This window comes from Cricetulus griseus, chromosome 3 (assembly GCF_003668045.3).
Source record: "Cricetulus griseus strain 17A/GY chromosome 3, alternate assembly CriGri-PICRH-1.0, whole genome shotgun sequence".
Lineage (NCBI taxonomy): Eukaryota > Metazoa > Chordata > Mammalia > Rodentia > Cricetidae > Cricetulus > Cricetulus griseus.
The window spans coordinates 62844005-62988183 of record NC_048596.1 but is presented as its reverse complement, the minus strand read 5'-3'; positions in this window follow the sequence as shown (position 1 = coordinate 62988183).

Genomic DNA, 144179 nt, shown 5'->3' with positions numbered 1-144179 from the left:
CGTGTGCAGAAGGGGTAGACACAGTAGGCATGATAAACAGAATGTTCTGTATGGCTCACACAATGCCTGAGGTTTCATTTTCCCAATTTATTCTAATTGTTTAAAGTCATTGAAACTACATCATAAACTAAGCAAGAAGTAGCCTGTAGCATCCATTCTTCTAGGAACCAATCCAAAGCCTGAATTTTATCATAGTCTGTGAGGTGAGCTTTGGAGAGGTCATGATGAAGTCATCTCAGTGCTACTGAACTGCCCAGGGCTTCTCAGAGGGAGATGGCTGTTTGCACCCAAACTTACATTTAGAAATCTCTGTAGGAAGTAATTCTGGGAGTTCCCCAGGAACAATTTCCCTGTCCCCAGTGAACACTGGTGTTCCTCTTGACTCACACTGGATGACTAGTTAGTGGGAAATGGCAGCCTTGTCAACCTGTCCTTTCAAGAGGGGTTTGTAAGCCTCATCTGGGACAAAATTAAGTCCTTACCAGTGAAAAACCTAAAACCCAGATGCCTTGGCATTTGGTACAAAGCAGAGGGCATTGCTGTTCAGCTACTCAACTTTATGATGGGATCAGTACCCATTTCTGCTCATACTTGGACAGAGGGTTCTGCTTCCCATGCACTCTTGAGCATGAAATTCTGTTCCCTGTTCACACCTTAGCATCAGGCCTGACCCCAGATCACCAGGGAGTGAGCTGTGGACCACTGTCACCCTTGTGCAGCAAGGCTAGATCCATCTCACCTCTGAGCAACATGCTTTTGCCCCATTCTCATCCCCAAACAAGAAAATAGTCTCAGCACACACTTCAGCAGATGTGTTTCTGTCCTGTTGTGGCTATCCAGCATGCCTCCTGCAGCATCAGCAACTCATCCTACCCCTGAGCATCCTACCCCATGGCCCTCTGTGGCATGCTGTCCTCCTGGCTGGGAGTGCCTGGTACTGACAAATTGTGTTCAGTCTTTGGCCATTCCTATGGTCCTCAGTGAACCTTTCCCCAAGAAGCAGTGAGGAGACATTCAGAGCATCTTTTTACTGCTGGTATTAAAGAGTGGGAGACCAGACCCCTTGACATGATTTGCACTTCCAAGGGAGACCATTACCATGGCCCAGCTCAGGCCATCCAATTCTTTTCCAATCTGGTTCAAACCAAGCAAGAAATCCCTCAGCTCCAGAAAACCCAGATTGTCTACAACAGTAAACGTGGAGTCCTGTTTTATGGCCAGAACATACTCAGATGAGGAGAGCCAACTCTGCCTCTGTGAGGATTTGTTTCCAGTGATGGGCATCTCACAGCACCGAATCCACAGAACAGGAACACTTTGCTTGTTTCTTTATACACCCTTGGATGCCTGCCTTCCGAGTGCACTTGGTTGCATATCATCTTAGCCTGTTGTTTACATAGTGACTACCTCTCATGACTCAGATCATGACTGTCCAGCATGGCACATTAAGATCAGAAAGTACTAGGTATGTGAAACTCAAATTTCTGAGTCCTCCATCTCATAGCATAGCCTTTCTAGTCCATGCAATGAGATTGGCCATATTATCTGCATGGTTCTGGGGAGGGGTGGATTTATAATCTCAGGCTCCTAGAGTTGTCTTGAGGTGACTGGATGGCCACTCTATGTGTTTAGATGGCAGCACTGCTCCCTCATGGGAAAGGAAGGGGGGCGGGTACTCATTGCTTGTTGCTATCCATTAAAACAGAGGGGAAAAATACTGGAGAACCCCATCCCATGTTTGTGACTCAGAAAGGGTTTTAGAAAGTGAAATGGTGTTTCAAATCATCAGCTTCACAGCTGGTTTTTATGAAGCAATTGGTAATTAAAATGCATACCTGTAATAGCCATGAGCAATGGAAATTTCAAGATAGTTATTAGAGGTGCCTCTTCCAAATTCATTTATTCAGGGGATTATATTCACAGGAATGCTTCTGAGAGAAATTTTAAGATCATTTTAGAGACATGAAGGAAGAATCCAGGAAAACAGGGTTGAGAGTTGGAGCTGTCACCTTTTGGAATTGGGACACAGTTAGTGATCATCTGACTGCCGAGCCCAGCTCTGTGGACCCCTGAAGTCCCTCAGAGATGCATCTGAGGCTACCATGGGAAGGATGGCTACCTGTCCCTTGCTGTCCTCACCCCTCACTGCCCTCATTCACACCAGCCCTACTTACAGGTGTCTGCTCTGTCTCCTGAGTTCCATGGAAGATTGTCATTTAGATGCTCCTCTATGCAGAATGCTTGCAAGCCATTGAGTATCATACCCATGTCTGTGGCTCAGCCTCATTTTATTTCAGACAGGAAAGGACTAATGGAAGCTTGATGACAGCATTACAGCAGATATCAGCTAGGAGCAGTATCACAGCCTGGCAGCTCAAGCCATGCTCTCGTATCTGTTTTTTACAAGGCACAATTCTCCTGTGACCCATGAGATGTCTGTGTATTCAAACATGCAAAGTTGAGCGGGTATGACCTCACCCCCACCTTTCCTCGTGTAGGATGGTAAACTTCCCTGCTCCAAAGACGTATGTGTGGGTTGTGCTGAGGAACTGCAGTGCTCTGAATGAGAAATCTAATGGCATCAGTGAACAGTGCTACAGACCCAGGCCTTTCGGCCTGATACTTGCCTTCTGCCTTGCAAAGACTGTCTTCAGGAGAAAGCAACCTCTCTCACCAGGAATGCCCTGTGTCCTACCCCTAGCAGCCAGTGCCCCTGAGCCTTCAAATTCTAAGCATCAGCCTCCATCTGCTTCTCTGTAAGCCTTACACTGCTGTGCTTTAGGCATGTAATACATCCTGCATGTTCTTTTCCCCCTTCTCTGTCTACTTTCAGTTTATTTCATAGACCAAAATTATTGAACCTTCAGAGGGAATAGTAAATTTAAAACCCCAAAAGAAGCATCCTAGATCATGGAAGGATCATTTCAACACAGTGGATAGCCTGGTGTCAGGATGGCTTTGATTCAATATCTGGGAATATCAGGGCAGAACTCATGAGCCCAGATGCTCTTTTCCTCCTGGTCCTGCTAGGGCTAAATGACTCCATTTCCCTTTACATAGACACCCCCTAACAACAGAGCTAAGCAGCCAGGAGATTGGGAGGCTGAGACTATAGGCAGGATGATTCTTTTATAAACCCTCTCTGCTCCAGGAATGCAGTTAACTGTATCACGAAGGGGAGTAATGAGATTCATTCGAGAAGCAAATGGACACACACACACACACACACACACACACACACACACACACACACACACACACACGACTTTCCAAACCCCTTGGCCATTCTTCCTTTGGGGACCTGAGAAAGTTCACAGCATGGCAACCCAGAGGTGCTACAAACCATCTCTGTGTCATGGTGCTGTCAGCCAAGATTTCCATAACAAGGAGACCATCTCCAAGCTCTGCTTGGACCTCAGTGGACTAACAGAAAACCCCTAAAGTGATAGAAGTGTTATCCAAGGGAAGAAAGTGAAACTTGAATGTTGAAGGGAAGAGTGTACAATGCCCAGTTGTTTCAGCCACTAGAGATTAGGTTTGGGTTAAACTGATCCATCCTATGTGAAAATGCAACACCAAACACCCTTGAGCTCATGAATGAACTCAACTACAGACCAGTATGGAATGGTGTTTGTCTCCCTTATTTCCTTGGACCACAAAGGCGCTGATTGACCCACAGAGCCTTGTCTGATGTTGCACTTTTGAGAGCCATCTTCTGAATCAAACTATTGATGTTGACCATGAAGCACTTTACCACCAATAAGATTTGCTTAAGTTATGAAATTTGTCCAAGTCCATAGGAAAGTAAATTGGGTAACATCCTACAAGTAAAAAATGATCAATAGTTAATTTCAGAGCCATATTTAATCAATTTCAACTGAGCCCTGATTAAATATGCAATACTATTCAATGTTACCCAACTTTTTGGTGAACTCAATTTATTTCCTATTTAAGTCTTTAGTGACCACATTTATTTTAATTATCTATGTGTATACATTAATTAATTATATTTTAATATTTATCCTTAATTTAAATTAAAATAAGGGAAGACTCATCCCATTGCTGTTTGAGGTAGCAAATGACTTCTACTTTTCTCTACAGCCTGTAGTTGCCAATGAACAGAATGAAATAACTTAAGTCATCAGTCTCAATTTATTCTTTATAAAAAACCCTTTAAATAGCAAGAAATGAAAAGTCATAGATACTGTTTCCCTGTTAATTTACATGTAAATGATGCTAACGGTTTATTGCTTATTGTTTAGGGAAAGAATGTCTCATAAAAAATCAAAGGAAGTTTAAATCACAGCCAGACAAAAGCTAATAATGATGCTTGAAAAAAAACTTTTATCATTTCTAGTAAAATCCTATTTACTCTTCGTAGAAGCATCATCCTAACCTTGGTCTTCACTGGGTGTCTGATGAAAGCCTTCCCTTTTGCCTCTGATTGGGTCTGGACAATGCTGTAGAAAGCAGGCCTGCGGGTCACTTGGCTGAGAGGGTACAGGCCAACTGCCTGGGCATGTTTCTTATGACTGCTGAGACCCTTTGCTCTCCAATGGCCACAAGATCCCTTGGCCATGAGTCTCATCTGGAGATACATAGTTAGTCACTCTTGCTGAAGAGTAATAGTAGGGGCCTCTACATACAGAAAACCATGGCACAGCCTGGTGTGAGCTGTGTTCTGCACCCTGGCTATTCCTGCCAGATGTGCAAGGCTTTACAGAGGCCACAATACAGACACAGCCTCAGTGCTTCTCCGTGGGAACAATAAAAAACAGAAGCATTTGTGCATGACAGAATAGTATTTGGCCTTAACAAAGGGAACTCCCTGCATGCAGCGGTATGACAGTTGGGTGACAATTTGTACTGCATTCTTTAAATCTGACAAGGCTTATCTTGAATGTTTTTACCACAAAAAAGGCACCTGTGAGGGGTATGTATATTAATGACTATGACTATGAGAGTTTAACAACATATGCACACTTTAAATTTATATGGGTTTTGTTGTTGCTGCTGTTGTTTTATTATTACTACCTCACTGGAGCACAAAAAAGAATAAAACATTCTCTAGCTTTATAGACATGCCATGAAATTGGTCCAACAAAGCTATGGATAGCTTTAGCTGAGCACATCCTCAGAATCTAGCTCTAAGTTGCTGGTTTATAACAGTCACCATAGGCAGCTCAGAGCAGCCCCTGGAAAGGCCATCATGGAAACTGAGTGGGTACTGGGGTTGGTCAGGCCTGCCTCTTTTGGGACAGTCTCTTATGGATTGAAGCCCTACTCTACAGGACAAATGCTCATCAGCAGATAGGCCATGGGATCCCTGGAAAGGGCTTGCAACTCCATATTTCCCTTGGCTAGAACTCACAGAAGCCAACTGAAAAGAAATCAGTCACCATTGTCCCTGGTGATTTTGTAGTGAAACTTTTAATCCTCATGGCTGACGTCTGTCATCTGCTCACACAGGTCCTAGCTAGGGTCAGGGGCTTTGGGCCATTCTGAAGACCCTATTCCCCACAGTCATAACTGAAGAGACCTATGTGACAGGTCTTTTTAGCCAGAATCATCTTCATAGCACCATTTCTTGGACTGTGTTCCCATTTCCTAGAGTTAGGAGCAAAGAGGTCGATGTATCTTCGGAGCTCCTAGATTCTAGGACCTAGAAACAGTACTGCCTCTCCATGCAGGATCAAACTTGAAATCCCCTGCACCTGCTATGATCCCAGCCCCTATTTCCCAGCATGGTGTTTTCCAATGCACTTCTCACAAGGTGTGTCACTCTGCAGACAATTTTCTTGTAGGCTAAACTTATGACAGGTGCATCATTCCTAATTGAGATAGTGTGGGTTTTTCTTTTTAATGAAACATTATGGCAGTAGCAACTAAGATTCACTTTGCCACTAGCCTGCACCAAGTCAGGCATCAACATTTCAGAGCGACTAATATGCAAGTCCCAATATGGGGACGAGGAAGAAGACAGATGGGCTTAATTTAGAGTGTGCTGGCAGCAAGCACATAAACATATAAACCAATGTCTATAGATCAGATGCGTCCCTCACACTGCAGTAGAGATATGGAGACATGCTATACAGCTCTTAGACCATTCTGTGCCTGTTGTTAGCTTCAGAAGGACCAGAGTCAAGGAGAAAACTGCAATGCTGACTTCTGTTTCAGCCAAATATAGTTGGATAGGGGTGTCAAAAAAATGTTCTGTAATATGCTGTGATTCCATTTGTGTTGGCTGTGCACAAGCCAGGCAGCCTGTGTTAGTGCAGAGAATGACCTGGCAGTGCAGGCCCTGCTTGGAACTGAGTAGGTCATGAGGGAAGATGGGAAGGACATCCTGAGGTTATGGGAGGTAGCCCTACTATATACAGATGGTAAATGGGCTGACTAAGAAATCAGAGAAACATCACCCTTTACAATAGCCACAAACAACATAAAATATCTTGGGGTAACACTAACCAAACAAGTGAAAGACCTGTATAGCAAGAACTTTGAGTCTTTAAGGAATGAAATTAAAGAAGACACCAGAAAATGGAAAGATCTCACATACTTTTGGATAGGAGGCTTCCACACTCTAGGGGGCCCCTGGTAGTGGATCAGTAGTTTTCCCTGGTGTAAGAAGGGACTTTGAGAGCCCATCCCACGTGAAGGGTTACACTCTCGGCCTGGACACATGGGGAAGGGACTATGACCGGCCCAGGATGATGTGGTGGACTTTGGGGAGCCCCAGTCGAGGGCCCTACCCTGCCTGGGGAGTGGAGGGTGGATGGGGTGGGGCAGGTGGGGGGTTGGGAGGAGAGTTGGGGAGAGAGGGTTTGGGGGAGGGGAGGGGAGGGAGAAGGAGAAGGGAAAAATGGCAATCTTGTCAAAAGCTATCTACAGTTTCAATGAAATCCACATCAAAATACCGGCACAATTCTTCACAAACCTCGGAAGAATAATACTCAACTTTACATGGAGAAACAAAAGACCCAGGATAGCCAAAACAACCCTGTAAAATAAAGGAACTTCCATAGGCATCACCATTCCTGACTTCAAGCTCTATTATAGAGCTATATTCCTGAAAACAGCTTGGTATTGGCACAAAAATAGACAGGTAGACGAATGGAATAGAATTGAAAACCCTGATATTATCCCACATACCTATGAACACCTGATTTTTGAAAAAGAAGCTAAAGCTATATAATGGAATAAAGAAAACATCTTCAACAAATGGTGCTGGCATAACTGGATGCTGGCATGTAGAAGACTGCAGATAGATCCATGTCTATTTATGCACAAAACTTAAGTCCAAATGGATCAAAAATCTCAACATAAATCCAGCCACATTGAAACTATTAGATGAGAAAGTGGGAAGTACCCTTGAACAAATTGGTACAGGAGACCACTTCCTGAACATGGAATCAGTAGCACAGACACTGAGATCTACAATTAATAAATGGGACCTTCTGAAACTGAGAAGCTCTGTAAGGCAAAGGACACAGTCAGCAAGACAAAATGGCAGCCCACAGAATGGGAAAAGATCTTCACCAACCCCACATCTGACAGAGGGCTGATCTCAAAAATTTACAAAGAACTCAAGAAGCTAGTTTCCAAAATATCAAATAATCCAATTAAAAAATGGGGTACAGAACTAAATAGAGAATTCTCAATAGAGGAATATAAAATGGCTGAAAGACACATAAGAAAGTGTTCAACATCCTTAGCCATCAGGGAAATGCAAATCAAAACAACTCTGAGATACCATCTTACTCCTGTCAGAATGACTAAAATAAAAAATAGCAATGACAATCTATGCTGGAGAGGATGTAAAGAAAAGGGAACACTCCTCCATTGCTGATGGGAGTGCAAACATGTAAGACCACTCTGGAAATCAGTATGGGGTTGCTCAGGAAAATAGGAATCAGTCTACCTCAAGATCCAGCAATTCCTCTCTTGGGCATATACCCAAATAATGCACATTCATACAACAAGGACATCTGTTCAACTATGTTCATAGCAGCATTATTTGTAATAGCCAGAACCTGGAAGCAACCTAGATGCCCCTCAACTGAAGAATGGATACAGAAAATGGTACATTTACACAATGGAGTACTACTCAGTGGGAAAAAAATGGAATCTTGAAATTCACAGGCAAATGGATGGAACTAGAAGAAACCATTCTAAGAGAGGTAACCCAATCACAAAAAGACAAACATGGAATGCACTCACTCAGATATGGATTTTAGACATAGAGCAAAGGATTACAAGCCTACAATCCACAATGCCAGAGAAGCTAGGTAACAAGGAGGACTCTAAGAGAGACATACATGGGCCCCCAGAGGAGGGGAAAGGGACAAGATCTCCCAAGCAAACTGGGAGCATGGGGGGATGGGAGAGGGAGCTAGGAGAATGAGAAGGGGAGAAGAGAAGGGATGAGGAGGACATGAGGGAGCAGGAAGACTGAGTCAGAGGAAGAACAGAGGAGAGCAAGATAAGAGATACCATAATAGAGGGAGCCATTATAGGTTTAAAGAGAAATCAGGCACCAAGGAAATGCCCAGAGATCTACAAGGATGACACCAACTAACAATCTAAGCAACAGAGGAGAGGCTACCTTAAATGCTGTTCCCTGATAATGAGATTCATGACTAACTTATATGTCATCCTAGAGCCTTCATCCAGCAGTTGATGGAAGCAGAAGTAGAAGCATACACCCACAGCTAAACACTGAACTGAACTGGAATCCAGTTGCAGAGAAGGAGGAGTGATGAGCAAAGGGGTCAAGACCAGGCTTGTGAAACCAACAGAAACAGCTGACCCGAACAAGGGGAAGCTCATGGTCCCCAGACTGATAGCTGGGAAACCAGCATGGGACTGATTTAGACCCCATGAATATTGGTGTCAGTGAGGAGGCCTCAGAAATCTATGGGGCCTCTTGTAGTAGATTAGTACTTATCCCTAGCATAGGAAAGGCCTTTTGGAACCCATTCCACATAGAGTGATACTCCCTCAGCCTAGATACATGGGAGTTAGCCTAGGCCCTATCCCAAAGGATATGACAGACTCTGAAGGGTCCCCCCCATGGAAGGTCTCATCCTCCCTGGGGAGCAGAAATGTTATGGGATAGGTAGGGTGTTAGTGGGGGGCAGGGGAGGAGGGGAGGAACAGGGAACTGGGATTGACATATAAAACAATCTTGTTTCTAACTTGAATTAAAAATGGGAAAAAAGAAGAAGTATTGCTGGGCAGAGAAATTTTCAAGAATGCCATTATATTCCCTTTTTGCACTCTGTTTAAGAATACCAGGTCATCATTTGTGAGGACATGCATTTGCAGCCTGGATTTAGCTTCAGAATCTGTCTACAGTTATCCCACAGATCAACATCTTCATTATGAAAATGAGAACATTGTCAGAACTCTGCCTGGCCATCTATTGAGACACATAATGGGACCCCTTATCTGCAGTAACTTTCAAGGTCAAGGCTCTTGTCAAAACCACAAGTAAAGGAAAGCTCAGGTGTGGCCAACTCAGCATTGACCTCAGCAAAGAGCCATGAAAGGTCATTGCCACTGTCAGCAGGCACCTGTAGGCTAGAAAATTCCCCACTCTGCCCCTTCTTCTTCATCTTGTTTCACTAGGAGAGAGAGGGAGGGAGGAAGGGAGGGAGGGAGGGAGGGAGAGAGAGAGAGAGATTGCACACAAATGTATAAATGTATATAATTGTCTTGGGAGTAATTATATCTCTCCATTTGTCAATTGTGTGTGAGATGAATATATGTGGGCTTGAGTGTGTGGAGTATATGAAGCATGGGCATGTGTGTGCCTGTTTATTTGCATGTAAGTTGCATGAATGTGTCTCCCACATCAAAAGAAAGCTATGGAGGTTAAATTGATAAGTTACTACCAGTCAGACTTCATATGGATTTACACATGGGTAACTGATGTAGGCATTCTTCTTTTAACATATCATTCCATCTATAAACACAGCTACTTGCTGGTCATCTTCATAATGCTTAGATTTTGGTTGGCATTTTGTTAAATAATTAAGCTTTTGACAATTATCAATAAGGGATAATGGTCAAAAAACGAATTTTTCATTTGGATGTAAAATTACCATACCCTAACTAGAGAAGAGATGCACAGGCAGGCCTCCAAACACAGATATGGTGGGGGGCATTCACAGACAACTACTCCCGTGGTCTCTTGCCTGACTGCTATGGGGAGCAGAAACCTTGATCTCTATTCATTATACTCACAAAAATAGTAATCGTTGACTAGATCAGAGATTTAAATGTGGAAGATGGGATGAATAAGCTATTAGATGATAACAGAAAAGGAACCTTCAAATCTTTGGTAAAAAAAAGACTTCTTTAGAAATGAAAGAAACAATAGACATTAAAGAATAGTTGAGAAATCACACTCTCCCAAAATAATTTCAATAAAAATTTCTCCTTCCTAAATACTATTTATGAAGAAGGTTGAAAATCAAGATAAAGTACTTCTGATGCATTCATAAAAATAGACTTGTCATTTGAATAAATAACCATTGCTGTCAATTGGAAAGCCTGCTGATTTAGAAAGATGCAAAAAACAAAACAAAGCCCCCCCCCCCCAAAACCTAGCTAGGTACTTCAAAAAAGCAATTACCCAAACTGACACTGGACTGTATTCAACTTCAGTAGTTGTTGGGAAATATAAATACAGACACTAGCACTGTAATAGTTATTTTCTTCATTGTGACAAAAATACCAGAAAAAAGCAACATAAACAAGGTTTTACTTTGGCTCCTACTTTGAGGATATGGCTCATCATGTTGGGGTAGGCATGACATCAAGAGCATGACATGAATAGTTGTACTATGTCTGCAATCAGGAAGCAAAGAAACAAAGACTGGTGCTCAGGTCTCTCTCTCTTCTTTATTCAGTCATGGCCCCCAGTCCAGGGATGGTGAAATCCACATTCAGGGTGGGTCTTCCCTTGTAATTCTTTCTGGAAATGTCTTCACAGACACACCCAGGGGTGTGCTTCTGGGTGATTCTAAATCTAACAAATTAAATGATTGGGACTACCAACTACCACACATGATACCAGAAAGCAGACATGGGAAGGGATATGGTGAGAAGTCAGATAGAGGCATCAGTGGAGATGTGGAGTAGCTATTGGGGTGAATTGGTACAGACACTCTGCATGATGAAGTAGTATTGTGATCTCTGTTCAAGTGCATTCCATGGTTCCTAGAGAGTCTCTTCCAAGATGGTTGAAACACACACCTGAAACACAACACACACACACACACACACACACACACACACACACACACACACGGGAAAATGTTGACCACGCCCTTTTCAGGGCTGGCACAGTTGACACTGTCCATGCCCACTTGAGGGCTGGGTGATGCTGACCACTCACATTTGGGTGTAGTCAGAGTGATATAGCTTTAAATATGAGGGACACAAGCATGCAGCTCTCTTTTCCCTGCCCTGCCTGGCTGTACAGGACTGGCTCTGTCTTGAGTACTTCCTAATAAACCATCTGTTTTTCAAACTAGTTCTGACTCCATTTCGATCAACTTTACACAGACACAGACACACACACACACACACACACACACACACACACACTTCAGAGACTGATCATGCCTGATCTGGAGACAACCCAAACTGGCCCAAACTGGCATTCATAACAGTATGCTTGAATGAACTATGCTTTGTTCAGGCCAAGGAAGATTGTACCACAAGGATGAGGCATCAGTGACAACTATCAATTGTTGGGAGGCCCTGCTGGTCAGAGATTGCAGTCTATCAGGGCTTGGCAACTCTCTCTGAGCTCGGCACAATACGGAGGACTTCATCTCCCCAGAGAGGGCTTCTTGCTCTCTACCTAACCTTATTTGGAGAATGACTCTAATTCCTGATACCTGACCTATTTCAAGGATGACCCTTGACATAGTTCTAAGCAAATACCCTACCCCTGATGCTCATATGGCAATTTAGTGAGAGGCTTTAGCTATTTTGATAGGGTCTGCTGCTATTGATCCAGCTATATGATAGAAAGGTGCCACTCAGTGAAAATTAGGTGATTCCCCAGCTACCATCCCCAATCCTATATATCCCCTATACGCTGGAATAAAGCTGAGCTGCCTCACTGAAGTTGTCTCCTGGAATGCTATTTCCAGTGTTCACAGGCAGTACAAAGCTCTCTGTTACTGCTTCTGCTCCTTTGTCCTCATGGACTGGTGACCAATAGACTGCAAGGAAAAAGGGGACCCCATACGGACCACCTCTTCGGAGAAAAGAGCTAAGTACAAAATCAAACATTATGTGTGGTTATTTTAATGTAGTATAGCCACACATTCTACCTTCACCCATTGGCCAGTAGAGATCTACACTCTCCTCTCATGTTTTTATGGACTTCTGACTATCTACAGAAAGTATAGAGAAAAATCAGTACTACAAAATCTGAGGCTACACAATGCCTGAGGAAACACACATATCCTACTTGGCTTAGACACCAATACCATTATCTATTGCTACAGAACAAACCACCTCAAATTTAACTACACAAAGCAACAGCCACTTTGTATGCAAGGCAGTAACTCAAGGCAGGACCCTAGAGGTAGGAACTGAGGCACAGACCATGGAGAAATGATGCTTACTGGCTTGCTTCCCATAGTATAATAGGCCCTCAGACCTTGGGAAAACAGACAGCATGTTATAGGCACCTTTCTGACCTTAAAATCCAGCATGCAGGCTCCAACACCTGCCAAAATGGGAACAAAGACCTAATCCATCAAAGATCTAGTCCATAGTTCTAAGAGAGTCTCTGAACAAACTAGACTTTCCTTTTTGGCTTTTGTAGTTCTGCTTCTTGCCAACTGCAGTGTGACAAGCAGGATGTGTATTTGTGCATAAAAGACAAAGAGCTGTAAGGTTTGGGGCTGCATGATTAGGGCAAGTTTTCATGCAGCTGCCAGCTAACAATAAAGACTTATTTTTCTGTTTAGAGAGTGTCCATGGTGTGGTCTTTGGTGGGATTACCCACATTTCTGGAAGTAACCTCTCACTTATGCTCCTGTAAGTAAGCACAATAAACTCATTTGTTCACCAGTATGGGCCTGTGGAAATGTTGCTTGGCTTGTCATTGGTGTCCTATCTAGGATGAGCAGATAATTTGTTCACATCTCCCTAGGAAAAGTCATAATGAATTTTACATCAAATGGTGAGCCCACAATCCTAAGGCACTTCTGTATAAATCCATTAACTCATGACATGAATCCTGTAAGGCAGAAACTATGACCACAGACTTGAAAGGGACTTGATCAGCCTTCCAGAGTCTTGGTAGAAACTGAGTCCTGGCAAACATTGGGTTGAGATCTCCTTATTTTGTTCGTGAGTCTTGATTTTCAACTCCATGTAATGGAGTTGCTGCCTGGAAACGTAAAGCTGCCCGGAGGTGTAGGAGAGTCTGAGTGTATCTTTGATACCATTTCCAGAGAGGATTAACTATGGAGTGGGAGGTGGGGAGACATACCCTGAGTGTGGGCAGTACCATCCCACCAGTGGGGTTGCCTGGGGATGGGGAATAAAGGTGAAAATGTAGAAAGCTAGTTAGGTTAAGAATTCTTTCTGATTTCTGTCTCTGTTATATTTCTTTGTTTTACCACACTTTTCATACCATGATTGACCTAAATCTCTGCACCCATGAACTATGATAAAATAAGTTATCCTGTCAGACATTTCCTCAAAGAGAGAAACAAAACAGTAACATCATAAGACAGAAAGTTAGTACCAGAAAGTAAGGTCATTGTGGTCATTGTTACGATTAGACCAGACCATGTGATGCCAGAGAAACTCAAGGATGTTACCAGCAGAGCTTAATGGGCAATCCTGGTGGACACAGAGACCGGAACACTGGTCGTAGTTCAGGCAGCAAGCACAATGCCTGTGAGGCTTTAGATGGAGCTGAGGACCCCAGTGGGGAATGGATTTAAGGCTCATTCCTGATACATTCATGAAAGAAAATTTTGACTACCTAATTACCTTTCTTTCTTTCTCCCTTCCTCTCTCTTTCTTTTTTCCTTCCTTCCTTTCTTCCTTCCTTCCTTCCTTCCTTCCTTCCTTCCTTCCTTCCTTTCTTTCTTTCTTTCTTTCTTTCTTTCTTTCTTCCTTTCTTTGTGTTCTTTTTGAGACAGGGTTTCTGGAGCCTGTCCTGCAACTCATTTTGTAGACCAGACTTGCCTTGAACTCACAGAGGTCCAACTGCCTCTGCCTCCTGAGTGCTAGGATTAAAAGTGTGTGCTACCATTGCCGGAGGCTACCTAATTTTCATTCCTGATGACTTTAAAAGAGGACAAGTGTGGTGATATCTTGTTTGTACGCTAACAAAACTTGCAAGAAGATCAGAGGGCGGAGCTAGCCACTAATTAACCATAGTGATCTGGAGATCTGTACAAACAGGCAGGAAGTGATACAGCTAGGGGGAGAGAGGAATATAAGGCAGAAGGGGAAAGAGCTCGCTCTCCTTTCAGTTGAGAAGTTGGCGAGGTGAGGTGTGGCTGTGGCTTGCTCCTTTGTCATTCTGATCTTTCAGCATTTACCCTTATATCTGACTCTGGTTTTTATTATTAAGACCAATGAGAACACCTGCTACAGTCAAGTTTAAAGGTGGCAGCTAATTTGGTAGAGAAAATTTCAAAGCAACCCAGAACTCAGGCTGTGGAGTGGTCAGTGATGGATGCTGTCAGCCAGGTTACAGGGATAACTGGAAGCAAAGAAACTGCACAAAGAATTGAAAAAAGAAAAGTTTGCCTCATTCTTAGAAAAGGCCTATGCAAAATTGAGGCTAAGGAAGGAACACTATCTGAATAAAATCAGTGCTATTTAAAAGAAGCCAAGGTGGCTCACACCTTTACTCCCAGCACTTGGGAGGCAGAGGCAGGCAGGTCCCTGTGAGTTCAAGGCCACCCTGCTCTACCAAGTGAGTTCCAGGGCAGCCAGAGAGGTTACACAGAGAAACCCTGTCTCAAAAAAAAAGAAAGGAAAGAAAGAAAGAAAGGAGAGAGAGAGAGAGAGAGAGAGAGAGAGAGAGAGAGAGAGAGGAGAAGAAAAGAAAAGAAAAGAAAAGAAAAGAAAAGAGAAAAGAAAAGAAAGTCAAGAAATTTGCAACAGGGCCACAAGAAAGATAACAATATATCCAATGAACTAGCCAAACCCCAATCCATTGCAGGCCCAGGGGTATGAAAGAAACTCATTTGAGAGATTTTCTCTTTTAAAGAGATTGGTGCTACTGGGATGCCCTGATCACACTTAAGGGCCACTTAAAGAACAGTGTTTCTCTGGGCTCAGCCTTCCAGACACTCACAGGCCATTGTAATTGTTGGCCAAAGAGGCCTAGGGCTGAACTGGTGGTAGACCTTGGCAGCATGCAGATGAAATTTTCACAGGCATGCAGAGGAAAAGAGTTACATGGTCATGGAGGCCCTCACCCAGATTTCAGAGAAAGGCCCAGGAGGCTAGGAAATGTAGGCAGTCCCTGTATTAGTAATGTGTGAAACAGCGATGGGTGGGAAAGTTTAAGTTGCAGAGAAGGCCCCATAATGTTAGAGATGTCAGGGACTGTTGTGTGAATGTTTGTTTGTGTTCTGACAAAATACACCTTGCTTGGAGGCAAAGGGCAGAGCTAGCCACCAGTTAACTGTAGAGATCTGGAGGGCTGTACAGAGAGACAGGAAATGGTAAGGCAGGGTGGAAATCGGATCTTGGCCCTTTTGGACAAAGGAACGAGACAGGAAGCAACTAGTGGCTGCCCTGGTTCTCTGATCTTCCAGGTTTTTACCCGGATATCTGACTCCTGATTTTTATTGATTTCGATTAATTAGATTAACACTTCAAGGGACATAGAACATCTGCTGAGAAAAACTACAGGCAGTTAGTGGAGTCAACCTAAGAAAGTCCATGTTGGTTGGAAATGAAAAGGCCCCAGTGGAGGGTTTTCTCAGACCCTTTGTTATTCTTTGTGCCTGAGATGCCTGAGGTGGAGTTGCAGGGGTTAGCGTTTCCCCTGCTTCATCTTGCTTTGGGTCAACGGTTGCTTTTTATCTCCCAGTCTTTTGAAATGAGAATGTTTATTCTGTGGCATTATATATTGGTAACATGTGACTTGCTTTCTGATTTTGATAAGACTTCACTTAGGAATTTGATCTGAGTTTTGTGGGAGATTTGAACTTGGATTTTGCAGTAATGGAAGGGCTAGGAAGACTATGGGATTGGTGGAGATGAACTGAATGCATTTGCATTATGAAATAAATGCAACCCTTTTTGTTTTGGTTTGTGTTAAAGTGACAAGGAGTGGACTTTTGGTGGATATATTGATTGTCAACTTGCTTGGATTCAGAATTGTGTAGATTAGTAAAATACATCTCTGGGTATATCTGCAATGGTTTTTTTTTAGAAATGATTAACTAAGGGGTAACTTTTTGTTGCCCACCAATAACACACACACACACACACACACACACACACACACACACACACACACACACACACAGAGTCTCTCTTCTTTCTGGCCACCATAGAGCAATCAGTTCTGCCATTTGCTACCAATGTTCTAGAAGCTTCACTGTAGTGTAAAAATCAGTGGAGGTGAGGGCTGAGCTGAGCTCAAACTTCTAAAACTATGATTTAAAATAAATCTCCCCTCGAGTGTCAGGTGTCTGGTCATAGCAGTGAAAAAAAGTAACACAACCATGATTTATTTTTATTGTTCTTATAATGAATGCTGAAGGCCACTGAATAAACAACCAACAGGAGCCGAATAAGCAAAATGTCAAATACTTTAATAAAAAGTTCAATCATGTAAGTCATCAAAAAATGCACTCAATGAGAAACAGTTCTTCTTTCTTATAAAATTGGTAATAATTATGAACATGATTCTGTCTATATTTGGAAAGTTTAAGGAGAATTCATATGGCTTTTCATTGAGGATGTCAGCTATTTGAAAAGATCTTTCAAACGTTTGACAAATTCATATTAAATATTTAAATGTAGATAGCCTTTAACCTAGATGTTCTAATTCTAGTGATCTTGCTGAAGAGTAATTGGGCAATTATGCAAGACACAGACTGCTCAATTATTCTTTACAAAGTATTACAGTAGGCAAAAGTAAAACCAGCAGGAAGAAGGAAGGAGGGAGGAAAACATGGAGGAAAGGAAAGAAGAAGGAGGGAGGAAGAAAGGGGAAGTGATGGAGGAAGGGAAAGAGGGAGGAGAAAGTAGGAAAAGTAAAAATCCTCAGGGTAAATTCATTGAACAAATTGTGTTGCACTCACTACATGCCTACTTGTTATGATAAATCTTTCTGCCAAAAGCCGCCTGAGCCCCACCGCCATGTGTGAACTTTACACCAGCCACCCGCCCGAGTTAGGCCCAAATGAATACACAGAAACTTGTATTAGGTTCAAAGCTGCTTGGCCAATGACTAGGATTCTCATCTGTTAGCTCAGTCTTATCATAAATCTATATATTTTATAAGACTTATCTTATCCGACGCCTTATTGGCGTCCCTCCTTGCCGGTGGCTCACATTGTGCTGTTGGAGCAGGAGCGGAGGGGAAAAGAGGGAACTTCCTGTTTCTCCTCGCTCAAATATGAGTCTCCTTGCTATGTCACTTCTTGCCTGGACCACCACTTCTCTACTACATCTCCCAGAATCCTCTTTGACTCCTAGTTCTGTCTACTTGTCTCATTGGCCAAACAGTATTTTATTCAACAATCAATAAGATAAACGTACACAGAAGTACTTTCCCCATCATCTCCTCTTTTTTGTCTAAATAAAAAGAAGGGTAACTTATCTTTTATAATAACTGAAGAAAACTATAACCATAACTATATGTCTTTAATTCTATCAAAGACCATAGAAAGATAATATATGAACTCTAGAATTGACAGAGACATTTGCTACCTGGACAGTCACCCAAAGTTCCTCTGTAACACGTTGGGGCATCCATCTTCAGCCTAAAGGCCATAGTGTATCTAGCACATTTTCCCATTTTAACAGGAACCCTTTAGTACTGTCTTGTTTTGTAAGTTAAGCAGTCACTTTCTTGTGGGTCCTGTATGTCCAGCTTATACTGTAACAAACAGTCCAGGCAAGAGCAGTTTTTTGCCCAAATGGCTAATCTTGTCATGTTGAAAGCAAACTCCATAATGAGTTTCTTCGATGCCCATCCTCCTTTCTGACAAATTGGTGTGCCAGGAGCAGTTGTGTCTCATTGCCAAGAAAAACCCTAAACCATTTAAATGCCATATTTCTGTAGGTCTTTGAAAGGTTTGAGGAATACCTAACCATCTTAAATACAACTCTATATCTAGAAAATCTAACTAACCCAATTGTAAGTTCTGACTATTATAGAAAAAAGATCTGTATAAACACAATACCTACACAAGGAGACATATACATATCACAAAATTGACCTTAAAATTGTATCAATAAATGAAAATATATACCTAATGTAAAGTATTTATTCCTATATCCTATCCTATTCCCTTTTTTTTCTTTAAAAAGAGATTGACTATGTTCATTATTATTTATAACTAACCCCATTTAAATGAAAACAAACATTTATAAACAATATTAGGGAATATGGGCGTCATTCTTTCTAAACTGTTTCCTGCTGATTGGGGACGATGTTTATATACCATGGGGATCATGACAAAACATAGAAACCCGACCAAGTCCTTCTTTTTGTAGTCTGTAAGGCTGTATCATCTCAGCTTTAGGGGTCTTGCTTGATCAAACCATATTAGTCTGAAAGGAATCAACAGCTTTTGATTTTCTGTGGAAATACAAGTAAAACCTTTATTTTTAAGTAGCCTGTCCTTAAACTTAAATTTTGAAGTTAGAGCATTTTTAAAATGTATAAGTTGGATTAATTTAGCAGCATTTATAATCAAATGTATTTTAGAAGCAGTAATTCTTTCCTCGGCAATCAAACAATTTAAAGACAACAATATGGCATATAATATCCAGATTCTCTGTATATTTTTTATCTTTATGTGGCTTTTTATTACTTTATTTTTACTTTCTTTTGTTTCTTTTTTCCCGAGACAGGGTTTCTCTGTGGAAATCCGCCTGCCTCTGCTTCCTTCAGCAAATCCTACCAGCATGTGTCACCACAATCGGCTACTCTATTTCCTCCTGTTATTTTTTCTCTCACAAGCCCACATATATTTTTAAATGTAATGTAAACCTTTAGAGGTTTTTCTTTATCTGGGTCTGTCTTTATCATCTCAGGAGTGCTGAGTCCAAGGCCCAAGAGCGCCAGAATGGCGTGAGCCTATGGAAGATGCTCCGAAGCCTCTCAGTGGCCTGACAGGGCAGGCTGTGGCGGCAGGATCCCCTCTTTCTCTGGGAATCTTGGGGCATGGGGTCATCCCACTTCTGACACCATTCTGTTACAATAAATATTTCTGCCAAAAGCCGCTGAGCCCCACCGCCACGTGTGAGCTTTATACCAGTCGCCAGCCCAAGTTAGGCCCAAATGAATACACAGAAACTTGTATTAGGTTCAAAGCTGCTTGGCCAATGACTAAGATTCTCATCTGTTAGCTCAGTCTTAATTATCATAAATCTATATATTTTATAAGACTTATCTTATCGGACGCTTTATTGGCATCCCTCCTTGCAGGTGGCTCACATTGTGCTGTTGGAGCACAATGGGAAAAGAGGGAACTTCCTGTTTCTCCTCACTCAAATATGAGTCTCCTTGCTATGTCACTTCCTGCCTGGATCACCACTTCTCTACTACATCTCCCAGAATCCTCTTTGACTCCTAGTTCTGTCTACTTGCTGTCTCATTGGCCAAACAGTATTTTATTCAACAATCAACCAGATAAACATACACAGAAGTACTTTCCCCATCACCTACTCTACTAATCTTGCAGTTTACATGTTCACACAGTGAAGCCTCCACACGTACATTTATGTGTGTACATGTAAACACAGCCTACCAGTATGAGCAGAATGAGCCCATTTTGTAAATACACACAAACAGAAGTGCTTTGAACACTATAAGGGCTGTTCCAAATTTTGGTTACAGATGTGTGGGAGAGTTGCTAGCTTATGTTTTGTATAATATTGATGTTCTCTGTCTAGAACACACATTTCCATATATGCATATTATCCATTAAATAACTTATTAAAACACCACAAAAACCTATATGAAACTATGTAAATGCCGGATTGTTCTCACAACTACATGCTCACTAACATTACCCTACATATATGGGGTACACACATAGGTGGGAATTAGAAAAGAAGTAGTGACTATGTTAACACTTGGTCCTCAGCTGATGATCCTGCTTCTGGTGGTTGTGGAGTCTCTGGGACATAGGGCCATGCTGGAGGAAGTGGATTCCAATGTTTCTATCTCCAGCCCATATCCTGACCCATCTCTGCTTCCTCCTTCTCCCAGACATCAGTGAGTAGCCTCATGCCCCTGCCACCGCAACTGTGAGCTGCTCCTGCACTCATGTCTTCTGCCCCCCTGATGGACTGTACTTTCAATCAGTGAGCAAATACAGACATGTCTACCTTGAAGCCAGGCTTGTTAGGCTGTCAGTCACAGCAAAGAAAAAAGTAACTAACACATTTGCCCAAAAAGTCTGGGTTACCAGTGGATCCTGTAATTAACTCATCTTCAGAAATGTCCTGTGTCTTCCTCCCAGGCCATTCCCAGGGCCACCTATAGCTACAAGGGCCTTTATACTGGCCTGTCTGTCCTGTGACGGTTTCTGCTCTGCCTGAAGTTGCCTCCAGCAAACCTCTCTGACCAGTTCCTCCTCCTAGGTGATGTTGTCATCATTACTCCCAATATCTACTCTCCTTAAGCACCAGTGCACACATGCACAATTTCATACTTTTATACCTGCACAAGCACACCCCTGCATGCATGCACACATACCTACATGTACTCATAATTGTTCTCATTCACACATGTATGCATACAAAACTGTATGAAAACAAACACACACTTTCTTTACACATACCAAGCATGCCCAATCATATACATACACCTGTGTGCATGCCTATATGCATACATGTATGTCTTTGTTCATCCGTATGACATCTACATTCCTGATCATATACACAACACACATGCTCAAAGCTTCAAGTCTCTGGAGACCAAGGCTCCCTGTTTGTCCTTTGCATGACACTGGCAGTTCTTGCCATTTCTGGTGACTGTCTTTCTGAACTGGAAGCTGCTCAGGACAAGGTCTATTTCATAAGTAGCTGTATTTCTGAACTCAGCAAAGTGCCTGGTCCTTACAGGTCTCTCAGAGACTCTCACAGATGAACAGATACTTTAGTTGTGGTTTAATGTGGGAATTACCAATACAGAGTCAGGTAAAAAATATAAGGGTATTTATTAGGGAAAAGCCTTACTTACAGAGTGATCTAGCCAGCCGGCAGGGCAGGAGTAAGTACAGCAATACAAGGATGAAAAGGAAGAAGGGGTTTCCACGTGTGTGCTCCTCACTCTTAAATCTTCCCTACATCACCCTGACCACGCCCTTTCAGGCGTGGTCAGGCATACCCGTAGCCAGTCCCTAGGGGCGTGGTTACGGTGTCCCCTACAGTGGCTGCCACTCAGGAAGGTGCTAGTGTCACCTTGGACTCTAATTGCTTCATCCCGGGGTATTGAGGATTGCATAGAATACAGACAGACCTACTGTCTGACTGGGGGAAGGGGGAACCTCTAATAGCCTATGTGGGTCCTATATAAAGGATAGCACCACAGACCTGTGACCCAGATGACTACACAGTCCTACACTCACAAAGATCTGCCCCCATTGCTACTCTGAATCACTTTTGAGTCAGGTCCTATTTATCATGGACTCTTGCCTTAGTTACTTTTTCTCTTGTTATGAAAAGAAAATGCTCTGATAAGAGCAACTTAGGGAATAAAGGCTTGTTATGGCTCACAGTTCCAAGAGGACACAGTCCATCCTGGTGAAGAAGGCAAGGGAGCAGGAGGCTGGCAGATCACTTTGCCATGACAATCAGGAAGCAGACAGAGAACAGGAAGTGGGAACAGGCTATAAAACCCAAGGCTTTCCTTCATTTATCTACTTCCTTTAGCAAGGCTTCACCTTCTAAAGGTTCCATAACCTTCCCAAGTAGTACTAGCTGCTAGGGAACCACGTGTTCTAACACAGGAGCCTATGGGGGGCATTTCACTTTAGGTCCAAGTCATGGGTTGGTCCTGCCAGGCTGGTGGTCCATCAAGGTGGATGTTGCTCCCTCCCAGGGCCACTGGGGAGGATCAATCTATCTTCCTTGTGTTGCTGAGGAAATATTTTTTAACAACTGACTTTTCCTTTCTTTCCCCAGGGCTCTCCTAAGTGATGAGCATGTGCTCTGCTGCTACACCATTCCTCCAGTCTAAGAGGTCTTTAGTGACGTTGAATCTACTTAGAAATTCTCCTGGGCCACTCTTTGCATTCTCCAGAGCTACAGGTAGCTGACTACAAATAGTGAAGTCACTTTGGAAGGGAGTACAGAGCATAGCTAAACGACCTCATTCCTGTGAATCTTCCATAAGCCACACTGGAAGGGGACTCATAATTTGACTTCACAGTCTTCTGTGAGTGTTCTACAGACCAAGCTGGAAGGTGACATTTAGTGTGGCATTAGGACCCTACTCCTATGAGTTCTCCATGTTGCAGCCACATATGGTATGCAGGCCAATGAGCCACACAGACATTAGGTTTTCTGCAAAAGACATCTTCCAAGGTGACTTCCAACAGCCACCTGGGTCCTCTAGTATAGAACAAGACATCTTAGCTAAACTAAGATGAGGGAACCATTGCAGGGGAGGGGGATGTGTGTTTGTTGGTAGACACCTAGCTGTTTGGGAAGATAAACTTGTTTCATGATGAATGAATCAACAAGGAAGCCTACAAACATTTGATTTTCTGAACCATTGGTTCTTGGAGAGAGAATTTTTGACCTTTCCTTTAAAACCTGAAGGGAGTGAGTTGGATGTTGTTTTGATTCTCTAACCCCAAGAGAGAGCTTGAACAATATTGACATTTTAGCAGTGTTGCCTAAGACCCCATACTGGAGACTCCTCCATGCTAGAACACTTGAGTCAGTGGGGATGATTCTGCCACTTATATTTGTACTAATTGTGAGCTCAGGTGACTCTATCCATGCAGGTAAACATGTCCACACAGACAAACTTATATACAGACTCATGAAAGGCTCATTTGTATACATACATGCACATAAACAGAATATACGTGCATTAATACACACAGGTGCATGCATGTGTACATGCATCCCATTGATTCATAGAATGTATACACACTGACAAATGCATTGGAGACTCTAGGTCACAGACCTCACAAACTCACATCTGTGTACATGCCTGTAAATACACACCTTCGAGTACACATCCATGTGAACATGTACATGTATATTCATGCACAAGGGAACTCACATGCAGATATATGCTCATGTACATACAGAAAAACCTATTCAGAGACACACACAGGCACATGCATATACACACATGTCCTAACTGTGGATTCACACTCTCTTAGCCTGACAGCAACATTGCTCCTTCCTCACTTTTGGGCATACTGACCTTGTTTCTTGCTTCACCTTCCCTTTAGAGTCAATTCAGAAAGTCTCAAAGTGTCCATTGGGCAGTCATTGTGACAGACATGCTCCATTGTTCCCCATTTTCAGACGATGCTCTGGAGTTCTGGTTCATAGAGCTTTTAACTGAATGATAAGGCCTAAGACAAAGTCTGGGAAGCTTCACCACTCTCAGCAGAGCCACAGCTGGATGAATGAATGGCTGGATTAGGGATGAACAAACTTGGGAGAGGAGGGAAGACCCAGATGAACACTGCTGTGGGAAGTGTAGACAATATATGCCCAAAGATCTCTGAAGTCCCAGAATCAGGGACAAATGGAGGCACAGGGATGGAGCCAAGGGCACTTTCAGCACAGTAGTATCCACATGCTACCTCTTCATCAGCTTGTTCTTTTCTCAAAGTCATACCCATGATGGTTAGCAACTTTAGGTACACAAAGAGCTTTAGGTACACAAAAAGGCATGCAGTAGGACATTCTGGTGCTGTGTCTTGGGATGTAGGGAGGAAGACAGGGTTTACCCTCTTCTCTGACTACCGAGTGCTACTTGCAATTGAGCCATATTTCTAGAATAAGTGGGTCAGCTGTGCAAATTGCATTACTTAGGATCCTCTAGTGTGCCCTGCCACAGGAACTGCTTCAGAGTCTCCAGCTTGACTGTCAATTTGGATGAGATTCTAATTAGTTCCTAGTGTAGTCAGGGTTTAATTATCTTCCAGTCACTAAATACCAATTTACTTAATATCTTCTAAACCACTTACTTCTTCAGGTAATGAAGGGAATGCAACCTGACTGAGATCACCCAGTAGAACTGAACCATCAACCCCATCACTTCTATACCTGGGTCAGATCTGCAGAGGCATGCAGGCAATGGCTCAACGCAGTCAGACCAACAGTGTAAAGCAGCTCAGAACTCCCGAGAAGTGGTGCTTTTCCAGGGAAATCATTAAAACTAGGAGACAAGGACTTCAATTTTATGCTGGAACATAGGAAGAGGCTGAAAGTCATCGCCCCATTACAGCAGCAAGCAAGAACACGTGGGAAAACCTTGACTTTTCTTAGACCTTTCTTGGTCTGAGGCTACAGGTTCATCGGCCACCCAGTATCCAGGGTGTCACAGCTAGAACCATAATGTCAGGAGCAGAGAATTCTGAGGTCACATCCTAGTCAGATGATTCACATGGTATGTGACTGCCTCGATTGATACCCTGGTAAGAATGAAAGGTCAAGTGGCTACAGTGGCAAGGGAACTAAGGATGTCCTGTTGTCACGAGGTAAGAAGAAACCCTCTACTCTGTCTGGGAGGGAAGGGACCAACAGGAAATAAACCTACATGTTCTTCATGGGAAAGGATTGCTATTTTCCAGGAGAAAAGACCTTGCCTAGAGATTAACCTCACCTGTTGGGAAGGTAACCACTCTTCCCCAGTCTCAGAACCTTACATAGGGGTGGGAAGCAAAAATAAAATCTTGACCCAGTATAAGTGAATTATCAGCCCCAGTCAGTTAGTTATACCAGCCCAACCTGCAGATGCATCCAGACAATGACTCCATTCAGAGAGCTCAGTCCAACTGCGCTGCTGAGCCCAGAGACACAGGCTCAGTGGAGACTCAGACTTGGTTGTAAGATTGTGGAATGCTTCCCCTCCAACATCAACAGAGCTCCAGTATACAGTTATTACACTCAGGTGAAAGGCACAGAGATCATTTAAGAAGGAATTCCTAGAGAAACCAAAAGGGAGAAAAAGTAAAGCCGTTAGGAAATAGCTATACAAGCACTAGATACTGGTGCACCATATCAATCAGTGTGTTTGAGGGGCATGGTTTACATAACTGATCAAAAGATGGCGAGCTCCAGGGTGGTACAAGAGAAAGACTCAATGAAGCACTCTCTTTAAGATACCAACTTTAACCTAGATACATAGATAGGTCAGGTGTAATAAGATGCAGGAAACTATACCTTGTTGCATTAATTTTCTTATAGCTGAGACATAATGCCTGCCAGAACAACTCAGAGCAGGAAGGACTTGCTTTGAGCCATGGTGGAGAAGGCTTGCCAGCTAAAGCAATTCAATCCACAGTAGCAGGAGCATACAGCTTATTCGCATCATGCCAAAGAAGAAAGTCAAGTGTGGTGATATTTTGTTTGTGAGCAAACAAATAAAGCTTGCCTGAAGATGAGAGTGTGGAACTAAGCCACTAGTTAGCCACAGAGGTCAGGCAGTGGGGGCCAGCACTCAGGATTCATAGGCAGGCTGATCTCTATGAGTTCAAGGCCACCCTGGGCAACACTAGATTGATCCAGTCTCAAAGAGAAACAGAGACAGACAGTGATTCACACCTTTAATCCCAATATTTTAGACTCACATGCCTTTAATCCCAGAACTAAGGGGGTGGAGATAGGAAGTGATATGGCTGGTTGGAGAGGGGAATATAAGGCAGGGGGAGACAGGAGCAAGGGCATTCAGTCTGAGGATTCCTAGAGACTGGATCGCCCATTCAGTAAAGGTAAGAACTAGTGGCTAGCTGCTCCGCTTCTCTGATCTTTTAGCATATACCTCTATATCTGACTTTTATTATTATCTGGCTTTTATTATTAAGACCAATTAGAATTCATGCTACAGTAGAGAGCAGGGTTAAGCAGGGATATCACCTCCAAAGCCTTCCGCCAGTGACTCACTTCTATTAGCTAGTCTAAATTCCCAACAGTTCCACAAATACAGCACCACTATCTGGGGACCAAGTACTCCGTCATGTGAGCTTGTAGGGGACAGTTCACAACCAAGTCATAACATTTGATAATTCATTCAAAAAGAAATATGGCGTTGAAGCTAATTCCCAATAGGGCTTCTTTCTAACATGCACAAGGCTCCCAGTCCGTCTTCATCTCTGCAGTAACATTTGCTTTAGGCGTTGTGGTTTATTTTTATCTAAAAAGGGCAACTACATAGAATAAAGTGGTTGATTCAAGGAAAAGAGGTTTTTGACATGCTTACATCTAACAGACCATCAGAACATGTGAGGCAAAATCAAGAGACTGATTTCACAGAATGTATAAAGCCATCCAGCGAAGATTTGGAGATATTCCTGTCTTTTTCTGGAAGTGATAGATCAGCCAGTGGGCATATTGGCGTATGATTAACATGCCATCAACTATTGATTAGTTTGATTTAGTTGACATTATTGAATGTGTCATCCAATAACATCAAAACAGCATAATTTGAAAGTCTTATGGGATCTTCATCAATTTGCAACATGTTCTGAATCACAAAACCAACCACAATTTTAAAACAATGGAGGCCATAAAAGGTCATTTTTAGATGACAGTAGGATTAAATTAGAAATTAGTAATAGATACATATTTTAAATGACAAAATATTTTCATGTTAAATAATATTATTCTAAATAATACTGGATTAAAGAAATTGTTTTCAGAAGATTGGGAAATATTTTGAACCAAATTAAAGTTGAAATATAATCTTTAAAATTTCAGGCTGTATCAAAATCCATGCCAGGAGGCAAATATGAGGAAGTGAGCCCTGGAAAGGCAGATGCTATGCTGTCAGTACCCTGTGCTTTTGCCTGAGGACGTGGGAAGAAGGAAACAAAGACCAGTGCAGGAAGAAAAAAGAAGCAATCAGTTAGAACAGAAATCAATGGAGTCAGGAAGTCGATGGAGAAAATCAAGTGCTGGCCGTTTGAAAACATCAAAGAAATCCTAACCACTTAGCCCGTCTAACCAAGATAAAAAGAAAGACGACATAAACTGGAAGGTTCAGGCCCAAAGGAGTTGTCACTACAGACATGATGTTAAGAAAGTTAAGGAGGAATATGACAAACAGTTTTCTGTCTCTCCAGGGATAACTAATGAAATTGACTAATCCCTTGACAGACACTACAAACATTAAAAAGAGAACTTGATTATCCTAATAGATCAAAATCATTTAAAGAAAATGAATCAATGACTAACAACTTTCTAAATATAAAGCACTAGGCCCGGGTGGTTTCATGGGCCTACCATGAATTCTACCAGAATTCAAGAGGTTGAATCAATTCTTTACAATCACTTCTAAAACACGGAAGCAGAGAGAGAGAGAGATCTTCCAACTTCACCCTGCAAGGACAATTTTATCCTATTGACTAGAACCAGAAGAATACATTTCAAGAAATTAAAATTATGATAAAGTATCTTTTATAAGTAAAGCTGCAAGAATTCTCTGTAAGATAATAACAAGTAAAATCCAACAACGAATAAAAAGAGTTATATGCTATGGTCAAGTGGGATTTGTTCCAAGCAGGAAGTCTGTTCACTGTTTGAAAGTTAATGAATGTGATAAAGTCATGAGCCTGGCTAAAGAAGAAAGAGCACATGATCTTGGTAATTAATACCACAGATGCATCTGACAGAATCCCACAGCTGGCAAGGACAACAACAACAAAACCTCATTCAGATTAAAGATAGACTCAGTGATTGACAGCTGCAAAATGCTTATAGCTGTTTCTCATTTTGGTGTGAGGTATTGGAGCCTGGGAACACAGCGAGGCTGCCTCCTCTCCTACTGAGCACAACACTTGAAATTCTAACTAGTACAAGGGAGAAAATTAAAAACATACATTTGGGAAGGAAGAAATATAATTGCCTTTGTGTGGAGATGACATGATACCATTTCCTATGTAAAAATACCAACAAGCAGATAACACAATTCTTGAAATTAGTGAGTGAGTATAGCAAACAATACACAAAGTTAATCTTCAAAATTCATTTGTTTTCACTGTGCTATCAATGAATGCCTGAAACTCAAAATTAAAAACACAAAGCCATGTATGATAAAAAATTTCTTATCTCTAAAAATGATATATTTGGTACAAATCTAACAGAGTATACACAGGCTTCCTGTATAAAAAGACTATAAAACTTTGACGTAGGAAGACAAAGGAGATTAAAGAAATGTAGACTTTCTGTTAAGAGATTATAAAAAAAGGTGGTACCTAAATATGTCAGTTCCCAACTTGATCTGCAAATTTAACACAATGCTAAAAATGTTCCCAGCAACTTATTTTGTGCTAATGGACAAAGCAATCCTCAAGTTTATTGGGATTTAAAAAAAAAAAACAGTAATAACACATGTGATGGTGAGACAAGAAAGAGAGCAACAGCCAGAGCACTGCAGTCGCCCCACCTCAAGACTAGTTACAAACTCACAGCAGTGAAGACAGCACACACCGAGGGAAGGGCAGGTGCATGGTCTATGGAATGCTATAGACAACTGACAAAGTTTGCTTTCTATTGCTGTGATAAACGCCATAACCAAAAGCAACATGGGGAGGACAGGTTTTATTTTGTCTTACGACTCCAGGTCACAGTTCATCACTGAAGGAAGTCGGGGCAGGAACTCAAGCAGAGGCAGAGGTAGTAACCATGGGGAATGCTGCATACTTGCTTAACTGAGGTTCCCTCTTCCCTTGGTGTTTCAAGTTGATAAGCAAGAATAGCCATTACAACAAGCCCAGAGCACAATATAGATGCATACAACTTCCATCTTTGACAAAGGAGCAAGGCCCACTTGACGGAAGAATAGTTCATTAAACAAATAAGGGGGAAACACTGGACATCCATATGCAAACTGGGATGAATCTATTAGTATTCAGGTATCTGTACTGCCCTGACCTTGGGGTTCTGACGGGATATGCCCTCAGTTGCAGCCAGTAAGAGCTCCACCTGTAGACATTAACTACATTCCCTTTTATAAGGGCCCTGCCTCCTCCCATCATTTTCTCTTTCTCTCTGTCTCTCATCTCTCTTTCTCTTCCACCATTCTTGTTCCCAGGGACTGGTCTCTGCCCCATCTTTTGCTCCTTCTCTCTCCTCTTCCAACAAATCTCCTATGTGAGTCCTGTTGTATGGCGTGACTTCTCTTTGCACTGCTTTTTAAATTTCAAGAGAATCTACGGAGATCCCATAGCTTTCACAAGAACTAGCTAAAAAACAAACAATATACTAAAATATGAAAGGCACAAATACCAAAAAAATTTCAGAAGGAAATACTGAATTCAATTTATGTGACCTGTGTTTTTCATGAGTATTTAGACATATCACTGAAAAACTCATAGATCAGTTTGTTAAAATAAAAAGAGGTCTATAAAACATAATGCTAAGTTCATGAAGACCCCAAATGAGGTGGAAATATTTGAAAAAATATAATACAGAGCTTCTATTGTGTAATATATAGTATTTATTCATTTATAATGTGAAGATGAGTCTTATAAAGTGAATAGCACAAGAGCATATACCTAGTCGTTTTTTTTTTTTTTAAAGACCAAATATCTGAACAGGTACATACTAAAGACGAAACACACATGAACATATGAAACATTTTTCAGGTCTGTGCTATGGAAGTGAAATTAAACAGTGAGATATTGGAAATGAGATGGCTCAGTGATATATGCACATATATGCAAAAAAACAAAACCCAGGGGAATACCAGTGTGATGCTCTGGCCCTTCTGATGTGGCTCTTACACACACAAAATATAGCAGATGACAGCAGAGTACTGGTGGGAATGTAGGACTGCAGCAGAGCAGAGCCACTGTGGAAGGTCCTTTGGCAGTTTCTGTGAAGCTTATTATGGCGCCAATTAATTCAGAAATTGTGCTCTTAACATTTACCAAACTGATTTGGAAAATTCATAGTCACACAAAAGTCAGCAGGGGGATGTTTATAACAGATTTATTCATTAACATCAAAAAATTGAAAGTGATCAAGATGCCCTTTACTGGGTGAAGACACAAACTGCAGCAAAGCCATTTAAATGGAATATTATTCAACACTAAAAAGAAACCAGGCATTGAGTTTGAGAAGACAGACAGACTAGTGTTTATATTTCGGTGAAAAAAGTCGTTCTGAGACACGGTATCCTGTAATTCCAATTAGAGGTTATTTTGGGAAAGAGGAGGCTGTCTTTGTAGCAGAGAAACAAGAGGTTCCTTGGTTGGCATGGCAGGAATGAGGAGCATGGACCTGCAATGCTGTGACAGTTTTCATGTGTCCAAACTCATAGAATATAACACAGTCAGAGTCCCCCTCCTCCCTTCCCCCGCCTCTCTAGGGGAGGATATTTGTTCATTTGCAAGTCTGGGTGCACACATGCCATACCATATATGTGGAGGTCAGAGGACAATCTTCCACCCTGCTTGAGATAGTCTCTTTGTCTTTTGTGGCTGTATACACCAGGCTAGGTGACCTGTGACCTTCAGAGAGTTTCCTGCCCGCACCTTCCCTTTCCCTATAGGGGCACTGAGATTACAGATGTACACTACTGCACCTAGCTCTATGTGTGTTCTGGAAGTTAAGAGTCAGTGCCTCATGCTTGCATGGTGGCTTCAGTGGTGTGGCCTCTTCACCTCCCTGGACAGGAGGGGGCTGCCTTGGAGCTGCAGAGACTCCTGCCTCAGTGCTGGAGCTGAAAGTGAAGGTCATAGCAGAAGGTGACTAATTTTGCACAATCCTCAGAATGATAATTAGCCGATAAAAAAGACAAGACTCTCTAATCCTCCGACATGGAATGACTCCAAGTCCACGGCCTTTAAAGATTGGAAGAACAGCAAACAATACTTTAGGAAGAACAGAAGTGTTACCTTGCCACAGCCAAGACCCTCCCAGCAAGCTGAGCAGAGGAGTGTTAATTAGCACCCCTCCTCACCCTTTCTGTTCCAGGTTGCACGAGAAAGAACTGAACTGAAGGGCTAGTGTCTGTTCCAGATGGAGGACCACACTGGGGACATAATTCTGTGGTGAGGGTCTCTAGGCAGCATGGTAAAGGCCCAAAGAGTTTATTCAAGTAGATGGAAACAACTTTTCAAGGCAAGGCCTCAACAGCCAAGTCTGGTTATATTTAACAGCTAAGTGTTTTCACTTTGGTGTTTTGTTTTTCTTGTGTCTTCTCCCTCAAAATGTTGTTTTAATGGTAAATTATTATCTTGTCCTTAGCCTTTGAACATCTCTATCCCATCCTGCCTGTTAGGATAGTGGCCTCACGAAGAAACCCATGAATGCCTCCACCAGCTCAGATTGCTAGCATAGCTCTCATGCACTTGGGTCTGGCACCTGAACAATAGCTCTTCTCAGCAGATGAAAGCTTGCTGGTTCACCCACCTGGGGGCTATTTTTCTAAAGGCTATGGCAGCCCTACAAAAAGTTTGAATTTGCACAGCAAGGAAGCATACAATCCTGTAAAGGTTCAAGATCTAGTCTCTGCTTCCTTGTCGATTCTCTATGGAGCAGCTCACAACACCCCTCCTTGTATGTGAATGGCTCTGAGGGTCACCCAGCATCCTGAAATTGAACTGGGCTAAGAGCTGCAGCAGCTGGATCAGTGCCACCAGAACAGATTGCCCAGGCCCAGCTGTGACTCAAGAAAACCAGACCTTGCACACTGGGTTACATGCTGGCCTGAGACAGCTCTACAAGTTGGCCTTGGGTCAGTAGAATACAATGGCCACCTCCCTTGTATACCTGGGAATGAGCTCAGTCATATCAGGTGCAGAGAAAATGAATAACACATTCAAATTCACTCCAAGGACTCTGTAGCATGCATGTTTACTTAGATCTTATCTCTTCTGTTGCTCTGGGACTAGCCAGAATGGGAGGACAGGGAAATGGGACAGCAGATATGTGCCTACTGTAGGTGACAAGCAGCCCTGGGAACAGCCTACTGCCAAGGCCCCTCACTTGCCTGCCTGCCCTGGAGTCCCTGCCACTGCCTCTCTCACAGACTTCCCCTCTGGACTTAAGCTGGACCCTGCTCTCCACATCCTCTAGGATGGCACATCCTGCTTCTGGCACATGTCCCTCCCCCTTTGCTTTGAGGTCTTTCATCCACAGTGGCTTTATGTGACTGCTTTCCTCTTGTGAGAGTCTCAGGGCAATTTCTTCAGGGCTTCTTTGGAAGAAGTGTTAAGGCAGATGGCCATCAGTAATACAGAGGCTTGGCTCATGGTTCCCACTGGATACCCAGATCCTCAGATGCTCACGACATTCATATTTAAAATGACAGTGTGTGTGGCCTGAAGCCATTAGGTTTTGACTTTCAACCGTCTAAATGGCTCACTACATAAAACTGCGAACTGCTATCATACCACATTGTTCAGAGAATAATGAGGAAAAGAAAGTCTATTCTAGTCCAACACTGACACTTTGGTAAGGCAGAACTCTAGAACAGGAAAATGACATGAGGCCAACTAGGCACAAGTACCCAGAGCTGCAGAGACTTCCTGCCTGTGGGGTGGTCTGCAGTGGAGTGTGTTCCTACTGGATCCTATGTTCCTTGGTAGTGACTGCATTGTCTTTTACTTGGAATTAGCCATAGACAACCCAGAGGAACAGCATCAGTGTCCCAATAGAACCCCAATTAGACAATGGGTCAGTTTTTTTTTTTTTTATTTTTTGCCTCCAAGAGCAGAGGATACCTTGGTTCTTATACCAAGGACAAGGGAGTCCAGCTACTCATCTGTCACCTTCCCTGCATATGATCCCCCTTTCCAGTCCTTACCACAAAGGATTCTCCCTCCATTTGTCAGTTCTTTCAGTTAGTGCCTGTCCTTCCCACTCCAATGTCCACTCCAGAATGCAGAGGCTCATGAGGCTTGCAAGGGGCTGTGGATTGTATGGATGATTATGTAAGAAATGAGGAAATATCTGCTCACTAGAAGGAAGTCCTTTCTCAGTTAACCAGGGATACTGACTTTCAGGAGGTCCACTGGAGTCCTCCTGAGAACAGAGTGTGACATGGCCATGAGGGGTAGGGCTTAGAAAGGCAACAGAAGCCCACACACAGAGCCAGCCTCCTTTGTAGGAGGCAACTTGCCTGAAGGCTCTATCGGAAACACATCTGTGGATGTGGATGGAAGCCAAAGTCTCTTGCCAAGGAGCCAAAGGAGCACAGATCCTTCCAAGCTGGAAGAGAAGCATGGCTCTGTGCTGTGGCCAGTCTTGAAGGATAAAATCTGTAAGAGTCACACTGTCTAGTGGACAAGTGGTGGCCCCAAAAGAGTGATCCCAGCACTGTATTCCCAAATCATGTATGTGACCTGATGTCCAAAGGGACCTTTGGTGATAAAATTAGGTGAAGTTGCTCTCACAACAAGAAGAGAAAAAAGTCACACAGGAAGATCCACGTGAGGACTGACACAGAGATGAGAGAGTGATGGTCCAGCCAAGGAGCCAACAGGAACTGGGCAAGGCCTGGAGAGGCCCTCTTGAGGGTCTCTAGCAAAAACTCTGCCTACTTACTCCTGCCTCCAAAGCCATATGAGAGAACATTTATGATGTTGTCACTCACCCTGTGTGTGGCTACAATGACTCAGGAGAGATAGAAATGTTTTAGTCAGTGGCCTTTAATGACCTTTTCCCAATCTGCACTGGTAAATCCAAGTCACTCAAGGACCTGTGTCGTTGCCCTGGGGAGGAACTCCATGCCACAGAGAACACATCTCTGCATGTGGATTCATGCTCAGCTCTGTGCTCAGGGTATCCACACAGTTCCTTAGAACCATAGTCCTCCATGTGGAAGGAATTTCTGTGAAGTGAGGTTTATCCCGCCAGCTTGGAGGTGCCCCATGCCTTTGTTCCAGCTTTGCATTTTCCCAGTGCTCATCAATTACCTATGCAAATCAGTTTGCATCTCTTTGGCATGTTTTCTTTCCTGTAAAAAGTGTGTAAATCTGCCTGTGTGGGAGGCTGGAGGCAGAGCCACACCAGAAGAATGCTAGCTACGTGCTTGAAATTCACCTTCGAGTCCTAGAATTCACAAAGAGCAGAGTGACTCCCAACAGAGGGTCTTGGAAGAAAAGTGACGCGTCCCTGTCAATCTGCAGCTTGTCAGTAAATGGTGCAAAGCTATTTCTGAGATGAAGGATGGCAGTAACTCAGAGCGCTGACACCCATAAATACTGCTGAAATTGCTTTTCTCAATCATGTACTTCCAAATAGGCATGAAGAGACTCAATTTCAACACAGGTCAGCTTTGAGCAGATGAGGAATATTGCCCTCCTATGTCCTGCTTCTGGGCACAACAGGAAGTCCTCCTACTACACAGGTACATGGAGCTCAGTCACCAGTGACTCCCACCTCCTAACACCATGTGAGGACTGCAAGCCATTTCTGGTCCCTCAACAGAGACTAGCAAGACCTTATCTTCCTCTGTTCATGATAGCTGTCACTTGCGTTGGGAAATTTGGGGACTGAAAGGCAGTTATTGCTTATTGCTTTTCTCTTGTATTTGGGCCTTTTCCAGATCTTTTCTGTTGCTTGTCTAAGTCCCTGAGATTTGCAGACAAGAGGTGGTCACTCTTTTAACAATGTTGGTATCTCAAAGGCAATACCCATTCATTTCAGTCAACAGATGTTTACAGAAAAACATGAAAGTCCTATCCATTCATCCTTCTACACACCATTCCATCCATCATCTATCTACCCACCATCCAATCATCCACCCATCCATTCATGATTCCATTCATCTATCTACCCATATAACATCCATCCCTCCATTCATCTGCCCACCCATCTACCCATCATCCATCCATATATTCACCTGTTAATCATCTGTCTATACATCCACCTACCCTTCATTATCTATCCATCCATCTATCCACTGATTCATCCATCTACCACCCATCCACCCATAATCTATCAAACCACTCATACATCATCTATCCATCTATCATTCATTCACCACTCACTCCTCATTCATCATTTATCTATTCATTTATTCACCTATCATCCATCCAAATATGTTGGGACCCAGCCCCCATGGGGTCTCTAAGAGTTGTTTTCCAGCATAACCAAAGGTACCTCCTGTTTTCCTGACCTCACCCCACTAGCGTCAATATCTTGTTGTGAACCCTTCACCTGGGGTTTTTTAAGTTTGTATATAAGGCTGCTCTACAATAAAGGTGGGAGACATTCTCTCAGAAAGCCAACCAGGCATCTTGTGGTTCATCCAGATCTCCAGGCTTTCACCTGATACTTGGACTTAGTGGTGGCCAAGAGCAGCCACACATATATACATCCACTAATCATTCATCCATCCATGTACCCATCATCTACCTCATTTGCTCATTCATTCAACAAATATTATTATCTGTACTGTATTGGCACAGTACTCCTTTGAATAACTTTCTGACAATGCTTCCATCTCTTCATAGGAATCTTCTCTACAAGAACCCCGGTCCCCTATTTCTCTACAGCATTCCCCATATTTGGTAAAGTACAGAATGTAGGAATAAAACAGGGTTGTGCATACAGATCTGGAGCAGATACTGAACCCTTTTTGTGAGCAGGCATGAGCTTCTGAGACTTACAAAAGTGAAAGATGGTTTTCAGTCTTGAGTCAATTGTTTCCTGTGCTGTGGGTGGCTTGGTGCTGTGGGTTACTTGGAGTCACACAATGTCAGATAACCTATCTGTCACCCGAGTCATTCTAGTCACTATACTGTCTGCCCCACATGCCCCACACTTGGATTTAGTTCCAGAGTTAAGGAATCAGATCTTCTCCCCAACACCTATTTGTGCTGGCTTCCTGTGGTGTCTGTTACAAATGCATCTACTCATTTGTACCACAGGTGTCCACTGGAACTCACTGGATAAGCTGTTTTGCTTTTTTGCTAGGAAAAAAAAGATAAACAACTCCAATAGGTAGAAGCAGAGTTGAAGGAGTAGCCATCACAACAGGTCCACAGACACAGCCAGGGATATGAGAGCTAGAGCTAGAGCTAGAGCTAGAGCTAGAGCTAGAGCTAGAGCTAGAGCTAGAGATAGAGATAGAGATAGAGATAGAGATAGAGATAGAGATAGAGATAGAGATAGATAGAGGGGGGCAAAAAGGCTGGTGGAAAAAGGGAAGGAACAAGGAAGCTTATAGGGAAGATGGAGCCTGCATTGTGTGTGTCCCAGAGGCAGCTCGTACCTGTAGGTCTCAGGAGGTAAGGTTAATCAGATGTGGCAATGAAATGGCTCTCCAGGAGAGTAGCTGTTCCCCTGGTGGATCAGCTGTAATGCCAGTATGTGCTGCAACCTCACGCCTCTCCTCTCAGTCTCCATCAGTTCCTGAGAGACAACATTGGTGACCATTCACCCAGTGTGGAGAAGCTTTCTCAGTGAGATGCTTCTGCCAGTCCTTTCCTGTGCTTAGAGTTGAGCCTTGCATTTATGCCCACCATGCCTACCTTCAGCACCTTCTCTACAATCTCTGTCACCTCCACTATCCTCATCTTCCCAACCTTCTGCCCCATCCCTACTATCCCCTCCACCTCTACCATCCCCACCTTTACCACCATCCCTACCTTCCCCCACTTTCTTCAGTTTCTCCCACCTGGACACCTCTGTACAATGCTAGAGTCTGAACCAAGTGATGTGACCAAAACAGAAACCTCCAGCCAGAGGACATTTGACCCCAGCACTGGAATCAATTTCACAGACAACTGGGGAAGGTCTGGGGTGGTTTTGGAGAAGGCATTGGCAGGAGAGGATGCCACCCACACTGTTTTATGGCATGTGAGACATCTTAGGGAGACAGTTCTCAGAGCATCACACGCATGAACTCATTGTTGGACATTCTGTGTTTCTATAGATACACACTAGTGTACATTTCATGGCATTCTTGAAATGTGAAGAGGCATTAAAAATGGTTTTGCGGGCTGTATTAATTTCCAAACAAATCTCCTATGTTGCAACCATTTCCGAAGCAAATGAAATGCTAGGCAGTGCTGTGCACACCACACCCCTAACAGTAAAAACTTCTGGCTCCTGTGACTGTCAACTCTCCTTCACCTATCTTCTGACAGAGGACTCTGAGGGGGTAGCCACCATGGAGCAGTGCAGTCAGACAAGGCTTTTGAAACCTACCAGACTCCTAACTGACCTCCTAAGTGGGACATGCCGGAGACTCAGTGGACGCAGCTGTCAGAGTTACTGTGCTATCCGGCTTCGACATTTGTCTGTTTCCATCCCTTCTGCCTGCAGCATCACTTTTCATAGCTTAGATCAAAGATCCTTCTCGAAGCCATTGAGAACTGGCACAGCTGACAAGCCTCTGGAACTGCTTGACTTATTTTCTCAAAATGTAAAGCTGTGAATGAAATGAAGCTAAGGTTTGTGTGTGGGAAGCTATCCCCTGGGACAGTTCCTCCTGGGTCTGTCTCCTCATTATCCTGTGTGATTTAAGGATTTCCAAACAGATGATGGTTTTTAAAGCAGATTATCTTTGCATAGATCCTCAGACTTATGGCCTAGAACTTCAAGTCTTCAGGCCCAGGTGTGATTTAGTAGGCTGTTTGAGCTATACATAGAGTTTCTGGAAAGCTATTTCTCTATTCTTAATTTTGATGAGAAAATCCACCTATCCGAAAGTGCAGGGAGATTTCTCACAGCAAGGATACCACATACACAAGAGTCCTCCTGCTGTTTCACCAGGTTTAAGGCTGTGTCTGCTACACAGTATCTGCTGAAGACATTTCCATGACTCACAAGCCTAGGTCCATGTGACTAATTGTTAACTTTCTGATCAAAGTAGTACTTGTGTTCATAATGACACAAAACAAAGTGGAAATTTCTTGAAATAAACAGTAGATGCCTTGGTATATTCTCAGGCAGAGCTGGACAACAGTCTGTTGAGTTTCATCAGGGACTGCAGATCTTGAGTCTAATAACTTATTCTAAGGTGGAGACAGTGAGCCTCGGGGAGATGAGCCATCAGCTCAGGTATCAGCATGACATGGTGGCAGTTCAAGACCTAGCTCCAGAGCCTGCCACCTGTCCAGTATGTTCCCTACAATGTTCTGTTTTCATGGTGAAGTCTCCTGCTCTGCAGGTGAGTATCACTGGGTACCAGAGCAGGAGAGATACACAGAGTCCTTTTGGCAGCATCATTCACTACCAAACTCATCAGGCTGCTCCTCCTGGGTGCTGGGGCTGCTTCATCTGTCTTTGTCCTAGGCAAGTTGAAACGGACTTTCCTCCTGTCCCCAGTGGAGGTCCCATTTTCCTCATGAGGATGAGGCAGAACCTGAAACAAGGAGCAGACTTCAGGGTCATCCATTGAGCTTGCCCTGTCTGAGAAGAAAGGAACTTTGCCTTTGTTTATACAGTTGCTGCTTCCTACCAGAGATGTGTGATTGCCCTCATAATGCATCCCGAATGCCATCTTGACAGGTGTCTATGGATGAGACCAGGCCACTGGCAGCATCTGTCTCTGAGTCACGGCCAACCAGTGCCCAGAGCTATGCACTCCGGAAGCTGTTCTGATCACTTGCACTGTGAGTTCTCTCACCATAGCCTCCGAGACAAGTTCTAAGACTTCAAGTATGCAGTTAGGACACTAGGCATGCACTTCCAGATGTATCAAGTTGGCCAGCCTAGGTTCCTCCCCTCAATTGTATACTCTCCCATCCCCTACTGCCTCCTCTTATCTTTTGTCAAAATCTCACAGGCCATGGGACCCAGTAGCTCTTCTGGTGCCTGCCACACAAAGCCTTTGTCCCCCAAGAAAGGACAAAGCACAGAGGCTGTGAAATATCTTCTTATCTGTGAGGCTGCAGGAGTACAATAAATAACACAAGGCTGAAAAGGATGAAGACTGAATAACCAGAAACATGAAGTTGAAAATAGCTATGATTCATGCGACCGCAGACGTAGAGAAATGGATGAGACTTTCATCAGACACTTAGAATCCCTAAAAGACCATAAATAGGAATTCTAGAGCTAAAATTGCCATGAATTGAATTAATAATTTAACAAATGAGTTTAATGGGATGTTAGGCCCATTGGAATAAAAGATGAAGAAATTATGATAATTCACAGGGAAATGTCCATAGGGTACCTGGAGAAATAATGGTGACTGAGTGGTGAGATTTGGGGGAGGGGCCAGTGGCGGGGCCTATACCAAATGTGGCAGGGAGGGGAGACAGCTGGGGTAGCATCTGATATATGCCAATCAAGGGTTCCCTAAAATGATGCATCTGTCAACTTCAATTGACATAACAAATGAACCCAGGTTGGATGCCCTACACAGACATTTCTCATTGTTCTAGAGCTTAGAAGTCTAGGGCCAAACAGGAGAATATCTGGTGAATCTCCTTCCAAGATTCATCCTTGTCATAGGTTCAACATGATCAGGGCTTCACACTTGAACTTTATTCAGTCTCCACTAGCTTCTTCAAAGATCCACCCCAAATATGGTCACATTAAAGGCTAGAGCTTTGACCCATGTATTTTAGGGGACACAGCTGGACATTTAACAAGCAGTTTCAAACCAACTAGAGATTTCCTGTTTCCCAACCCCAAAGCAGGAAGAATACAAGAAACCCACCTGACCTTGTGGTGTTGAAAACCACTGAAAATTGCTGAAAGCCAAAGTCACAGAGAAATGTTTATATAAGCAGAGTGGAGCTGGGCGTTGGTGGCGCGCACCTTTAATCCCAGCACTCATGAGGCAGAGGCACGCGGATCTCTGTGAGTTCGAGGCCAGTCTGGTCTACGAAGTGAATGCCAGGATGGGCTCCAAAGCTACACAGAGAAACCCTGTCTCAAAAAACCTAAATAAATAAATAAATAAATAAATAAATAAGCAGAATGAGAAGGAAAACTGTCTTTAGCGAAGCAGTGGCAGACAAGAAACCCAGCATTAGCACAGATTGGCATTCAGAAGGTCAGTACACGGCATTCTTTGGGGGAGATTTCATTTAGAAGTATTTTAAAAAATGAAAACAAGAAGAGTAGTTACCCCTATGCAAAATTCACCCCTATTTCACCCACTGTCTCCCTGTCACCCACTTGTCATCGGCATGCCTTGTCATCGGCATGCCTTCTCCTCCCCGTGGTCACTCACAACTCAAGTTATATAGACAGCGTTTTCAAAATTGGTCAGTTTAATATCGATCTCCATTGCTACCTAACCCCAACTCCTTTCTGAAAACACCTCAGCCATGCTAGTAATTATCTTTCCATCTGTCTTTTCCAGGAGCTGGAGAATCCACTAAGGGTCTGCCCCATTTGGCCTTTTTATCGGTGTTATCCTCCGTAGTTTTGATATCTTTGCACACTGTGAAAGGAATTTAATATGACATTCCTTCAATGTGTCTTCATAATATACTAGACCATGAACTTCCAGAGAGGTCCTGCTTGCACTGCAGCAGTATTTCAAGACAGAAGCTTCTCTTGTTCTCATCACAGTCCCCTCCCCTGTGAGGGACACATCAAATGACCTTTACTGAGCATTCTCATCTGCACAGTCCAAGAATCTGAGAGATTTGTGCAGTCTGTGAACCCACAACCCCAGGAAAACAATCTCAAGCAAGACTATGGTGTTTACTTATGGTTTTTTTTTTCTGTCTTTGTAATCAGTCTACCCAGTCAAATTTTGGTTTCTAGATTTCTTAGTCTGGTGTTCTCCCTCCGTGTTCTTACATTATTTAACTAGAATACAGTTGATCTTAAGAGGCCCTGTATTCAATTTTAGGGATTCTAAGTGGGCCTAATCCTAACAAGGTTACAAAATTCAAAGCTGTCCAAGAACCGACACAAACAAGTGTTGCTTACTGACATCCCCCTGCCTCAATGACTTTCACTAGTTTCTGGTGTAGTCATTCAGAATTTCTTTGTGAGAAGGGACCAACAGATATATTCATTACTTCTATCCTGTTATTTCTACTGCCTTGCCCTTTGTATTTCCCCTAACAGTAAATACAGATGATACCAGTGATCCTCCTTAAAACTGTGGGGGGTATTGTGTGTGTGTTCATGTCTTATGAGTCTTGATTGTACATGTGTATGCATATGGGCACGCATGTGATGTGTGTGTATGTCTGTATGTGTGTTGTATGTGTGGAGGTATATGCAAATGCAAGTATGTGCAGGCATGTATGCATGCATGGTGTGTGTGTGTGTGTGTGTGTGTGTGTGTGTGTGTGTGTGTGTGTGTGTGAAAGAGAGAGAGAGAGAGAGAGAGAGAGAGAGAGAGAGAGAGAGAGACTGAATAGACCAGAGGTTGACATCAGAAAGTTTCCCCAGGCCCTTTTTGTTTTGATTATTGAGATAGGGTATTTCTCTGACCCTTGAGCTCATTGATTTGGCTAGAATGGCTGGCCAGTAAACCAATGGCATTCTCTGGTCTCCATCCCCCCAACACTAGGATTACAGGTGCACACTACCTCTCATTTTTTATGTGGGTACTGGGGTTCCAAACTCAGCTTCACTGTATTTTATCTACTGAGTCATCTCCCAGGTCCCTCTTTAAGTCTTTTATAGCTGTACTACTCGATACTGGCCTGTGTGGATGTATCAGCTATTGTCACACACCATAGGCCAGACAAACTTACCAAGGGCCAGAGAGTAGAACTGGGAACTTGCTATTCTGTTGTCTGTAAGGGTCAAGAACAGCCACAGATTGCACATAACTCAGGCCCAACTGTGTAGCAATGACACTCTTGCCCGGATCCATAGTTCTCAGGAAGTGTGTTATCCCTGATTTTTGGCTGAGGATGTTAACATCATTCTACAAGTAGCAGCAATGATACAGAGAACAACTGATACCCTGTGGTCTGTTCCAATGTGTGTGGGCAGGAGAATTCAGGGTCGATTCACAGATGTGAAGTTACTGGTAAATGCTGAGTGCATGGGTCAGTGGAGCATGCTTCATTATGGGCCATACCAGTTCCCTTCCAACAAGCCATGCAAGTGCCTATTTCCCCATTTGGTCATCAGGGAGCATGGCAAGTGCTGTTAGTTTTGAACTCTGAGTGAGAACTAGTCTCTCTGGGCACAGTTTTTAAGTACTCCTGTGAAACCGAATGAACTGTTTCCTACTGTCTTTACCAGGTCTGTGTTCACACTTTGTGAAAATAGGAGTTCTTTCTCTTCTTTTACACTCAGAAGATTTTTTTTTCAGCACTCAGCATGTCTACCCCTTGAGCCTGCAGCGTAGCCCCTGGGAAGCTGTCAGGTAGGCTCCATCTCCTCCAGGTCAGGAGCTCTGGAACTCAATGACTTCCTGAGAGTTATTTTGCTTAAACTTTCTGTTTCTAGTAGGAGAGTTTGAAGACTTCTACTTTCTGTTTTGTGCTAGGTTTTAAATTTAGCTGCAAGGGGTTTCATAAATAATACTTTATGATACTTCCTAATTGTTACATTCTGGGGAGATTGACTTTTGCACACTTGCAATCCCATTCTCTCTACTCATCCCCTTTCTCTCTCTCTTCCTCTTCTTCCTTCTTTTTTGTGTTAGTGTTTGATAAGGAACACAACCATACATAAGATATGGTTATTGATGGTATATTGTAAAGATAGTGATGATAACTAGATTAGACTCCAAGTAACCCAGTCTCAGACACACTCCAAGACCTGGCTTGAACCCAGAAAGAGAGCAAGCACGTCTCCTTCTGGCTCTTTATCCAACCCCTCTACTAACTGTGACCACGCCCAAATGGAGGTGGTCAGCGGTACAGGTATCCAGGGTCTCTCCCTACAAGTGTTTCCTTTTCCCACTTCTTCATCGAGTCAGCTAGTTGCCTATCTACTTTGAATTTCTGGGATGGGGCAGCCCACAGTTTTTGATTATTAATGAGCTCTACTCTTTTTCTATTTTCTAGTGCATTAATTCCTGGTTTTATTTTTATTGATTGCTTCTTGGTGCTTTATTTTGCTTTTATCGCTCTTCAGATTTTGTGTTTATTGTTGTTGATACTAATGCAGACATTTGAAGCTACAGACTGTTCTCTTATTACTGCTTTTCATGACTTCCTTACCATCAAAATGAAAAAATGCTGTGATTTTGATGTCCATGTCTTCCTTCATCTAAGAGTGATTTAATGGAAGAAAAAACATTTTTTTTTTTAAATTCCAAGCTGAAGACTAGAGAGATGGCTCAGTATGTAAAAGGTTGGCTGTTCAAATGTGAGAAGCTGAGTTCAGATACCTAGAACCTATGTGAATGGTGCATCTGAAATTACAGTGCTCCTCAGACAAGACGGAAAGAGGAATCTGGGGGGGGGGTGGTCCCTGGAAATTCCTGAGCTAGCTAGTCTGGTATACGCATGAGAGAACAGCAGACCCTGTCTCAAACAAGGTGAAAAGTGAGGACTGACTCAAGATTGTCCTTTGACTGTCACTCGTACACTGTGGCACACCCACACAGCCACACTCACACACACCATACATGTATGCACACACACAAAGGTAAATAAATTTCCAAGCTCATTTATTTTCTGGTTTTGCCATTGGTCCTCAACTCTTCTACATTCTGATTGGATAGGACTATTGTCCATTGTCTCAGTGGTCTATGTTGATGCTTTCCTTACAACTCAATAAGCAATGAAGTAAGTCTTGTGGGTTTCCAACACATGTCAGGGAAGACTTTATGTTCCTTGTTTTTAGGAGCAAGTTTTAAAGACGTATCACTGGTCACATGACTGTCATCTCTCTCCTGACCCATTTATGGCCACTCCTCTTCTACTGTTATGTTTCATATATTCACACATGACCTGTGCTTCTGCCATGGGGATGTGGCCTTCCCTATAGTTTTTCTCATGCTCAGTCACAGTCCCTGGCTTCTAGCTGTCACTTACTTGGCAACCTTAGCCTTTCCTTATTATTCTAGGCTTTCTGGACTCTTCGTTTTTAGCCAGGTTTTGTGTTTGCCCAAATCTGCTTTCTGATATGGACAGAAGGCACTATTCTTTTCAGAGGTCAGTTGAATTGTTATGTTTATCTGTATGGCTGTATTTGGTCTCCCTGCAGTTATGATGCTTCCTATTGGGCTTCAGGAGTTTGCACGCATGCTTGCAGTTTTTTTTTCTTTCCCCATCACTTCCTTGTTATTCATGTATGTTCATGTTTTGCTTCAGTTGTTCTTTGGTGCTTACACCTTTTAAACCCCTTCAGGCTTCTGTGTTTTTGTTCAGCCTTGTGCTATTTCATATTGTTTTTAGACTGTCCTTGATGGTCACCTGCACAGTGTCTCACATTCAATACAATTGTTTCCTTCTCCCTTTCTCTCAGTTTTATGTACCTTCTCAGCTTTAATACTTCAGTTTTGTCAAACTTTGATAACACACACACACACACACACACACACACACACACACACACACACACACACACTCCATTTACTCTTATTCTATCCTCTATTTTAACCTTAAATATTCACTTAAGTATACAAAGTTGTTGTCATCCATCTTTCTGCCTAAGCTTTCTCAGGCATCTTGGCTGGAGTTGAGGAAGCTCACCTTTTAGGAGATCTCATAAGATGGCTCTCAAGAACAGCATGTTATGTGTTCTTAGATATCAAGTTGTTATTCTAAAGAGCAGGAGTGTGTCCCAGTGGTGCAACACTCTCTGGCCACATACACAGTCCTAGCTTTTGCCTCCAACCCAACAGAAAGTAAATAAATAGTTTTTTTTCTTTTTTTAAGAAAAAGTTCTTCCAAGGCATGGAATTAGACTACTTTAGCTGGCAGTGACATCCTGGGTGGACTGGTAGCTTTACTCATTGCTGTGACAATATGCCTGACATAGCAATTTAAGGAAGGATTTCATTTGGCTCATGATCTGAGGGTGCTACCCACCTTGGCAGGAAAGTTATGGTGGCAGGGGTGTGGAGCAGCTGGAATGTTGCTTCATCACTCAGGAAGGAGAGAGGGATGGGTTCTGGTCCTCAGCTTGCCTTCCTTTCTTTTTGCTCAGTCCAGGACCCCAGCCCATGGGTAGTGTTGTCCACATCCAGGGTGAGTCTCCCCACTTCAGTTAAACCTCTATGGAGAGATCCTCATGACTCCATATTGCCTACAGGGTTTGTTTCCTAGGCAGATCAACATCTAGCCAAGCTGAGAGTGAGGGTGACCCTCCATGTTCTAACCTGCTCTCTTCCCATGCTACAGGCAGCTTTGCCCATTTTCTACATGATGTGCTTCTCATCCCTGCAAGCTAGAGCTGATTTTTGTCCTGAGGCCATGGGGACTTTTATATTTAATGTTTAAAGTCTACTTGTTTTCTGTGCTAAGATCTTAAGATCCATTAGTTTGTGGATGACCATTCGGGCATTGTCAATGACCAGGGCCATCTTTCACTTCTGATAAGTTCCATGAGGTAGGCTTGTTTTTCTTTGAAGACTCCAGTGACATGCCTTGAACCTCACTTTTGTGCCTTTGAGGCACTTTAACCATTGCTCTCTAACCCTGTTCATGACTTCTCTCTCCTTATTCTCCTAGTTATTTCCCCCCTTTCTACAATATTTACTAAATCTCTATTCAAATATATTCCCTCAGGCACCTTATGAGTTTGTCTGTTTTTCCGATATTTGTCTCCATTTCTTCCTTTGTTTCTGAGTTCAAAAAAGCCCTCATTCAGCTTTTTGTTTCTTTCCCATTTTGTTTGTGTTTTATCTTAATTTTTGAAATTTCTGGCATCCCAAAATGCTTGTATGAGGGTATCAGTTCTCCTTGGAGAACTGTGTTATTTCATTCTATTTCTGTTTCCTTTTTGTGGGTGGATTCATCAGCTAAATGCTTTGATTTAGATTTTCTGCTTATTCTCACATTTGCTTTGTGGAGATGAAGTCTCTTCCTATTATTTGCACTAAGGTCACTTGGAGGGTGTTATGAGTTTATGGGTTAAGAGAGACTTCTGTCACCATAGCAAAATGTAGTTACTGGTGTATTAAGGGCGGGGAACAGAGGGTTCAAGGACTGTGTGTCCTTAGGTGTTTGCAATTTATTTTTGTTAAGGACTCTAAATTTTGCCCTTGTATTCTTTCTCTCACTCTTCTCTATCTATATTACTTACATTATTCATTACTATGACTAAATACCTGGCAAGAAGCAACCTTAAAGGGGAGGAAGGGAGAGTGGCTCATGGTTTGAGGAGATAGAGTTCATCGTGGTGAGTGGACACAGCAGTGCAGTGTGAGGCAGCTCGCCAAATTGTGTCCACAGTCAGAGCCAGAGAGAGATGGATGCTGATGCTCAGCTGGTGGCTTACAAGTTTGTTCTTCTTGTTCAATCCAAGCCCCCACCTATAGGATAATAGCTCCCATGTATTGGATGTGCTTTTCTCCCAGTTAAACATCTCTGGAAAAGTCCTCATAGATCTGCTCAGAGGTGTGTCTCCCAGGTGATTCCAAACCCAGTCAAGCTGGGAATGGAGATGGACCACCACACTCCATTTATCCCATAGTATCCATGTGCCTCCGTCTCACTCAAGACCTTTCAGCTCTCTAGTAATCTGAGGAGCTCTGGGAATGGTTAGATCCTTTATGTGCTTTCAATTCCTATGACTAACTTTAGCACTATTTGAGGTCTCTTGTTTCCTCCTTTCTTGTGTGCCTTCCTCCAAATTCTACTCAGCTTCCATCTATACTCTATAAACACAAAACAAGGCCAAACAAGAGCTACCTTCACTACATTACAGTCTTTATTGTTTTTCTCTTATTTTTTTGGTATGGCTGTGATGTATATATGATGTTTTGTACATATGGGAAAAATGGGTGCAGAGACCTATGTACATGCATGTGTAGAGAACAGAGGTGTATGTGTGTCTTCCTTTATTGCTCTTCATTATATTTTTCTAGGACACGGTCTCTCACCAAACCCAAAGCTCACTGGTTGACTAGTGACCCTCTGGGATCCCCCTGTCTCCCCTACTCCTAGTGCTAGGGCTACTACTGTAGCCCTATGTGGGTACAGTGGATCTGAACTCAGTTCCTCTTGCTTGTGTGGCAGTTACTTTACCAACTGTGCTGTCTTCTCCAATAAACTGGCTTTCTGACACTAATTTTATATGGAAGATTCATATAATTTGAAGTCTGTATGTTTACTAAATGGCAACGTGATCTCTAAAGATTTGCAGAAAGATTTTAGACTATCATCCAGCATGTTCTCAACTACCTGGGAATGCTACAGGACATCTGCATGTCATGTAAAGGCATGCTTCTGGCCTGGACATTCCCAGGTCAAGGGTAAGAAGCTAGAAGCATCATAGACATCATAGAAGGAAGAGAGTGCTTGATTTGGAAACACTAGGGATGGACCAGAAGCAGCTAGAAGGTAGATTCCCACAGTGGGCACTGAAGCTAGATACAAAACAGTACACATAGTGCTACTCTATATAAATGAAAATGCAGGGTAGAAGAAACTGGTGCGTGTTGACATAAAACAGAAACGGGTCTGCTCTGGGCTCAGGTGGTGCCTGGAGAAGCTGGATTCAACAAGCTCTGAGGAATATTTGAGGTCAGCAAACATGCCGCTTATCTTAATTGACAAAGTAGTTGCATGGATGGATGCTTTGTCAATGCTGGTCACTGAGGTGATGTGTGCCTTATCATGCAGAATCCCACCTCAAGATTGGTTTTTACAAAAAGTCAAAGATAGATGGTAAGTTGGTTCAGCAAGTAAAGGTGCTTGCTGCCAAGCTGACGAGATGAGTTCCATTCCTGGGACTCACATGGTGGAGGAAGAGAACTTACTCTCTCAAGTTCTCTTCTGACCTCCAGACTCATGCCGTAGCACATGTAGAATCCCCCTCAACACAAACCCTCAAAAATAAACAAATAAAATGGAGTTTTTAAAAGGTCAACGTGAAAACTTCCAAGCTTGGACTACTCATTTTCATCCGTTTGCATGCACAGCAACAAAGGAAGCATTTGAGAATCAGGGAGAACTGTCCCAGATGTGATACTGGGTCTGTGAAAAGAGGTGAAGTATTTCAATTTAGGACTGAGCTCCCTTCACTCAAGAGAAATTAGAGGCCTTCTAAAGAGCTTCCAGGACACCCATCCTCCTCTCCAGTGCATCCACTCACTGGAGGGGCTGTCCCAGAATTGGGTCTTTTCCTCACAGGCAGCTGTGGCAGAAGCTAGGTCCCTCAACACCAGCCTTTACCATCGTTGGCACAGTGAGTTTTAGTCTTCCACTGAAATGTCCAGGACTGGTGATCACCCACTCTTCAGATTGCTTCAACATGCTGGTCACTTTTCCACTATTAAAGAAGACAATGGGAAGTGAGCCCTGAAGCATTTCTGAATGTACATGTGGCAGAGGGTGTCAAAGAGTATGGAATAGCCCAGGAACATCTCCATATATCTTCTTGAGATACCTACCTTACCATAGTCAGGAAAATGAGAGTGGGGGAAACCCCAGGCCTCTAAATCTCTCTTCCAGAAGAATGGGTATCTCATCCCTGAGTGAGTGTAAACTTTAGTATAGGTAGGGAGCCTCAAATACTCAGGGCTCTAACACAAACCAGGAGCCTCAGATACTCAGGGCTCTAACACAGGCCAGGAGCCTTGGGTTCTCAGGGTTCTAACACAGACCAGGAGCCTCGGATCCTTGGGGCTCTAACTTTAAACTTCAGAAGGCTCCATTGTAAAGCAAAGCGTGGAGAACACAGAGCTCCTAGGTCTCACCACTCTCCTGCTTGATTGGAGTCAAGTTAAGCTTAAAACATGTGTGCATAACTCAGTGATATATTTAATTCTATTAAAGCAAATTTTGCTCTCATAGCCATCATTTATAGCCCATTTTTATGTAGGAGAGAAAACTTACATTAGTGTTAATAGAGGTTGTCATTAGGAACTGGGATTGGCATCGTTTAACTGCCTCATTCCTCAGAAGTCTGTATATGGATCCCCAGCTTCACAGGGGACTAGAGGATCAGGCAGAAACATACCATTTCTCAGGGTCCTGGGGTTGCACTCCACTAAACAAAGGTAATCCACATAGGGATTGCAGCAAAACTGGCATGGAGTTATGTAGGAGAAACTTCAGCCAGCCTACCCAAGCCACAGATGCCCAGGCTAGCCCACATGAGCATGAGTGGCAGGCACTTCCTCCCTGAGCCAAGCTGCCTCTACACAGAGTCACCTGACCCAGAGACACCAATGAGGAAAGGACAATGTAACAGTTAGCTGCCTGGGCCAATGGGACCTTGGATGTGTATAAAGGCAAGTCTAGCTTCCTTAATAAGTGAGTCTGCAGCACACTCTGCTACTCACTGACTCCCAGTGCCTGAGTTGTTGGTGCTGCATCCTCTCACCCCTCCCCCAAGGAGTGTTCGAGCAGAGTTATAAGCCGGAGGCTGTGTAGAAGACACAGGGGTGTGGCAGAAGCTGTACCAGTAATGACAGCACCAATGGCACAAGAAAACAGGGAGATGTTGGAGTGCCATCACTGACACTTTGAACTTAGAAGGAGGGTTCCCACAGAGCTGGACCCCAGGTATGAGGTTACTGCCTGGCTAGAGATGGTCTTGGAGATGGAGGAGAGGGTGTATAGAATGTGATGGTGCAGTGTCATCAAACTCTAGTCATCTACAAGGAGGTGTTCTGCTGCAGGATAAAGTGATGTGTTCAGAGAGATACCAATGGGAACTGTAGGTAGAACAGCCAATCAGAAGCAAATGAGTAGAAAACACTAGAGCTAACCTTGTCCTCAGCCACCAGGCATCTTGAACTGGCAACTCTTAGGGTTACAGAAGTGAGGCTGGTATAGTCCTATACCTCCTGACAGAGAGCTGTTAATGGCCCACACTGGGTGGCAGTGGCATGGCTTAAAGCCCACTCTGCCCTTGGTGATCTTGTGCACATCTCTTCACACAGACGCCTTCAGATAGTGCAGAAACAACTGTTCCTCCCTAGCAAAATCCAGACCTCCTTCATTGACTCAAAGGAGACTCCATTACCCCCCAGAAGTGAAGGTCTTAACGCCATCAGTCCTCACATCCATCCTTTCCTTGACACACTGTCCCCCTGAGGTAGGTAGCCCTCAGACTCAGAAATAAATCCTGAACATGCAGGGTCCCTCACACTACAGAGCAAAGATAATCTCTGAGGGTGTGTGGGGGACTTGTGAAAGACAAGCAGCAGCTGGTGAGAAGAGAGGTGATGCACCCAGAAGGAGGCAGAGCAGGAGGCAGGGCGGCAGAGTCCCTCTGTCCTGGGCTATGTCACCAGCTGGGACATTGGAGCTCGTAAAATGGATAGGGAGGCTTGGGGATTCAATCGAGTTAGTTCAAAAGTGTTTTTCAAGGAAAGGGGAAGAAGGAACAGAGACAAAGAAAATTAACTCCCAATAGATGAGGTTTCCTGAAGACAACATGCCTTTGGGCATTGTGGACAGGGTCCCCTGGTGTCCCTGGCTAAAAGTGGTTATGTTTAGATGGAAAGTGCTGTAGCGCTTCCAACCCATGGGAAAATGAAGGCAGTGACTGGGCTTCAGATAGGGAGAAGGCTGAGTCACATAGGACAAGGAAGTGGACAGCTGAGAGCTCAGGAGCAGACTGAAGGATTTGGAAGCCCTAAGAGAATGGATTTGGCAGCCTGGTGGCCAGCCTGAATCCTCCAGGGGGTCCAAGCTCTTGAAATTCTGTCCTTGCTAATCATACAATAGAAGGAGGAAAGGAAAGAAGGATGGAGGGAGGGAGGAGGGAATACATTGCTCCTTTCACTTCCAAACACAATGAGAAGCAAATGACTGGGCCGAAGAAACTCATGAAGGAAAGGTCTAGGTGAGGTGTCAACTTACTGACACCCCAGTAGTCACATGCAACCCCCAGGTTGGTATTGCTTGAGCCTTGACTATGGGAACTGTGAAGGACTCCATTTGAACAGCTGAGCCCTTTCTTTCTATGCATGTGGTAACTTGGGAGTGAAGGCGTATCCATAGCTACCAGAAAGGAGAGTCCTTGCAATGTGTTCTATGTATCTCTGCAATGCTCAGACTGAATTCTAGCAACGGGGGTTGGTCTGTTCCATCAGCACAGTCCATGTTCTGTTTCTGGGTGGTTCATGGTAGAGCTTTCTGTGACTAGGAACCAAGTATCCCCAAGCATGTCAAGTTTATGGGAAAGTTGATCATTTGGGTAGTATGTCTTTTTCTTGAGTGACAGCCAATATTTCCCAGCTACAATAAAGGCATGAACCATGTGCTCTCTGAATGCAAGCAGTTACACTAACACAGGTGTTTGCAGAAGTGGGGACAGCATACAGCACTGTCAGTGGATACAAGGTGGCTTGTGCTCTACTGTGAAGTATCACTATACAAAAACAAAACAAAAACCTCATGGTCAGAGCTGGAGAGATGGCTTGATAATTGAGAGTGCTTACGGTTTTCCGGAGGATATGAGTTCAGTTCCCAGTACCCACATTGGACAGCTCACAGCGGCCTGTAACTCCAGCTCTAGGGAATCTGATGGCCTCTTCTGGTCTCCACAGACACTGCAATCATATGGCACACACAGTCACTACACATACATTAAAACAAAATTTAAAGCACCATTTAAAAAAAGAAAATGTATAGTCTTACTCTGGGGGCCTAGTTATTGTTACTCAGTACTAACTATAAATTAAAATCTCAATTGTAATGGAATCAGAAAATCACATTTCTATTTGCCATTGTTTTCAAAGCCCTGAGCCACAGTCTTTATGGACTGAGGTAAAGTAGTTTTGAACAAATATTTTCTAGATGCAAAATCTGCTCCCAGTACTTCATTGGCTGCACAGTCAGAATTATTCAGTCTCTACTTCAGAACCCAACCATTCAAGGTCATGAGGGTCAACCCTGACCTCATCACATAGGTCGAAGTCACACATGGGCCTGAGTATGGGATGGAGTTGCAGAATCCACATCAGCCACGTGAGTGCCTGGGGCAGAGGGCTCAGTGAGGTCCAGTCATGTCTCTCTCCAGTTTTGATGCTTAGACCCTGGGGATTATGGAAACTGACTGACAGCAGGAGAGCTTGGGGGAGCATCTGTCCTCTTGACAATGCAAATGCATATGAATTGGGTGGAAACTGCACTTGAACTTTCCAGAATTGATCTTTCTCTAAGCTAGCAATGTGTTTTAAAGTACTCTTTCAAGTTTTTAATTAATTTGTAAGACCATCATTCACATTAATTAGTTTCATCATATTGTCTTCGTACACATGTCATTAGGAACCATTTTAACTTTTCCTCTGGGGTCCTCCCTTTCCTCCTCCAGTTAGTTGCCCTTCTGCTTTTCTATTGCATGTACTCATTACCCTACCCCATTGTATCCCTTAAGGTTTCTTCCTCCACTCTTATGATCCCCTTTGTGCCTAAGCACATTTATACCTGAGCATGTACAAATGCACACACATGTAGGTAAACACACACACACACACACACACACACACACACACACACACACACACACACACACACATTTAATTTAGGACCCACATATAAAAGAAAAAAATGGTATTTGTATTTCTGAGTCTGGCTCATTTCACTTAACGTAATGATCTCTAGATGCATCCATTTCCTGCAGACATCATCCATGTATATGTACCACATTTTTATCCACACAGCTGTTGATGGGCCTCTAGGCTGGTTGCTCTTCCTAGCTGTGTGTCCTCTGTTATCACTTGGAGACATGCTTACACACACATCTGGTGCTGAATCTGGCCTCTCTCCTCCACTTGTGTAGATATAATAGTGAACTGTCATCATGGTGGACCACAGACATTTTCCATTCCATCTTCCTCTTCTCCATCAGGTTGTTCTTCCTGAGCCTGTTCTCTGACTACCTTCCTCAGCTGAGTGACGCTTTTTCCAGCACCAACTGTTGTCCTCCTCTAAGACACCCTAGGTTGTCAAAAGTTCAGGGTGACATTGGTGACTAGGTGGGAAAACCCTCGGCTTGTGGTTTGTAGAGACAGTATCCCCAGAAAGCAAGGGACAAAGACCCCGGTAAAGGTATCTTACTGGCCATCGGCATAGTCTCAGGTGAATAGCAGTATGAAACTCCAACTGTCCAGGAAAGAAGGTATCCATTCTTGTCCATGTTCTGCTAGTGAATTTGCCCTGGACAAATCCAGTCATCTCCCTGTGCCTCAATTTCCCCTAATAAAGATTAGGTCTGACATCCATGGCAGACTGTTACTGTGCCCCTGGGGTATGGGTCATGCCCTGTAGTAAGTGTTGCTCTTCACTGGATGGCTCTGGGTTACTGGCCAGTTGTGGTTGATGGTCTATGAATAGAATGGCTGTTCTCATCACAGGGAGGTTGTCAGATGAGTCCTGGTCTCCTGTATCCTCCTGACTGTGGCCAAGGACTTCACTAGCAATGATGACACGGAGCACATACTAACCCACTGTAGACATGCAGCCTGTGTGATGAATAAGCTGATGCTTCAAACCATGACCTCTCTCAGCTGCTTGTTACTGTAGCTCACCCAACTTACCCTGACCATCACACCCTGTCACCTTGATGATGGAGGGGAATCTTGAGCGCCTGGAAACTCCTAAGATATAGGTGATCTGAAATCCTAGCACTCAAGACCTGTGCCTTAATTACAGAGACTTATGTTTCCTCATCTGTCAGAAAAGATGTGAATGTCGTTATGTCATTCCCAGGGGTAATCAAACTCAGAAGAAACAACAGCCAGACCCAGTTCTTAGAGGATTGGGTTAGATAAAATGTGGTTTCTCTTCATCACTGTGAATGGAAATGAGATGACAAGGCAAAGGGCTTACACAAAGATATGGAAATATTCCCGCTGAGACAAAGAAGCCATCACCAGACTGTAATTATGTGATAGAGAAGAAAGCCTTCTTTCTCCCAAGCAGGGTGGAAGCAGACCTCTGTTTGCACAGAGAAGGCAGAGGTGTCTGGAGCAGCAAGGTTACCAACAACTGCTACGATGAGGTAGAAAATGTGACCTGATGAGTGTTCACAGTAAGTCCTTGTGAATGGCTCAAGGAGAGCCAAAGTCTGGCACCCAGGCAAGTAGTAGGTTGCTGCAGAGTGAGGGCTGGTGTCTACAATGAGCTGAGAGGCCCAAGGAGCAAGGGTCGTGTGAGACTGTTACTCCTCAGATGGACACTGATGTCCAAAGGAGAGGGGGGGCTTTGTTTTCATATCTTTCAAAATCTAGGGTAATAAAGGACTTGCTGTGAACTCAGGGCAGAATGCTAGGTCCAGGGATCAGAGTGGAGATGCCTTTGCTAGAACTGGCATTCTGATTGTGGCTCCTGGAAGGAAGCAAGGTTTGAAGTCCAGCCTTGATTATGAATAGATCTAAGAACTGGGAGTGGGCCACCAACACAGACAGGCAATAAGTAGCCCCCATGTGTCTGACTTGGCAGGCTAGAAGACTTCAAGCAGGAGCCACTGGAGTTTGTCACCCTGAGTCAGTCCCTTGACCTCACTCTGCCCTGCTTTATTCATCTCTGGGCTCCAGGAACTGTACTTGCCCTAGCAATTAGACAGGCAGGCAGTATTTGAGGACAACTGCACAACAGCTGTTAGTTGCAATTATTGAACCATTGTTAGGCCTCACTTCTCACTCTGTCTCACATATGAGCCCAGCAGCATGGTAGATGGCAAGCAGGTCTGCAGCCAGAGCTGTTCTTCGAGCATTGTAAGAAAGGACTTTAGTCACACATGGACTCTCTGAGGGTGTAGTTCTGGGGTTTAGCCTCTTTCCTGTTACTCAAAATGTCCATGCCCTAGCTCAGGACGTCTACCCAAATCCTAAAAGCATTGAAGATGGTGAGCAGCAGCCTTGGGTTCAAGTGCAAGTATGAGACCTGGGTAAGATGCCTGGAGTCCCTGAGCCTTGTCATCCTTGTGTATGGAGTGGAGCTAAATGTTCTCGTCCAGCTTAGATCCAGTCCTATGAAGGTCCCTGGGCACACTGGCAGGTATGGTGAGGATTTTGCACAGGTCCAGCATATTCTTTTGTCCCCTACCTTCTGCAATGTCAAAACTATTTTGTGCAATTTTAATAGCTGTCCCAGTGTTTTGCTGTTTTGTATTGAAAAGTATTAGTGTAGACCTAAGAGAAGTAAGGAACACTGCTTTTTTTTGAAGCCCTTTGAACAGAGAAGATTCACTCTCAGGTACTTTTGTGGCTTCCTGCGTACTCGGCCAAGGCAGTTCCTTCTCCTCCAGCACCTTCTCATCTGGTAAAAGTGCAAACCAGAAAAGGCTGGTGCTGAGTATGAGGTTCTGGAAATAGCATCCTCCCGCTCCCACCCCAAGCCAACATCTGCTAAGTCACTGTGCTGGTGGCTGTCATTACCTGTACTTCCTAAAGCTGCAACACAGCACCACAGGACAACACACTGGTTCTTCCCAAACAGCAATGGAATTGTAGAATCCGCCCATGGCCACATGTGTTCAGTGATCATTTAGAAGGATTATCCTCTTGATTGATGACCTTCGAGAGCTCGCCCATGACAGGTCTTCAAATTACCCAGCTTGGCTTCAAGAACCCAAACGTGGTAATAAGTACATGTCAATTCCACCAGCCCCGCAGAGCTTCCCTCCAGGAAGATGAGTGATCAAAGCGCTATTTTAAAATTAGCCAGCTGATGACCTTTCCATCCTGCCATGCTCTGGAAATGTCAGCATTAGCAAAATCATGGGGAACAACTGTGAGGCTCCTTGTCAGGAATGAAACCCATGAGCAGTGGGGAGAATCCTTCATCCCAGCCTCTGGGAGTGCAGCCACCACCACGGCCCTTGAGAGTGTGTGATGAAAAACTCTGCGAGCATAAATGGGAATGATGCTTGGGTTTCAGATGGGGAGGAAATGGAGCTATCAGGAATGCTAATCTCCTTGATGCAGCTTAGCTTCCCTCAACCTGCAGAATGCTCTGGATGCCTCCTCACTGCAGGAAGAAGAAACACAAAGAGCCTATGTGGCGCACAAAGGAGATATTTGTCTCAGTTACTTGGACAGAGTTCATGAGAATCTCTGTGGATGTGATCATAAATTTGTGTCTGATGATAGCAATCGAAGCACAGTATTATAGTGTTCCAAATGCTGCATTTAGCTAATGTGGGTTGCTGAAATGAACAGGAAGCTATGTCAGAGCAGGAATCTCATTTGATGTGTTTCTCTGTGTCCAGGCCCGGTTTCTCCCTCATATTGCCATTTCTCAGTAGCTATGCCCACAGTGTCTGAAACAATAGTTCAGAAAAAAACTATATATATAATTTTGATTATGTGTAGGTGTGTGTGTGTGTGTGTGTGTGTGTGCGTGCGCGTGCATGCACTCCTGTAGGTGCAGATACCTGATGAAGCAAGAGACACCTGATCCCCTGCAGCTGCTGTTTCAGGTGTTTGTGAGCCATCTGATAAGGATGTTGAGAACTGAACTTCAGTTCATTGGAAGAGCAGTGAACATAACTGCTGAGCCATCTCTCTAGTCCCAGTAAGGAACTTTAAAATGAGGTGCTTTTTCTAGTGACAAAGAACAAGAAAATGTGAATTTCTATCCACCTGAAAGTAAACCAGGAGTACTAGTCACCATAGGCCTTGTATTTACCACCCCAGGTTTTTTGAAGGTAAATATGCTTTTGTGGATTTTGATAGAAAACACCATTTGTTGTTCTGGAGAGGGCTTTTGTCCGTAAGGTTCCCCTTGACCACACCCAATGCATCATTGCCTCCCACCACCCCATGCCCACTCCTGGCCCAGTGATCTCAGTAGTAGCATCCTCATACTTGCTCCCCTTTAGGGTCCTCAGGCTTTTACCACAATTCCTGGAGAGCAGGCTTTGGCTGGGTCTACAAGACTAATTTCCCCACCCTGAAGTAATAGAGTCAGGAAGACAGATCCTCGGGCATTCTCTAGCCACCTCAGCCCCCGTCTACCTTGCTGCGCCCTTGGCTTTGGGGTGACATTCCATCTACAGCCCAACACTAGCTCCAGTTCAGAGTCTCTGGGATGAGCATGAGCTGCTAGTGTAGCCTCAAGGGCATCAGTAGAGGGCATTGCATAGAGAGGTGGTGAGCTGGTCTGCACGTCCCTATTAAAGTGACCTATTGTCTTTATTCTAGTGTGCCATGCTGCCTCCCCACCTCTATCTGAAGCCCTAGAGCAGTGCAGCAGGTGGCCACTGACCACCGTACTGCCCTCTTCTCAGTCAGAGATCATTAATTGCTAGGCTGTCCCACCCCAGCTCCTAGCTTGGGTGATGTGTGGCACAGGCACAGTGATGAACAGTAGAAGGGCTCCTGTGCAGCATTCTCCTTGAAAGGGTCTCATGTGTGAAGGTGGCATAGAGAACTCACCAAATTCAGTCTGCTACAGGAAGATCCAGCTAGTATAGCTCAGAGCCTCATCTAACACCTTGTTTTGTTTTTTTTTTCCAAGTTGGCCTCCAACTGGTCTCCCTGTCCCCAGCCTTCTCAGATCCAATCTAATTGCCCTGCTTCACTCAGGATTTTTTGTAGAAATATCTGATTTGCAAGTTGTTATGGATGAGGCCATCTTTACGGGAGATGTATGGGTATTTATGTCTGGCTTCATCTTCTCCTGGTTTAATCTCCCATTCCTACAGCATAGGGTACTGTTTCCAACCCATTGCATCCTCCTGACTGTTTCTCCTAGCGGTACAGCCATGTGCCCTAGCACACACCTTCATACACATCCTTATTTTCTACACATACCTCACTCTGCCTGGGACCCAGTACTTCTGCCTCTAGAAAGAAAGTAACTGCTCACAGAATCTCAACTCCACTGGTGCTTCGGTGAAGCCATCTCAACCCCAGAAGGACCTTGTCACCTCACCTGGAGCTCCTCCATGGATAGGATTGTCCCACTCCTTCTTTGCTGGCCAGCATTTGTGTTATCTTGGGACAACCATAGCAGTGATATGGCTCAGTGAAAATGGATTCAACTCCAAGAACCTGTGTTGTTTAGCCAACTGTGCACCCTCCTCACACACCTAGAGGGATGCTAGAAAAGCTAATGTGATAAAGGACTTAACAGTACTTATGGGACACACGTGACTTACAAGTTCAAACTGATATCAAATTAAATTAGGCTAAGTATACACTTAGGATTTAGTCTTTATCCATGAAATAAACCACTATGAGGCGGTAACCATTTCCTCAAATTTCTTAGAAGAGAAAGTTCTCGTTACTGAAGAGGTATGGTATGCACAGATTATACCAATGACATGCTAATCAGATCTTAATTAGCATCGACATCATGTAGAGGAAGGTGCAGTGTACTGTTAGAGCTAGCTGCCTAATAACATCACAGTACTTCTAAGAACAGTAGCTAAAGAAATGAAAGAGAATTTTTTTCCATTTTCCAACAAACAACAAAATTTTTCAGCAGGTAGCCTGGCAGATGTGTAGCTCCTGGGGCTGGTAGGTGATATAAAGAGAGATGGAAATGGCTTACCTCTGTGTTGGAGGATATGACAGAGAAGCTAAGAGTACTCCATGTCGTGGGGTATTTTAGTGTTGGGAATAGACTTTGTTTGGCATGTACCACCTTTCAGGAACCACCTTGAGTTTTAATTCTGGTTTTGGTTTTACTTAAAGTAAAATTCAGCAATTTCCCTGCTTTGCACATCTCTGGCCTTCTATCCAGAGTCTCCAGGAATGAGTTACTATGGTGACATACCTCCAAAAGACCTTCACTCACAACTCTTTTCTAACTGAGTCCCGTGCTGCTGTGCAGATCATATTGAGTAGACAGGGTGCACCAAGACACGGGAGAACAGGGACAGCCCAACCTTAGTGTCCACAATAACATTAGCATCTGTGAGTACATGGGGCCTATCTCCCATGAGGTCACCTTGGCTTTTTGCTTCACACTGGTTCTGAAGAACTGCTGAATGTTAAAGTTAGCCCCACCCGGGTCTCACCCTCTTGATGCCATCAGTAACATTCCTAGTTCGAACCTAGCTCCCGTCTCTGTCGCTATTGCAGGATTTTGCTATGGACTCAATCCTCTGAACATACACAGGTCCTATTCTCTTTAAGGTGGAGATCAAGTTATCTGCTCTTCTGCTTAATCTGTGGTGTCTCTGCTCTCTAAACACACACACACACACACACACACACACACACCTTCAGCAACAGGAAACATAGTCTTTGGACCTCCTCCTAGGACTGTGCTCTGCCACCTCATCAGCCAAACTCAGGACTGGTTCATGCCTTGTCCTGCTGCACTGCATATGGGCCATGGAGCTTGAAGTCCCTGAGCTCCATTCTTGCATTCCTTTCACTTTCCTTAGAAGCCCAGAGCACACATGGCTACTCAAGCTGAGTGTTCTCAAGCAGGAAGCTCCCCATCCTTTATGTTCTCCCCAAGTCCAGGCTCTTCCATCCTGGAGTGAGAATTACTCATGATACTTTAGGCTTTGGGTCTCTTCAGTTTACCACCTCATAGGTAAAAAGCCTTGCTCTAAACTTCTATTTCCTGGAGCTTGATTGACAGTAATATTAGCACCAGGAGTGGTCACAGGAAAGGACACCCAGTGTGGTATAAAGACTTCTTTGGCCCTGCTCTCAGACTGGACAGCAGTGATGAGCATCTTGCAGACCTGAATGGGCATACTAGCTACAAAGTTCATGCTGATATCATTATTGATCAAATTTTCACCTGGACTTGATGGATATGAAATAGTCACTAGAAATTCAAGTATTTTAATGATGGTTGTGGGGATTGTGGATGAAAGCCTACTCCCAGAAACTCTATAGAGCTTGTATAAAGATTGGACAAAGCCAAGTTTTAAAATCCTCAGGACAAGCTATGAACAGAGAAAGCAGGACATTCCTGGACACCCTTGCAAAGCCTGCTGATTCTAACTGTTGGAAACTCAGCCTTTCTCAGTTGGACCGGTGCTGAGCCATGTAGGCTGCTGTAACATGAATCACTCACATACTATTTTGAGTGCTTGCTCTCCAGCTAGTTCTGCTTTGTGTCACTATGGAAGTTTTAACAGGTGGAAACTGGCTGACTGGAAGTAGTAGGTCCTAGACACATGGCTATGAAGGTTCAACCCAGAGCTGGCCCCAGACTGTGGTCTGCCTCTGTGTGAGCCTCTTTATCCCATTCCAGCCACCATGGATGGAGCTGCACCCAAGTCATTATACTATGGTGGACTAGAGTTCCCCGAAACTAGGATACAAAATAAATATCTCTTCTCTTAAGGTATTCTTCCAGGTGTCTGTCACATCAAGAAAATCAACGAATCAAAGTGCAGTTTGGATTTGGTCCCCTAGGATGCTTTCATAAGAGATGGGTACTGAGCTGGGTGGTGGCGCACGCCTTTAATCCCAGCACTCGGGAAGCAGAGGCAGGCAGAGCTCTGTGAGTTTGAGACCAGCATGGTCTACAAGAGTTTGTTCCAGGGCAGCCTCCAAAGCCACAGAGAAACCCTGTCTCAAAAAAAAAAAAAACAAAAAAGAGAGAGAAATGGGCACTGATTGGGGTACTCTGGGGCTTGACACAGGAATGAACAAGGGACACAAACAAAACAGAGAACTCTGTCCCCCATAAATAACTCTGAGAAGCATTTATCATTGAAATGATTGAAAACTGCCTACCTTTCCCATCCCCAAGTCTGAAAATAGTACATACTTGATAAAATATTCTTCACTAGTTTAATCCAGGACAGTTACCCTGAAAGCACATATTTATTTCGTAAGAACACATCTCAGCCACCTTGTGTTGCCCCTAGACTTGTGACTATGGACCCATGTCAGCTATAACAGGAAGAAGGTACAGAGACTGGCCTGGGGAGATGTCACTTATCTCTGGCAGGGAAGTGGAGTGTCTACTAGTTTATACTGAATAAATGACTTCCAAGAGGACAGCACATGGAGACTGGGGCATTGAGAGGATGCCAGTGGCTGGTAGGGGATTCACCCATGGGGCTGAAAGTTTCCCTGGCTTGTCAACAGACATCATAAACCCCAGTGTCCTCCATTCCATGGAGACAGAATGGCAGTGCTCTTCTGACATAATTTGTACTAAAGGCTCCATGAAGTATGTTTGTTAGTGAGGGGAGAGCTTGATCAGTACCAGGTCCCTGGTGTTATCCTTGATGTTGTCATTGAGACATTCTTCTTGATCTTATTGAAGGGGCAGGCTCCAGAGCAAAGGGGGCCTTCACTTCTCTTGCTGGCAAAGGCAACAGGGCCAAGCTGTTAGCCAGAGAGTTTAACCCACAGATAGTTGTAGCAACATCCAACTGGTCATGACATCTCTGGGAATGATGTAGAGAATCAACCATTCCAACAGTGCTTGGTGCGGGTCTATGGCAAGAATAAAACCAGAATGATGGTAGGAACCAAGTTGAGTTACTCCATGAAGTTCTGCTTTTCACCCCATGTCTGAGAGGTAGACAAGAAGCCTTTGGCTTGAGACGCCAGGAACACTGTGGGAAAATTCAGAAAGACTGTTGTAATATTATTCTCCCAAACCTTTTCTAAATGAACCTGTGGTTGTTTATTAAGTGATTATGTTCTGAGTAAAACAAAATGCCCAGCTCATTCAGGTTTTCTAGACCCTTATGAATTTGGGTCATGCTAGAGTCACTCTCTTCCACTAGGTGGAGGCCACCCACACTGTGTTTGATGGCAGTCAAGTATTCTGATGAAACTTAAAGTTCCTCCTGGATCTACTGAGTTGTCAAATCTACCTTAAAGTTTCTTCTGACTTCCAGACTTAATAGTAGGATAGCCATCTTGGGCAGCATGGACTTGCCATGTATGAGGCTTGTTATCCTCAGAAGCATCAGGTGGGTGATCTTGGAAAGTCACCTGCGTGGCAGAACACTAACTACAAGGGATGAAATCCTTGAAGAGATTATAGATTAGATCCATCACCAAAACTTGGAGAATACATGGGTGGTAATAGAAATTCAATATTTGTTTAACTATCTTTTATTCTCCATAAAGGAGGCGGGATCTGAGGGAATGAGTGCAGATTATTATAAATTTAATCAATTGCTAGCTCTAATTGAAGCTGCTGTTTCAAACATTTTTGCCTTACTGGAGCAGATCAATATGTCTCCTGGAACTTGGTTTGTAGGTATTGACCTGACAGATTATTTTTCCTCTCTACCAATTTGCAATCCTGAAAGATTTGCTTCAGCCTGCCAGGGCCACTAATGCACCTTCACAGTTTTGCCTCAGGGCGACACTCTCTCTCTTGCACTCTGCCGTAAGCAATCCTCCATGGTGCCCATCTCTTGGCAGTTCAGGAAGATCGCACAGCTCTTACCAGGCTAGTAAATTTGCACATTAGACATGTAGAAGAGGACATTACAAATAAGGTGTGCATCAGCCAGAAGGTTGGGACGGGGTGGGGGACTTCCAGAAAAAACCTAGAGTTCCATTATATCCTTGAGTTTCTGGAGGTCTGGAAGTGTCAAAGTAAGCTCTTTAACATAAATGAGAAGCTGCTAGAATGTTTCAAGTCTCTCTCCAGCTTAAAAATATTTTAATTACAATATAATGCCCCATCCTCTCTCCTACTTCTCTTTTCCTCTCCCCATTCCTCTTAAATGCATGGCATCTTTTTATTTAATTATTATTTATATATTCTCTCTCTCTCTCTCTCTCTATATTATATATATATATATATATATATATATATATATATTATGAACAAATAGGTAGACAGACAGAAAGACAGTCAGATAGATATGACCTGCTGACTCCATTTGGTGTTGTTTGTATGTGTGTTTTTAGGTATTGGATAACCAGTTAAGGGGTTCATCTCTGGTGAAGACTAGATCTCTGACTCTCTCAGAGGTTGTTGTTTGTAGCTCTTCATCTAGGGGAGTGGTTCCATAAGGTTTTCCTTATTTATGTTGGTATATCAACTAGTATTGCCATTGTTCGGGTCTTGTTTAGGCAGTTACGTTGTTGAGATTTCATGGGTGTAGCTTCCCTGTCATATCCCTAACACATTTTCTCAGCCGAATTCCTGGTCCTCTGGCTCTTACAATCTCTTTGCCTCGCTGTTCTGAGATGTTCCCTGAGCTTTAGGTGTAAGGTTTGTGTTGACGGCTACCCATGGCTAGTGAAGTCATATATCTTAGAGGAAAGCCCTCATCACCTCTTTCCTAAACCAGCATTATTCCCAGCTGCATTCTAAATACTTGCCCCAATGCCATGGGTAAATGTAGATCTCACCCCTCACCAAGGAAGTATCTTTTTGCAGTAATTACAGAGATCTACAACTGGTCAATATGTAGAGAACAATTGATTTTGAGGTCACCTGCCCCAACTGATACAACTACAGCTAGTGGAATTATGAATGCCTGCACTACAAAAGAAGAACAGTTCTGCTTTGGCAGAAGAGCCAGTATGTATTGCATAAGAAAGTACCACACAGCATGCATAGCACACTCCAATTGGTTCCTGCATTCCCCCATGAGATCAGCATTTCTGAGTGGGGAGCATTACAAGACACCGCTCTGTAGGGAGTCCAATTGCACATCTTCCGCATGGGCCTCGAGACACAGGGTTTGTGCAGCACTCAGGCCTCCCATACAAAGCACAGTGCAAGCTGGAGCATGAGCCGAGCCTCTTCCATCCAGCATCAACAGCCTGAGGATGCGCTAACACATACTGCTGTACCCACTTGCAGAACTCTTCGTAGTCTAGGAATTTACATTTCTAATAAGTCCCCTTGTGTGATACTGTTCCCACACACAGTGTCCAACTGCTATCATTCCCAGGAGTAAAGATAATTCCCTCTCCTTAAGATAACTCTTCCCTTTGTGTGAGTCCTGCAGATTTTCCAGAACTGTCCTAACAATGTGCTACAGGCTAAGTAACTGGAAGCAGATACACATCATATCCTTGATGAGGGAGCTAGATGTCTGAACTCAAGGTGGCATCAGGCACATTATCAAAGTGTACCCACAAAGTTTCTGTGTCATGAATTGTACATGCATTTGTAATCAGTCTTTGTTATCACATGGCATCAAGATGTCTCAGTAAGATACATGCCAGCAGGAGGAGGATGCCAGAAGTGTCTTTGCTATCAATGTCTACTAAGGCCACAGTCATACTCAAACAGGAGGCCCAGCTGGCCTGGCTCCAATCTGACTTTTTAAATTAAAAATAGATTTTTTTCAAGCAACATATTATGATTACTGTTTCTCTCTCCCCAAGACCCCCTAGATCCTCCCCACCTCCACCCACCCAAATCCACACCCTTTCTTTATCTCTCTCATTGGAATACAGACATCCACAAATAATGATGATGATAAAATAAAAATAAAAACCAAACATGACAGCAAAAATAAACTAACAGAAAAAAAGGCAAAGAAAAAGCACAAGAAACACATATAGATGTAAAGACTCACACATTCACACAGTGAGAAATTCCATAAAAACACAAAACTGGAAATCATAACATGTACACAAAGAGCCTGTCTAAAATGTAGAAGGAACTAAAAAAAAAAACTGCACATAGAGAAAACAAATAGTCCAATTAAAAACAGGGTACAGAGCTACACAGAACTTTCAAAAAGAAAAAAAAACACAAAAGGCTGAGGAGCACTTAAAAATGTCCAACATCCTTAGTCATAAGAGAAATGCAAGTCAAAACTACTTTGGAATTTCATCTTACACCTATCAGAATGGTTAAGATCAATAATATAAGTGGTAACTCATACTGGCGAGGACTTGGAGCATGGGGGTCACTCCTTCATTGTTGATGGGTCTGCAAATTTGCACAACCATTATGGAAATCAGTATGGTAGATCCTCAGGAAGCTGGGAATAGATCCAGCTATACCATTCCTGGGCATACACCCAAAGAACTCTATATCCTAGTACAAAACATGTACTTAATTATGTTTGTTGCTATTCTATTCATAATAGCCATAAATCAGAAACAACCTAGAAGTCCATCAACAGATGAATGGATAAAGAAAATGTAGTACACTATGGAATATCACTCAGCTGTTAAAAATGAAATCATAAAATTTTCAGGTAAATGGATGGAGATAGGAAAAAAATCATCTTGACTAAGGTAACTGAGACCCTAAAAATACAAATATGGTGTGTATTCATTTACACGTGGGTCTTAGCTGTTAAGGCTTTGATAACCAGGCTAAAATCCATATGATCACAGAAACTAGGTATAGAATAAGGGACTTGTGGAAGGGGAGTATTGGACCTCCCTAGGAAGGGAAAATAGAAGAGATAGTTATGGATGGCTGGGAAGAGAAATATTAAATGTGGAAGGGGAGTAAAAGGGATGAGGGAGAGATAGCTAAAACTAAAGGCCATTTGAGGGTTTGTGTGGAAGCTTAATACAGTAGAAACTTCCTACAATATTTACGTATATGTAGGTGATGTAATTGGAATTGCCAAATAATGGGAGATAGAGCCCCAACTTGACTTCTCTCATCATCAAATGAAGCCTTCAGTTCCAGGAATGAGTTGCATCTAATCAAGTTGTTGGCAGAAGGGGTCCCATGAGAACATAGGCTATTGCCAAGATTATCAGTTGTTCTCCAAAAAGAGATAGTATGACCCTATTGCTAAAGGAAATACCTAACTCATTGAACACATAGAATTGGAGTTGATGTCTACTTAGAGCCTTCATACCTACTGACTAGTTTTCATGGTACTGGAAAGTATTCTGCACACCATCAGAGTAGAAAGTTAAACACCAACTCAGCTACAAATTCTTTGATATCCAGTGATGACCTGCCTGCAAGATTCACTAGTGCAATAGTGGCACTAGGCTTGTGGAAGGAACCAACCACTATCTGATCTGGCTTAAGGCCCACTCTATGAGATGGAACCCAACCCTGACACTGCTAGGATGGCCAGGAACCTGAGACTAGTTAGGACAGGTGCCTAGGGGAAAACCAAATACTACTGTTCCACTAAAAAACCACACAAACAAAATGACTTCTGATATATTCATAGATCATTATCTTGCTTAGCCAGTTATCAGTGAAGCTTCCTCCTGCAGTAGATTGGAACAAATACAGAGACCCACAGTTGAACAATGTGCAGAGAGTCAGAAACCTTGGAACACTCAGTCCCAAATTGGATGTCTCCATCAAACCTTCCCTTCGAGATTGAGGGAACTCAGCAGAAGAGAAGACAGGAAGATGAAATAGCCAGAGAGGATGGAGGGCACAAAGGAAACAAAGCCTCCTAAACACAACAGGACTGATGCACACACAAACTTACAGAGACTGAGGCAGCATGCACAGGACTTGTACAGGTCTGGACCAGATGGAGTCCCAGAGAAAAGAGGGAAAGTGGACACAAGCCTACTCTCCATCCCTAACCCAGAAGATACCTCCAATTAATGACCACTCACAAATGAAAACTTAGTTTTCTTCAATGGAGTTTCACCAGGGATATAAGAACAGGCCCCACGCTCAGCACTAGATGGCTAACACTCAGTGGCATCTTTGGAGGGTCTTTGCCTCAGAATGCTTTGTCGGGAATTTTTTTTCTGACTCTTTATTAACCAGTCAAATCTATAGTGATTATATTCCCAAATCAGACCTCACTGTAGATTGGGAAACACTCTGACTCTTTCAACAGTGTCACCTACCATTTCCTACTTTCTCCTTATTCCACAAATGGTGGAATAGTTCTGATAAAATGAAGAAACAAACTAGAGACAGACTACTGCCAGATGGTCAGAAAGGCAAGAGAGGAGGCTCTTCTAAGGCTGCAAAAATCTGAGCTTGCTGGGTATCAACTCAGAGACATCCAGAGGTATGAAGCTGTGCTCATTCACAGCCACTTTATAAGGTTCTCCTGGGTAGCCCTGGATGTAAAAGGAAGAGCACTGCAGTGCTGGTGACAGGGAAGACATGTGGGTGCTATTCCTAGAACAGACACAGAGCATAAATGTACCCATGTCCTGAGTGCATGCTCACAAATGTGCATCCACAATGAAGAGGCTATCAACGGCTGAAAAGGGAAGATGACACTCTCTCTATATTTCCCACACTCACTCCTAAGCTTTCTCTGTGGGCCCGAATATTAATATAAAGTGGCCATATGACAAAGAAGCCATAGAGAGGACCAACAGTGTGTATTTCCCAGACCAAATTGTATTGGTTTTGTGATTGCTGTGAAATGGATGCCGAACCTGACAACAGGATAGCACTTGGCTTAGGTTGATTAGATTGAACTGCCTCTAGATGTGGCTTTGCTTTCCATAGCCAAACACTCCTGCAGCACTCACATGTGGGCTTGATGAATTCCTGCATTCACTACTGTGCCTTCACACAATGCCACTTCTGACCAGGAAACCCATTTTACAACATAGGAGTGTGAGAACAGACTAGCTCTCTCGACAACAGGGCACTTACCCATCATTGCCCTGGAGAATGGCTCTATCATAGAGACTCTGTGTGCTAGAAGCCTCAGTGAAGCACTGTTTTCCAGCAGGTTCATGAGTAGGTGGAGCTTTATGATGAAATATGTCACCTACATACTTCTGAAGATTCTGGCTGGAATCTTCCAGACAGGGTGTGTGGCTGCAGGGGTCAGAATGGAAGCACAAATGGCTCCTGTTGCTGCCATGTCTACTTTCAGTCCATTTCTGTTGCTGTAATGGAATATCCAAGGCTGTCATTAATAATAGATGGGGATTTCACTTTATTGTTTTGAAAGCTGGGAAGTTCACTATCAAGATGGTGAGAGACTTTCTTGTGTACCCCCACAGAGGGGGAGGGGGAGATAAAGGAGGGTGTCAGGGCCACACATATTCTTACATAAACAAAGCTACTCTCTTGATGTCAGCATGAATGCACCCATGGAGGTGGAGTCCTGAAGCCCTAGCCAAATTTGAAGATTCTAACCTCTAATATTTTCATGCTGGCAATTAAATTTTGTCATGTGTTTTGGATGAGGCACACATTCAAGCTATAGCACTTAGTAATCCATCTGTAAGTCTTATAAACAAAGTGGAAACAGCCACCAGACAATCAGGATGTCTCTTGACATCACTGTGGAAGGTAGACTCAGGAAAATCCCTGGGTGGGTGTGCTGATACTTATTTCAGAGGGTATCAGGCACTGGCTGGCATGATTAAAGCAGGGGCTATGAGCCTGGTCCCTGGAATGTTCTGGGGACATTCGCTTAGCACTTCTGTAATTCACAATGAAACCAATAGAAACCATAGCAACAAGCACAGAGAAGGCAGAGAAGAAAGGAGTGGACCACTGAAGGCTGTCACTCTAAAGGAACAAAGGCCAGTGCCACCTCTGTAAGAAATCAGATGAGGTATGGCTGAGAGTGAAGACAGGAGCAGAGAGAGGCATCAAGGAATGATGACCTCCATCACAGAAAAGGACCAAGACATCTCCACACTGCCTGTTTCTTCTGTTGCCATCTCCCTTGCCCTCTTGTCTAGGATCCCGTAATGTGATTAGGTCTTGTTATTAGGACCTACCTGATTATCCCATGGCTATCTCCCTATTTCATAGTCATTTATGAGCCATATCTGCAAAGTCCCTTTGCCATAAGAAGTTGAGTCCACAGTGCTGGAAGAGAAGCCTTTGGCTTTGGTCAGATTCTGAGTGTGATCACCAGAGGAGACTTGTAGTTTGAATGTAACTGGCCCCCATAGGCTCATGGAGAGTGGTACTGTCAGGAGGTATGGCTTTGTTGGGATAGATATGACCTTGATGCAGAAAGTATGTCTCTGTGGTGGTAGACTTTGAGGTATCCTATGGTCAAAACACCACTGCCCAGTGTCTAAGGCCACTTCCTGTTGCCTTCTGATCAAGAAGTAGCCAGCACCATGTCTGTCTGCCTGCTTCCATGCTCCCTGCCATAATGACAAAGGATTAAACCTCTGGAACTGTAGACCACCATATCAATGAAATGTTTCCCTTTATAAGAGTTGCTGTGGTCATGGTGTCTCTTCACAGCAATAGAAACCTTAACTAAGACATGTCTGCGGCAGGTTTGCAGAAGGAATGTCTTCTGGATGAACCTCAGGACTCTGTGCCTCATCATTCTGGGCCAGAAAGGGAATATCTGTGGAAACCTTGGCCCCTGAGCAAGAGGAGCTGAGTTGTTCACATGTCTCACAGAGTCTCAGCACTCACAGACATGGAGACTTGTTGAACAGTCAGAGGCTGGGCTGAGTTCACAGAACCCTGTGCCCCTTAGCTTCAAAGCAGCCTCTACCTGAGCTTCATGAAGCAACACTACTTCTTCCACCTCAGCCTTGCTTTTTTGCAGCTGCTGCCTCAGGATCCATACTGAGGGATTTGAGTGGAGCAACAGGGCTGGAGCCGGGCAGGGACATTAGATCTTTCCAGTTGTATCTTTCTCATTGCTGTTAGAGTCAGCTCAGCCATGGCCCTCTCTATCCAGCAACAGTTGGTCTCAGCAACACACCTGGCTGTAGTTTGGTATCTTTTTTCTCCCTTGTTCCTGGAACCAATCTTGGGTGTTGCCTTTAAAAGGTATCTCTGAGATGATGGGCATTGGTGGCACACACTTTTAATCCCAACACTCAGGAGGCAGAGGCAGGTGGATCTCTGTGAGTTCGAGGCCAGCCTGGTCCCCAGAGCGAGTTCCAGAGTTCCAGAATAGGCTCCAAAGCTACACCGAGAAACCCTGTCTTGAAAAACAAAAACAAAAACAAAAACAAAAACAAAAAAAGCTCTGCGATCACCATTTCCTCCTCTGTTGCTGGGTTTGGTGAACCAGGGTCCCTTGCCTGATGTCCTTGATGTTTACATAATATAAACAGTAGACCTGCCTCTCTGAGTGTCACCCTGCCAATCCTGCTCCAGTTTCTGGGTCAGTAAGGCTGTCAGGTTCTTCTCTGAGCTCTTCTACTCTGCTGCCTTCCTAAGTCATTGTCTCTCAGATGTCAGAGGCTTCTTATTTGCTTGTTGATGTTTCTTCAGCCCATTTTGAAAGTGCGTCATGTAGCTAGGTTGGTAAATGGTGTGGTTCAAAGTCAGCCTGGACTCTGACTCCCATCCTTTACTCCACCCCTCTGGACAATGCTGAAGGAAGCAGCCTTCTTTGTGGTACACCCACAGCTGATGGTAGCTCACATGGCCAGAGTCTAACTTCATACTATTTCTCTAAGTCAACAGCAACAGCTTACTCTCCCTGACAGCAAATGGGTCAGAATCCCCATCACCGGGTGCTGCTGGAGGACAGCATGCCAACTGCCCACACTGTGAAAAATGGGTTATCATGAAGGTCCTCTGGAATAGTCACGTACTGTTTCCCTTAGTAAAGGCATAGGAGGCACAGTGTTTGGAGAAGGATTATGAAAACAGTCATTTGTACAGTCACGACCATAGAGAATGTTAGAACATGTCAAACATGGTGTTGTTTCAGCTGCTCTCCTAAACACTCTAGTATTCAACCCAGGGCAGCCTACCACTTCCTGTGGCACCAGGCCTGTTGCTTCAAGGTTCAGGAGTGGCAGTTTTAAAAGCATAGGAAAATAGGTTATTTCATAAGATGTATTTGGATTTGGCTGTCACCAGTAAATAAAGCAATAGGTTTTCTATTGAAGCACAAGCTATGAAGACTTCCCTTACATCTGATGAATGGATCAGAGGCTCCAGAACCTTTGTGAAGAACTGTCTTAAAAAATTGTTCCTCAGAACAAAGACACATCTGTTCTACCAACACAGATCATCCCCCGGATATAAAACCTGCACAAATGTGTATGTTATGGGGAGCCCACCAGAGATGACCACTTAGACACAGTTTATAGCCAGTTGAATAACTTAGTTCCAGAAGGCTAGGACAAAATGCAGATATTAAAGACCCAAGTGTAGTCCATGGTGTTCAGAGCATGGAGTTTTTGAAGGCAAAAGCTACATCCTGGCATCTCACTTGCCAGCTGTAGGAGGCCAGCAGTTTAACAGAAGCTAAGATTAGCAGTTAGCTGGAGGGGATTCTGCAAGGCAGGCAGTTTAACAGAAGCTATCATAGTTAGCTGGGGTATCTTGACCCCGGGTTCCCAGAATAGGGTTGGGTAATTCTCCACAGGATTCTCCATCAAGGAGATCAAATTCTAGCCAAACCTGAAATGGCCTCAGAGAGAATACAAGATGGAGGAATATCTACACCATATTGCCCTGTCACACATGAGAACCTTGCAAACTGCGGTGGGCAGAGTTGTTTCATGAGTTTTCAAGGGAACATTTTTGTTTTGAGACAGTTTCTATCTCCAGCTGGTCTTGAACTCACAGGGTAGTGGAGGCTGGCCTTGAACTTCTTTCATCCTATCCCCACCTCCTAAATGCTGGGATTAGAGGCATGAGACAACCTGCCTAGGTGAAAGGGATCAATTTTTAAAATCCCTGTGTGCTACCAAAGAAAACAATGAGTTTTTGTTGTCTTAAATTGGAGGGATAAAGAGGAGGAATTTTTTTCAAAGATGTGTTTGGTTTCTAGATGACTGGATTATTTTGTGTCACTTTGAAGAAAGCCTAAATGTAACACTCTGCAGAGGCACCCTCTTAGAAATCTACCCCCACTTCTGAGCCTGGCAATAGACACAGCAGAGGTGACTCCACTCACCTTTGCACTTTGCCGTTACCCTGGACTAATCTTTGTTTTGTCAAGAGGTGAGAAGCCCTGATACCTATGGAGTGGAGGACCCAGACCCGGTCCAGGGAAAGGCCACTGTATTAGATGGTGGCAGCTTCATGTCCTTCAAAATGGGAGGCAGGGTTAATCACACTGCCAAATTCCCTGGATAAGCACACAGCCCCGGTACAGAGCTTCTCTTTCTGGATGGATGCTGCGGCTCCTTCATTAAGCAGCTCTGTGTAGAGCTTTATTCATTCCCTTTAGCTCTGTCACATACTCCTGATACAGGAAGCCAGGGCACAGTCTGGCACTGAAAGCTGAAGCAGGCAGAAATGTGTGCCAATCATCAGATCTGAACCTTGAAAGGAGATGTAATCCCTCTGCCCCTTGTCCCTCCTCTATAGACTAGTTAAAGTTGTGGACAGCATATATCTAGGGTGAGAAAAGCCCATCACTATAGTCCTGCTCTGAATTGTCATGTCTCTCGGATTCATCACTCTCCACCAGTGATCGTTTCTGCTCTGTTTGATTTCAGAAGTGTTAGGGCTGATTCCCCATCTCGAGGAGAGCTTGAGCCCCACCTCCTCACAATGCCTCCTTGTGTTTCCTTAGCTGGAAATGGAGCAGAGACTGGTGGCTAATAATAGGAATTTGCTTATTCATTTTCCTAGCTTTTCCCCCCTCCAGCACATTCTCGTGGCCATGTTGTCTGTTTATCTCCACTGTGTTTGAGGCAGTTGTCTTGGATACAGAGAACACTGACACTGATAAATTGCAATTCACACCTAAAGCAATCTACATTTCTGGCAGAGTGGACATTTATAGAACATTCTTTGCCACAGGCAAAACTTTTTTTTTTCTCTAAGATTTAAAGATTTCTTTTCCATTGTAAGAAAGGAAACCAGGATGCGTCTGCGTTTTCCTTCGATGAAGTTGTTTAATTGCACTTTCACGGGGCCTGCCCTGTCATTTCCATGCCGTGGGTGTTCATGTTTTGCCATCTCCTTCAGATCCAGCAAAACTCTTTTCCAGTTGGGCAAGGCTTAAGGCAAGTGTAGCTGGGGTGAAAAATGGCACCACCCCAGAAACCACGTGTCTTTGCATCTTACCTGAGTGGTTTTCCTTTGATCGGCTCATTCTCCCAACCTCAGAATTCTATGAGGAACGTGTTCTGAACACTGATGGGCAGGACTGATGGATAGGAACTAGTTTTTACTGTGCAGTCCCACTCTCTTCCTGCCAGGGTCCCCTTAGATGACACAGTGAGACCTTATGCTCTCAGTACCTTGCTGGATCCTGAGTTCACGCAATGGCACAAAAGGGGCCCTCAGGTCCCTGGTGCTCAACTGTCTTGTGTGGTCTATACTGACTAAAGGACAGTGTCTGTCAAGTGTGCACATGGCCTCTGTCTGGTTCCACAGTGAGGGCATGTCTCCCTTGGCTGTCTAAATAAAGCAGAGGTGAGGCTGAGCCAGGGGCCTGTTGACAGCAGAGCTTTGCACAGCCCCATTCCCTGACTGCAAAGGCTACTGCTTTAGTACTATCCAGTCCTTCATGACCATCAGAGTGCCGTGTCTCACCAGCCAGCTCATTTCCTGCTCACTGGTCCCTTGTTTGTCATCTCAGCAAAGGCACTCCCCTCCACACTCTGTGTGTGTGTGTGTGTGTGTGTGTGTGTGTGTGTGTGTGTGTGTGTGTGTAGTTTCTGCATGTTTGTGTTTCACGGTTCTTCTGTGTGTGGGGGGGGCATTGTGTTCTTGTTTGTGTCTGTGTTCACAGTTCTTACATGTGAGTGCAGGTGTGTGCTCAGCCACTGCATATGTGTGGAGGTCAGAGGGCAGCCTGGGATATCAGGCCCCCAGACACCTTATTTGAGGTGGGGGTCTCTTTTGTTTGCCCCTGCACTGCCCTTGATCCTCTAGGATTCTCCTATCTCTACCTGCTCATCTCAACACAGGAGCTCTGGGATTTCATACACATCTCAGCACACCCAGCTTTCAAGTGGCTTCTGGGGTTCAAACACAGAGCTTCATGCCATGCAATGATGCTTGATCCATACTGAGTCATCTATCTCCCCAGCTCTCAAACTACAGAAAAAAACAAAGCTAGATTAGTATTTTTCCCTGGTGTAAGAAGGGACTTTGAGAGCCCATCCCACGTGAAGGGATACATGGCCCTGGACACATGGGGAAGGGCCCAGGACCAGCCCAGGATGATGTGGTGGACTTTGCAGAGCCCCTGTGGAGGGCCCTACCCTGCCTGGGGATTGGAGGGTGGATGGGCTGGGGGGTAGGTCGGGGGTGGGGGAGGAAGTATGGGGGTGAGGGGAGGGAGAGGGAGAAGGGATTGACATGTGAAACAAGCTTGTTCCTAATTTGAACTAATAAAAAAAAAAGAAATAGAAAAAAAAAACAAAGCTAGATTTTATTCTTACAACTTAACAGGAGGGAACAAAAAGCAGCAAATGTCACCCATTGAACTTGAAGAGTACCACTTTGACAGTCTGCCCACCCCCTGGTTGGCACTCTCCTGTGTTTTCCTATAAGCAAATGGTGACCGGTTCTACAACCCCTAAACAGGCAATAAGCAGCTAATATCCTGGCACAATGAGCAGAGCCATGGTGAGAATTACAGAATAACAGTCCACTAGCACAGGTAACATTCCACCTGGACTATACCGAGAACATTTGCAAATCCATTTACGGTGTCATTAGCTTACAATTCAAGGGCTTCTCCAGGTAACTGCTCAGTAATGACCCAAAGAGCTGTACTACGTACGATAAGTGCTCTCCCATCCGCTGGCCTATGAAGCCGTTTTCCTTCTTGTCAGCACAAAGAAATAGCATTACAACCATGTAATTTTTCCGGAACAAATCATGTGTTGAAAAGAAGCAGCAGAAGAAAGCAGGAGCAAGTCAGTCAGCACCGGCAGTAGATTTACAATCTCAAGCTCATGGAGAAGGTGGGGGCTTTGACTGTACCTGAGCAGAACTTTTACCTTAGTATCCCCACTGGGACATCCCTTCTCCAGGGAGAGTAAGTGTCTGGAGAGTGACAGGTGCATTGAGATTTGAGGTCTCCAATGGTGGGCTGGAGACTCACAGTGGTTCATCCATTGGTGGCATCCCTAAGGACAGGGTGTGTAGTCTCTGTGTGCTCCTTCTTGACCCAATAAAGGAGCCAAGGACTGCAAGTTACTACATGGCAGCTATCTGAGTGGAGCTGGGAAAACAAGGGTGAACATTTGTACTCCTTCTGGGTCTCTCTTGGCTCCTCACTAGTTCAGGGGCCAGTTGATGTTGCAATGTTTTGGAGAAAGCCATTGCTATGACCATGCGCATAGACTTCATAATGGGGTTCTGAGGCAGAAGTTGTCAGGGCCCTCAGAGGTCTGGCCTATTATCTACAGCTGACCCACCTTGGTGATAACTTAACCTCCCCACTAATATTCCTCCCAGGTCAAAGCTCAGCATAGGATCTGGGCTACAATTAGCTCACACACACCCCCACACACACCCGCGCGCGCGCGCGCCCGCGCACTATTAGCAAAGCTGGGCTTATGGTGCAGATTCACTGGTAGGCTTAGGTTTTTCTGTTCCTTTGCGTCTAAGAAATTGCAGTTTATCCAGGAATGGTGACTCACACCATCAGATCCAGCTGAAGGCAAGGGGGTTGCAGATCTCTATGAGCCTGGTCTACCTAGCAAGTCCCAGGCCAGCCAGAGCTACATAGTGAGACCCTGTCTCAAAAGTATAAGAATGATGATGATCCAAAAAAGTTGTAGTTTAGAAGTAGATCTCACTGCCCTACAGATGCTCTAGGCTTTTGGTAACAAAGGCCATAAAGCCTGACCCAACAGTCAGGCCCAATCTCAGGATTCACATTGGGATTTTTGTCCCAACAAATACCCTCTACCAGCTCTCATCACCTCTGAGCTTTGGTCCTCATGCATACTTGGAGCATATTTAAAAGTTTTAGTGTTTCTATCTTTGTGGGAAAGGAATTGGAAACCGTCTAGAGTTCATTCTTTCAATTTACAAGAATGTGCTAAGACTGATATGTATTTCCAGGTGACCTGGGTATTGCCCGTCTTTTTCTCATCCTTTCCTTTTGGGGGACCATTTGCTACCTGCCCTCTCCCAGAATGCTTCAGTGAGAGGCCCTGATGGTAGCTCTCTGCCTGTTCAAGAATGGCTCCATACATGAATAGCACCGCAGGGCTGTTAGGAGACAGTTTGATTGAATCTGCCAACATGCTTGCACTGGTGTGTCTTCCAGCTAATGCAGATGAACTGCCAGGGAATGGATAGGAGAATGACCCTGGGATGTGTTCAGAGAACTCCCCCCCCACTACACACACACACCTTTCACATACTCCACTGTAGCTGGTACCTGTGTGAGTCAGGGTCCAGCTAGAGGAGTCTGCTGTCTCCTGTTTCCTGGTGATTGTGCACACTTTCACATTCCAGTTAGATGCAGTAATTCTCCACTAACCAGCAGCTTCCACCAAGGCTGTGCGTGCATTGCTCTCAGATGTGAGCCAGCAGGTTCCTTACTTGTGCCCTTCGCCAGCTTTAAGATCCATCTCTCACACTTGACACTTGCCTTTGCACTTCATTTCAGAAATGTCAAAACCGGCTCAGTGTTGCCCTGCAAACGGTGCTGGGGATCCCTTCACATTTCTGATCCTTGCTGGGGGAGGGGCAGAGGGCTCCTGTACAAATGCTATTCTTCCTCTGTGCTGAGGGCCTGAGCAGTCAGAAGCACTGGCAAAGTCCAGGGAGCTGCAGGTGAGCGGAGCCAGGGAAGGGTCTGGAGCCAGAGGCCATGCTGACCCTCCTGACAAGCTCTGTCTCACCAAATATTTCCCCACTGAAAGGGAAGTTTCTGATGAGATGTCACGAAGTTCTTTCCTCCTTAGTGGTGCCAGGTGCTAGCTAGCTGGAGTCTCACAACCAGTGGGTACCTAAGGGGCACTTACGGAAGACCAGGCATGCCAATGCAAAGCCATCCTAACAAATGGCCTATGTAAGCTCCCGTGACAGGATGACAGCACCCCAGTCACAAGGGAGAGGAGAGGATCCTTTATCTGAGAATCTGCAGGCCTGCTGATGGTCTGTTTACTCTGACCTGTAAAACTCCCCAGATTTCCAAATCAATGGGAATCAGTCAACATCTCAATTCATCACCCTTAAGTTAAATTAAAAAGGAACATTCAAAGATCAAGAAACTCCCAGAATCCTCACCACCTTCCTTCTGACAGGAGGAATCCAGGCTTTCAAATTGCTTCTGATATACAAATGGGCCTGTCGAACCTCAGGAGCCAGAGAGCCAGGACTTGAAGCACAGAATCCTCCCAGTTTGAACAGCACCCATCCATCAGCTTGTTTAGTCAAGCCAGGAGCTGGCTGTCTGGACTGAAAGGTTCCTCCTCTTTGCTAGGGTGGGGGAGCCTTGGCCTAGACAGCCTCATCCATCAGGTGGGAAAGTGGGTCATGGCCCTGCCCTGTCTGTGTCAGGAGGGGCAGAGAGAGAGAGAGAGAGAGAGAGAGAGAGAGAGAGAGAGAGAGAGAGAGAGAGAGAGACAGAGAGAGACAGAGAGAGACAGAGAGAGACAGAGAGAGACAGAGAGAGACAGAGAGAGACAGAGATACAGAGAAAGAACAAGTGAATGGGCAGATGAGTTAGGAAGGGGTAGAGACTTCCCAAGGTGACCAAATACCTGTCCCCTTCTCAAACAGACCTTCTGTAGACTATCTTGCTACTTCCAAGAGCATGGTTCTTCAAAACTTCATCCTCTGTTCACAACTTTACAAAAACATCTTTAAAGTGGCCAATAGGCAAGAGGAATGACAACACCAAGCCCTCATCCTCTTGGGAGAAACTGGCAGCCCACACCCTATGAGGCTCTTGCTGATAATGGAGAAGCTGAAGAGAGACAGTGTCTGTGGTTCCTGCAGGGGAAACACACAAGGACACCGACCCTTGATGAAACAGAGATCAAGCCCTGTCAACAACAACTAGGAAAATTTTCCCATCATTTGCTTCTGATTTATAACAGGCATCAGATAATGAATTCTTTGGGCTGTGGATGCAATTCTTTCTATAAGCACCCACTGTGTGCTGGCTCAGATAGATGTTAGAAAGCATAGCTAGACCAAAGCAGCGTTCTTCCTGCTCTGGAACAGCTGCTGGTTCAGTGGAGAAGGACTGAGTCCTCAGGGTAACCCTGACAAATCACTCCTGGAAAACAGGTAATCTCCTGACGTCGATCTGGGAGCTTTGGAGGTCTGTTGGCAGACTGTGATATATAAGGGGGGCATTTTTGTTTTCTATTGTAATAACAAAACACCATGACCACAGCAACTTACAGAATAAAGAGCTTAGTGGGGTTTACAGTTTCATAGCATGACTCCATGACCATCATGGCAGGGTGCATGGCAGCAGGTAGGAAGGAATGACATTGAAAAGGTAACTGAGGGTTTATATTTTATCCATGAGCATAAGACAGAGAGCTAATTAGAATTGTCCTAGGCTTTTGAAAGCCTACTCCCAGTGACACACTTCCTTCAACAGGACCTTACCTCTTAATCCCTCCCAAACAGTTCCATCCTATGGGGACCACAAGTATCCAATTATAGCATGTATTTTATATAGGGGCCTGTAGAAGCCTTCTATTCAAACCACCGCAGGTAGGATCACAGGGTGGGAGAGGACATTCTAAGGAGAGAGAATAGCATATGCACAGTGAAGTGCCCCTTTGCCTGATGTGTCCCATGTGGCCATTTCCTGCTCCTGTCTGTGATAGGACTGGGGGAGATGCTGGAAGCTGTTATGGTCTTGCTTCAGGTCCCAGTGAAACGGATCTTCCTAAGCTCCTGTGATTTCCAAATTCTGAGTGGGTAGATCAATGAGAAGAGAGTGAGAGGGATGCATACTCTTGAGCCGTTCTGAGCTCTTTCCTTCCCCACTCCTGAGCTGCACAAGGAGGCAGCATGTCCCTTTGTACAGAAAAGGAGGGCCAGGATCTCAGAGGTAAGCCTAACACATTAAATCCAAAGGATAACTGGTCCCACTGTGGTTGTATTCTTCCTGGGGACCTCAGCTCTGTATGTGTCTAAACTCAAGGGATGGAGGACACAGGTTTAATTTGGCACTCCCACCCTACAAACCACAGCCCCTGGTTTTCTTTGGTGATAAAAACCATGCAGGAAATTGAGATGTGGCTTCATGTCCTTTTAGAAGGGACTTGATGTAGACGGAGTTTCTGTCTCACCTGGTCCCACAGCTGTTTAGCCCCAAATGAACACACAGAGGCTTATATAATTATAAACGGTTTGGCCAATGGCTGCTACTTATTGGCTAGCTCTCTTTTAATTATTAACCCATTACTATTACTCTATGTAATACACGGCCTTATCTTACCAGAGAATATCCCGAGTCCTATCTTCCTGGTAGCTACATGGTGTCTCCTCAGTGGCTCTCTCTTCCCAGCATTCCCCTTGTCTGGTAGCCCCTCCTATATTTCCTGCCTAGATAATGAACAATCAGTGTTTTATTAAAAGACTAAGAGAAACATATATTCACAGCATTCAGGCAGGACATCCCCCATCAACTTGGTCTGCTTCCATGCAGGTATCAAGGTCAGAGTGAATTGGAACCTAAGAAAGCAGTCTAGCAATATGACCTCAGTTCATACCTCTGTTTCCAAGACTATGGCCATGGCTAGGACCCTTGTGAGGGTTCAGGGACAATAACAGTATTACAACAGGGGAATTCCTGGTCCCTGTGCATCAGGAAAAACAGTTAGGTGTGTTGGTAAGAATATACCCTTAAGGCTAAGGGTGTCCATTTCCTGACCCTCTGTGAGGACACTTCCAGGGGATTCAGAGCATTTGGAGGTCAGTAATGGGTCCAGGAGTGAGTGAGAATTTGATTTGGCTGTGCTGGATGAGGACCTGTCCCTCTAACCCATGGCACCCACTACCTGGGCACACAGGATTTAGAGGACACAGTGAGAGTGTGAATATGCATGTGGTTGATACAGATGGAGTAGATTATCACTCCTGTCCACCTCCATCCTGCTTTGCCAGAGAGCTGGACTTTGCCAGGGGCTTGTATTTCTTCTTTTGGTCATCATCCCATCCTGGGACAGCTCCATCTCAGGAGAGGAGGACAGGAGGAAGAGGGAGGGTGGAAGGAAGGTGCCCAGGTGCCAGGCAGTACAACTAGTACCGAGAGGGATCCTGAGACCACATGATGAAAATATAAGCCAGACTTGAATTTAAACATCTGTCTAAATAACAGACTAAAAATCAAGCTAAGGAAGATGCACTCCGATGATTCTCAAGCCATTATCACTAAAGTAATAACCGTACATTTTGTGCTGATGGGAAATAACAATCCCACAGCCCGTGGCCAGCTCAGAGCTTCATCTCTCATTGTTATCTACCTCCAGAACCCACAATTCTCTGAGCGTCAAGGGGAGCACCATCCCAGCAGCACTGCTCCACTGGACCCATGCCAAGTACTGGGCAGGAGGACCTTGGGACTGGCAATTGACACAATTGCTCCTACTTGCCCAAGGCCCAGAGCCTCCTTATAGAGTCCAGAGAGCTGAGAAGGAGACAAATGATGCAGGGCTTAGCTTTACATTGCTGTGTTTTTCATACAATTTATCAAACATTTGGCAGGAGAAAGAGACTTTGAAACTTCAAAACAGGAAATGATGGCAAAGCAGAGAGAATGAAAGCTGGAGCAATGCTGAATTCTTCCAGCCTGGGGCTGTGTCTTAGGGTTTCATTTGCTGCCACAAAACACCATGACCAAAAAGCACTTTGGGGAGAAAAGAGTTTATTTGGTTCACACACATCCATGTTGTGGTCCATCATTGAAGGAAGTCAGAAAAGGAACTCAAACAGGGCAGGATCCTGGTGGCAGGAGCTGGTGCAGAGACCATGGAAGGATGCTGCTTACTGGCTTGCTCCTCATAGCTTACACAGCTTGCTTTCTTATAGAACCCATGACCAGTAGCCAAGGGATGGCAACACCCACAATGGACTGGGCCCTCCTCCATCAATCACTAATTAAGAAAATGCCTTAGAGCTGCATCTTAAGGAGGCATTTCCTCAATTGTAGCTCCCTCCTTTCAGATGAGTCTAGCCTGTGTCAAGTTGACATAAGACTATCCAACACTGGCAGAAAAGGCTATCAGAGCTGAGTCTCAGAGATGTGGGTTGTAACCATCATTGAGAGATGAGGGCCTATGCTGTTGTGTGGTCTAAACTTCAGAGCCCATGAAAGCACGGATGACCTGAAAAGGTTGTCCTACCCCACTCTCTGCTCTTGGATTCTGTACTGACATCAGTTGTCTTTGGCCAGGTATCAGCCACTCACTTGATGTCAAAGCTGCCCTGTATATGGTCTCCTCTGCCGTGTTTCTCTGTGGAACTCCTGATTTCAGTCCTAGGACCTCTTGCTTTTGACACACCCCTAGATAGATGCAGCATAGCTAGAGCACCCTCTGCTTCTGAGGATTCCATACTCTTACCCTTTCTGGTCCCTGGTGTCAGCAGACTGCTCCCACAGCCTCAGGCAGCTCGCACTGCAGCAATGGCCTCCTTCTCCGGGTTCCACCATTGTCCCTCTCTTCCCCAGGAAGGGAATGCTCCCGAGGAAAGAACCTTCACAGCCATCTTGGTGGCATTTGGTCTGTTCTTAAAGATGTGGATTTTTTGTTGTTGTTGTTGTTTTTGGTTCTGTCTCTGAAGTGTCTTCACTCTCTAATTAGGGCTGGTCAGTTTGAAGAAAGATGGTTGGTTGCCCCACAACTGTAACATAACATGTCCTGACCCAGCATCAAACTCATCAAGTTAGTCTGTCACAGGGAGATCACTGGCCAGCCTTCGGTTTAAGCTGTGAAGCTTCTTCCTGTCTCAAGTCAAAGAGGGGAGAATGAAGCCAGAAGCCACCATCTTAGAAGCTGGCCACTTTTATAACCCAGTAGTGGCCCTTTTCCATATCTGTCCACCTATCAGAAAAACTGTTCAGCTTTTAGTCTCTCAGAAAAAACAAAAAACAAAAAACAAAAACAGATGTGTAAGGTCAGAAATCTGGGCAAAGGTCCCTCCAGAAAGCTGTGCACCTTCTCTGTTGCTGTTTGCTAATCAAACATCACTCTAGAGCAGTGGTTGTCAACCTGTGGGTTGAGACCCCTTTGAGGGTAGCATATCAGATACCCTACATGTTACATATTTGCATTACAGTTCATAACAGTAACAACATTACAGTTATGAGGTAGCAACAAAACAATTTTATGTTTGGGGTGTCACCATAACAGGAAGAATTGTATTGAGGGGTCAGGCACAGCATTAGAAAGGTTGAGAACCACTGCTCTAGAGTAGAAAGTCTATGTAAGATAAAAGACTGCTGGGTATGGTGGTACATGTCTTCCATTCCCTCCCTGGAAAGGTAGAAACAGGAATATCAGGAGTTCAAAGTCACCCCTGGCTACGTAGTAAGATTGAGTCCAACCTTGGCTATTTGAAACCTTATTTCTGGGGGAAAAATGATGAAAGAAGTAGTGAATAAACTCTGGCAGTGTGGTTGGAAGAGGGGAGGGTGGCTTACCTGTGGCTCCTTTCCTAGTGTAAATAAAAAGCTGGAAAGAAGCTGTCTGTGCAGGCTGATGGACTGATTAAAACTTCAATGACTATGGAGAGGTTGGAACCTAATTACAATTTATCTTGGGAGATCTTTAGCTTACCAAATAGCCATTCCTGGCCCACCTCTGTGTCAGACCTAACATCCTGTAAGTAGCAGATAAAGCTGCAGCTAACATCACAGCAAACAGATAAAAAAACCTTTGCAATGTATTTACTTAACAAAACCCCATTCTCCACCCATCAAAGGGCTAAGAATGCTATCAGATAACATCTGAGGCCTGGCTGCCTGGCTTAACCTGCTTCTCTGATGTACTCACTGATGTGTTTTGAAATTGCCTTGATTTGTGCCTTTCTTTGTTCTCTTACTATAAACTGTAAGAAAGACTTCTGTTTTGAAAGGCATGAATATAGAGTAATCTGAATCAGCCTTCCAGGGCCATGGTCACTCTCTACTTTGGCTTCAGAATAAAACTGCCTCTTATTGTCTTTGAGTTGAGAGTTGTGTTTTTTGTGTCTATAATGCTAGACTCTCCTGTGTCTATGTGGTAAAGACCTGTGCCTCCAGTGTCTAGTGACACTTCTAGGAATCTACCATATTCACATCTCCTGCTGGGCTGCTGGATACTTCTTTGTGACTCAATACATACACACATGCACCATACACACAGAAAGAAGGAGAGACAGTGGGACAGACAGTTCTCTCTGGGTTGCCTAGTCATAGGTGGGTTGGAAAGCCTATAGATAGATACAGCACCCCCAAGCACAGGAGAACCAAGTGTTCCCAGGTCTGCAATAAATGCACTCAAGCCACCATGGACTCACACATCTTGCTGAAGGCATCTAAGGTCAAGAGCCACTGGAAAGTGGCCTACATTTAGCACCCTCACCTGAGGAATGGAGGGAAAGATTATCTTGCTGACACAGTTGGCAGCATGCTGTGGAAGTCAGAGTGCAGATTAGGTTGACTTAAAATCGCCCCAAACCAATTTCAGCTAAGTCATGATAACTTGTGTGAAAACCAGAGGAGAGACTACAGGCAATAAAAAGCACCGTGGCTGCATCAAAACCTAGTTTCTGCTTATGAGGATCCTGGCCCAAGATTATTACTTCTCATCCCTGATGCTGATTAAGTAAAGTATTCTTAGCATTTCAGAGTCTTCTCAAAAGCTGCTCTATAGGTGAGGAATGGCGCTATTTACTCAAAGTGACATTTTCGTAGCATGGTTCTTAAACCAAGGTTGTCTGATGGCACTAGAGCCAAGCAAACATTTGCATGAACTGGTTTCTGAAGAGGGAACCTGGACAAAATTGCAAACTTTATCTAACAAACTAACAAAACTGCTCTTTCTTCTCTATATCTGCCTTCTACTGGCAAGAGAAGATGAAGCAGAGACACTTTCCCTTCCTTCTTCCTCACATGAAGGCCCTGAAGTGCAGGAATTAAAGTTTCACATCATTTAGATACTGAGAAAAGCCCCCCTTTGATGCCCATACAGAGTGGACAGCCCTCCCTGAGGTTGGGGGGATGGTCACAGAAAAAGAATGTGCTTGGCTTCTTGCTTGCAATAGGAAAGGTTGAATAGGAACAGATGCAAGGTATTGGCAGGGCGAAGCTTTCCCAGGTTTCAGGAACAGATTCTTTCTTTCCGCTGATGTAAATACTAAAACGACAAGAAAAGCAAGGTCCAAGTTTTACTGAGAGCAAAAGCATGCATGTGGGCATGTATACACACACACACACACACACACACACACACACACACACACACTCACACACTCACATGGGTGTGGGGGCCTGAGTCCCCAGAGTGGGTATTTAACCCAAATAAGGTGTTTCAATATGCTCAGAAAGCTGAGGATGTTTTATGTTTGGAGATGGGATGTGTTTCCTTTCTTCCCAGAAGTTGACTGGGCTATTGCTAGTGGTTAGATAATTTAGACAAACAAGGGGTGCTGATTGAGTTCAGCCATAGAAGGATGCTGCTGGGAGATTTGAAAGTCCTGCTCAATAGTTCCCTCCCACAGAGAAAAGTCCATCATGTCTCTGTCTCAGAGAGAGATAGGTAGGGAGGGAGGGAGGAAGAGAGGGAGGGAGGGATGGAGAAAGAGAGAGAGAGAGAGAGAGAGAGAGAGAGAGAGAGAGAGAGAGAGAGGAAGAAGAAGAAAGAGGAGGAGGAAGTCAGCCATCTTGAATGTATCTAAACCCTCTTTTTTGTCTATCTGCAGACCAGGAAGCTGCCTGGCTCCCAATGTAATGCCTGATGGAGAGGAAGAAGAAAAAGAGCTACCGACTTGTACAGGACTCATCAAATATGCTGCTGGTGCCACCAAAGTTGGTAAGCATGTAGTCTGAGAAGAGATTGATTGATAAGCTTCCAGAGGAGTAGAGGCAGGATTGTGAGTTGGGAAGTGATGGATGCCTGTTCCTCACTCAACCTGGTCAGAGGAACCTCTTCCTCCTTACCTACAATGCCGGAACTCCTGAAGGGGCCATGGTTTTCAACCCCAGCCCTGCTCTGTGTCAGTTGAGGCTGCTAGTCCCCATCCTGGACTCCATCCTGCACTCCCATGTCTGGGTGATCTTGTGTTAACTGCAGGAGAAGACAATTTTTCTACCTAGTCACACTAGAGGCCAATGGATGCAGGTCTCTTCTTGGTCTCTAGTGGTGACTGACACCTAGGAAAAAGCAAACAAACAAAAACTGAAAAAACAGAGGCTGGGAACAAGAGCACCAAAGTCTCAAATCAAAATAACTAATACTTTTAGTTTTCTTCATTATGGCTCAAAATTCATTTGGCAGCAGAACATATTCCCATCTCATGTGGAGCTGTTCAAAAGCTCTATTTGTCCCTCTTAGTCTGGCTATTTCCCAGCAGCAATATGAAAATGTGTGATTATGGGTGGCTTTCCAGGCCCTAGTGAGTATTCACAACACAAAGAGCAGGTGCATCCACAGCTCCCAGCCTCACCCGCTCCTCCCCATGCTTCTGCTGCACATCAGGCAAAGCTGGGATATAGAGGGCTGCGATGATGCTCTTTGTTCTTACACAGCTGCACATAAGCAACACAATCGCCTTATATTTCCCAGTAAGAGCATTTTTCAAAGTTAGTCCAAGACAAAGCTTGTACAATACACAGCAAGGCAGAACAGAAAATGCAACTGACTTTAAAGGAATCAAGGTCTTTGTGAGATTGACGTGCTCCCAGATGAAGTGAGAACCCCGCTGCAGACCTCTGGCTTGACTCCTGAACGTCAGGCCATGAGCCTCTCTGCCCCCTTGAGGGCAAAGCTCAGGCTCTGCTGGCAAGGACTGAACCATGGATAATTAATTGCAGCTATTGGAGGAGCAAAAGGATCAGGCAGCAGAGAAACAGCAAGAGGGAAGGTGATTGATACTATGCTTTCAGTAGTTTAACATCAAGAACCAATTTGCTAGGAAAAAAATTATTGGATTATGTAGAAGCAGCCTACAGCTCAACTCTCGGCGAGAAGCCTTTATTCTGTATAAACATAAACCAAAGTTTCTGCGTGTTCTCAAAATTACTTGTTTGACTTACAGCTTTCAACTTGACACAAGATTTTCAATATATATATATATATATAATATATATATATATATATATATAATTTTTGAAAGGCACCAAAACCCTTACAGCTCAACAGCAGGTGAGAGGTGGGTCCATGAGAGACCTTGCTACACTGACAGTTTGAGAAATGCTGTGGGGCTGTGATCTGAGGCTTGGAGGCAAGGCTGGAGCACCCTGAATTTCAATGCCTGGTGGTGGAACTCAGAATGTGTTTCTTAAAAAGAGTCTTTTCAGAAAGCCCAGCTCATTTATCAGAGAAGGCATGGCTGGGAGATGCAGTGAGCATGCTGGGTGGCTGGACTGGAATCAGTGTTGGGTTCTGTGACCTTCCAGAAGACAGGGTGTTTAAGAGCAGGGCCTGGACAAGCCATCACCATAGAGAACATGGGAAGTATCAGGGCATGCCTCCATGTTCCCGTGTTTCATTTTCTTATGGTTGTTTTGATCTCAGTGGTACAAGGGAACAGTCTTCTATTTGATGGCATAAGACTACTGGCAGCTCAGAAATTCCACAAATGTAACTAGACTCTTCTTACCTCTGTAGACAGATTAGTGGAGATTGTTGTTTTAACTTCGGCACAGTGGCTGTGCCTTAATCTACTGCTATGTCATCCAGAAATTGCATCTCCACAGTTACTGGCCTGCTTCACAAGCAGTGGCCTGCCTGCTCAGACCGAAGCCTGGGGAGAATTCTGCTACAGCAGGCACTGACCCTGTCACTCTTTGCCCATCCTCTTTGCTCTGGTTATCCTCACACACACACCTCCCTGCTCTCATTCCTGCTTTGTCTGCTTCTCCACCTTCCTGAGAAGACAGCTCTGCTGGGATCTGACTGCAGACCATGTGGATGTGTTTCAGACACAGCCACAGCCAAGGATGGGGGATACTCAGGAGTGACTCATAGCAGGAGAGATGGAGTCTTTGCATGGAGAGTTCCCTTGTACGGAGCTGACTCACTGGGAGTCACAGACGTCCCAAAAAAGATGCAGTGTGTGCTTTCCACCTGTCCTTGCTCTGGAGATAAGAGGGCCTGGTCTACTCAGAGATCAGGTTGACCCTCAGGGCAGTGCCTTTCTCGGCACTTCTGCAGAAGCCAAGATAATTCGTCCTTTCCTATTCCAGGCACTGGGAGCTCTCAATCTTCGGAGAGGAGGGACATCTTGAACAAGTATCATCATTTTGCTTCTTGAGAGTAATCTTAACTTTCCCTAAGATTCCACTGCGTTTGTCTAATAGGAAATTGAGTATTGGCTATCTCAGGGTGACTTTCAGAGAACCTTAACTTAAACCTGCTGAGTAGGCAAGCCCGAGCCCCATGAGAAGAGCAGTATAGGAAGAGTCTTTAGGAAGGAGGACTTTCTCCTCTGGTGAGCTCTGTCTTCAGAGCTCTGCCATCACCATGTTGGTCAACTGAGGCCCCACTCCTCCTGGATGCTCAGCCAAACTTTAGCCCCACCCCTTGCTCATCCATTCCATGTGTCAGTGAGCACAGGGTGTGTGTGTGGTAGGGGGAAGCGCTTCATTATTGCAAATCTCTACAGCCAGATCTGGGTTTGGTAGACTTCCTTTTGCATGGTCCACTCCAAAGCATTGAAGTTTGAAGAAAACAGTTGGAGGTTCTATCTAGGCCCCTGCAGGGAGTAGGTGACTCTCAAAGTGAGACTTCCCTTAGACTATTAAGCATCCTGTCTCATCCACTTGTGTCCTCACCCTAGAATGCCACATGTGCGGGGGAGCTCAGGCTGAGTGCGCAGGGGCTTTTCTCACTGTCTAGCTGTACCTCAGCATGGCTAGGTGTGACCTGTCTCTGGACAGGCTCCATGGCTCCACCCTCATGCTGGAAAGTTTCTGTGTTTAAAGGTGAGACAATGAAAACAAAGAGGAATCTTTGATTGACTGTTAGATTTTTAAAAAAAAAAATCTCTTCAGAGCGCCTCTGTCCTGAGAGAGGGCCTCTCTGAGGACTTCCAGGCTCCAGACAGCTTCAGTTTTATCAAAAGGCAAGCTCAGGAGCCCTGGGGCACAGAAGCTTACTCCAAAAGAGAGGAGAAAGCCCCCGCAGGTCTGACTTAAGAAGGGTTCTCAGCCCTATCTATGCATCAAATCGCCCACCAGGCTATGAAGAGATACCAAAAAGCCCAAGCCAAGCTCTGCTCTGTGTCAATTAAATCAGCCCCTAATGGGAGGCCAGGGTATCTGGAAGTTTACAAAGCTCTTGGTTCATTCCCAGTACAGCTGCACGTTTGCACCTGGCTTAAGGATAGAACTCCCTTCACTCCCAGGGGAAGCCAGGCAGAGTAGGAGGGTAGAGATAAGGTCATGGCTCCTTTGCACTTTGGAAGCTGGGGTGGGGGGTGGGATTTGCAGGTTGGCTCTGTCCTTGTCAGGCACTTGCTGGGATATTACAAGCCCATAGAGACAGGCCCAGAACAATAAGGCAAGTCAAAAGTGGTCTAACATAGTGAAGACACAATTTAACCAGAATTGACTTCTCACCTGGCCAGGCTAAGAGGCCTAAAGTTTAACGTCCTGGGCAGTAGAAGAGGGGACTGCTGGATGTCACCCAAAATAAAAAGGACAAATGTGGCAGGATGATCGCTGCTTGCATTGGACAGAGCAGGTATGACTCTGGGAAAGGAGGGACCCTAGAGACCATGCCCATTCTTTGGCTGGGTTCCCTGGGAGAGATGCTGGGCAAGGTCTCCCTCATGGATTCTCATTTCTTGGTCTGCCATGGCTTAGGCTATGTTTTTTTTTCCAGTTGAGCAGTGAGGTCTTAGTCGGCTGACTCACTAGGTAGTCTGACAGTTTGCCCTGAGACACTGTTAGAGTTGTACTGGGAGCCATCCTAACACCAAAAGTGGAACCATCCTTATAAAGGTCAAAGGCCAGAGAAATGTTGAGTCATAGTTTATGGATTATTGTCTGGTGTACAGTCTATAGTAGGAATCCCACAGCCAGCACCCTTCTTTGTGTGATGGAATGAACTATCACCTTAAGAATGGACACAGCAGGAACCAGAGCAGTCCAGTTGTACTTCTTCCCAGCTTCCTGTTCTTAACTTCTCAAGCTCTGAGCTCATGTTTCTGTCTCAGATGGACTCTGCTCAAAGCTCCCAGGTCTTAGCAGTACTTCTGCCCATCCGCCACTGTCTTGTGATCTCCTCACATGGCTTACCTCGTAAGCTTGCATGTCACTCACACTCCCTTCCTGGGCTCACACTGGGAAGAGGCTCACCCCACATGCTGCCCATGAAGAGCTCAGCTACATCCCCAGAAGCCCAGAAAGAAGTGTGCTATGCCGTCCTTGACCCCAGGCTGAGATTCCCCATGGATAGACTCATCTCAGCACTCAACCACTGTGGCCAAGAAGGAACCATGGGAAGTGCCGTGTCTCAAGGTCCAGATAGGAGGATCCATCCATTAATTCCTTGCAGGGCTGCTCAGGCTTCCTGGAGGGGCATTTATATTTTGAATAAACCATTAGAACAAAAGAGAGTTGGGGAAAATCAGATTTTTTTTTCTTGAAAATATATCCCATTAACCATGAGCCCAAATACTGGTCTGTGTGCCAAATGGACTTATTCAGTTAAGAGTTCCCCTGTTGAGCTGAAGTACTGAGGAACATAAATAAATTGGTTCTTATATTGGGTTGATGGGCAGGTGCCTTCTCTTTTCTTATTCTCAAAAGCTGGATTCCATCCTACCCCAGATAATGGCTTCCCTACAGATCAGTCAGTTGTGTGGCTTCCTCTGTGTTCCCTTGTCACTGGTCTCTAAAGGCCATCAAAGCCATTCAGAGATGGTCTCTGGCCCAATTCTCTCACCTCTGATTGACAATATCTGAGGATTAAGCTCCTGTCTGTGGGAGTTAGAAAAGTGAGCCTCTTCTTCCCACAGTGACACAGGGTTATAGATCCCAAGAACGTTTATGACTTTCAAGTCCTGGGGGCTCTGGGAAGGACAGGGAGCCCTGACAGCCTGCCTGGGGCTGACTAATGGTGGGATGCTTGCTTTCCTCTTCTTGGCTCCTCCAGACCCCCGAGAGCTTTAAGTGTTTCTTATAGCCAGAAGCTCATACAAGACTCCTGCAGAACTTCCTTCTGAGTGACTGCGGATTAGGGAGGAGTCTGCAGCAGATCACCTAGGCATTGGCTGGGGCTTTCCAGTCTGGCAGGTAACAGGACACAGGGCCACAGGACCACAAGGTCACAGGCCACAGGGCCACAGAGTCCCAGTGCCACAAGGTCACAGGACACTTCCACAGGACACATTATTTACCACTATTGTTTCCCTCAATGTCAGGAATCCTTCAAGAGCTGAGGCAGAGCTCAGAGCAAGGAGTCCCAGGGCACCAGAGCATGGAAGTGAGCCATCTACTCTGGGGAAATGCATCCAAGGATACTGACTGCTCACGACCAAGCCCTCGCTGTCTGTTTGGAAGATTCTATTAAGCTGCAGTGGCTCAGTACGTGGAACCTTGACTCCTCTAGGCTATTTGAACTGTAAAAACAGGAGACATAAATGAGTCACCCACAGTATTTTTGATGTTTGTGCAGTTCCTCTGGACTGGCAAAAATTTTGAAAATAACATGGAGAACAATGGCTTGATGATATAGGCAGTGCAGTGTGGTGGACTAAACTCTTTCCACCATAAATGACGGGTGCATGACACCTGACATTTACAGCCATGCCTCTTGAATGAAAACATGCTGATAGCCTCCCCACAGCCAGAGGGAAGCAGTGGAAGCATTCACCAGTGACCATGGTCCATCCCACCTATGTTAGCTATTCCCCTGGTCCCGGTCTTTTATTCACCTTTAGGTTCCTCAACTTGGTTAGTGTTTCTAACACTTTCCCAACCCTATATGAATCAGGAACACTTAGGCCACTGCCCCCTCCCTAGTCCTTAGCACCCACAGGACCCAGCAGGATCTCCCCAAAACCAAAATCGATAGGTTGTATTATTATGGAATTGGTGCACCAGGAGACAGCTGTTATCCCATGAGCTCCAGGGAAAAGCTATGTACCATTGGGATGAATGCCTGCTTTACAGTCCAAATAGCTGTTTGTCTGAGGTTGTGTCAATGTCCGGGTTGTACATCGGCTTCCAGTCACAGGTGGTTAAGATAAACTTGTAATAGCTTTCTCTAATCCTTTAGTCAACTAAAGTTGAAGGACATCCGTCTATTGAGCAAGCTTTTGAAGTTTTTCTCACATAACACGGTTGGCTTTAGGGAGCTGTCCATTTCTTTAGGAAGGTCATAATCCTGACCACTCTCTAGCCTGTCCTGGTGGCTGGGCAGAGGCCAAGACCTCTTGAGATGGTGGATCTGAGAGTGTATGCTGGGAGCCCACTCTCCCCACACTTGAGTTATGGGTGTTTAACCTCCAGACTCTATACCCCAGTGGACACACCCATGCTTATTCTCAGGAAACAGACTAGGGGTCTTACAAAACCTCTAAAACTTTGTAGGAATCCTAGCAAAGAGGCCCACTCCCTAACCCCCAGTGCTTATTACAAGGGTCTTGCTGTGCCGAGAGTCATCCTCAGTTGGAGTCAGCCGTGTGCCCTGAGGTGGCACACAGCACCATTTGGGTCAGCGGCATAGTCCCACTTCCTTTGAAGGCAGACTCTGAGCTTTTAGTCCTTGCTCTGATGTTGTTCCGTCCCCCAGGAAGACTTCAAGCATTTCAGCCTCAAGCTGGGGGAACTTTATTCTTCTTCTTCAAAGCCTCAAAGTAAAAAGGCCATTAATACAGGAGACCAGTACTGCAGGACTGCTACTCCTCCATGGCTGGAATAGGAATAGCCATGTCCAGCCCAGGAGCCTGCTACTCCTCCCAGGAAGGCAGACTCAGGGTATAATACATATGAGGTACAGCAGATTCTACTGTGTCCTTCAGGGATGTGGGTGATTTTTACCCCTAGAAGCTGGTTTCTGGAAGACAACTGATAAGCATGCAGTGCTCCAATCTCCAATGCTACCCACTCACCGTACTCCACACATCAGAGGCTAGATGGTAAGGTGGCTGATATGATGGTCAAATGATCCAGGTAGAGGGGGGACTCATATGGTCAGGTGATTAGGATCACCATGTGGCTCATACAGTCTGATGGCCTATGTGGTTCATCTGGCCAGGGGATTCAAATAGTCAGGGGGCTCTTGGGCTCATTGGGCTCACAATCTTGGAGATTGTGTAGTCGGGTGACTCATACAGCCAAGGGACTCATAGATGGGTGGCTTATGTAGTCAGATGTAGCTAGGTGGCTCAAATGACCAAGTGATCAGGTGGTCCAAGAGTCCAGGTTATTCTTGAGGTCATGTAGCTCTGAGGCCAGAAGGCTTGTATTTTCCTGTAGCTCTTGGGTCTTAGTGGATCATGTGGCCAGGTTGTTCACACAGCCAGATGGCTTCCATGACCAGATATCTATCCCAGGTGTCCAGGTGATTCACAAGTCAATGTGGACCTATGACAAGGCAGTTGGTGTAGCACTGTAGTTCAGGTGTCTAGGCCTTAGAGGACCACACTCCCCAGAATCTGGGTATTTGTAGGGTGTTCCTCTTTTTCTTAGCTTGAAATAAGAATCACACCCATGACTACTTAACCAATGGCCAGGTGTGGTTCTTCCTCTCTAGCCTTCTCGAAGTATCTGCCTTCCTCTGCAGATGCTTTAGGTAGACACCTGCCTAGTTTGGTTTTTGTTGCTATGGTAGAACACTGATCAAAAACATCCTGGGGAGGAAAGGGTTTAATTGCCTTTCAGGTTATAGTCTGTCATCAAGAGAATTCAAGGCAGGAACTCAAGGCAGGAACTGAAGCAGAGACCATGATGGGATGCTACTTAATGGCTTGCTTTTGCTGGCATGCTCAGCTAGCTAGTTTTCTTACACGTCCCAGGCTCACTTGTCTAGGAATGACACTATTCACCGTGAGCTGGCCCCTCCTACATCAGCCAGCAATTGAGGGAGTGCATCACAAACATGGCCACAGACCAATTAAACTGAGTCAGTTCTTTAGTTGAAGTTTCTTCTTCCCAGGTGACTTTAGGTTTGTATTAAGTTGACAGCTAAAGCTAACTATTACAGTCTCTCACCCTGCTCCTAAGCAGATGTCATACCTGGAGCCCATTGTTTCAATCTCATGGCCACAGCAAGGTGTCCTAACACCCTGAGACCTGCCGCAGCTGGACCACAGCAAAGTAGGAAGAGAGAATTGATCTGAAAGAACATAGCTCTGAGACAACAAATCCATCTCATCCTCACCTCTCATCCTATCCTTAACTCAGCCACTGCTGTCATCCTTTCCCAGCCCCATGGATGGTGATGTACATGCCACGTGTCTTGCTCACTGCACCCATGAGTCATCCCAGCGCCACTTCCCTGGTGTCTAGTTGAACCTGGGTGAACCCACATCCCTGCTTCATGGTGATGTCCAGCAACTTGGTTTTTGTCCTTGATTCTACATGGGTTTCTTGGACACCTGTCTTGTTTATGGCAGGCTTTCCCTAGGATGGCTTAGAGAATGTATGAGTGAGTGGATGGAGGGACCAAGAACTTTCTACACTGATGGCTCTTTGTGGGACCAGTGATGCTTTTCTGGGTCACCTTTATGAAGTACCCGCATCTGCCCCTGTCGGTTCTTAATAACACCTCCATGAATCATGACACTCTGATGCAAGTCTCCGTTGTCAGATGTGTCCTGTCTTCCTAACTTGGTACCATTCAGGGTGGTCTGCAAGTTCCTGCTGCCGCTAAGCCATTTAATGGTTGAGAACTTGCCAAAGAGTGGAAGTACCTTCTGTCACACACTCTTTGAAGTCTTGGCAGCCGAGGAATATGGGCTTGTCCTGTGGATTTAAATAAGATGAGGCCTGAAACTATGCAGCCCATAGGATGGACCTGGTGTTCCTTCCTCCCACCTTCTTTAGTGCAGAAGAATAAGATTAAGAAACTCAAAAGTACCAAAATTTGGGGAGGGACAGACCTAGCATAGGCAGCACCTCACTTCCCACTGGGCTTGTACCATGGAGCAAGTTGCATCATGGCCCTGAGTGAGTTTTCTCACCTGTAAAAAATGAGCACAGCTATGTGTCAAGTCTCACAGTTTCCTAAATACTGGCTGAGACTAAATGCGCAAACCTAGCTGCTTGGTGTGGCACATGAGTGCTGAACAGAGTGAGTTCCATCTCTGTCCTTCAAATGCAGCAGTGTTGCAAGGCTGGTGCTCAAAGGCCTCAGCCTGCAGGTGCTTCTGAGGCCCAGTCTGGCCTGTGGCAATTCATGGAAGAGAGTGTGCTTTGTGCATGCCAATGAGGCTCTGAGCTCTTTGCCTTTCATTTCAGGACAGAGGTGCCCCAGGGTCTTCTTGTGAAGTCCACCGATTTGCCTTTCTAATCAGACCCTTTTGGGTCAGTCTCCACCTCCATCAATCCTCTGCAGAGCCCAGGGATTTTCCCTTGTTCACCTGATTGGGCAGGGCACCTACAGCAGTTCAGGAAATGAATTTTTGAGAAAGTCTGACCCTCAGACACAAGGCCAGCTTCCTCACACCTCTGCCTTAACTTTCTGTTGGCTCTCCCCTCTGTGAGCCATGGTTTCCTTTTGCCAGTGTGATGGATGGAAAGAATGGTATTTTAAAATGGGTTTTATAATGTATTTCTTGAATTTGCCTTTGTTTGTCAGGGTTTCCAAAGAGCCCATCCTATGACATTCACATTTTAGTGAATAGGATCATTTAGTGATATTTAGTAAAAAATCATACTGTTGTCTGATATTTTACAAGAAAAGTCATTGCCCTCCATGACAACACCTGCAGCCCACCCCAAGTCCACTGCTACCATGTACATTTAATTCCCCTGTCCCCTATTGCTGGAAACTTGCTTTCTGCTGCCCTACTTCCTCTTTTGAATGGCCTGCAAATGGAATCCTCACCTATGCAACCTTTTGTGCTTACCCTCTTTCACATAGCAAAAGGTGTTCGTGATCCTCTCATGCAGTGGGTGAATGATCACCCCTTGCTTGGATGAGTAAGGGTGAGGATGGGCCTGAGTCTCTACCTGCTTACCTGCTGAGGGGCATCTGTATCCTCCCATCTGGGGAGGACTATGCATGGAGCTACTATAAATGAATATCCTGGAGCAAGTATTTTTCAAACATGAATCTGTGTTACCCTTGCATGAAAACGCATCAGTGCTATTTCTGGACATGTGATTGGTATATGGTTGACAATGCTAGAAATTGCCAAGAAACCTCTTTTTCACTTCATCATTCATGTAAACTTGTGAGATTGCATGCACACACCTCTATATTTGATAAAATAATGTAGCTATAAAATTTTATGTGTGGGAAGAGTAACAACCCGATGCTTCCCCATCCTGAACCCCAGATGATCTGGAAACATTAGCTCATGGTTGATGGTTCACAGAGGGAGTATCAAACCATGTGCTTTCATGTGACTGACTCCCTGTCTGATGCCTTCAGGCTCCTTGGCCTTGCCCTGGGCATTGGTGCATCTTCCCTTTTTGCTGTGTGGAGTCTCACAGTTAGCACACAGCACCTATCGCTTTCCTAACCTCAAGTGGTGGGCATCTAGCTTGTCTCCACATTGAGGAAGTTATGAATAATGTTCTGTGAGAACATGTGTATGGGTTCTGTGAGGTGTATTGTTATTTTTTTTTTCATTTGGAAGGGTCCTTACTCAGGGATTTCTGGATAAAATGGTAGCTGTACATTTAAACTTTGAAAACTTTTCAAAGTCTTTCCAAAAGGAACTCATTAGTCTATTTCATTTTACTTTATTTACCAGTTATGATTGTTTCATTGGGGAGGCTCCCCCATGTTTCTCTGTATGCTAAATGGCTCTTTGTTGTTCTTTCTGTAAAACCTTTCCTGGTTCCCCATTACTTTTGACATGTTACCACGGTTGAAGCTCTTTGCTGGCTGTATTGGACCTTCTTGCTTCCAGGTCCCTGGGGCTTATGAACTCTGACCTCCATCTAAAGCAGTACTTCTTTTGGTCTTCCTCACACATAGTTTGGGATCTGTCCAAACCTGTGGCAGGTGATGTGGAAGACCTCATTTTGCACAAGTATGTTCAGTGAGTGCTTCTTGGCCTGTGAGCACCTCATCTCCTGCTTCCTATTGACTCTGGCATTGCTGTCCAGGTAACCCAGCAGGATGGAAACACCACTGGACTGGGTTTTGAGGTGACTGCATCATGGTGACATCTTGTTGCCATGTCTTCATAAGGCAATTCAGCCAAAGGAACAAATGCTAGAAGTTGCAAAGAATGCCAACTGAGTCCTTGGCATTCTTTCTAAATCAGTGTATCTATTTCATATCTTCTCCCCACCAAAATTCAAGTTCCCCAAGGAAATGGTGCATCTTCCTTGTTTCCTTAGCAACTATCGATATCAGGTACAGACACCATCCTCACGGCTACATAGGTACCAGAGCCCAGCGAAGGAAAGTAACAGTGTCCTCTTGTCTTTCTATGTCTAGGAACTTTGGGTCACTCAAGTCACCCCTGTGAATTGGTGGTTCCAGAGTTCAGCTTGGGTCTAGGCTGAGAGCTGGGCTATCCCCTAGTGTGTCAGTGTGGTCATCTTCCACTTGCTTCATGATGTGGGACTCAGTTTCTCACCTAGGAATTCATGGTATGAGATCATAAAAAACTCAGTGCTTATGTGGGCTGCTTTCCCTTTTCCTTCCATGTTACCCCTCTCTTAGCTGCCCCTTTCCCCTGTATGTGCAAGCAGGATGAGGGCACGGCCAAGGGGCCACTCAGCATCCTATGGACACAAGGGTTCAGCACAGAAGACAAAACTCCACAATGTTTCCAGATATCACAGTAGAGCCTCCAGGCTATGGCCGATGAGATCCCCCAACTCTCGTCTCACTCTGACTCTTTCCTACTCAGGACAACTCAGCCATCTCTGCACAGCCTCGCTTTGTCCCAGATGCCCAGGCCATGTGGAATCATTGGAGTGATTTACCCTGGATTTCTTCTGTGTTTTATCAGTACCCCACCAAAGCATTGCATTTCAGGCCCCAGTGTCTAGCTCTTCTCACCTTTACTCACAGTTTAGTTGTTCCAAGATCCCCCCTTCCTGCTCAGTACTCCCTACAAATAGTTTCAAACACCTAGGCTGTGCACTCACTTTGTTTATTGGATGGATTTTTCCCATTCACTTCATGATTTTACAAAACAGTTCCCCTCCCCCATCAAAGGGTATGTTGAGGACAAGCTTGCTCTGATGCGCTCTCCACCCCAACTTCAGAGCGGCAGCTGAAGCTTAGCAGTGTGCACATCATGGCTATGGAGCCAAATAGCTAGACGTAGCATGGTCACAGCAACTGAGTGTGTGTGTGTGTGTGTGTGTGTGTGTGTGTGTGTGTGTGTGTGTGTGTGTGTGTGTGTGTTGGGGGCAGGGAGACAGAGGGTTGACATTCTCGAGTTACCTGTTAAGAATGGGCTAGAAGATTCAAAACTGAAGATTCGTTAGTGATAAGGATGCTGAGAATGTTCTTGAGACGCACCAGTGGCACAAGAAGTCCAAGGGTGGGCTTTCCCAGGGGCTTGTGGAGACAGAGCTTGGAATAGATAGTGGATGTGTAGGGATAGTGTCCTTGATCACTCCTTCCCGAGATGGGCTGGAGACTTCCAGGCTGTGAGAACCTCTCTCCCAAGTTGGTTTCTCAGCCCATTCTACTGCTGCAACAAAACTCTGTAGAGTAGGTAATTTATAAACAACAAAAGCATGTGGCTCACACTTCAGGAAACTGCAAAATTTCCAAACAAAGTAGCAGCAGAGGTATCTGCCACACTTGATTCCTGCTTCAAAGGTGACATCTTGTTGCCATGTCTTCATAAGGCAATTCAGCCAAAGGAACAAATGCTAGAAGAGATAGAAGGGACTGGCTGGTCCTGAGTCCTTCGCTAGGTCATTAATGTCCCCATGAGGACAGAGTCCTCTCCACCCAATCACCTCCTAAAGCCCCACCTTGAGATACCGTTATGTCAGGAATTTAATGCCAATACAGATTTTGGAGGGATGTAATGATCTAAGTCACAATGGCTAACAAAGCCTGAAGCCACAGAAAAGCTTTTGTGTTCTGCCCCGTGGATAATTCTGTGGAAAACTGTCCTCCTAGCTTCAGGCAGTGCAACTGCCAGACCAGAACTTATGAGGAAAATGTGGGGCAGGATGATCAGGTGGATTTGTGGGTGCTGCGTTGTCTGGGCCAGCAAGCCAGGGGGAGCATGGGATCTATGCTAGTTCACAGGTCACCATGGACACCAGTGTGTCCTGCACAGCTCAGCCCCAAAGCCCAGAGCTACTTAGAACCCTGACTTTGAGCCTGTGTAAACTGAAATTCCCAGAGAGCAAGTCTTCGCACCTGTGTTAAAAGATTCTTCAGGCCCGAATGGTTGATTAGAGTTTCATGGCTGTGTGGAGTTAAAATGTTACAGTCTTAGAGCCAAATTATCTCCATGTTCCTTTGGTCCTCTTAACCAGCCCTGTGTTTTATCTACTATCCTTAACTCTCAGGTAAAAGCTTTACAATTTGTTCTTAGTAAACTATCAACTTTAGCCAATCCTGATGCTAAGAGTATCATCAGATAGAATATGAGACCTTTGGTGGAAATTCCCTTCTTTGCTGTCCTCACTAATGTGTTTGGTAAATGCACTGATACACAGCTGTGTTTGCTCTGCAGCTAAGAGACTTTTATCTCAGTGCTCATATATGGCCATCTGAATCCAAAGTCCTAGCCATGGTAAGCCTTATTTAGCTCAAAACAAACTCCAGTGTTCCCTTCGAGGTGAGAGCTGTGCTTTGCATTCACACTTACATATTCTGAATGGCCCCAGAACATTCCAGGGCCCAGGTGCTGGCCTCAAACCTCTCAGGAAAAGATGCATGCATTCTGCCCTGGGCTCCACTGTACCACTTCCTTGAGAGACTAAGGAAACACCAGCAAATCCATCAAAAAACTTTTTCATTGCTTTCCCGAGTCAGGCACATGAACTGAGAGACACGATCAATGTGATTTATGGGCTGGATCAGCGATGGACCCGAGTGCTTTCCATGTAGAAAGGGCTTTTTTTGATCAATTACAATGTACCTGCAGCACCATAAAAATACTGTATCTCTTGTGCACTAAGACGGTTCATCAAAACGTCAGAGTTATTGCGTTTCCCACCTGTGGCAGCCCTGTCTCTGCCTTACTGATTTTTCTCCCTATTCAACATCATTTTTTACCTGTCCCATTGTGAGGATGGCAGCTGCCTTAGCTCATGGGATAAGCATGGAACCAGATCATTGTCTTTAGTCCCTCTTCTGAAATTATCCCTTTCCAAACTTGCTGCTCTGACAGTATGGTACACCCACTTCACTCAGCCCAGGGGCTAGGAGGATTGCTGTTTCATCTGTGTCCTCTACTAGACCCTACTACCCTGAAAGGTGAGTATATACCTAAGTGGTCACTCAGGTCCCTCGTAGCCCAGAACAGAAAAGTCAGCAATCTAATGCACAGATGGAGAAGGGGCTGTAGACTAAAGACATAGGGAAGCTTAAGTAGGATGCCCTTGGGTGCAGTGGAAACAGGCTGGGGTCCCTTAGAGGCAGATACAGAGAAGAACAAATGGCTTCACTAACCACCTTTGGGGAAGGGCTGCAGAGCCCTCAGGCTGCTGCTAGTGGGGAGTTTCTGAGCATGCTCAAGTGGCATTCCAATGGAAGTGAGAGTTTGAATGGGGCTGCAGCTTGGTGGTAGAGTGCTTTCCTGGGATGCAAAAGGCCTTGGGTTCAAGCCCTAGCGTGGTATATAAAGGAGAGATTTTTAATATGAATGTTCAGATGGACATGAGATGGACCATTCTTTCATCTGCAGCTCCCTGACTCATCCCCAAGCACATACATAAAGAATGGCACTATTATCTTCAGAGAGATCCTTGGTCTTCACTTTGAATAACACAAGGAAGTCAACAAGTTAACCCAGAATTTAACTTCCACCCACCCAGTTCACTCTACAGGGCTGTGGGCAGCTTGAGTGCCCTTGGGACAGACATTGGACACATGCATCATTGTGCTCAAAACCATGCAGACAGCTGGTCCCCACTATGTGCCATAGGGGACATACTGATTCCACTGAGTTCTCCCTGACTGACTCCATCCATACTTCATTCTCCTTCTAATACAGAGAAACAAAGCTTTCGAAGATGGATTGAACCCATAATATAAGCCCACATCTGTGCTGAGTTCTTTACTTAAATCAGTTCTCATACAAATGCCATAAAGCCATATTTTATAAATGAGATAACTGAAACGAGGCTTAAAATAATTAATAACTCTATGTTTCCACAGCTCTCCCAAGCTGGATATAGAGGACCCATCTTTGTGGTCTGCACCAAGAGCCACAGACAATCTCTGGTCATCCACACTGGGACTCCCTTACTGTGTGGCAGGGAGATTCCTTTGACTAGAGATGAAGGGAGAGTACGCAGGGAAGTCACAGCATGCCTGTGGGTTGAGAGCTCAGAAGGCTGATTTAGATCAGACCTGCGCTGACAAGTGAGCTCAGGTGTGCTCTGCAGTGCCTGCTAGGAGGTTAACTGGTGAGTTTGGAGTGCACAGCTCAATTCTCAAACACAAGAAAGTGATGAAGGCTTGTCAATCGGAGATGAGGGGTTTGCTAATCCTGCTTCAGGATTTGATGGGGCCATGAAGTTACCCAGTGATAAATGTTCTCTCTCAGTTCCCCCACAACCAGGGCAGCTGTCAGATGCATTCAGAGCAGGGAACAGGATCAGCTTTCTCAGTGATTTCTCAATGGCTTCTCTTCCAGAAACAAGCCATCCATTCTAGGGAGGAATTCTGTTTTTCTGCAAAACACACAAGATGACAGTGGGCAGTGTCTCAGTCTGTTCTGTACTGTGGATAAGTAAGCCATAAAAAAGAAAGCAGTGCACACAGGATTGCAATTTGGAGACAGTCTGCTGCTGGTGTGGGCCATATTGTCATGGCAGAGATGTGGAACCAGAATCAGCCATGTGTGGAAGTGCCTAGAACTGTAGCATCTGCCTCAACCCTTTATGAGAGAGGGGCTTCATGACTCCAAATGCCCATTCACAGTGGCCACAGCCAGGAGTTTTAGAACTAGCTTGCTCAAGCTGAGGCAAAGGAGGAGAATTTACTTCCTAAGGACACCGCATGACAGTCACCTGTTCACTCCCTGTCCATGTTGAAAAGACATGAGAAAAGGACATATATGTTTCCAGGGCAAGAAGGCATGATTACAGAAGAGCCCTCCTGTTTCTCACATCTGTTCTGACTTGATTTAAAAAATAATTTATGTTTAAAGCAAAATTAGAACATACTAGAGTGCCCGTGTTCCAAATATCAGGTTCCCCTATTATGAACACCTTGTATCATATGATACCTTAGCTTCAATTTAGGAAAGAATGTAAAAGGCTATTGTTAACTATGATGGTTAGATTAACTGTGTACATAGAATCACCTGGGAACAGTCTCAGTGGGGGATTTTGTAGACGGGTTTGACCTGTAGGCATGTTTGTGGGGTATTGTCTTGATTTGCCATAATTGGTGTGGGACAACCCAGCTTGAAAGAGGTGAGCACCATCCCAAGTTTGGGATCTTGGACTGCAAAAGAGTAGAGAAAGTTGGCTGTACACTAAGTGTGAATGGGTCCCATGTGTCCCTCCATGCTTGAATGTGGATGTGAGGTGACTAGCTGCTTCCTGTTCCTGTCTTGGTGTCCTCTCAGTGATGAACAGTAAACCTGGAATTGTGACCTAAAATAACTCCTTTATCTTCTCACTTGCCTTTTAAATGGCACTTTATCACAGTAACAGGGAAGGAAACTAAGATGCTAACTAATATCTGTATTTTTCTTCGATAGTTGGGGACTTTGACCAGTGTCATTTCTCTGTACGAGAATTCCACTCATATTTCCACCTTCCATTTACCCAGAGTCTCTCAGGCTCCTCCTGACTTTGGCCATCTCTCAGACTGCCTTTATTTTCAACAATTTCAAGTATGTCTTGTATGGATTTCTACTGCAATCTGCCTGGTACATTTTGCATGAGACACTGGAAAACTTTGAAGAGTGACCACTCCCTCTCATACCTGTGTTGGTCTTCTCTCTGGTGGCTTCTCTCTTAGGGCACTACTTTTTCTTCCAGAATGGTCCATGTGTATCACTAGCAAGTGTCACAAGACAATGCAGGGCTGTTGTTACACTTCCTACTCCATGATAGCTATGGAAGTTCTGCCTCTTTTGTGCTCATCTCCATTGTCTTGGGGCAATATGGCACCTGGCAGAGTTTGGACTCATCCTGCCCTCTGAAAGTTTTGAAGCCTTCTAGAAACTTTTGGGCCCCAAGGAAGTACAGGAAACTCAGATTTTAGTGTCCAATAGAACCTCACAGCTGTTCATGTTGGGCCTATGACTACTCTCACAGAAGTGTCTTTCCATTTGTTGCTTATTGGACACACATGAAAATGTTCCTCTTTAGATGGTTGTGACTAAGTACTGTGCACAGAAGAACCTAGAGGGAAGTACAAGCAGCTTTTGGCTGCATTAGACAAGGCAGCAGAAGCTCTTCAGAGAAGGCAGTGGTGATGTCACATGACCTAGCACATTAGAGCCATTTCTGTAAGCTATGGTTTTGTCTCCAGATGGTTGCTACTACAATGTACATATATCACTTGCAAGAAGATGTGATATAGACAGAAAGGCATACTAGTTATGGATGGGAAAATGCAATGAGCCCATTCTAGTTGCCTTCTTCTATGCATTATCTATCTAACACCTATCCCACCCAGGAAATGCTGCATTGTAATAGTTTACACTTAGTGAGAAAAGCCAAGTCTTCCCCCCCACCCCCACCTCCCCTCTCTCTCCCTGCTTCTGAAACTGAAATCAACCATTCAATTAAATGTTTTAATGTGTTATAATATTGCCTTGGCCATGGTTTTTCTTTATACCAATAGAAGAGTGACTAAGACAATTGTCATTGTCAATAACTGAGTTATGAGTTTGGGAAAATTACTATTTTAATATCTCAGTTCTTTTTCCTGGGGGACTCTTCCAAACAAGTTGACCTTGCATTGCAAGTTGGAAAGTGGTCTCTTGTCAACTCATGGAGGCCAATCTATTCTATACAAGGGCCATCAGAGGAACACAATTCATTGTCTTCCTTTACCCCAAAGTGTGATGGGAGGTTAGTCTAGGGTGAAAGCTGAGTAGTGCAGATGTCCAAGAAACAACTGCTTTATCTTGCTTGATAGTTACTTCCCTTTAGTCTCTGGAAGCCTCCTGATATGGACTCATGCCAACAGTAGAGGGAGAGCACTTGTGTTCTTGGTCTAGAGAGCACTCCCAATATTTGAGTTTAAGTACACACATATATGAGCTTAAACATAGGCCACCATGGAAGGAAGGCACCAAGTACAGTTCGAAAGTTTTTAAAACTGTCCCTTGAGTATTGGCAGAGTGAGATACTTAAGATTTTGTCCATTTGAATGGCATGGGGCACATCAATAACCATACACTGTGATATCAGATGCTACAGCACTCACCAACACTCCAGGACTGGAAAAGCATCAGATATCAAAGCCTGAACTTAAAAGAGTCCAGGAAAACAAACTTGATGATTTTAGAAGGTGTCTGGCCTTAGCATACTCCCAGTAATTCTAGTTTTAACTCTTTCAGACTGTGAATACTCTTTACCCAATAAGTCATAGAGCAAACGAGGCTCATCCCACTCACCTTCGCATGTGATGCCTTCTTCATGAAGTTGGCACACATAGAATATATATGGACATCTCTCACAGAGAAAGGGGAGCTTTGTTCACCCATTCACCTGCTGACGTACCTTGGCTTTGATTTTACACTTCTAACAGGCCAGACTTGTTTGGCTAGTCCCAGGCAGGGACAGGTATCAGAAGTTATGAAGTAAAAGGCTGCTCTGACTTTCCACAGACCCTGCACCTTCAGTTTCTGTGTTTTCAAGCACATTAATAAACAGCTGACCTTTCCCAAAACATGAGGGATAGAGGCATTGTTGCAGTGTGACTCAGATTTGGCTTATATTAGTGGAAGACATCAGAATCTTCATGGGCAATGCAGCCATGGGGCCAAAATGTCCCTTGCCCAGGGTCACCATCACTGTCATCCTACTCCGCAGGCTTGGTGCCCTTGGCCTCCTTGATCCCAAGATGCAGAAAATCACACTATCCTGTTAATTCCAGCCACTTTTATGAAGACTCTCCTTCTCACCTTGATCAAATATGCATCCTTCCTTCCTTCCTTCCTTCCTTCCTTCCTTCCTTCTTTCCTTCCTTCCTTCCTTCCTTCCTTCCTTTCTCCTGTGGTTGTTTTTCAGTCAGAAATCATCCTGGCAATTGTGTTTCTGGTCTCAAGTCTCTTACTCCTCTGTGGCCAGGGGCTGTTCTGTGCCCTTCCTGAAAGCTTTCTTTGGTTGAGGAGCAGGAATCTATGTCAGTACCACAGATAGTGTCCCTTCAGTCCATGTCCTGACTGGAGTTGACAATTCAGCACCACTACAGTTCTCTGTTGTCTGAAGGCTGGTCTATAGTCATTAAAAAGCACTAGCAGCACATGAGCACTGGCACACGGGAGCACCTATAGCACAGGAGCACTGACAGCACAGGAGCACTGGCAGCATGGGAGCACTAATAGCACAGGAGCACTGGCAGCACGGGAGCACCAGCAGCACAGGAGCACCAGGAGCACTTACAGCAAGGTTTGGTCTGATTTGTGCTCAGCACCATGGACAGATTCCTACCTGCAGCTTTGTTGTCTTGGCTGAAGTTCAGAACCACAAACAGCTTCCTGGCTTGGGCAGGAGCTTAGCGCCAAGAACAACTCCCCTTGCTCTAGGGACAGCTCTTCTTGGAAGTGGGTTGGATTCTCATCCAATTTTGTTTTCCAGAGAGGCTGAGATCTGATTTCCTGGCAAATTCAGCACCTGTGGAAAGAGGTACCCTCTCCTGTGAAATGGGAAATCTCCTCCATTACACAAACAGATTCCTCTCTGTTAATAACAGAGGGGGTGATGAGTTATAATCTGCTCTCTTTCCCTCCATCTGACAGGAAGTATAAAACATCCCATGACTCTGTGAAGTGGTGATAGTGGACACACGCAGAGCATATCTGGGCACCCAGGTCCCAGGAGGGCACACACAATGACAATCCCACTCCAACCCCGTTGCTTCCTTAGCATCCTTCTGATAAGCAGGCTGTAGACATAAGGCTCAAACCATCTATTTAATGTGTCTAGGTGAGAGGAATGTGCTCCCATATGCTCCAGAATGCCAAAGATGTCCTAACAGGCTAAGGTGGACACTCTCAGGGAGCTCAGTTACCTTCAGCTTTGCAAATACCATCACTCTCTACTCCAGTGTCTACAGCAAGGCCTCTGGAGGGAGGAGGGAGGTCTGGTGAAGAATGCTAATGAACTTCCAGAAATACCATGCCATGACCCCACAGCTTATCTGGAGTAGGAATTATTCTAACTTAGTCAATAACATTTGATAATGTTAGGCTCAGTAGCTTCCATCTAACATATATGGAAAACTACAGGAATCCCAAATAGTGTCTGAGTACCTAATGAAGATGATAGCTATGGTTTCTGAACCCAGTGATATACTGAAGTTGAGAACAGTACTGGGAGAAGATTCAACAAGTTCAGATAGCCCTTAGGTCAATATGGTTCTCCAACACAGGGTAAAATGCAGAGGAGCTACATTCCTTCTTCGAGTTGTTTTGGTTGCTGTTCAGGCTAGTTCCCTTCTTACATGGGGGTGACTACATGGCAGTATCTAGACCATCACTATCACTTTCACTGGATCCTGCTTTCAAGGGCAGTTCAATTTGATCATTGCTTCAGGCCTGCAAGGGTTGAGAGCTGTAAGCCATCTTTCCATCTCTGACAAACACCCAAGAAAAACAACTTAAAAGAGAAACAATTTACTTTTGCTTGTAGTATCAGAAGTTACAGCCTAGGGTTAGCTGGTACCATTATTCTTGGATATGTGGCAAAGAACAAGAGTATGGAACCCTTCCATACACAAATGATAAAGAGCCTGAGCAGAAAATCAGGGAAATAACACCCTTTACAATATCCACAGGTAGTATAAGTAATATAAAATATCTTTGTGTAGCTTTAACAAAGTAAGTAAAAGACCTATATGACAAGAACTTCAAGTCTTTGAAGAAAGAAATTGGAGAAGATATCAGAAGATGGAAAGATTTCTTGTACTCATGGATTGGCAGGATTAATATAGTAAAAATGACCATCCTACCAAAAGCAATCTACAGATTCAAAGCAATTCTCATTAAAATCCAACACAATTCTTTACAGACAGTGAAAGAACAATATTCAACTTCATATGGAAAAACATAAAAGCCAGGACAGTTAAAGCAATCCTTTACAATAAAAGTACTTCTGGAGATATCACTGCCCCTGATTTCAAGCTCTACTCCAGAGCTATAATAATAAAAACTTCATGATATTGGCATAAAAAGAGACAGATGGATTGATGGAATCAAATCAAAGACCCAGATGTAAATCTACACATGTAGACACTTGATTTTTGACAAAGCCATAATTGTACAATGGAGAAAAGAAAGCATCCTCAACAAATGGTGCTGGAATAACTGAATGTTTACATGTAGAAGAATGCAATTAGATCTATATCTATCACCCTGCATAAAACTCTAGTCCAAGTATACAAAAGACCTTAACAAAATCCAGTTACACTGAATCTGATAGAAGAGAAAGTGAGAGGTAGCCTTGAATGCATTGGCACAGAAGACAACTTCCTAAATTTAATACCAGTAGCACAGCACCGAGAGCAACAATTAATAAATGGGACCTCATGAAACTGAAAAGCTTCTGTGACACAAAGGATACCATCATAGAACAAAACAGCAGGCTACAGAATGGGAAAAGATCTTCACCATCCCACAACTGATAGAGGGTTGATTTCTAAAATATATAAAGAACTCAAGAAGTTAGAAATCAAATAATCCAACTTAAAAATGGGGTACAGATCTAAATAGAATTCTCAGCAGAAGAATCTCAAATGTCTGAGAAACACATAAAAAATGTTCAACATTCTTAGTCATCAGGGAAATGCAAATCAAAACAGCTCCGAGATTCCATCTTACACCTGTCAGAACAGCTAAGATCAAAAACACAAGTGACAGCTCATGCTGGAGACGATGTGGAGCAAGGGAACATTCCTCCATTGCTGGTGGGAATAGAAACTTATACAACCTCTTTGGAAATCAATATGGTTGTTTCTTTGAAATTGGGAATTGATCTCCCTCAAGATCCAGCTATACCATTCTTGGGAATTTATCGAAAGCATGCCCAATCATACCACAAAACACTTGTTCAACTATACTCATAGCAACTTTATTTGTAGTAACCAGAACCTGGAAGCAAACTAGTTGTCCTTCAACAAAAGAATAGATAAAGAAAATTGGTACATTTACCCAATGGAGTATTACTTAGCTGCTAAAAACAATGACATCATACAATTTGCAGGCAAATGGATGGAGAAAACCATCCCAAGTAAGGTAACCCAGACCCTGTAAAACCAAACATAGTATGCACTAACTTGTATGTGGATATTATCTGTAAAGTAAATGATAACCATGCTAAAATCCACAGAGCAAGAGAGGTTAGGTAACAAGAAGGGCTCAAGCAGAGGGGTATGTGCTCAAATCTTCCTGGGAAAGGGAAATAGAAGAGATTTGGTGGATGGTCTGGGGTTGGGTGTGGATGGCAACATGAGGGATCAGTTTGTAAGTAATGGAACAGAGAGCATTGAAAGAAATAACTGGAAAATGATGTGGCATTTGGTGGTCAGGTAGAAACATGGTAGAACGAAACTCCCAAGAATATTCAAGATGATCTTAGTTACGATTCCTAGCAATAGGGAATACATAGGCTAAACTGTCCCTCTCCTGTGACCAGGCAAGACTTCATTAGAGGGACTGGGACACCAACTGGGCCACATAACATTTGACCTACAGTTTGTCCTGTCTATGGGGTGTGCTGGGGTAAGGGTGGGGCAGAGATTGAGGGAGTGGCTAACCAATGACTACTCCAGCCTGAGACCCTTGCCATGAGAGTGAGCTCATTCCTGACACTACTTAGAGTGTCAGAGCCCAGAGGCTGGGATGGTCCAAAGACCTGATAGAACTAAACATGACTAGAGAAAATAAGTCAATGAAATAATAACCAATGATATTCTGCTATATTCATATATTGATGCCTAGCTCAACTGTCATCAGAGAGGCTTCATCCAGCTACTAATGGAAACAGATGCCATAGCCAAACATTAGGACAAGTTCGGGGAATCCTGCTGAGGAGAAGGATGAAAGATTATAGGAACCAGAGTGGTCAAGAACATCACAAGAAAACTAACAGAATCAACTAATCTGGGATTATAGGAGCTCACAGAGTCTGTTCTGACAACCAGGGAGCCTGCAGGGACTGACCTGGACCTTCTGTAAAGATGTGACAGTTATGTAATTTGATCCTCTTGTAGGGTTCCTAACAGTGGAAGTAGGGGCTGTCTCTGACTCTTTTTACTGGGTTTTGGGACCCGATTCCTCATACTGAATTGCCTTGCCCAGTCTTAATACAACGGGGGTGCTTAGTCTTACTACAACTTGTTATCCCATGTTTTATTGATACACATATGGGCCAGCCCTTTTCTGAGCAGAAATGGAGGAGGAGTGGATTGGGGTGGCAGAGGGGAGGGGAGGGTGGAGCAAATGGGGAAGAGGAGGGAGGGGAAACTGGATTAGGAACGAAAAACAAATAAATTTAAAAAGAGTGTAGAGGCAAACAGGCATTCAGCTTATGGGAACTATGAAGAAGACAGGGAGGGAGAAAAATACTGAGGACCAGAGAGGTCCTTCAAAGACAGTTACCTTCAGTAATGTGTTCATTAGAATTAGAATAGTCCCCATAGGCTCATATGTTTGACTTCTTGTGTCTCCGGTGGGTGGAACTGTTTGGGAAGGTTTAGGAGATATGACATTGTTGGAGGGGGTGTGTCACTGGGGGCAGGCTTTGAGGTTTCAAAATCCTACACCATACACAGCACTCCCCGCCTCCTGCCTGTGGATCAAGATGTGAGGTCTCAGTTGCTGCTCAAGCAGCCTATCACCATGTACTTGCTCCATCATCATGAACTATATCCCTCTGGAATTGTAAGCTTAGTTAAACACTTGCTTCTATAGGATGCTTTGGTCGTGGTGTCTTATCACGGCAATATAAAATATACTTAGACAGGTGACCTACTTTCTTTATGAAGGCCTCATCTCCTAATAGACCACCTGGCTGTAAACCCATTGGTAGATTAACTCATTGATGAAGTCAACTTTAGGGACCCAGTCTTCAGCACATGAGCCTTTTGGGGGGACATTTCCTATCCAGATCATAATAAAAGCTGAGAACGGAGATCAGAGGCCACAGGACCAGAGGGAGACAGGACAGATACCACCAAGGGAGCTTGTCTACTATTACAGGTGGTTGTTTTAGTGTCTGAAAAATATGTGAAACTTTGACTTTCCCAGAAACCTCTTGAGGGAGACAGAAAAGCCTACCCTGCACCAAATGTGTAGACAGAAGTGCCTGACATAACTGTCTTCTAGTGGCTCATAGCTGTCACAGGACAAGCCTCTGTCTTCTGAGACCAATAGATTTCACAGTTCTAGAGAAGAGATTTCAAAATGTAAATGACTCTTATGGGACCTGATGGTGAGACATGACTCCACAATACTGGGCAACTTAGAAGAGGTGGTGTAGGGGAAGTTGTAGCCACGCCTACTTAGGGGCTGGCTACAGGTGTGCCTGACCATGCTTGTGAGGGCGTGGTCAGAGTGACGTAGTGTGACTGCATTTGCGCTTTCGGTTTCACTTTGCTTCTGGCTATACAGACTGCTGCCACGCCGGCTGCCTAGGTCGCTCTGTAAGTAAGGCTTTTCCCTATTAAATACCCTTATATTTCTACCTGACTCCGTATTGGTAATTTCCCACTATAAGGTGGGATTTCTGCCTAAGTGACAACATATGGCATTGAAGACTACAACATCCATTTGTCAGCTTCGTCATGGAGGCTGGCCTATGATATGAACTTAGTTGATAACTGTGTAAACACTGATTCAGTAGAGAAGACTCTTGTGTTTTCTGTAGTTAATTTGTAACTTGTGTTTTGTAGACATAAAGACAATGCTTATGCTAGCACTCATGTTCACTTCACTTACTGAGCACCTATATTTCCTAGGCAACTTTATAGTTTGCCTTGATCCATTTATACTTGCTTTTATGGTTCTACATGAAACTTCTTGGAGATGCAAAGTTAAGTGTACAAGTGTCAACTTCTTTACTAGAAAACAATTCTCATTTAATACCTAGATGTCAAGAATGGTCCAATGATTGAGGCTCATATGCACTGGGAAAGGATGCTGGCTAAGACCACATCAGGTTAACAGGCTGTGTGACAGTGAAGCCAAGAATAAGGGGTAGCTGGTTATGGAAGCTAAGGCAGAAGAAAGGCCAGTGTCCATGAACAATGCTTGAGTGGGGACCAAAGAGGGTTCTGGAGTCAATGCCCTACAACTGCCACACACTCCAAAAGATTTAGTGAGGTTTAGAGGTCCTAGTATGGGAATCAAAGCAGAATTCCAGCTTTCCAGAGAGCACACACATGTTCTGAGAAAAAGGCAGAAAGGTATCTGAAGGACTGGATGCCAAGAGAGCTACAAGAAGACACCCAGAAAGGGACTTTCTGAGTGTGCATGTAAGAACTCATGGGAACCATTTGTGAATACCATGAACCATAGTATCCACTGTCCCCAGAAGATGCTGGCTTCTCAGAACCAATATGGTGTAATCCAGGGGGCTTTGCATTCTGAGCCTTTGTCCATGGGGCCAGTACAGGCAGACCATTTGGTCTACATCACAGCATGCCCTGTGAGATTCATTGGCAAGGCAGGAAGGTCTGTGGTGGCAATGGCTTCTACTGCTCCTGAGCTCAGAGTTTGGGCATGACCCTTGGGGCTTTTCTCTACATTGGAGCTTGGTAGAAGAGTGAGTGTCTCAGCAACATTGATGTATACAGTTAAGGGACACTATGATATCCTCTCTAGCCTTACTTGAAGGTTGTCACATTCCACATGCCACATGGAAGAAGCAGATTCTGCAGGAAGAGGATGGCAAGGGATAATAAACTTTGCTTATCACTGTGACAGAGTGTCTGGTAATAAGGACAGAATGAATTATGACTCCAAGTTTAAGGTAATACAGTCAGTCATAGTGGTGTCCTGCTTCATGGTGGCAAGAGTGTAGTCAGGCTTCTCATTTCATGTGTCAGTGGAAAGGGAATTGGAGAGAAGGTAGGCCTGGAAAGAAGACTGGGACCAAACCCTCAGGATCTACCCCTCCACTGATGTACTTCCTCCAGATGTGCCCGCCCCCCTTCCTGAAGATTCCACAGCTCACCACTCAACACTACCACATGGTTGCTGTTCACACATGAACCTGAAGAACTTTTTCCTTCCAAACCATAACACAAGGCTGCTGGGGACCCCACTGCCACTTGTTAGACTGTCATTTGAGCAGGAAAGATGTGGCACCAAGCATCTAGGGTTTGGAGAATGATTGTCATCACATTGACTAATCTAAAGGTGTGTGGATAGATGAATGTACCCAGAAATGGAGATGCAGGTAGAACAAAGAGGGTTTTCTCTTTTTTAATTGTCCTGGTACCAGAGTTTTTCTAGACAGCCACCTGCACATGGAGCCTCTATCCTCCATGATGATGGTAAAGACTAGTGTCTCTCTGCCTGTCGAAGGTGATAAATACAGACAGTACTTGATGTTAGAGAGAAGTTTTGTGCTAGAACCTAGCTAAAGGCTGTAAAGGCATATTTGATTTGTAGGTATTCTAATAATGGAGACAGACTTCAGCCAAAATGAATTTAAATGCTAAATTAAATAAGACAAAATCACTAATACTTATAGCAAAATCAAGGGTGCAGGGTGGATGCACAGTGACAAAAAGGGGGCCTCCATAGTAGGGAATTCTTGCTAAACTGGCTTAAACAGGATTCTTGTTCAAATTGGGCTATTCATATGTCTCAATCTATTTGGTACTGCTATAACAAAACACCTGGGGCTGGACACTTCATCAAGGGAAATACAGCCTTATTTCATCATAATTCTGGAGGCTAAAGATCCAAGATCAATTGCCCCATCTGGTGAGCCTCAGGTCACTGATGTATCCAGTGACCAGTCCATTCCTGCAAGAGCTAATCCACTTGCTATGATAATAGGAATGAGCCCCTTCATAGCTCATGATGGCCTCATTAACTTCCCTCAGTCTCACCTGTTAAGGGTCCTACACCCTCTTACTTTGCTTTACTGGAAACCAAACATCTTGCCCATGAATTTTGGAAGACAAGCCACAAGTAGCCATAACAGTTAGCCAAGGACAGGGTCAAGCCAAAGGAAGGGCTGTGGGCTTCTGTATAAGTTTAATGAAGGAGGCTCTGTCATCATGAGCCCCAGGCAGAGACTCTGGCTGGGGTGTAGAATTCCCTCAGGCTTGGAATTGACTACAGAGTGCCTGTTACCAAAAACAACCAAGACTTTCAACAATAAGGTCCTCCAAAGCCTTGACAAATGCTTACTAGCAAAATAGATTACTGTTTGCTATGCAGAGTGCTGCACCTCCGGGAACACAGCTTCTTGTTGCAGTATCTCATTTGTTATGTGATTGAAATATGGAAATCATTTTCTTTGCCTACATTGCTTCTGTATATTGATATTAACTATAAACAACAAATTCCTTCCACAGGCCAAACAAGCAGATGGGCTTTAAACACTTAAGGAATATAAAGAGGTCACTTAGTGTGTGATAACTCAGCTAAGTATTGAGCCACCATGGATGTTCCTCTCCTCCCCATCCTACCTCCCTGAGTGCAGCACCTGGAGCCATCCTGTAACCCTCACATGTCCTCCCTTGGGGCAGTGATTTTTAGATTTGACCAAGATTGGGGCACCACTGTAGCCTGCTGCCTTGATCTAGAGGTTGTGAACTCTCAGGTCCAGGTGAGTCCATAAAGCTGTTTTTGTGAGGACATGGTGGAGTTACAACAGCCCAGGCTTGGGTTTCTAGAACTCCAGCTAACTCACCTTAAGAAGCTCTGACTTTGAGTTTAGCATTTCTCGACATCTTGACCAAAGGGCACAGAATGAGCTTGAGGTCTGCAGTGCTGAGGTATTTAGACCAATACACAAGGCCACCTTGTAGTATCATTCTGCCATATCTGCCATCCTGGAGTACCTAGACCCGTATATGGGGTTTCTTTGCTGTTTTGACTTGTGTGCATCTGAGAACACTGTGTGAGTTTATAAAGTGTTGAGTTAAGCTGTCAGGGCACTCCTGATAGGGCACCCTAAATAAGGCATGTCTTTACTTTTGAGAATTTGATGAAAGTGATGAGTTTTCTGTCTACTTCTAGTAATGAAACACATATCAACTACCATAACCACATGCCCACAGTGAGATAAAGAATAAAAACACTCCTAGGTTTGAGCAATAATATTTCCCAAGGAGAGCTCACTGAGCTTGGATCATGAGGACTCTGCTTTGGGGCCTTGCAGTGAATGTATGCAGAAGACTTCAGGTTGGTAGATAATCCAGAAGAGGACCTTTAGTTGCTGGGACCAACAGGTACATCTGCAAGTTCAGGGATGCGGCAGTTTGTTCCAGAATCTCGTGGCATTGATGGCAGAGCAGCTACTCTTCATTCTGCATTGTCTGTGTTCTGAGAACCAGCTTGTCCACTTCTAGCAACACCTGGATATGCCTGTGGGGAATATTCCCATTTGCAGGTCAAGACAATGACTTCTGGGGTAATCATAACTTGTCTAAGGTCACAAGGGAAAGTCTACATGGGACTCAACCTGCCCTCAGCCGCGTTACTCCAGTTTGCCCTATCCTATCAATGCCACACTTCCCTCCCGCCCACTCCCCCACTTCCTTCCCTTCTAACCTTTCCTGAGAACAGAGAAGCCTGCTCCCTTTCTGCTCTCCTGGCCCAGAGGGCCCCAAGAGGCCCCAAGACAGTTTTATAATTTCTGGCCTCTTCCAGCCTTTGGAGGATAGATGGTCCAGGAGCTGGCCAGCTGTCTCTGAAATCTTGTCTTGTCCATCTTCAGAGAACAGTGTGTCATTTCTGTGCACAGGTAAAGTCAGCTATGACTTTGAGCAATTCTTCAAAAAAGCTTAGCTCTGAAAATCAGGAGCCACGCAGAGGAAGGAGGCTGCTTGTCCTTTGTGGGTGTGAGAGACTGTAATAAGGCCCCTCACCCTGCTCCTTAGGAACTCTTAACATAATAAAATAAAAACTGCCCATCTCACTGATTAAGTACACAGTAGGTGCTTAATGTATGCCCCCTATGCTGGATAGTTTTATGTCAACTTGACAAAATCTGAATTCATCTAAGAAGAAGAAACCTCAATTAAGCAAACACCTCCATAAGATCAGGATGTAGGCAAGACTGTAGGGCATTTTCTTAATTATTGATTGATGGAAGAGGGCCAGCCTATTGTGGGTGGTGCCATCCCTGAGATGATAGTCCTGGCTTTTATAAGAAAGCAGGTGAGCAAGCCAGTAAGCAGCACTCCTTCATGGCCTCTGCCTCAGCTCCTGCCTCCAGGTTCCTGCCCTGTGAGAGTTCCTGCCCTCACTGCTTTTGATGATGAACTGTTACATGGAAATGTAAGAAAAACAAACCCTTTCCTCCCCAAGATGCCTTTGGTCATGGTATTTCATAGTATCCTTAATAAGGACACCCCTTAACCCCTTTGCTTCTTCCCTCCTTCCACTACTTGGAATGAAGGGAAACTACTCAGCCCTTACCCGCAGCATATGGAGGCTCTGAGACCCATCATAAAACTGTCAACCAGGATGCGTACTGTTCCTTGAATTAAAATATTTCCAGTCACTTGCATTCTTTGTGCCAGAGGCACACTTGGTTGACATATGTCCACAGCACATTTGCAAGTAGGAATGACACTTAAAAAAACTATGTAATGGATGTTTTGCTTTTCCGTTACTGCACAGGATGAATGGCCTGCTCTATCGTCTGCTGCTCCTTCTTGCATTGGCCTGGGGCACGCCAAGGGCGCCATTACGCTGTGTGAGCCCCTGGGTTTCTGTAGACAGTGCCTCATTCATCTCTAAGCAGGGAAGAGCATCCTGTGGGCCTCAGGGTAACTTAGAGGGAGAGAAGGAGGTTGAACAAAGGGTGAATAGCTGGGGTTCCTCCTAAGAGCCCACATTAAGGAAACGACTGCTGTAAGTTAGTATCTGAGTAGCACTGGGCCTGGTATGGAGACTAAGGTGATTTAGTGCCTGGCCTTAAGTTCATAGTCCCAGTGGAAGAAAAACCCCAGAATAAAAGCCTGGCTCCTCATTCTTTCCCAGACTCCCAAAGCCCTTTAAATTGTACTTTCCTCCAATTCATGACATCAGGGACATTAATGAAGGCCACTGTTCATATGAGCAGTTGAGACAGTTGGTGGGTGGTCATAGAAGAGAATTGATAGTCGTGACATGGATCAAGCCATGTATAGTGAAGGTTAGGGATCTTAGTTGTGGATACAGGTGGGAGGCTGCACAAGGCTGTTTCTCTGCTCCTGGTTTGGAGGTGGAATCCCTGGATGAAGGGGGAGCGAAGCTGATTCAAGAGAGCTGAAATAAACTAGAGCCTGCCAGAGCAGGCTGGGACTGCTATTTCCAACACATTCCCAATGTCAATGTCACACCTTTGTCATTTGTCATGGACCGTCACACATTGGCCAGATCAATAGATTTTCTTAACCATTTCATGGTGGGAAAGGCATATTAAGTCATAATTTCAAAAACTTGCTGCAAAAAATAGGCAGACAAAGGAGAGTTTCTTAACATAGGGGTGAAACAAGGCCAAAGAGATCTTCTTTGGAGAGAGACACAAGGTTTGTGTTGAACAGCTAACAGAGTGATGAGCCACATCTTGAAAACAGGCAAGAAAATAAATAACAAAGAGAATAGCCAAAAGTGTGACAAAAGCAAAAAAAAAAAAAATGAAAGCAATGAGTGTAGAACCCAACAATAGGAGCACAAGATCAGTGTGTCAGAATGTTGATTGACTGATCAATTAATTGATTGATTGATTGATTCATTCATTCATTTAGCCCGGCCTCAAATTCACAATATACCTAAGAATGACCTTAAACATATGATTCCCTTGCCAAATCTCCTGAATGCTGAGAGTACAGGCATGTACCTCCATACCTAGTTTAAACAGTGCTGAGGATCAAATCCAGGGTTTCCCACATGCTAGTTTACTACCCTACCAAATGAGCTATGTCCCTATCTCAGAAGAATATTTAAAGATACAATCTACATTTAAGGGTGGGGCCCTGTCAGACTTTTCCCATACATGCTGACATGTCAACTGGTGTTGTCTTTGTGCTGGGCTTATTAAGGCAGCCATATTGTTGAGATTTCATGGATGTAGGTTCTCTGCCACATAGAGAAAACACTATCTTGTAGCAGATGTCTTGATTCTATGGTTTTTCAATCTTCAGTCTCATCTTTAGTGATGTTCCCTGAGTTACAGGAAGGGGAGAGAGAGAGAGAGAGAGAGAGAGAGAGAGAGAGAGAGAGAGAGAGAGAGAGAGAGAGAGAGATTCAGTCTTCTCCAGGGACAAGCCCCCTGGTAAATGTCCAATATCAAGTGGTCATCCCTAAGCAATATGAGCAACACTAAATGGACTCCCTGGGTTGTATGTATGTACACATGTATGTGCATATAACACTTATAATTTGAGAAGAGGTCATGAATCTGAGAGAGAGTGAGGGGGCATGGGAGGAGTTAGATTGTAGGAGAAGGAAGGGTGAAAATTATGTCAACATACTGCTTATGTGTGTAATTTAAAGTATCTGCCCTCCATGCCCATTCTCAGACCTCTCGCCCATGTCCCTATCAAGTCTTTTGGGATGTAAAACCCCTTGTATTAAAAGGCTCATTGGAAAAGTTAGTAGGAGAAGCATTTAATTTAAAATAAAACTTAAGCAAAATAATAAATGTGTGATCTGAAAAAAAAAGTCTTCTGCTGTGCCCCAAAACACAGACCTGAGCTGAGCAGATCTGTGGTGTTTCAGTAAATATATGAGATCTTCAAGGAATTATCAAGCCAAGGTGGAAGCAGGAAACTAGAGAGCCCTGAAATGAGACTAGGAGTCTTACAAGTAAATATAACTCAATAGAGGTAGACACCTCAATAGGAAGACATCAGAGGACTTCAGAAAACAAGGGGGCGGGCAACTGCAGGACCAGCTTTACACAAATATGAAAATAGGAAGTGGGCATGCAGAGCAGGTATACACAGACTTGAAAGTAGCATGCAACAAAAGCAATGAAAGTATGAAAATGTTACATGTTCTGACAAGAATTAGAAATAACACAAGTAGGGAGGGTGGCACTAGAGCTGAGTGGGTAACAAACATAACTTGCTAAATAAGTTTGAGGACCTGAGTTCAAATTTCCAGAACCCACATAAAGTTGAGTGTGGTCGTGCACCTCTATAATCTCAACATTTCTAAGTGAAATGAGAGGTGGACATGAGAGAATCTAGGAAGTGCTCAAATCAGCTAGCCTTGTCTCCATACATTGGAGAACAGCAAAGAGTCTTTGTCTCAAGCAAGTTAGAAGGTGAGAAGTGACACCAAAGGGCATCACTTTGGAAGTTGCCACCTAGTCAGGCACACTGGTGTGCAAATGTAATCCCAGTACTTGGGAGAAAGAGGCAGGGGGATCATGGATTCTATGTCAGCCTGGGTGATATACTGAGGTTTTTGTCTCAAAGGAAGGAAAGAAGGAAGGAAGGAAGGAAGGAAGGAAGGAAGGAAGGAAGGAAGGAAGGAAGGAAACTGATATGATATACATACAGGAAAATGCCATCATGAATCCCATAACTACGTACAGTGAATACATGCCAATTGAACTTTATATTAACAGAAATTTTAAAAATGAGGATTGTTAAACCCTGTCTTGAAAAACCAAAAAAAATGAGGATTGTTTGAAGATGTAGCCCAGCATAGGGTAACAGGCATGGGGGACAGACAGGCAAGGAGAAACCGATCATACTAGGAAAATTTAATATATATCATCCTTACTCTGACAAGTCGGAGGGATAAAGGACAAGTGAGAATTCTAAAAGGGAATGAAATTCCTATGGAAGAGTTCATAATATTCTACACAAGCTTCAACTTAGTACCAGTTAGTACAATCATTAAAACCAGCTGTGAAGGGCTGGACAGATGACTCAGGGGTTAAGAGCACCTCCTGCTCTTTAAGAAGATGGTGCAGTTCCCAACATCCATGTTGGGTAGCTCAAACTTCCTGGAAATCCAGATCCAGGTCATTTATCATATACCCTCTTCTGACCTCCTCTGATAACTGGACATATGTGCAGAAACCCCAACACATACAAATACACTTAATTAAAATAGTCATATGTTAGGTCACAAAGACAGTAGCATGTATTTCCTTAAAAGGAAAATAACATGAATGTTTACAGACCACAGGGCAATCAAAGTAGTAGATTATGGTCCACTTTCTGAACAGATGGTCCCTTCTAGATGGTAAAATGTGTCTCTAAAACAATTCTTCATATCCAGGCAGTGGTGGCACATGCCTTTAATCCCAGCACTCAGAAGGCAGAGGCAAGTGGATCTCTATGAGTTTGAAGCCAGCATGATCTACAGAGAGAGTTCCAGGGCAAGCTCTAAAGCTACAGAGAAACCCTGTCTTGAAAACAAACAAAAAATGAACAAAAAACAACAAACAAGACTTTTCATGGACAGAAGTATAGTCCGAAATTGCAGAAATTCTGAAAAATATGGATTAAAGATATATGATATTGTGACAGTGTAAGACAGGGCAAAGTTACCTCCTGCTTGTATTCTTTCTGAGGCTATTTCAGGTTTTCTTAAAACTTGATCTCCTTGATGGTGCTTCCCATGAAAAGCCCCATCCTAGGAACCTGAGGTCAACATTCCCCAGCTAATGTATCTTAACTTCTATTAAACTGCTTGTCTGTGAAATGACCCCTGAAATTGCCAAGTGAGACACCAAGATGTGGTTTTTGCCTTTAAAATCCACTTGGTCTAAATGCTTGAGGCTACACTTAGGTCCTGAATATCTGAGTGTAGTCCCAGACAGCTAGAATAAAGACTTTCCACTGGTTACAAACTGTTTGAGTAGTCATCTCTTGAAGGCTGTCTATAATAATATATTGAAATATATTCAATTAAAAACAATTTGATGCAATGAAGCATCATGATCAGAAGCAAATTCACATTCCTTGACATGACTAAAAATAAAATTAAGTTGCCAACTCAAGAGGCTGGAAATAAGAGTATAAATTTTGCCAAACGAAGGAAATGAAGATAAAAGCAGAAATCAATGAGGTAGAAAACAAACAAAAGAATGAAATAAATACAACTAATAAATAAAATCCTAAACAAACACAATAAACAAGCAAACCAATTAGATGAGCATATTAGCACAACTTGATATGAACACAATTAAAGATTTTAAAATGAGAAAGATAAATTCTCAGGAAACTATAATTTATGAAAACTAACTTCAGAGGAACAGAGACTAAAGAGACCCATTTCTCCAAAAGTAACAATGAAATAAAACATGGAGAAACTTGCCAGGCCCAAGACTCATGAAACTTCTCTAAACCCCTCAAAGAGTAAGCATTAAAAGAAAACTAAAACAAAAAAAGGAAATATCCTAAGTCATGTTCATTTGAGAAACATGCCAGGGGCACTTATACCTGATAAAAGCAGCATAAGAAATAAAACAGGAAAATGATATCTTGAAAGTCAACATAAAAGAACATGAATTGTTAGCTGATGCAGTCAAAAATTCTATTAAAATCCTATTTTAGCTATGGATGATTTATTCTGACAGTGCAATGATGGTTCAAGCTCTGGAAATCTATTAACAAGTTCTCCATATGGATCCAGAGAGAAAAGCACACAGTGTCTTCACAGGTGCTGTGATGGCTTTTGACCAAGCGTAACATCCTCTGTGCTGGCATTGCCCCCAGTGAAGGTCACTCACTGGAACTACCCCTGAGACCCTGGAAAGGTGGGTGAACCTTAGGGCACCAAGGGCTCAGCCCAAGGACAGGAGAAAAGCAAGGTTTGCTAGACTTGTGTGAGAGACACCAAGTTATTCCACCACAAAGAGAAACAGCTTAAATATAAGTTTAAGAGAAAAAAAGAAGCCCCACTAAGAGACCTGGAGAAAACAAGAATCAGGGTAATCAAATCCAGGGTCTTAGTTCACCCCCATACCAGGACACAGTGAATACCCAAAGTAAAACCTCCTCATATGAGACAGTAATATGAGGTGACAATGGAAGTCTTTACCACCCACAGTGAGAAGAACAGGCTAGATTCTTCAGCTCTCTGCTGAGAACCTGTAAGGGGGATGGATGGTGCCAGTGCATCCGTGAAAAGCAACAGAAAGAACAAGCATCAGTTTTGCCTGGGGAAGACGATGATAATCACACTGGGAGTCACAGAGTGGACCTGTGCAACTGAAGCCACAGACATATTCGAAGGGGACATGTCTTTAGTTAAATCTGTTTATTTGTTCATCCTCTGGTGCCCATTTGAAGCTTATATAGAAAATTTGAACATGTTATCACTGCCAGGAAAGCTTAAAAGTACCAGCCCGAGCAGCCATCTGTGAGTCTGGGTAAAACAGACTCTGAGGGGGATGGGAAGAAGGCTCAGAGGTCAAGAGTGCATACTGCATTTGCAGGTTTGTAGAGGATCCGGTTTGGTGCCCAGTACCTATATCTGGTAGCTCACAACTGCCTGTAACTCCAGCCCCAGGGGATCCAGTGTCCTCCTCAGGCCTCTGAGGGCACCTGAGAAAGTGTGGCATAATTCACAGAAACACACAAACACATACATAATATAAATACAAATCTTTTCAAAATGATGAGGGCTGTCTCACAGGCAGATGAGTGAGGCACAGAGAAATCCATGGCAGGAGCCGTCCTGGGGGACTAGAGATACTGCCTGTGACACACAGTGTCTTTGTCCACTGTGGAAAGAAGGGCATTTTTCATATGCCTTAGGTCAGTTGGCGAGTCACTGGATAAGCTGTAAAACTGCATGCACACGCATAGCACCATTAACTGTGAGCAGGAAATGATTTCAAACACTACACAAAGCCTAGAGGCTTGCTAGCAACATCTTCAAATGCAGATGCAGAAAAAAAAAATGGACGTGAGAGTGCAATAGTGAAAAGTGACAGAAAGAACAGCCAGACATTTTTCCTGGAGGAGGGCATTTGTTAGCTGTATAGTCAGCTTCTTTTAGTTTTCCATAGAATTTTTGGTGCGTGAAGAAAACAAAGACAAAGGAGCAGATACAAATCTGCATGGAAGCATGGGCAGAGGGTAAGGCTACAAATGACCCTCAGATATATGAAGAGTGCTTGCCTTCCCTTCTGATCACAGAAGCACAAAGGACAGTGGCCTGACCTGCTAAGTGGCTGCTGTCTGGGTGACTCTCAATCCAGCTGTGGCACTGCAGAATCAGTGTCTTTTCACCATTGTCCTAGAAGAACAAAAGCTCCACCTGAGGGACCAAGGAGGAAGCCCTGAGGACCTGACAGTGATGGGGACAATTGGAGTGTCAACAAAGTAATCCTGACTATACCTAGTTGGACACAAATAAACCAAGGGGCCACTGATTACACCCCAGCTGTAGAGGAAGAAGGGAGGCAGCCACACAGTAGGTAGCTAGTTGCTAGAAAGAATGACTTAGAAAGACTCTGTGATGATTGATACACACGCAACAGCCAGGAGTAGAGAGTAAGAACAATGCATACAACTGCATCAGGGGCCGCTCCTAGGTTACTGAGTAATTTTAAGTTATGATGAAAATCCTCCCAGGAGCCCAGAGATGGAACACACATAGCCAACAATACTGCAAATTGAAATGGTGGGTGTTATTTCCAGGAAAAACACAACATCACCATTCTGTAAATTTGTGTACTCTGAATATACTTATGAGAAAAAGATCAGACAAACCTAGGGGACTGCAGTCTACAGGATGACTAGCTTATACCTTCACAGACCAATGCCACCACCATCACCACAGGGAACCATAAGAGGTCACAGGATTGCTCTAGGGCTGAGATATATCAAACGATATCAAAACACATGGCAGCTAAACTCAGAGCTAAAATGAGAACTCCAAGTTTTAAAAATCATGAAACAAGACAGAAATTAAAAATGATTTAGACAAAGCATGTTGTCTGCTACAGGGTTGAATTAGGAATGGAGTGCAGACCTTTGTACTCCAAATTCAATGCTTGCTTTACACAAATCCACTTAAAACCTGATGGGATACATCTTAGCTCCAGACCACTGGCTGGCTTCTAGGCCACTACATCTTACTACATTCTAGAGTCTGGAATCCCACTTGGAAGCCCCCACACTTCTCAGTATGTGATAAAGGTCACTGAGGGTCAGAATGAGCTCAACTTTATTCTTAGGATAAAATTATGTTATCAAAAGCTAAAGTGGTGTGATATGTCTAAATATTGCTTTAGAATTGTTCATAAAATAACAAATGTAAATCACATACAACAAAATTATATATCTATGTTTCCATATGCATAAAGAGAGGAAAGACAGGCTGGCCAGTACAGTCCTGTAATCTCAGCTGCTTGTGAGACTGTGGCAGGGGCATTTCTAGCCCGATGCCTGTCTGGGCTACAGAATGAGCTCAATGCCATCCTGGGGTCCTTAGGAAGACTCTATCTCTAGAAGTAAAAGAGAACTGGAGATGGAGCCCAGTGGTGGATTTCTTGCTTATTGTGAATTAGGCTGAGATTCAAGCTGGAAGAGAAACAGGGGAAGAGAAGGCAAATCTAATGTCGTCAAATATTCAAATATTAATTCTAGGAAAATATGTGTGAACCGTGTATTAGTATACTGTTTTCTCAAGATTTTCTGGTAGATTTCATAGTGACTTGAACACAGTTCCTTGTCCTGTGGCTCTTCTGCAGCCTTGGAGGTATAGAGGCTTCAATGCATGGCTGACCATAACCATCAGCTTTGGCATTCATTGCCTCAGTCAGTGTACACTGGGCAGCCCAGCCCTCTAACCCTGACTTACGTAGTCATAGTGCTATGACATACAGAAGAAGATTGTTCTCCACAAACCTCATGTCCAAAACTACTGATATGCTCTAGAATAGATTAAGTACAGATTCTGGGCTTGGATGATCTATCTATCTATCTATCTATCTATCTATCTATCTATCTATCTATCTATCTATCTATCTATCTCTATCTCTATCTATCTTTCTATCTTTCTATCTATCTATCTATCTATCTATCTATCTGTCTGTCTGTCTGTCTGTCTGTCTGTCTGTCTATCTATTGTGCATGTATGTGGACCACTTGCACTGTAGATGCCCTCAACAGCCAGAGGATGCATCAGATTCCCCTAGAACTAGAATTACAGTTGTAGCTTCCAGATATGGGTAGGTGCTGGAAATCAAATCCAGGTCCTCTTCCAGAGAAATAAGTGCTCCTAACACCTAGCCATCTCTCCAGCTCTTATTGTTCTATTTTTAAAAAATGGTACAATACTTTTGAGACTCTCATAGGATAAATGCAACTAGCCTATACACAGAGCAAGGAAAGACTCTTTGATAAATTGCCCTTTAATATTTTCTTGGATTTCCTGGGATCATAGAAAAAAGGAACTGCAATTATAGCTAGTTGCTGGGTAACAACTGAATATTATCTTTCTACCAGAGAAGCAATTAACCCATTCTAATAAGAACATGATCTTCAGGTTTTTGGTGTACAGCACTCTTCCTGTGTTTCTGGTCACTAGAGCATGTAGAGCCTCTGAAAGAAATAGTGATGGCAGGCATTTACAAATGCTCTGGGAAACCTGATGCCAAAGGACAAATGTCCAATGCAGCTCCACCAGTCATCAGGCAATTGGGGTAGAAGAATTTTTCTAAACTGTCTAGACTATAACCCCACAGTAAAAAGAACTGGGGCTTTGCTCTCTAAATGTGTTCCTTCTCTTACCAGAAGGGACTTTTCAGATCTCACAGCAGGCTTGGAGTAAGAGCTATTGGTCAGCTTAAATTTTCTGTTTCATAAGCCAGGCAGTGGTGGGGCACACCTTTAATCCCATCACTTGGGGGGCAGAGACAGGCAGATCTCTGTGAGTTCGAAACCAGCCTGGCCAATAAGAGCTAGTTCTAGGACAGGTTCCAAAGCTACACAGAGAAACCCTGTCTCAAAAAACCAAAAAATATTCTGTTTTGTAATTCCAAGCTTCAAGTCTTGAGCTGAGCAAGTATCCACAGGACTTCAGATTCCATCTGAAGTCTTCAGAGAGGTGCACATTCAAGTCAAGATAGTTATAGCAATTGGCAAAACTCTTCCCAACAATAACCCTAAGTATAAATGGTCTTAATGCTTCAATTAAAAGATGAAAACTAGCTGATCGAACTAAAATCAATCAATCAAACAAACAAACAAAAAACCCAACCATCTGCCATCTCTAAGAACCACACCACACTGTCAAAGATACAGACTGCAAGTATAAAGATGCCAAACAAAGAAAATTGGTCAAACAAATGAAAACTGAAACAAGTCGCATAGTAATTCTGATAACTGATCAGGAAAATCCAAACCAAAATTAGTCAGGAGGGATAAAGAAGGCCACCACGTATTAATGGGAAGAATCCATCAAGAAGATGGAACAGTTGAATATTTGTATGTGTTAAGCTTTGGAAGTTCTGACTTCAAACACACATACACACACAGGTATGCACACACACACACACACACACACACACACACACACAGAGAGAGAGAGAGAGAGAGAGAGAGAGAGAGAGAGAGAGAGAGAGAGAGAGAGAGAGAAACCAAGATGGGCCCTGATACAAAAATCATGGGTGGCTTCAATACTCAACTTCACTATTGGTCAGTTGTCAAGACTGACAGACCAGTGAAGAAACTTCAGAGTTAATCTTCATCATAGATCAAATGGATTTATAGACATTTTCAGACTATTACAAGCTATGGCTGTAGACTGCACATTCCTCCCAGCAGCTCAGAGAATCATCTTTAAAAATTTTAGGCCAGAAAGCAAATCTTCACAGATAAATCAATAAACTAAAGAATTGATCATGCCTTTTAAGACCATTGTAGAATAAAACTAATTGAAATTAATAGCAAGTAAACTTAGGAGCCTCTTCAGAATACAGCAATTGCTTACTAGATGATCCATGGCACTAAGAGCTCACATTAAAAACACAAAGAGATCTCAAATAAATAACTTTGCTGATGGTCAGAGTCATACCAAAACAAGAATCAGCCAAAACCAAATGAAGTTGACAGAATAAAACAATAAATATCTGAGTAGAGATTAATGACATGGAGATTACAAAGAATAATGCAAAGAACCAGTGGGACAGAGTTGCTTCTTTAGAAAAAATAAGCTTAACAATCATCTCGCCAAACTAACCAAAAGAAAGCAAGCAGATCCAAATTAGCAAAATCAGAGATGAAAATAATACAACAGATTCCAATAAAAGTCCAGATAATCACTAGGGAATATTTTTGAAAATTTGTACTGAAAACACTGGAAAATTTGGAAGAAATGGATACATTCCTAGATATGGCCAACCAAAATTAAATCAAGACAATATAACAATGTACCCGGATCTGTAACCAGAAACAAGATTAGAGCTGCAATAAATAGTCTCCTCACAAAGAAAAACCCAGAACCAGATTCAGTATCAAACACAACCAGACCTTTGCTCCCCAAAAGTCTCCCCAAGGGTCCATGACCACACCAAGGCTTCTTCATTAAGCCCTTCTGTTCCCATTAAGATGGCTCAACACACTGCTGTTTGATGACACCGTTTTGCATACAGGTAGCCCTGCCCTGTGTTAGATTGACCCCTGCACGGAGGTCTGGAGCTCCAGACAGCAGAAGACTTTGTGCATGTTTTAGGATTGTTCTCACAGAAACCACCATGAGGTGTTTCCCTGCAGATGCTGGGTGGGGAGCCCTCACTGTCGATCTGAACTATTTGGTACCTGAGAAAAGAGTCACATGTCTTCTACCGGGACTAGATGAGGTAGATGAGTGGTAAGCACCCAATCATCGGCAACGGGTGGATCTGCTCCTGGCTGCTTTCTAGACGTCTTTCCAAGCCCCTTCTTTTCTGAGTGCATGTATCCACCTGTTACCACCCTACATGGGAACTTAGAGTCCTCTATATGGCATGTTTGTCACCAAAGAAAGGACTTCTTATTCCCCAAGTGGCTGATACTTCCATCTGCCTTTCTTGTCAGAACTTCCAAATTGGCCTTCAGTCACTTTTTGCCATTAAAAATCTTTACTTAGTCCTTGCTTCTCTTCTTTGAGTTATAGCCCCATCCAAAATTTACTGTTTCCATTTAGTTCTCCATCCACTGTCTGAGATTCACTCTGTTGTACTTTTTTTCTAGGCAGTTTTTGTAATTGTTCTATTCATTCCCAAGGCTCCTGTCACACACATTCAATGAATGGTGGCCTTCCTGCCTTAGCTAGCCATGTGCTATGGTTGCAGACATCAGCCACTACATTGGGCTGCAAAGATGGCACATTTGGAGAGGTGACCAATAAATGAGCCCAAAAAGCAGAGTACTCTGGAGATGGAGGCAGAAGGATCACTGTGAATTCAAACCAGTGTGGGCCATGTGGTGAGCCTTAGGCCATCCTACTTTAGAAGGCAAGATCCTGTCTCAATCAATCAATCAATTGATCAATGGAAACAATGGTGGAAACTCAGCACTGCTGAGTCCATTGCTTGACCCCAGCCTTCAGTACAGTGCAGAGACTCACCATGAGGGAACATCCCAAGCCTTAGTTCCAGGAGAGAGCAGTTGGATTTAACACCCCACCTTGGACCATCTGTGGCACGGAGAGGAGGCATCATGATGTGGACAGCAGCAGGTCCCTTACAGTCCAGGCACTGGTGAGGACAGAAGCCAGAGCCACATCTGGCTGAGAAGCCTGTACAGACACTTGGGTACTGAGAGTTGATTTTGCTGGGATTTCTCTGCCTGGGGCCTGTCTTGCTGACACTTGGCCTCATATTTGAACAGATGCTTTTCAATCCAAAGCCTTCAACACAGTCAGGTATCTGAGAAACATCAACTGATTTACACAGTTGTATTTATGCAAACTGCTGTACCCAACAGAAGAGCACGAGAATCAAGATGAACTCCTCCATGGTGAGGGAAGACATATTTTGTTCACACCGTCAGCAGCAAAGCTCTTTGTTTTTACACTGTGCTCTCCAAAAATAGCTTCATCTTATTTTATGTGTAAGAGGAAGGAATTGATATAAATCAGTACCACAATCCATCCGTGTTATAGGTAAATCGTAAATAATGGTGACCTATACTTCACATAACCAGGCGTGGAAAGACTTTGTATCTATACCTACACAGAATAACCAGGGAAGGATGAGATGGCATCCTGCCTCTGGCCTTGGCGTCACCAAGTCCTCTCTTTGCAGGAAGGAAGTGAAATCTGCACGTGTCTTATCTCCACATCTCATGCCCCATTCCTCAAACTCAGCATTTTTTCTCTTTCTATGTTGTTACTCTGATGGGTGCTGAACAAGGATACCCAAATCTGGGTGTGATTCTAATATTCTAATCAGTGCTCCAAGGAAGATCCAGATGTATCAGCCCACACCTGAGACATGGCATAAAACTTCATGGGAGAGTCATGTGTGGGCTGCACTCAGAGTCACATATGGATTTCGGGAGGGGAGGGTTGGGAGAAAGAACCATTGTAGTAGTGAGGCTGGGGCACATAGAATGATCTTCAAGCCTGTCTCTCAACTATTGCTCCCTCCCACAAGCATCAAGCCACCCTAATAAACTAGCACCATCAGTGACAGTTACAGCAGGCTGGGACTCATTTCTCAGCTGGTTCCTCCAAAGCCCACTCTTACCTACCACCAAGGTCACCTTACCAGGTCCTGTTATGAGGACAGATGGTGAAGATAGGATTATGGGTATTGGAGCAGAGATTTGGAACCTGATGGCCTTGGAGGAAAATCCATATTCTTTCTTTTCTCCCAATGCAACTGTGAGATATTAAGAAGCATAAACCCTCTAAATTAGAGCCCCAGGACCTGTAAGGGAGGCTTACCCTGGAGAAGGGCCTGTCATGGACAGACACCTGATTGTGTGGTAGAATTGCTCACAATGACTTTGTCACTCAGAAAGTCCTAGCAATTTATGTGCTGCCAAAGATTTTGAACTTGGTCCCACAGCAAATTTCTTAAAACTCCTTATAGAAAGGGGTTTAGTCTACCAAGTATGAGCTAAATCTGATGCAGTTTGTTTTCACTGGGGAAGCAACCATCAAAATTCTGGTTCCCAGTGCTCACAGGCAAGTCTATCCCCAGGGCATGCCAGTCAGGAACAATACCCACAACTACCAGGGAGGAACTGAAGGCCCTGGGATAAGGAGATGTGGAAAGACAGCCCAGGAAGCTCCAAGCCTGCTTCCCAGCCCCACATGGCTGCGAGGGGAGAGGAGGCCTTGCTCTTCAGAACCCATGACTCCTAGGAGAAATGGCAGGGAAGGGAATGTCCTCTGAATTTGAGGAAGAATTTTCTAGTAACTGTCAGAGCTGTTTCTGGCAATCAAGGAATTTTTCCACCACCCCAGGAAGCCAAACACAGGAGGGAAGGCCACTGTCTGTCAGGTTGTCTGCAGGGAGCTGCCTACTTCATAGGAAGATAGTTCAACCAATGACATTTGAGATGAATTGGAATTAAGTTTAAACACGTGCAAAATTTCACAAGCCACCATCAAAGAATTAGCAAAATGTGCAGAAACCGGAGTGGCCTGGCCAGGCCTGATTGTAACATGGCCAACTTTCCCCATGTTGACTCTTAGTCTCACAATCCACAGTAACTATTTTATGAAAGATTGAAAACGACACCTCATTGTCCTCATTGAATAAAATCTTTCCCATTCTGGGATGACTTTGAATTCACCATCTGCACTACTCCCAACCAGCTGCCCAAAATCACAGAGCTGTCTCTATACTGGACACTGAGAGGCATACCTCAGCCTCATCTCACTGCACCTTGTTCTCTTGTGAGACCCCAGGTGGAAGGGTGGCCTTGTTTTACAACACTGAATACCTATATAAAGTGTGTGTGTGTGTGTGTGTGTGTGTGTGTGTGTGTGTGTGTGTGTTAGATAAGACCACCCAAAATTCACTCACTCTGGGTAGGTTTCCTATGAAGAACACAGCAGTACTAACTGGTCCTCATGGTTCAGCTTCTCCTCTGACCTCACCCATCAGGTACAGCTGAACCCTGACCTATGACCCCCTCCATTTCTTCACTACCCAGGATCCACCATTGTTCATTCTGCACCTCTGATTTATAAAGTCAGATATAAATGAGATCCTCCACACATTCTGAGCATCTCACTGTGACAGCTGCCCTCCTGTACTCCCTGCTGCATTATTCACAGTAGCTAAGATTCAGAAGGAGCCTGAGTGTTTTTGACAGGTAGCAAATAAAGAAATCATGATGTAACTGTGCTATAACGGGCACAGAGTATGCATTCCTACACACAGTACACTTTAGCAAACACACACACACACAGTAAATTGGATATGTAATAATAGCTATATTCACTGCTTGGGGATAGTTCCTATATTAACTGGCTTGGCTGTAGTAACCACTTCACTATGCACTTATGCATCTAAACATCACCAGTACACTTAAAATACTTTCAGTAAGAGTGAAATAATACATCTCTTTTTAAAGGACCTTCATGAATGTCTATATGCTGTACTTTGAAAGTAAAATGTCCCCAGAAGCTCACATGTTTGAACTCTTGGCTTCCAGATGGCAGTGCTGTTTGGGAAACTTGTAGAGACTGTAGGAGGTAGAGCCTTGTAGGAAAAGTGTGTCACTGGAGGCAGGATTTGAGACTTTCTTGTCCCATCCTTCTCTCTTTCTTCTTTCGTCTCCTTCCTGGATGTAGATGCAATGTCACCAGCCCGTCTCCTGCTCCTACCTCCACGCCTTCCCTTCCTACAGTCATGTCTTCCCTACTATTATGACCTGTATCCCCCTAGAAGTCAAAATAACCCCCTAGTGGCTCTTTTCAGAGCATTTTAGTCAAAGTAAGAAGAAAGGGAGGTGTTCCAGATCATAAAAATGCAAACTCCAAAATGTTCCAATCTAAAAGCATTTTAGCATTGACATAAAGCTATGATGGGAAAATGCCACATCAAATCTTATGAGACAAGTCACAGTCAAAATATATAAAAAAAAAAAAGTGGTATGGAATTACCTCAACCATATGTATAAAAAGACATGCAGATTTAAAAAAAAAAAAGCCAAGTAAATTCTACATTGACCCCAAGAAGTCTCGTTAAATGAATTATGTGCAAAATCTTAAAAAGAACCTGGATTAAGAACAGTTTGTATGACGAACTTTTTGGATGAGGAACACTCAACCTAACCATCTTTTTTTAGTTTTGACGGTGGGTTTATTTGAGCATATGACTATATGACTCGGGATTCTAGCCCTCTAAGAAGGTTATTAAACTTACGTTGGCTATAATCAGAAGTTTTAGTGTGTGACCCTAGGACTCAGTCACTTTGGGCCTTTGGTAAGACAGAACATCATGCATGACAGAAGCACATGTAGGAGGAAGCTACTGTGTAGCTATGGAGTGTAGAGGGAAGGGCTGGGGAGCCAGGGCCCAGAGTCCTCTTCAAAGTCATGCTCCAGTGTTAGAACCTCCTTCCACTAGGCCTCAACTCCTTAAACAGAGCCACAGGCTGGGGACCTTGGTGTTTGTGAACACATTCTTGGCACATGTTCCTACAACGGACATCTAAGATTTTGGCCACAACTGCCTCATCAAAAAGTCCTATTTGTTTTTTAAAGGAGGGATAAATCTTGTTCCTGGGAGAATAGCGATCCTTTTCATAAACTGGCATTCTGTGATGACACTGAATTCGACTGGGGCCTTTGTTCTCATTGACTTTCTCTTTCTGTGGCAAACACCATGACCAAAAGCAACTTAAAGGAAGAAAGGGCTTATTCTGCTTTCCAGCTCACAGTCCATCACTGATGGAAGTCAGGGCAGGGACTCTAGGTAGGAACTTGAAAGAACAAATTGAAGCAGAGGCCAAAGAGAAATGTTGCCTACTGGCTTGCTCACTGGTTTGCATTCCGCTGGTTTTCTTCTCCAGCCCAGTTCTCCCTGCCTAGGAATGGTGCCACCATCACATCAGTCATCAGTCAAGTCACTCTCTCACAGACATGGCCATCATTCACTCCCTTCTGGGCAATTATTCAGTTGAGGTTCACTCTTCCCAAGAACTCTAGGTTGTATTAGGTTGGCAAAACCTAAGCAACCCAATCTGTAAGCATTGATTGTATCAGCAAATAGGCTGCTCACTTTTTGTGAGGCAAGCCCTTATTTTCTCCAGATCCAAGCATCACGACAGGGCTCTTGAAACCTGTTAGCTGGTTGTGACTATGAAGTCACAAGCCAATCTGTATGAAAAGGTGTGTGCATCCAATGAGAGTGCCACCAGGTTCCAGAGCCTCAACACGGTGCCCAATGCAGCCAGTGTCTCTGAACATGTCCACACACTCAGGTGCCCTTGGATGACTCTGGATGGGTCTCAGGGGCATCCCACATTACTTGGAGCAGTGATGAGGCCTACTATAAATTGAGGAAACCCACAGAATATGCTGTGCCATAATTCCAACATTTTGAGGTGCTGTCTGTTATAACTTTCAAATAAAAGCAAACTTGGATCAAAATTTATCTCATGTCAGAATTTTATCCTAGTTATAAACCCTATCAGGGCCTGAAAGCAAACGATGACATTGAGTTTATTTACACTGTCAGACAGACACCAGGGAGGGGTGGCCTACATTTGTTGGTTTTTATTTTATCACCACTATACTGAGAAGTTAAATGGCTCCTGCTTCCTAAGTATGCCAGAATACATGCTTAATTAGGTCCTCTTGTCTGGGACCACCACTGCAGATAAACATCTCCCCCAGGCTCTTTTTGAGTCATGATTTGACGGCCCATACTTTCCTTGATTTAGCTATGCTTCCTTGATCTGAATAGAAATGAAGGAGCCTTGATAAGCAATAGAAATGACTGCTGGCGGAGCTGTTCACAACTACTCTGGGAGCCACACCCCCTTGATACATATGGGGTTTTTAAAACTCTTACAGCTCATCCCATACCTAAATCTTCTCAGGGGTTACCAAGCCTAATGATTTAAACAGGGGTTCCCAAGTGGTTCAGCTATCCAGAAAGGGTCTATGACCTGACCAGGCCCTTAGCCAGGGCTCACAGAAGGCAGTGGGCATGCATGTTGCTGGGATACACCCAAGCACAGGATGTCCAGGCCAGGGCCCTTGGGGCCTTCCCGGCCAACACCCCAAAGGTGTAATAAACAGAGAACACCCTGTGTTGGAGTGTAAGTCTCTCTGAAAGGGACTGGTCATACCACCTGAGAGTACTAATAGCCATCTAAGGCCTTTCCTGAGCCAGAGCAATTTTGGTCTCTGAGATGTGGCATGTACCTCCTTCTGAAGTTATCTCCCCTTGTCTGGGATGTCACTGTGGAGACACAGGTTGAAAGGGTCCCCCACACACACCTGGCCCCCAGGAGGTGAAGCGGTTCCCTGCATATGATATGTGCTGAGGCACCTGCCAGCTTCAGGTCAGCTAGGGTGCACGAGTGCCTAGAGGCTGAGGCAGGTGCAGGAAATGACATCAATGGGTGTTGTCTCCGGTCACACCGTATATGTACACACTGCCCTCAGTTAACGTCCAACACAAAGCACCTCACAGAGACTGTCACACTCCACACAAAGGAAGTTTTCTAGGCTAATGAGCAGCTAGAAGGCAAACCTTGAGCCTGTGATAAGAAAATTACATCCTAGAATGCTTGGCCCAACACACAATTATAGTATATTTAACAACTCAGTGGTGTCGAAACAGGCTAGAGCCAAGAAGCCAGTTAAACTACCCCTGTGAGGGTGAAGCTGCTGGATACCATTACAGGAGAAAGAAAACTGGCTTTACAGACTCACAATGCCTTCAACCTCTATCACAGTAAATGACCTCAGGAATGTGTGCCCTGAGAGATGGGAGGGGACCTAGGAGTGGGGCACACTGCAGGCACCTTCTCATCCCTGCTGACCAAAGACAGCATGGTACTAGAGGTGAGGTGGGCTATGTGTGGGGTCTATTTCCAGTGCTGAGAGCTTGCATGTGGGGCTACCCCACTGTCATGACTCTGGTCATAGGTCAAGGTGACTTTCCTAATGCTTCAGCTTGTGGGGCTCTTTAAATAAGGAGACATTTGTGGTCACATAAGGTCCCCAACAACTTCCGTCTAGAGAATCCTCCTTTTTAACAGGAGCCCCATGAGAGACTCTAGAAGGCCAACATTGATGCTTAAGATCACATCTTATAAATAGGGCTGATACAACAGCTCAACGTTTGTTTTAACTGAGGTTTGCATTTTGTTTCAATGTTGTCAAATGATTAACAGCAGTGTAAGTGAAATTTTAAAAAAATAAAACGTATCTATATACAAAGGCCATTGGGGGGAAAAAAAAACAGCCTTGTTGTTATCTCGATTGAAGACCAGGACAGTGTCTGACTGGCTTCTCCATTTCTCAGTCCTTCCAAGCTTCATTATGCATGCTGTTTGCTGGGACATTCATGAGACCAGCAGCATAATGGAGGAATGAAGACCAACAGGCCTTTCCTGGGCTTGGAGGAAGATGAACCCCTGGAAAGCAGCACCAACCATCAACCTTAATGTCCACCATCAGTCCAGAGTGGCTAGTGCTCTTACCATGCTCAGAGACATTTGTTTGTTTGTTTTAATTTTATTTATTTAAATAACTTTTTCCCATCATTTTACATACCGAACATGGTTTCTCCTCCCTCCTCTCCCATGCCCACGACCAGGCCCCTGGCTTCTCATCTTTTCCCCCCTCTCCATCCACTCCTCCTCTGTCTCCATTCAGAAAGGGTCAGGCCTCCCCTGGGCTTGGACAAAGCATGGCACACATCAAGTTGAGGCAGGACCAAGCTCCTCCCCAGACATTTGTATAAGCTGAACACTGCCCTCCCTTTCCTCACTGGTTAAGTAATCAGGAGGGTACAATCCTATATGCCATCTGGGCCTGATCCTTCCTTCTGCCATTTAACATTTGTCCATTTCTCTACAAGACTACTTAGGAGTTTTCTCTGTTTTACACCCTGTTTATTCCAAAGCTTTCCAGGCGCATGACCTTGTCATATCTGTGGGTCATCAGGCAAGCTTGGCTATTAGTAATTTCCAACTCTGAGATTTTATTTTCTGCAGAGGAAGAGGGGAGCAGCAGAGTTTGCTAGCTGATCAGGCTGCCAGCAGCGGAGCAGTTCCTGTACATTTGTAACTGGACTTAACCAATTCAAGGTACTTTTGTCTTGAAAATGGACCGTTGCAGTTCATGCACAAATACTTACAAGAAGAACTGGTAGGCCTGGTGAGGTAGGTGTGTGTGTGTGTGTGTGTGTGTGTGTGTGTGTGTGTGTGTGTGTGCATAAGGAACCAGAAATGATATCCTGTGTGTCCCCAGCAATAATGTATGAGAATTCTTTTATTGAGGCAGAGCCTCACATAGCCCGGGCTAGACTGACCTTGACCTTCTGATCTTTCTTCCTCCACATCCCAAGTGCTAGTATTAGAGACGTGCATGGCTCATGTTGCACTGGGGGTTGAACCCAAGCCCTTATGCATTCTAGACAAGCACTCCGCCAAGCGAGCAACATCCCTAACTCATGGAGTGGTGGTTCTAATTGATCCGTATCCCATCTAACACTTTCTACTGCCCATCTTTAAAATCCTGTCTTTTCTGGCAGGAGTGTAGCATCTCAGTTCAGTCTCCATTATTAGTAATTTTAAAAATGTGCAAAGAACCATGATCTCTAGCTTCAGAACACCCTTATGATCAAGAGATGCTGAGAGGACTAGCAACCACACCTTGGGTACACATGATTAGCAGGCTATACCACCTGCTTTGGGTCTAGGAGCAAAGCAGAAGATGGGTTGCCCATCAGGTTGCATACCCAGCTACTGTGAGTTCCATGACAGATGCTAGGACCCATGATCTCTATCTAAGCAGCTCTTCACTGGCAGCTACTTGGATCTGGGCCCTGGACATTTTAGACAAAGCAGACAGTCAGATATCTGACAAACACAACCCAGACTCAAAGAACCAGAGAACCATGCCCAGTCTCTCTTGTCTGTGCTCCATAAATCATGGTGATGGAGAAATCTTCAGAGTCTTCCAGGTAGGAGTAACTGTCATCTTCAGCATTCCATACAGTTCCCAAAGCTGCTTCTCACTTGAATACCATATCTTAGCAATTTGTGATCAATGTTAAATACTGGTTGTGTCTAAAGTTTAACTTCATGAACCACAAGATGCTCCACAGACAGGCCCTAGAAGCTTTTTGGTACCAACCAACACAACTGGAAGCAGGAAAAAGACACATTCCTTTATAAACAAATCAGTCAAAAGAAAATTGCAAGAGCTGTTTTGTATTCAAAGAGGATTCTGTGGCTTTTAAAAATAGACTGTTTTCTGTAATAAGAACAATGACTGTTTTACAAAGGTTAGTAACTCTAGACCCATAAATCCAAGGAACATCTAAATGTACCAGGCAAGGGCTCCTCCTTCTAATTCAAGCCTTCCATTTCTCCATTAAGCTGCTAACTAGGTCATTAGCAAGGGACCCTCAGCAGCTCCCATCAGCCCACGCCTGCTTGCTTACCAGCTGGATCCCAGAGTGGGAAGCTGGGAGTGATGGATAGCAGGCCTGCTGGGGGCTCATCTTCTTTCCTGGGGCATGGTCTGGAGAGAGCACTGCATGGGCCTGTTTGGGATGACAGTAAATAAGCACTAGGTAATTTTCTTTGGAGACATGGATGGAGTTTGAGCCCTTAGAGTTATTGGGGTTTTACAGCACATTTTGCTGCATGAGGCAGACTCAAGGAACCTAGATCAAAAGACAGGGATTATACTAAAGCCCAATTAGAGTGGGACAACAATCCATTACTATAATAATTATTGAACACAGGCAAATGTATGAACATACATACTATATATGCCAGGGAATAAAAAGATATTGAAACTTCCATGGCTGTGTTCCTGGGCTGTAGCCTAAGGCAAGAGGCTGGCAGGCATGAGAAGCTGTTGAGGATCCCCGGCTTGGTCATCAGCTGAAAAAGCCAGGAGTGACCAAGACCCCTTCTGAACACGGGCATTCCTCATCAGTGGGTCCACTGGTGTGGTATGCTCAGCAAGCCCCCTCCTGCTGAGATCCCAAATCACTCACTGCCTGGAGGTACTGGGAGTGAGTGCAGGGGATCTGATCAGATTTCACTCCTAGCTAGAGTGGATGATTCTCATAGACAGCCTGCAAGCAGCTAAAACCCATCAAAGGCTAGAGCTCAGAGTCCTGTCCACTCTGTTTTCTTCCCTGGTCCCTGCCTGCCTCTACAGCTGTTGCCTACACCCCTCCTCCAGCATCCCTCACCTGAGGGCTCCCTTTACCCAGAGTTGTTAGGACTCAAAGCTCAGTGACCTTCATCACACCCTTTCCACACTCACCCGAGATTAACCAGGTACTAAGTTCTGCACATTCTAAAACAAAAGTAAGCATCTGTTTATGGGGATATCTGTATATGTTAAGGGATTGACTAATCCCTTGTTCAAAGTGGAATCCTCTTTTCTGGGTCACAGAACTCTGTTTACACAGGAGTCAGCATGATGGTACTAAAACAGGAGCCTAGACCTGAGTTTTCTCCAGCAGGTTCTCTGTATGTATCGGAGAAACATCAGAATGCCTACATATGGGTTACCACATATCTTTAGAGTAACTAATACCTTTGCAAGTCAGCTCATATGTTGGTACAATGAGATATGCACTATTGGCTGGCAACCCTCAGTGAGGTGTGCCCTGCTAGTCTGACAGCCCTCCTCTGGCAGGATGGGAACCTAACCCACCCACTGATCTCAGATTGGTAATCTAAGGGTCTATGAGCATCCATGTTCCCCCACCAAGATCACTCTTTTCTCCCACAGCCCACCTCACTGGTCTCTAGCAGTCTCGGTCCTTCCAATGTCCTGCTTTAAGCTAGGCCTTAGGCTACTGCATCCATGGCCTTGAACCCATGTGCTTTCAATCCTGGGTTTGCCACCTCTCCTTTAAGGAAGCCTTTCTTGCTTCTGTGCCAAGGGTATTATTTGGCATTTTCCTTCATAGATGCAGCCACTCTATGGGATTGGTCAATTGTCTCCTTGTGGACAAGGAACATCTCATCAATGCATTGTTTTTAAATTTTACCATTGCTCCACCAATACCAGCAATTTTAATATAATGACCATCAATGACAAAACCCAGCAACTTTAGTAAAGTCACTGCCACAACCAAGCTTCCAAGATTGGGTGCTAGTGAGAGGCCAACTAGTATGTGTTCCTCCTTCCAGAAATATCCACCGTGCTTAAAATGTGGGGTTTTTTGAGAAGCCAGAGAACCAAATGTGTCTCTTCACTGGGAGACCTTGGGCCACCTGGGTCCATAGCTGTGGGTCCATTCTCTGAGGGAAGCCCCAGGATAGGAGCAGGGCAGGGTGTAATGTATCTAGATCCAACAAGAACTGAAAGATGGCCTGTAAACCAAAGCACTTTGCTATGGCTCAAGGTCTTGTTCTGAGATCTGTTCTTCATGCTACATATGTCTTTGTGCCCTGTCCTTGGGGTACCTCCTTCCTGGGGCTGGGCGCAGGAGGACATAACTGGTCATCTTCCTAGAAGTACAGAGCCAAACCCAGGCATCTTAACTCCATATGGTGGCTGTACTGATGTCAGCGCAGGTCTGTCTGACTTCAGAGCCCTAAGATTGGCTTTCATCTGTAGCTCCTAGCTCCTCCTCAGCAGGATGCTTTACTGGGTGTTCATCTCTCTGAGGCAAATCGTATAGGACCGTTTTTCCTAAACTTTCAAGGAGAGGGGCTGCCTCCTTCTGCATCTTATCATTGGCAGAGTATGCATGACATAGTTTTTGACCAGCATTTCAATACTCATAATGTTGGGATGCACATTGAGATTGCCTTTGGGCCTGATCTGCCATTAATAATGAGCTTGGTTTCTCTCTAACCTTCACCCTTTTCCATATCTCTCAACTGGTGTGAGACCAACTCAGCATCTGCCCAAGGCCCAGTCAGCATTTTTTCCACAGGGTGGTCAATGCTGACCAACAATGGGACTCTGTCTCTATTTTGCTCATGCCCCAAAGCCATTTGGTGGGGTCAGCAAGGGTTTCTTCCCTGGGTCTGATACCAGCTTCGGGTCTAGCTTGCTCTCCAGAGGCAGCAAGCAAGGGTTGGAGATGGAGGACATACGTGAGAGCAAGTTTCCTTGCTATTCAAGGACAGAGGTTTTGGTGAGCAAGATTCCATAGAGAGCTACAACTTGTTCTCTTGTATCATGGGAAATGTGGACGATGCTCAGGTAATTAGGTTTTCTTGGCAGGAGACTGTCCATGATGATATTCAGAAGACACACAGCATCATCAACAGTAGACCCTGCACATTTACAACCTGTGTAGAGGGACTCAGCTCAAAAAAAAAAAAAAAAAGAAAGAAAAAAGAAAAAAAGAAAAAGAAAAAGAAAGAAAAAGAACAGAAATATATTCAGGAGTAGATGTAGATGATATATCTACAAACTCCCCCAAAGATTATATGTGTCTGGGAGACACTGGACAGAGACAATGGAGAATACTGGAGGAGCAGAGTTCAGAAGCAGGAAGCTCAGCCACCAGCAATAAGCACACAGCAAGACTGGTGACCAGACTCCCTGCCGTGACTGTTATCAACTGCCATCTTCAGCATGAGATGATAAGGCAAAGCTACCCACCTGAGACGAAAGCTCTGATTTAAAAGCAGAAAGCATCTGATTCCTTTTTCCCTGTCTTGTCCACCCCAGCATGTCTCCACTCCTCCTTTGCCTCCTCCCATCTTCCATTCTCCACTCAAAGGCTGACTCTTTTGTCTGGGCTCATTAATTGGTACTCTATCACTTCTGTGTAGGAAGAATCTGTGTGGCCTCCACCAAGCCTCCTGTTGCTCCCATCCCATGCTGCTTTCTGTACAACTAGAGGCCTCTTGATCTCTAGCACTGGGTCCCTTCTCCTTCATACTGTGGGAAGAAGGGGAACTAAGAAGCCACGAGGTCAAGGAGGAGAAAGACAGCAAGGTACTCCCAAAGGAGTTACAACCCACACACATGCATTTGTTTCTGCGGATTCATAGCCAGGCTGAGGAACATGTAGAGAGACAGAGGACCACACATCACTGCATCACCATCCAGCTGTTCATATGGGGCTGTTCCCATGTCGGGGAAGCTCCAGTAAGCAATAACATAAGAAGAAAGCAGTCACACTTGCTTTGGAAATCACAGTCACATCGATGCAATGAGTGTGCATTATTTCAAGGCAGAATTTATTTCAGAGCACTGCTAATGCACCAGGATGCTGGTACACCACTGTGGTGCATCATCCTTGTGATGCATTTGTGATTTGAAAGGATCTGTCGCTGTTTCCCCTAGGCTGGCCAGGCCCAAGAGGAGACAGAAATAAATCAGCAGGACATTATATATTTTATACAGTGTCAAGTGGTGTTCCCCGTGGTGGGTCTGGAAGGAAATTGATTTGCCTCCTTCCCCAAGCAGTAGATGCAAAAGTGTGACTCTGAGCTTACTAGGAGACTGTGCTCAGGTGGGGACCCTGCTTCCTGTCCTGGCTCTCATGGTTGGGGAGTGCCTTATCCCAGTTCCATCCTGGCCCAGAGAACTTATGAAGAAATGGCTTGAAGCTCATGCCACACTGTGAGGAAATTAGTGGGCCTCAAAGACCCTCTGATGGATCCTACCATCAAATCCCAGGTGCCCCCAGCTCTATGTCCCATCTCAGGGATCCTCACAGGGTGCCCTTCTTTCTCCCTCCCTGAAATCTTAGTGACTAGGTATTTTCTCTATTCACCCTTACTATATATCCCTTGATTCAACCCTTCCTTTTCAGTTTTTGGCACAATGATAAAGAGATGTGCCACCAAGGAAGACCTTACATCCTTTGGTAAGGCAACTTAGACCTGGGCAGGTAGATGCTGACCGAGGAAGGTCATGCCCAAGTCCAGTGGATGCCCTGGAAGAGGTGACTTGGAAGCATTTTCCCTGGTCCTGTGTGGGGTCACTGATAGAATCAGAGATGGTTTGGTTAAATCTACTGTAAACTATGAGGGCAATGTCACCCTCTATAATTTAAAATGACTCCTACATGTACCACATCTTTCAAATACTTTCTCATCTTGATGCCCTGGTTGAACCTGAAAACGTGACCCACTGCTTCTGAGTCCATGGCCCTGCTTTGCCTCATCAATTTTCAAACCAAATTTCTGGGTCTTGCCATTTATTTTAGCCTTTGTTGTTAGTCTATTGGACTCCAAAAGACCTGAGGAAGATTATTGTTCTGAACAATAAAAGCTATAACCATCTTTTGAACATCTCCTTTCACACCTTGGAATTAATTGATCTGGTAATCTGATCAAATGGCAGCCATTTCTGAGGTACTAGAATCTGGAATGAAGCATTTTTTTTTTATTCCACCCAACTCCATCCCAGCACCTGTCATCAGTGAAACTGCCATCAGATTCAATGACTGCCTTGTGTGTCCAAGATGGAAGTGTTTCAATTGTACAAATTGTGGAAAAGCAGAGTTGATAAGGGTCTGTGTCTTTCAGACAGCCATTGCTGATGACAAAAGATTGGCTTGGCTTTATTGAACTCACACTCAAGAACAATTTTCATGTTAGTTACTTTTGGATATGAAGCTATGAAGAGTAGAGGGATGTCAGCAAGTAAGAGCACATGTTGTGCAAACAGGATGACTAGAGTTTCAATTCCAGCACCCATGGAACAAGGTAGGTATGATCTTGGCATGCCTGTGCCCTCAGGACTCAAGAAGTGGAAATGGAGGACTATTGAAGTTACTGTTTGCCAGCCTAGCTGAAAAACACAAGCTCAACATTCATGCCGAAGAGGAATAAGGAGGAAAATGATCAAGGAAGACACCCAACACTCTCCTTTGGCCTCCACATGCATATATAGGCATGAATAACTGTGAATATACATACAGCTCTCCTCTCTCCCTCCGTGTGTGTGTGTGTGTGTGTGTGTGTGTGTGTGTGTGTGTGTGTGTGTGTGTGTGTATGCATGTGTGTGGCTATGCACATTCTAACCTCTCCCCCATTCTTCACCATGCAATATGAAATACTGTAGGAAGGATTGAACGGTGTGGAAGGCATCAAGCTACCATTTTTTAGAGCCACCATCTTACCCTTCCATTTCTCAGCCAGAACTACCTGTGGGCACAAAGCTTCTCTACAGTGTGGACACGGAGTTTCTCCTTTAACATGCTTGCCTTCAGGTATTACACACATTCAAGACATTACACCGAGAAGAGTGTCGGAGATCAAATGAGCATTGTAATAAACAACACTATACATGACCTTGCTTAGAGAATAGAAGTTCAGGTGCCACCTAGGTTTTCTATCCTTCACATATCCTCCCTCCCTCTGGCCCCTTTGCCTTTCCTTCACATGTGTTATAATACTTTTCTATTGCCGTAATAAAAACCACAGCCACCACCACTAATAGCAGGCAGGGTTAATTTGGGCTTACAGTTCCAGAGAGATGTGTCCATCGTGGTAGGGAGACATGGCGTCAAACACAAGAATGGGCACTCACATCCTTTATGACAAACACAAAGCAAAAAGAATGAACATAAAACTTTAAACTCTCAAAGTCTTCCCCTAGTGACATACTCCCTCAAACAAGGCCGCACCTCACAAACCCCACAAACAGCACCAACAGTTGGAGACCAAGTATTCCGATACATGAGCCCATGGGGCACATTCTCATGTAAGCCACTATACATGTCCAAAAGAAAAACAACATTGATAATTTTATGATTTAAAATAACACTGAATAGAGAGTCAGTCTCAGACTAAGTACACTTTGTAGAATATCTGAGACTTTGAGACCATTAATAAAAATTCCTCATTGCATGCTCCCTGAATGCTACAGAGGGTGTCCCTCTCCCCCAGTCTACAAACAGTGCCCCGGTCCCTACCCTGAATGCTGCAGCAGGTGTCTTTCAGCCCCATTCAAGTTGCAAAGGGTGTCCCCTTCTCTTGCATGCTGATGAGGTTGTCTCCTGCCCTCTACATGCAGCAAGGGGTTTCTCCTGCCCCCTACATGCTGCAGAGGGCTTGCCTCCTGCCTCTCTCCCCAAATACTACAAAGGTCCTCCCGAACCCCAGCCCCATGCTTCAGAGCATGTCCCTGGACACAGAGCTAGTGTTGTGTTGTCTCCTACTGCTGGAGCAGTGTCCTTGTGGTCTACACTAGAGTTTTATAACTATGTTTCATTCTTGTTATCTGGCTTGAACACTTTTCTGTGCTTGGTTTCTTTTCAACAGTGGATTAGCTATTCTTAGCCCTCTGTTTTTCCATATTAATTTTAGATTTATCTTGTAAAGTTCCATGAAAAACCCTTGAGATTTTGATTAGAATTGTATTGAAGGATTAGACCAATTTGGGGAACATTCTCAGGTTTGCAATATTTAGTTTTATGGTCCATGAGCCTGACAGCTCTCTCCACTTAATTCTGCCTCATCTAATGCCTTCAATGAAGTGTAATAATTTTCTTATAACAGATGATTCACTTCTTTGGTGAAATGTTACTTTCTTAGTGACATTGTAAGTAGTGTGTGCATCACTACAGGAAAAGGCCTGTCATGCTGTAGTAACAAATAGCTCCCCAAACCTCTGGAGTTGAAATCCTTATTCAGTACTCTAGGCTGCAGAATACTTTGGAGCTCTTCTCTACAAAGTCATGAAACCCACCTACAGCTCTACAGAGGATTTCTGGACCTCTAACCCCTTGTGTTCCATCATTGGATGGCACCGCCCTCATTCTGAATCAAACCTTCCGATGCTGGAGTGACACCATCAGTGCTACAATGTGGGTAAAGCTATGAACTCATTGAGCCGAAGACATGAGAAGTAAGAACCACGTGACGTGTGCCCAGGAAAGATGAGCAGATAGGCACCAACAGTGAACCAGTGACTGCATGTGGCTTTGGGACAGAGAGGTAAGTTTAGAATTTAGAAATGAGCGTCAATCAGGGCGTTTATTGGGATGAAAATGTGCTAAATGGGGATTTTGGCAGTGGCTGTTTAAATATTTGAGTAAAATACATTTAAACTCACTCTATTGCATTTTATTGTAGATAGGCTAAGCTTTAACAAAGCTGTGCGTATATAAATCTAAACTTGTTAAGCACCCATATATACACGTGTACATCATACAATTCATCAGCCTCACTTCTATGGGTTTATTATCCAGAAGAAATCAAGCAGATGTTTCTCCCAGACCTGTTTGTAGATCCTATGGCAGCTTTGTTCACAACAGCTAAAACCTGGAAGTCACCCAAATCCTACTAATAATGAAAG